This window comes from Pseudophryne corroboree, chromosome 6 (assembly GCF_028390025.1).
Source record: "Pseudophryne corroboree isolate aPseCor3 chromosome 6, aPseCor3.hap2, whole genome shotgun sequence".
Taxonomy (NCBI): Eukaryota; Metazoa; Chordata; class Amphibia; order Anura; family Myobatrachidae; genus Pseudophryne; species Pseudophryne corroboree.
This window is the reverse complement of record NC_086449.1, coordinates 740,057,329-740,201,507: the sequence shown is the minus strand read 5'-3', so window position 1 is coordinate 740,201,507 and position 144,179 is coordinate 740,057,329. Positions and strand designations below refer to the sequence as shown.

The window sequence follows — 144,179 nt, the reverse complement described above, 5'->3', positions numbered from 1 at the left end:
CTGCCTGAGGTAATGACTATATCCCACACTAAAATGAAAGATATTCACCGCAGTGCCCAAGCTCCTTATACTCACACTCATTACGAGCACATCGTTAAACGGCACCTGATAGAAAGAACAGAGCATTCAGCCTCTGACCTGATCCATGAATCCACCGGGATTCAATTCCTACTCGCGTTAGATATCACTCGTACCGCTAGAGGAGTGATAAATTATAAATATATATCTGCGCTTGCAAATTTATTAGACAATATCACCGAAATGTATGACGACACATTCAGGTACACTGGGAAAGAGTTACAAGCCTACAAAACAGAACTGGTTCAGCATAGGATGATTCTCAATTACCTCACAGCTGTGACAGGCGGGTATTGTGTAACCCTGGCAACTCAATATGGAATCAAGTGCTGCACGTACATTACAAACAGCACGGAGGACCCAGCCGAGGTCATAGACCAAAAGATGGATGACATTTTACAATTAAAATGGGAGTTCCGAAGGAAACACAATCTCACCCTTGCTGCTGTGGGTAATGAGCTGACCAGTTGGGTGTCATGGTTGAACCCACGAAATTGGTTCTCTGGTTTAGGAGAATGGGCCCAAGGTATTATCATGGATGTAGGGAAATTTCTTTTGTGTATTCTGGGAGTCATCATATTGGTCGGTCTGATATTTAGATGCGTTCGGGTTTTAACAAAGTGTAAACGTAGTGCCCGAGTGATGAGTTTAAGAAGCGAGGACACTGTACTAACAACAACAAATTTGATGTATGACCCAACAATAGAGACAATGTTGTGATGAAAATGTGATTCCACGGTCCGTTTCTTTTACCCGTTTCTCCTTTGTTTTCCTCCAAGGTACAAAGACATCCGCTTGGAAGAAGAATTTGACAACCTTTTACACAGACCATTGATGGACAATGCCATAGACCCCCATTTTCCCTAGTGACTCTAAAATTTTACGATAGCCCAACACTTCAAAGATTGTAAGTCTATGGACATTGTGAAAGCTTTTTGCTCAAGCAATTATAGCAAAAGCATCGGGAGACTACAGTCAACATGTACATCGAGACAAGACGTCAGACAAGACCTCAATCGGCAAATGTACATTAAACTCACATAGTTTATGACTGCATTTACCATAATTGCTTCTTATCTTCATCTCTACAACCTTCAGGTAATGACACACATAGTCGATAGGGAATATAGGCGCAGATATCAGCACTCACAAATCCCCCCATTCATGTATCATCAACTAAAATGTGCTCCCCCATTTTGTTGCAACCAAAAGCCGAAAAGAGCTCGGTAAAGTTTGACAGCCCATCCACAGGCCCGTAATACGGGATAAGAAGGAATTCAAATGTATACTTCGCAATACCTCGAAGCTTGATTTAAAACACGTACGGCACGATGATACATGACCCCTCAAACATGGACTCATACATACATGCTTCTACTATCTCACTAGGTCATACCTTTTTCCCACCTTCCTCTCTTCTCCCTTACCCAATCATAGAAATGTATTTTTACATGACATATATTTTTCTCTTTTTGAACTGTTTTAGGAAGTGGCAGTTATTGATGACTGCCAAAGGGTGGACTGTCAAAGTCAGAAAAATATCACGCTGCACGTTGCCATATATTCACCTCATGCGCGTGCCTGCTGCACGTGCACATTCTCTCCCGTGCGTGCGGATACTCGCAGCCGCGCATGGCGCCTCGGCCATGCGCTCGAGCGCGTGGTATGTGCATTTACGGTAGAGTTTGTGTGCGTCTAGCGGGCGACTCAATCGTTTAATAATAGAACCAAATAGCTCGTTTTATAGATAATGTTCCCCTTAATGATAACTGTAAGTTTGGTTAATGTGACTTGTTCACGGACTTGGGAATCCCTCTTTGCGTGGTACAAAGGGTCTGATTAAGGTTGAACAGTGGTGTCTGGTACCTAACCAAAGAGTATTTTTATAGCAATAATCCGGTGCTGGTTAGGTAAAGATTAATCGCTCCTGCGTATAGTTATGGCCATTAGTAGTTTCTGGACATATTCTATATTTGCAGTTCATTATCCATGCGGCGGGAATCCGGAGATTCCCACCCACCTGAGCTGTTTGAAATAGTCACAGCCCACCTGTTCAAACTAACCTATGACCTTTAAATATGATGCGAGGAGACATTCCTGTGTCCAATGTACAATGAGATTGTAGGTCCCTTTGTAGTATACTGTACTCAGTGTATATAAGATCAGCCAGCCTGAACAGCTCTCTCACTCTCCACAAACGGTTTTCATATTGACTAACTCGGGGCTGGTACCAGGCTGCGCTGCGATCGTTCCCAGTGTATGTAAGTAATTCTCTGTGATTATCTCGCTCTTTGTTTGTATTGGCCACATTCTCTCTCTCTCTCTCTCTGTTTAGTTTAAGATTGTAACGTTATTGTATATTTCTGTCTAGATATTCTGTTAGAATTATATGTTAGTATGTAGTGTATGACTTGTAACTGTTTTACCCCTTTTCGATATAACTAAAAGCTTGTTAGTAAAGGTGTTGGATCCTTAGCACGGTATTGTGTGTTCATTATATTGCAGAGGGTAATAGGAGCGTCTCTATTGCTCAAACAGCTTTAGTGTAAACAAGGTTAAGCAGAGTTATATCGCTACAGTGTTTCAGTACAAGGTCTACAGTATAAGAATATCCTTTCTGTGTGTTACATTCAAGGTTTACTGATTGTTATCTTGTGAGCGTCTGCGCCGCTCGTGATCTCCTCGTGGTCTCGAGCGTCCGCTACGCTGATAGCGTAGCATTACGGTAGTCGCTCGCCTATAGCGTGCTCGACTCCACGCATTAAGCTGTGAGCGAGCGTGCCGCATGTGCGTCTCGGTCACGGCCTAGCGTATGCTACGCTAAATACGTACCCTTACGGTACCCCATACGCCAATTGCGTACTGTGTCTCTTACCCATTATTGTGAAGTTATACGGTAATCTAAATCAGCATTATCAATGGGAAAGAGCGTAAAAACCTCCTTGTAACCTGATATCTTTTATCAGGATTTTTCCAGACTTGTTTAAAAACCTCATTTAGTTCCGGAGAATCAGGGAAGGTGATGTTGAGCTTTTTCTGTGCTAGGAAAAACAACTGCGGTGCAGCAGCATCTTTCAAAGGGATCTTTAATACATCCCTGATAGCAAGAATGAGGGGCTCAATAACCTGTGTAGAAGTGGAATCTTCTATATCAGGTTTCAATTCCTCCCCCTCCTCCTGAATATCCTCATCAGATTCTGAGAGAAGAGGGGGCTAGCCACGTTTAAGTGGCCCTGAACTAGGGAGGGGAGGCTGTCTTTCATCAGCCTTAGCAGCTAGGCTGCAACAGCCTGTTGCACTTGTTGTGTTGTCTGTTTATTAGCACTGAGCTGAGATGACATGTCTGCCATCATAGTTTTTATGGCACCGAGCCAGGATGGCTCCTGACCCTCCCCTCCAGTTTCCACACTAACCTGGGAAGACTGACTGCATTGGTCACACAATAGGGAACCAGTGGTAGAAGGGGAGAAACTGGTGTGACAAACCTTGCATATTGCGTGTTTGACCATAATTACAGAAGGAAAACTCTCACACACACACACACACACACACACACACACACACATACACGTACAATAACAAGTATGCCCTTACTGCGTGTGAGATGGAGACCTAGAGTGAGAGGAGGACAGCACACCCCAGCCTGTCCGACTTAGACTGTCAGATTTAGGAAAGCTGCAGACTGAATATATTTTTATCACAGTAAAAACCGGATCACTTGTCCTATTCAGGACACTAGATTGTGTACAATAGCGGCTCTCCCCCTGTTATACACCCCTGTACCAGTTTCCTGTGTATCCCGGTATGCCTGGAGGAGCTGTGTGTCCTTGTTGCTGCTGCTGTAGGAAGAGGAAGTTGCCAAAATGCCGCTGGTCCCGCTCTTAATAAGCTACGCCCCCTGTAATGGTGCTGGAGCTACATAGAATCTTTATACTGGCAAAGTCTCCCTTTCATGTGCAAACATCACAGTGGCTGTTAGATTGCACTACCGCTTCCAGTGTACACAGGGGGGCTATAGCAAGTCCCCAGTGGAGGGTCCCATATGCCACCCCCACGTTGTGCCGCACCAAGAACCGGGGGACCCCCATAACGGGGCACCCAGTTTATACTCACCACTGATGTCACCTTCAGGCCATGGTAGGGGTGTGCGGTGTGCTGCGATAGCGACCGCCAAGGCGCAGTGCTCTGCGGAACTAACAACCTCTCAGGACGGTGGTCCTGCAGCGGGGAAGCAGATCTGACACCTTACAAAGGCCAGAGAAAAGTGAAGCGCTGTGAATACTTTCCGGATGCACTGTATTTCTGATGTGGGCACCACTTATAATGCACACTTGTGATCAAAGTACATGCTGACCATTAGCAGTACCACAAGTGTGCATTACATATAGTGGCCATAATTAGTGATGAGCAGGTTCGGTTCGTCGGAATCCGAACCCCCCCCGAACTTCACCCATTTTACACGGTTCCGAGGCAGATTCGAATCTTCCCGCCTTGCTCGGTTAACCCGAGCGCGCCCGAATGTCATCATCCCGCTGTCGGATTCTCGCGAGATTCGGATTCTATATAAGGAGCCGCGCATTGCCGCCATTTTTCACTCGTGCATTGGAAATGATAGTGAGAGGACGTGGCTGGCGTCCTCTCAGTTTTATTCAGATGGCTGCAAATATCTGTGCTTACTGCTTTATTGTGGGGACTGGGGACCAGCAGTATTATATAGGAGGAGTACAGTGCAGAGTTTTGCTGACCAGTGACCACCAGTATTATACGTTCTCTGCCTGAAAAACGCTCCATATCTGTGCTCAGTGTGCTGCATATATCTGTGCTCACACTGCTTTATTGTGGGGACTGGGGACCACCAGTATTATATAGGAGGAGTACAGTGCAGAGTTTTGCTGACCAGTGACCACCAGTATTATACGTTCTCTGCCTGAAAAACGCTCCATATCTGTGCTGCATTGTAGTATATAGTAGGAGTACAGTGCATAATTTTGCTGACCACCAGTATATAATATATAGCAGTACGGTACAGTAGGCCACTGCTCTACCTACCTCTGTGTCGTAAAGTATACTATCCATCCATACCTGTGGTGCATTTCAGTTTTGCACAGTTTGCTGACCACCAGTATATAATATATAGCAGTACGGTACAGAAGGCCACTGCTCTACCTACCTCTGTGTCGTGAAGTATACTATCCATCCATACCTCTGGTGCATTTCAGTTTTGCACAGTTTGCTGACCACCAGTATACAATATATAGCAGTACGGTACAGTAGGCCACTGCTCTACCTACCTCTGTGTCATCAAGTATACTATCCATCCATACCTGTGGTGCATTTCAGTTGTGCGCAGTATATATAGTAGTAGGCCATTGCTATTGATACTGGCATATAATTCCACACATTAAAAAATGGAGAACAAAAATGTGGAGGGTAAAATAGGGAAAGATCAAGATCCACTTCCACCTTGTGCTGAAGCTGCTGCCACTAGTCATGGCCGAGACGATGAAATGCCATCAACGTCGTCTGCCAAGGCCGATGCCCAATGTCATAGTAGAGAGCATGTAAAATCCAAAAAACAAAAGTTCAGTAAAATGACCCAAAAATCAAAATTAAAAGCGTCTGAGGAGAAGCGTAAACTTGCCAATATGCCATTTACGACACGGAGTGGCAAGGAACGGCTGAGGCCCTGGCCTATGTTCATGGCTAATGGTTCAGCTTCACATGAGGATGGAAGCACTTATCCTCTCGCTAGAAAACTGCAGTGCCACTCCTAGATGGGCCAGGTGTTTGTGTTGGCCACTTGGGTCGCTTAGCTTAGTCACACAGCTACCTCATTGCGCCTCTTTTTTTCTTTGCATTATGTGCTGTTTGGGGACTATTTTTTTGAAGTGCCATCCTGTCTGACACTGCAGTGCCACTCCTAGATGGGCCAGGTGTTTGTGTCGGCCACTTGGGTCGCTTAGCTTAGTCATCCAGCGACCTCGGTGCAAATTTTAGGACTAAAAATAATATTGTGAGGTGTGAGGTGTTCAGAATAGACTGGAAATTAGTGTAAATTATGGTTATTGAGGTTAATAATACTTTGGGATCAAAATGACCCCCAAATTCTATGATTTAAGCTGTTTTTGAGGGGTTTTTGTAAAAAAACACCCGAATCCAAAACACACCCGAATCCGACAAAAAATTTTCAGGGAGGTTTTGCCAAAACGCGTCCGAATCCAAAACAAGGAACCGAATCCAAAACCAAAACACAAAACCCGAAAAATGTCCGGTGCACATCACTAGCCATAATAAGTATTGCAGGTCCCTGTAATACATTTAAAAAAATCTCATCACTTCCATATTAAAATAAGAAACTAATATCGGTTCCATAATAAAATAACAAACTATTTTGGGTTCTTAATAAATAAATTATTATTATTATTAATAATAATAATAATAATAATAATAATAAGTAGCAAATCTTGGGATATGGGGGGTAATTCAGAGTTGATTGCAGCAGCAGCAAATTTAGCAGTTGGGCAAAACCATGTGCACTGCAGGTGTGGCAGATATAACATTTGCAGAGGGAGTTAGATTTGGGGGTGTTATTTTGCTTCTGTGCAGGGTAAATACTGGCTGCTTTATTTTTACACTGCAATTTAGATTTCAGTTTGAACACACCGCACCCAAATCTAACTTTCTCTGCACATGTTATATCTGCCTTTCCTGCAGTGCACATGGTTTTGCCCAACTGCTAACATATTTGCTGATGCAATCAAATCTGAATTACCCCCATGGTTCTGAGAACTCCATGCAAAAAGTGGCAGTTTGCACACAGAAAATCGCAGATTGGTAAAAGTCCCCTATAAGTTTTCAACACATGGAAGCATATTGGTTCAGTATCTAACCTCACAGTTTACAGGTTAACACATCCACCAAGGGTGCTGCCCAGGTGCAAGGTAAGAGGTGTGGCCAAACTCTGATCTGCAAACGGTGCTCTTTGATGAATCTCCCATGGTTCAGCGATGGGTGTATGCAAGAGGGGGCTTGCTCTACTTTACTGGTTGACCTGGGCACCCGACACAGACAGACCTGGGCCTGGCTAATACACAAACCATTAACAGATTTCAATAATGTTTCACTGAAGTCTGACACATGTATATCGATGGATGGATTTAGAGATCTCTGTGAAGCCCCCACAATGGAACTCCTAAGGTCTTTTTAGTAAGCTCTGGAATTTCTGAAACTTTATTCCTTTTATATCTCTCTAAAATCATAATCTGTGTGTATTATTAAATATAGTCATATATACTCTGTAACTATCTTTTTTTTTGTAACTGTAAGCTCTGAAGTTATTCTTATTCTTGAAATTAAAACTTAATTTCTCGTTCTGACCTCTGTGTTCTTAACCAATGCCTTGTGAGGCACTCATGCTACTGATTTTTAAAGTGTATTTACTGTAAGCGTAACCGAAAAGGCACTGTGGGAGGAGCCCCTAAACCTTTGGTGGTGGCAGACCAATATATTTTAGTGTTAGGGTAACTGTCATAACACCAACGTCATGACCGCCTGACTTGGAAGAAGTTCTGAGGGTGGGTGCGCCTGTGACACCATGGCCCACTTTTCACTCAGCAATAGAATACAAAGTACAAAGAGAAATCCTAAAAGATGTTACATTTCCATTTTATTTATTTTTTACAATAATTTTTATTGGATTTTATCATTATATTCTCGGTAGCATACAACAAATCAAATACAATCAAACATGAATTTAAAGATGGAAAAAAAGTAAAAGAAAAGAGGGGGAAGGGGGGAGAGGGGGGAGAAAATTGCCAGACCTAGGTAATAACAGTAAGAGAAAAGACGGACAAAGCCGCCTCACAATCATGGAGTCAGGGAATACGGAAACAAGGCGTCATATACCTATTCAGTAGCATTATCTCAGGAGTTTTCTACAGGGGAATCCAGAACAGTAAAGTCTATGGGCGCACTGTAGATAACAGAATGTCCCATGCGCTCACAGAACTCACTCCACTTAAACCACTTCATATGATTGGAAGAGGCAGAGGAGGAATATGCCGTCTCCGCCGTTTCAAATAAATAGTGTCTGTGGACTTTATCTAAAATAGCCGTAGGTGTAGGAATTAAAGGAGATTTCCACAGTTGGGCTATGGAGGCCTTGGTGGCAATTAAAATATGTCCCATGAGGTACCTATCTCCCTGGGATAGTGGCCCTGGAAAAAAGTGAAACAAATCTGTTAAGGGGTCTGCAGGGACATTGGATCCCAATACTTCACTGATCATCCAAAATATTTCCCTCCAGAGTGGCTGTACGACAGGGCAAGCCCAAAAAACATGATAGACATCTCAGATCAAGGCACAATTCCTCCAGCAAAACTGGGAGTAGGCCAAATTTTATGCAGCCGCTCTGGAGTGAAATAGGCTCTGTGTAGCAGCTTAAAAACATCTCCGAATGGTGAACACATTTGGAAACCTTAAAGCAAGTGGGAAAATGACATCTCAGTCCTCATCGGCCAATACCCGGGAGAAGTCCCTCTCCCATTTAACCAAAGAGGGTAGTTTCCCATAGGTCCGTCCCGACAGTAAAAACTGATACCACCAGGAGATATTACCTCTCTGAGCTGATGATTTAAGTTTAGATAACAATAGGGGAGGGCAAGCTAAATTAGCCAAGGGGAATGAGATAAAACTCTGAATCCAGTGTCTCAACTGGAGATACTTATAGAAATCCTGAGGTGAAATATTGGCCGTACTCTAGAGGTGAGAAAAAGGAACTAGACCCTCTACTCGGAGCACATCCTTCAAAGAGGTCACCCCCATTTCAGCCCACATGTCTAGGTTTAAAGAAGGTATCAGGGCAGCTATGGCAGAAGGGGACAATTCTGAAAAGGGTAGAGAAATCTCTGAGAGGATATAAATTTATGCCAAATCTGAAGTGTTGTGGCTATCGTCTTACAGGTGTGAGTCTGGCGAGGAGTTACCGTAACAGGTATACATAGAAGATCGGGGAGACCAAAGGGGAACACCATGGAACCATCAATAATAGCCCACTGTTTAGGGGACCCTAATAGGAATCAGTCTTTAACTTGGCTCAGTATACAGCCTCGAGATCTGGGAAGGCAGCACCTCCCCTAAGGTTCGGAAGGGAAAGGGTATGTCTAGCAATTTTAGGCTTAGAGCCTTTCCATATGTAGTTGAGTAGAGTTTGATTAAACTTGTGGACTAATGGCTTGGGGATAAGTCTTGGGATTGCTCTGTAAAGATACATTAACTTTGGCAGCAGCACCATTTTAGCAGCTGTAATACGACACCTTGACAAAGACCTTACCGGTTGAAACGCGTTGGTGTTTACTGCGGCCCAGGACTCGGTGAAGGTAAAGCTTAATAGGGGAAGCTTCTTAATTACCCCTATATGCCAATTACTGTGCCTTCCGCTGAAGGTCACTGAGGGTACGCATGCTAAGTCATTTTTTAATTGTAAACATGTCCAAATAAACTTGTATAATTCTGCACTATGATTGCCCATTATTTGTTTTTCATGTACCATATTTGAGGACATTGACAAAGAATTGAAAACGACGGGGCCGACTGAGTACAAGTTCTACCACGTTTACCTTTTCTAATTGGTTGGAGGACCTAGGACGAGACCAGATAAGAGAGTTTATCTTTGACTGTCAAAATTTCATTGCGACATTGCTTCAATTTTCTGATCTTCTATAATTAAGGGAGATCAGTACAAGTACTGACTGTAAAATCTCTGAATATTGACTGCTTTTACAATTGACTTTACTGGGACTTCTCTGGATTTATTCTAAAAGTTAAACCTAGATAGGTTTTACACCTATAGACATCTAACACAGAGTGCCTTATACCCTTGATCAGTGCGCAGGAATTTGGTTTTGTGTTTATATTGTGTTTTAGTGATTGGTGGAAGTCACATTTAATTTCTGCAGCCTGATTTTCAGCAAGGAGCGCAGGTGGTTAATTCTTTTTGGCCCAACCAGGATACTTCATGTAGCATCCAATCTTTGGTCAGAGTCTCAAAGGCCTGCAATAATGGTTTATAGTTGCAGTCAATCAAATTGCGTTCTCTAGCTAAGTTAATACCTAAATATTTGAGAGATTTAGACTGCCACGCATCACTGAAATCACCCTGTAATTCCTGTAATAAGTCTGTAGAAATATGCAGAGGAAGGGCCTCAGTTTTAGAGGTATTCAAATTACAATATGACACCTCGGAAAACTGAATCAAGACTCGGTGTAGAGCATGGAGAGAAATCTCAGGTCTCGTTAAACATGAGGATATCATCCGCAAAGAGACTGATTTTGTGAGAAACATCACCAATAATAGGATCATGAATGCCCGCCATCAGCCTCATCTTCTCCGTCAAGGGCTCAATTGCTAAGGCAAATATGAGAGGAGACAACGGACAACCCTGTCTCGTACCATTGGTGATATTAAAGCTAGTAGAAAGGCATCCATTGACTGAAACCGTTGCCGAAGGGGAAGAATACAAGGCAAGCATAGAGTCCAGTAAACCTCCCCTAAATCCGAAGCAACGCACGCAGCCTGCACAAACCCCCAGTGAAGCCTATCAAATACTTTTTCGGCATCCAAAGAAAGAATTAGAAGAGGGGACCCAAGAGTCACCGTAATCCATTACATCTAGAAACCGGCGAGTGTTGTCTGGAGCCTGCCTGCCTGGAATGAACCCCACTTGATCTGGTTTAATAAGCTGAGACAGAAAGGGGCAAACACGATTAGCGATCATTTTCGCATATATCTTGACGTCCCCGTTATAGGCCTGTAGTTTTGCACTGAGGAAGGGGATTTCCCAGGTTTAGGAATGGTCACAATTCGTGCATTGAGCATTTTCTTCGGGAAACGCCCAACCGACGTGGCTTCGCCATACACGGACGACAGAACTGGAGCTAGCTCTGCTTTAAAAGATTTATAAAAAAGTTAGCAGGGAACCCATCTGAGCCAGGGGCTTTATCAGACGGAAGCGAGTCAATGGTCGCTACTATTTCATTTGTAGTCCAAGGGGAACTTAGAGACAGGCAGGCTGCAGAGTCTAAAGAAGGAAGGGATAAGGATTGCAGGAAAGCATCAATATCTACCTGAGAAGGTTGGGGGGTGTCTAAATCATTCCGGAGATTATAGAGGTTAGAATAATATTCCGCAAATGCGTTGGCAATTTGGTGCGGGTCAGATATCTTAGCGCCTCGAGAATTAAAGACATGGTGCACACGCTCCCTGGCTTTTCATCACCTCAATTTACTAGCCAATAACCGACCGGCCTTATGGCCAAAGGCGTAGAATTTCTGATTTAGTCGGGCTATATTACGCTGCACTTCACGCAATGAAAAGGAATTAACTTTTTCCCGAGCTAGAAGGAGTTGCCTATACAGAGTTTTGTCAATCGGAGTCACTTTATGGGCCCTCTCCAAATCAAGAGCCTCCAGTTCAGCTTGTTCATAAGTCCGTTTATAGACCCTCTTCAATTTCGCAGCAATTTGTAGAGCCAACCCTCTAACGACAACCTTAAGAGAACACCAATGATTAAATAACGAAGTGTCGTTGGGGTCATTTTCTCGAACATAATGGGACACAGACTGCTGAATAGCTTGTCAAGCCTCCGGATGGGAGAGGGCACCATATCCTAGTCTCCACGGCCCAGGGACAACCCTCCTTCTACCTCTATCCCACATTAACAACAAGGGAGAGTGGTCCGACCACGTCATAGGAAAGATATCAATTTTGCTGATAGAAGGTAACGTCCATCTGTCGGAAAAGGCCAAATCTATCCGAGAATATGATCGATGGACATGTGAGTAGAAGGAATAGTCTCTCATCGTAGGGTGTTGAGACCTCCAAATGTCATAAAGATCATATTCCACTATCAATCTACTAATACCTTTAGCGAAATCTTGACGTTTGGGACTACGTAACACTGTCGTCCTGGACCTATCCATATTTGGATCAAGAACCATATTAAAGTCCCCCAGGACCTAGAGTGCACTCTGTCTGCAATACTGAGAAAAACTTTTTACAAAAGGCCAACTGTCTAGTGTTGGGGGCATAGCAGGACACTAGGGTGACATCTACATTGTCTAACTTCCCGACCAAAATCAGGTATCTCCCCTCGGGATCAGGATATTGGGCTAAGACACAGAATGAGCACTGTTGGGAGATCAAGATAGCTACACCCGCTTTCTTCTCCGGACCATTAGCCATGTAGCAATGGGGGAATTTAGAGTTCCAAAACAGGGGAGGTGCTGCCCCTTTGAAGTGGGTCTCTTGGACCACGACAATATGTGCTTTGAGCCTTTGAAAGTAGTTAAGGGCAAGCTTCCTCTTCTGAGGAGGGTTCAAGCCCTTAACATTAAGTGAAACTACATTGAGAGGAGAGAGGGTGCGATACATGACAAACATACTAGGTGACATAAGAGAGTACAAGGGTTGGCAATAGGACAACAAAATAAAGAAAATAAAATACAAATTAACATATAGGGAAAAAGAATACAACTGAACTGACCCCACCAGGGGCCAAAAGAGGCATCATACCATGGTCGCCTGGAGAATAAACATGGGGGTTAGCGGCTAGAGCCCTGTCGCACCTAAATGAAAACCAAAAGGCATCCGTTGGTGCCCCTCCGCACCATCCAAAGCAACGATAAGATCCATCGTCCACTTTGAAAAAGCAATAACAAGCCAACAGGCAGCATATGGAAGCACGAAGGGTCCTCAATCCTGAATACCTAAACATGATAAACAACAGTCATAACAATGTATAAAGTCGTAGTAGGAGAAGGAACTTCACTCAAAAAGAAAAATCTCTCTCTCCGCTCATGTAAAAAAAAAAATGAACTAAGCAAACATTAAATGCAGGTCTACAGCAGCGGAGCTAAGAGAAACCGCAGCACAGATCAGCCCGATCCAGCCAAGAACCAGTCCTGTTGAAGACCGCGAGCAGGGGAGCCACGGTCTGAAGGGTCGACTAAGTTCCATCTCTCCAACATTTTCATGCCGTCGGGCACATTAGTGAGAACAATCGTGGAGCTGTCCTTTGAGATCAGCAATTTAGTGGGGAATCCCCAGCGGTAGGGAATGTTGGCTCTCCTGAGAGCGCTGGTAACATGTTGAAAGAAATGTTGTTTCAGTAATGTGTCCCTAGAAAATCACCAAACAGTTGAAGGGAGCCCAGCGCCTCTGCTGTATCCGAGGACGGCCGAGCCGCCTTTAATAGCGCCTCCTTCACATGGAAAAATAAGATTTTACTTACCGATAAATCTATTTCTCGTAGTCCGTAGTGGATGCTGGGACTCCGTAAGGACCATGGGGAATAGCGGCTCCGCAGGAGACAGGGCACAAAATAAAAGCTTAAGGATCAGGTGGTGTGCACTGGCTCCTCCCCCTATGACCCTCCTCCAAGCCTCAGTTAGGATACTGTGCCCGGACGAGCGTACATAATAAGGAAGGATATTGAATCCCGGGTAAGACTCATACCAGCCACACCAATCACACCGTACAACTTGTGATCTGAACCCAGTTAACAGTATGATAAACGCAAAGGAGCCTCTGAAAAGATGGCTCACAACAATCATAACCCGAATTTTTGTAACAATAACTATATACAAGTATTGCAGACAATCCGCACTAGGGATGGGCGCCCAGCATCCACTACGGACTACGAAAAATAGATTTATCGGTAAGTAAAATCTTATTTTCTCTGACGTCCTAGTGGATGCTGGGACTCCGTAAGGACCATGGGGATTATACCAAAGCTCCCAAACGGGCGGGAGAGTGCGGATGACTCTGCAGCACCGAATGAGAGAACTCCAGGTCCTCCTCAGCCAGGGTATCAAATTTGTAGAATTTAGCAAACGTGTTTGCCCCTGACCAAGTAGCTGCTCGGCAAAGTTGTAAAGCCGAGACCCCTCGGGCAGCCGCCCAAGATGAGCCCACTTTCCTTGTGGAATGGGCTTTTACTGATTTTGGCTGTGGCAATCCTGCCACAGAATGTGCAAGCTGAATTGTACTACAAATCCAACGAGCAATCGTCTGCTTAGAAGCAGGAGCACCCAGCTTGTTGGGTGCATACAGGATAAACAGCGAGTCAGATTTTCTGACTCCAGCCGTCCTGGAAACATATTTTCAAGGCCCTGACAACGTCAAGCAACTTAGAGTCCTCTAAGTCCCTGGTAGCCGCAGGTACCACAATAGGTTGGTTCATGTGAAATGCAGAAACCACCTTAGGTAGAAATTGAGGACGAGTCCTCAATTCCGCCCTGTCAGAATGAAAAATTAAGTTAGGGCTTTTATATGATAAAGCCGCCAATTCTGACACACGCCTGGCTGAAGCCAAGGCTAACAGCATCGACACCTTCCATGTGAGATATTTTAAGTCCACAGTGGAAAGTGGTTCAAACCAATGTGACTTTAGAAAACTCAACACCACATTAAGATCCCAAGGTGCCACTGGAGGCACAAAAGGAGGCTGTATGTGCAGCACCCCTTTTACAAATGTCTGAACTTCAGGTACTGAAGCCAGTTCTTTCTGGAAGAAAATCGCAGGGCCGAAATTTGAACCTTAATGGACCCTAATTTTAGGCCCATAGACAGTCCTGTTTGCAGGAAATGAAGGAAACGACCCAGTTGAAATTCCTCTGTAGGGGCCTTCTTGGCCTCACACCACGCCACATATTTACGCCAAATGCGGTGATAGTGTTTTGCGGTTACGTCCTTCCTGGCTTTGACCAGAGTAGGGATGACTTCTTCTGGAATGCCTTTTTCCCTCAGGATCCGGCGTTCAACCGCCATGCCGTCAAACGCAGCCGCGGTAAGTCTTGGAACAGACAAGGCCCCTGCAGTAGCAGGTCCTTTCTTAGAGGTAGAGGCCACGGTTCGTCCGTGAGCATCTCTTGAAGTTCCGGGTACCAAGTCCTTCTTGGCCAATCCGGAACCACGAGTATAGTTCTTACTCCTCTCCTTCTTATGATTCTCAGTACTTTTGGTATGAGAGGCAGAGGAGGGAACACATACACTGACTGGTACACCCACGGCGTTACCAGAGCGTCCACTGCTATTGCCTGAGGGTCCCTTGACCTGGCGCAATATCTGTCCAGTTTTTTGTTTAGACGTGACGCCATCATGTCCACCTTTGGTTTTTCCCAACGGTTTACAATCAGGTGGAAGACTTCTGGGTGAAGTCCCCACTCTCCCGGGTGAAGGTCGTGTCTGCTGAGGAAGTCTGCTTCCCAGTTGTCCACTCCCGGAATGAACACTGCTGACAGTGCTATCACATGATTTTCCGCCCAGCGAAGAATCCTTGCAGCTTCTGCCATTGCCCTCCTGCTTCTCGTGCCGCCCTGTCTGTTTACGTGGGCGACTGACGTGATGTTGTCCGATTGGATCAACACCGCCTGACCCTGAAGCAGAGGTTTTGCTTGACTTAGGGCATTGTAAATGGCCCTTAGTTCCAGAATGTTTATATGAAGAGATGTTTCCATGCTTGACCACAAGCCCTGGAAATTCCTTCCCTGTGTGACTGCTCCCCAGCCTCTCAGGCTGGCATCCGTGGTTACCAGGATCCAATCCTGAATGCCAAATCTGCGGCCCTCTAGTAGATGAGCACTCTGCAGCCACCACAGGAGAGACACCCTTGTCCTTGGCGACAGGGTTATCCGCTGATGCATCTGTAGATGCGATCCGGACCATTTGTCCAGTAGATCCCACTGAAACGTTCTTGCATGGAATCTTCCAAATGGAATCGCTTCGTAAGAAGCCACCATTTTTCCCAGGACCCTCGTGCACTGATGCACTGAGACCTGGCCTGGTTTTAGGAGGTTCCTGACTAGCTCGGATAACTCCCTGGCCTTCTCCTCCGGGAGAAACACCTTCTTCTGGACTGTGTCCAGAATCATTCCTAGGAACAGTAGACGTGTCGTTGGAATCAGCTGCGATTTTGGAATATTTAGAATCCACCCGTGCTGACGTAACACTACCTGAGATAGTGCTACTCCGACTTCAAACTGTTCCCTGGATCTTGCCCTTATCAGGAGATCGTCCAAGTAAGGGATAATTAAAATGCCTTTTCTTCGTAGAAGAATCATCATTTCGGCCATTACCTTGGTAAAGACCCGAGGTGCCGTGGACAATCCAAACGGCAGCGTCTGAAACTGATAATGACAGTTTTGTACTACAAACCTGAGGTACCCTTGGTGAGAAGGGTATATTGGGACGTGGAGATAAGCATCTTTGATGTCCAGAGACACCATATAGTCCCCTTCTTCCAGGTTCGCTATCACTGCTCTGAGTGACTCCATCTTGAATTTGAACCTTTTTATGTAAGTGTTCAAGGATTTCAGATTTAAAATTGGTCTCACCGAGCCGTCCGGCTTCGGTACCACAAACAGCGTGGAATAATACCCCTTTCCTTGTTGCAGGAGGGGTACCTTGATTATCACCTGCTGGGAATACAGCTTGTGAATGGCTTCCAAAACTGCCTCCCTGTCGGAGGGAGACCTTGGTAAAGCAGACTTCAGGAACCGACGAGGGGGAAACGCCTCGAATTCCAGTTTGTACCCCTGCGATACTACCTGTAGAATCCAGGGATCCACTTGCGAGTGAGCCCACTGCGCGTTGAAATTCTTGAGACGGGCCCCCACCATATCTGAGTCTGCTTGTAAAGCCCCAGCGTCATGCTGAAGACTTGGCAGAAGCAGGGGAGGGCTTCTGCTCCTGGGAAGCGGCTGCATGGTGCAGTCTTTTTCCTCTTCCTCTGCCCCGGGGCAGAAAGGAGTGGCCTTTTGCTCGCTTGTACTTATGGGAACGAAAGGACTGAGTTTGAAAAGACGGTGTCTTTTTCTGCTGATGAGAAGTGACCTGGGGTAAAAAGGTGGATTTTCCAGCCGTTGCCGTGGCCACCAGGTCCGATAGACCAGCCCCAAATAACTCCTCCCCTTTATACGGCAATACTTCCATGTGCCGTTTGGAATCCGCATCCCCTGACCACTGTCGCGTCCATAACGCTCTTCTGGCAGAGATGGACATAGCACATACTCTTGATGCCAGGGTGCAAATATCCCTCTGTGCATCACGCATATATAGTAATGCATCCTTTAAATGTTCTATAGTTAACAAAATATTGTCCCTATCCAGGGTATCAATATTCTCAGTCAGGGAATCCGACCATGCGACTCCAGCACTGCACATCCAGGCTGAGGCGATTGCTGGTCGCAGTATAACACCAGTATGTGTGTATATACTTTTTAGGATATTTTCCAACCTTCTATCAGCTGGTTCTTTGAGGGTGGCCGTATCAGGAGACGGTAACGCTACTTGTTTAGATAAACGCGTGAGCGCCTTATCTACCCTAGGAGGTGTTTCCCAACGCGCCCTAACCTCTGGCGGGAAGGGATATAATGCTAATAATTTTTTAGAAATTAGCTGTTTTTTATCGGGGGAAACCCACGCTTTATCACACACCTCATTTATTTCCTCTGACTCAGGAAAAACTATTGGTAGTTTTTTCACACCCCACATAATACCCTTCTTTGTGGTACTTGTAGTGTCAGAAAGGTTCAATGCCTCTTTCATTGCCGTGATCATGTAACGTGTGGCCCTACTGGACATTACGTTTGTCTCGTCACCGTCGACACTAGACTCAGTATCTGTGTCAGGGTCTGTGTCGACCCACTGAGGTAACGGGCGTTTTAGCGCCCCTGACGGTGTCTGAGACGCCTGGACAGGCACTAATTGATTTGCCGGCTGTCTCATGTCGTCAACAGTTTTTTGCAAATTGCTGACATTATCACTTAATTGTTTAAATACAATCATCCAGTCAGGTGTCGACTCCCTAGGGGGTGACATCACCAACACAGGCAACTGCTCCGCCTCCACATCATTTTCCTCCTCATACATGTCGACACACGCGTACCGACACACAGCACACACACCGGGAATGCTCTGATAGAGGACAGGACCCCACTTAGCCCTTTGGAGAGACAGAGGGAGAGTCTGCCAGCACACACCCAGCGCTATATATATATATATACAGGGATAACCTTATATAAGTGTTATTCCCTTATAGCTGCTGTTATTATCGTTATTTGCTGCCAAAAATGCCCCCCCTTCTCTTTTTTACCCTGATTCTGAAGCAGGACTGCAGGGGAGAGTCAGGGAGCCGTCCTTCCAGCGGAGCTGTGAGGGAAAATGGCGCTTGTGTGCTGAGGAGATAGGCTCCGCCCCTTCACGACGTCCTTATCTCCCGCTTTTTTGTGTAAAAATGGCAGGGGTTAAAATACATCCATATAGCCCAGGAGCTATATGTGATGTATTCTTTTTTGCCACCTAAGGTATATACTGTTATATTGCGTCTCAGGGCGCTCCCCCCCAGCGCCCTGCACCCTCAGTGACCGGAGTGTGAAGTGTGCTGAGAGCAATGGCGCACAGCTGCGGTGCTGTGCGCTACCTTAGTCTGAAGACAGGATGTCTTCTGCCGCCGATTTCACCGGACCTCTTCGTCTCTTCTGGCTCTGTAAGGGGGACGGCGGCGCGGCTCCGGTGACCCATCCAGGCTGAACCTGTTATCGTCCCTCTGGAGCTAATGTCCAGTAGCCTAAGAAACCCGATCCACTCTGCACTCAGGTGAGTCCGTTTCTTCTCCCCTTAGTCCCACGATGCAGTGAGCCTGTTGCCAGCAGGACTCACTGAAAATAAAAAAACCTAAACTAAACTTTTATTCTAAGCAGCTCAGGAGAGCCACCTAGATTGCACCCTTCTCGGCCGGGCACAAAAATCTAACTGAGGCTTGGAGGAGGGTCATAGGGGGAGGAGCCAGTGCACACCAGCTTTTATTTTGTGCCCTGTCTCCTGCGGAGCCGCTATTCCCCATGGTCCTTACGGAGTCCCAGCATCCACTAGGACGTCAGAGAAAAATGGATCCGCATCAGGACATCCCTAGTGACATCAACAGGTGCGTTTCTGGCCTTGGGTAGGCGATGTATACGGTCTATCAGGAGATCACTAGATGTAAACGTCGGGGCCAATTTCCGGAATAACATAATAGTATAATCATGTAAAGAACTATTAGAGACAGTCTCTGGGACACCTTTCAATTTCAAGTTATTCCTTCTGGATCTATCCTCCATTTCCGTCACCTTATCCCGCAGAAGAGAGACCTTCATTTCCAATTTATCGTGGGAAGAAATAAGAGCATTGTGAGAACAAACTACCTCCTCCATCTTTGTCCCGGCCACCCAGTCCGTCTATAGTCTGCTGGCACATGTGGAGGGAAGCTCTAAATTCTGCTGCTACTTCATCTTTGAAGGACGATAACAGACCCTTTATAGTACCAGCTGTAAGCGCATCAGGGGCTGGACCCGGTGAGGCTGTACTACTACCAGAAGCCGAAGCAGGAGAAAGCCCCCTGGATGAGGGAGCTCTAGGTGCTTGCAGTTTAGAGGGTTTAGGAGACGGTTTAAAGAAGGCAACCTGAGAAGCAGTCTTGGAGACTTTCACTTTTTTAGGAGGCATAATGCAAAGAAGACGTGAGGTATGATAAGCGTCTCCGGTAGTATAAATATAAACGAAAGGACAGCTCCACTAAAGGTATACTTGTTATGACATTACACGAAACAAAAGGAGCGACATGGGGTTAGAAAAGCTTCATCCGCACAGGCGAGGGCTCCCTGCAGAGGGGAACAGCATCATCGTGGGTGCGAGATATCAGGAGGCAGGTAACAGATGGCAGCAGATCTAGTGTAAGAGGCGAGGCCTCACCTTACTTGAAAAGTGGTCGCAGTACACTCTGACTAAAAGCTGGGTAGGTGCAAATGGATAAGGGCAGCTGCAGACCACTGTAGGTTATGCCCTCCCTCTAACAGTGACTGGTATGAGTATCCAGAATATATTTAAAAAAGCAGTGGGGAGAGGATTCCCAACGACTGCCACAGCCAGTGACAGAGGTGGGTGCAGGGCAGTGCCACTCCACAGGCCGTCTCCCAGTATATGCGCTTCTCTAGGAATCAAAATGGCGCCGCCAGCCCCTAACATTGGGCTTCAGCAGCATAGGTACCTGAGGCCCCAGCCAGCGAGGGCAGATGCGTTGGTGGAAGCGGTGAGTATCCCGGCGGCCGCAGGGTCGACCTCATGCAGGCAGAGTGCATCCGGTCCCGGATGCACTATTGTGAGTTCAGCGCCACTCAACGGAGCTCCTCTCTGGGAGCCGCGGCCAGCAGGGCACCTCACTGCTCGGGGCAGCCGGGCGGGAGGCAGATGCAGGAGCAGTATGAGGAAGGGGAGGGAGGTCGCTTCAGCCCGCGATCACAGGGCGCTCCACTTCCGGTCCAGGCCAGCGCCAAAATAGAGTCCTCGGCTCCGACCAGGCAGATAGGCCGCAACCCGCACAGGTGCAGGAGGCACCCGCCGGCTCCTCAGACCAGTCCACCCGGGGCAGGGGAGCCTTAACAGGCTAAGAAGGGTCTCCTCGTGCAGCAAGCAGGGCCAGTGAGGTAAAGAAATAGATTCTTAAGGGGGGTACTCACGGAGAGATCCATGCTTAAAATCTAAGAAATCTGACTAGATTGCTTAGATTTTAAGCACAGATGACTCGTGTGTACCCACCTCAGCGATAGCGATGCGCGGCCCCGCACATCGCTATCGCCGGTGCTAGATTGGCCTGCATGCAGGCCAATCTAGCACGTCGCTCATTTCTCCCGCTGGGTGAAATGAGCGTCCCCCATCCTCCCCCGCATCGCTCTGTGCTGAGCGGCGGTTCGCTCAGCACGTCTCTCTCCCGTCTATATGGGCCTTTAGGCAGGAGCTCCAGCACAGCACAACTACCTCGGTCCGTTGCCAAGCCACGCCCCTACATTTCCATTTTTACTGATTTGATAAAGTTTTATTTTTAAATATTAAAGGGTAATGTACCCTTTAATATTTAAAAATAACCCCTTTCCCCATTGCATCACCACAGCACATCCCTTTACCTATGTACTAATAACATGTTAATATCCCAGAGATAGCCACTGGTACTTTAAAATGTTATTTCAGCAAGCAAAATAGGCAGAATTGTTCAATAAAGGAGTAGCCCAACATCATGCACTACTGTGGCAAACTATACACAGTACATTGGGGTCATACTTGGTGGAGGTCTGGTTTCATGCGAGTAACCCTTTCGGGGAGAAGGAAAGTTCTCTCTTTTTGTATAAATGCACCGATTTGTCTGCCGATCACATTTCAAGGTGCAGAACAGCTTCACTATCTATGAAAACCCACCTAACTCCTCCCATAAGAACTTATAAATAATTCCTCCAATGCAGATATCCCCATTTTAGCCCACAAAATTGCTTACAGTAAAAATATGCGCAGTTGAAAAGTATGAATGTGACGTCACAAAACAATATGGGGTCTATTTATGAAGCAGTGAAAAGGGTGGAGAAGTGAGCTGGTAGAGAAGTTGCCCATGGCGACCAATCAGCATGGATGTAACATTTATAATTTGCATACTATAAAATTATACAGAGCAGCTGATTGGTTGCCATGGACAACTTCTCACACTTTTCACTGCTTCATGAATAAAGACTTCTTAGTAAATAGCCCTTAAAGACGCCAAGATAACATTAAAATAAATAAAAGGAAATAAGTTGTTCGATTATTTTCTATAGTGCTGAATATCATACACACTTGTAAATGAAACGTTTACTGCTAGTGTAGGAATTTATAGCCGAATAACCAGATGTTTTTGTAAGAACACAGCGCAGATGGCAACAATTTCCTTTCAATAAAATAAGTGTTTCTTGTCAAATGTTGCTTATACATCAGTTTATTTTTAACCTGTATATATACATAAAAAAAGTTATTCCTTAGAGTTTCTATTTTATCCCTGCAAGCCTTAGGAAAAGCCTTTGCTTTATTATTATACAGTATTACACTACAAAAGGTAAGAGACAAAAGGAAGTCTCAGGAATGATCACAGGAAAGTGCATTGTAACCGATATGCGAAAGACATGTGGACAGTTAATTCTAGCCTGTGTGCTCTTAGGGTCATGCTTTAGTTACGCAGACCGGAACTGGCGACCAGTGGTTTTATTTATCGCAGGATCTGGATGTTCCTCTAAGTTGCCAAACTGCTGCTCTGAAAGCTTAGAAAGTCGGCTGGCACCGTCCAATTCCAATTCTTTGAAATTGAAACTTTGACCCAAGCATGTCAAGTATGTTACCAGTCTTAAGGAAGGAAGTTAGTTGTATAAGTGGCTTTAGAAATTGAAGTGGTACTTTTTAAAATAACATTTGTTTTGCAAAAGACATGCCATACAATGAGAAGTTCGATTTATACCAGGGGTCAGATACTGTATAATGGCTTGCGAGACGGCCGGAGCTCTGAGACTCCGGCCGAACTCGAACAGTTATTTTAAAGCAGCAAACGTTTACAATGCAAAACCAAACAGGTCCATGCCCCATAGCAGTCCCCTTTATTCATTATATCACCTTTTTGTTTCCCAAGTTCACAACTGTCTTATTGCGAATAGAGCAGTTTGTTAAAATTTGGAAGCAGAGAAAATAGGATTTTATTTACCTACCGGTAAATCATTTTCTTGTAGTCCATAAGGGATATTGGGGAATCTAGTACGATGGGGTGTAGACGGGGTCCAAAGGAACCAGTGCACTTTAAATTTCTTCAACTGGGTGTGCTGGCTCCTCCCCTCTATGCCCCCTCCCACAGGCAGTTATATGTAAAAACGTGCCCGAAGGAGAAAGGACATATATGAGAGAAGAAAATATGATAACAAAGAGTGGTGAGATTTATATACCAGCACACCACTAACATATAACAACCATCAACGGCTGGCAACAACAACAGCAACAGCTAAACAGGTAACTACATAGCAAGAACCTGCAGAAAAGTCAACGCACTGAGGCAGGCGCCCAATATCCCTTATGGACTACGAGAAAAGGATTTACTGGTAGGTAATTAAAATCCTATTTTCTCTAGCATCCATAAGGAATATTGGGGAATCTAGTACGATGGGGATGTCCCAAAGCTTCCAGAACGTGTGGGAACGTGCGGAGACTGCTACAGCACCGCCTGCCCAAACTGGGTATCCTCTTTGACCAGGGTATCAAACTTGTAGAACTTCACAAAAGTGTTCTTCCCCGGCCAGGTAGCAGCTCGGCATAGTTGTAAGGCCGAGACTCCACGGGCAACCGCCCAGGAAGAACCCACTGATCTTGTAGAGTGGGCCTTCAGCGACTTAGGAACCGGTAAGGCTACTGACACATAGGCCTGCTGAATAGCAAGCCTAATCCAACGAGCAATGGACTGCTTTGAAGCAGGACAACCCTTTTTCTGTGCATCATAGAGCACGAACACAGAATCCGTCTTTCTGATCTGAGCCGTTCTCTTGACATAGATCTGCAAGGCGCGCACAGCATCCAATGCCTCCGGAGGAGCAGAAGCGTTAGAACTGGATAGAATCACAATAGGCTGATTCAAGTGAAACGCAGAGACAACCTTCGGCAGGAACTGCTGCCTAGTCCAGAGCTCCGCTCTGTCCTCGTAAAAGACCAATTATGGGCTGTTACACGACAAGACCTCCAATTCTGAGACACGTCAAGCATAAGCCAGGGCCAGTAACATCACCGTCTTCCACGTGAGGTACTTGTCTTCTACCGTCATCAGAGGTTCAAACCAGGAGGACTGTAGAAATGCCAACACTACATTCAAGGCCCAGGATGCCGTAGGCAGCACAAAAGGAGGTTGGATGTGGAGTACCCCTTGCAAGAAGGTCTGAACTTCTGGCAACACTGCCAATTTCTTATGGAAGAAAATGGAGAGGGCTGAAATCTGGACCTTAATGGAACCCAGACGTAAGCCTTTATTCACACCAGCCTGCAGGAAACGTAAGAAACGTCCCAAGTGAAACTCAGCAGGTGGATACGTGCATTCCTCACACCAAGAGACATATCTCCTCAAGGTATGATGATAGTGTTTTGACGTCACAGGTTTCCTGGCATGAACCATGATAGCAATAACCTTCTTGGAAAGGCCCTCGTCAGCTAGGATTTTCTGTTCAACCTCCATGCCGTCAAACAAAGTCGCCGTAAATTCGGGTAGACGAACGGTCCTTGTTGAAGAAGATCTTTTCTTAGTGGTAGAGGCCAAGGGTCTTCGACCAGACAGTAAGGCCAAGGCGACACCAGTGTATCCACTGCCCTCGCCTGAGGGTTCCTGGTTCATGAGCAATACCAGGGAAGTTTGTTGTTGAGATGAGAAGCCATCATGTCTATTTGTGGGCAGTCCCACCGGTTGATGACCTGCTGGAACACCTGCCAATGGAGACCCCACTCCCCCGGGTGGAGATCGTGATGACTCAAGAAGTCCACTTCCCAGTTGTCCACACCCAGATTGTAGATTGCGGACATTGCTCTTGTATTTTTTTCCGCCCAGAGGAGTATCTTTGATACCTCTCGCATGCAGGCTCTGCTTTTCGTCCCTCCTTGTCGATTGATATACGCCACTGCTGTGGCGTTGTCCGACTGTACCTGGGTCGCGTGATCCTTGAGCAGAGGAGAGGCCTGAAGCAGAGCATTGTAGATCACCCAAAGTTCCAGAATGTTGATTGGAAGGAGGCTTTCGTGGGCTGACCACCTGTCCTGGAACTGCGCCCCTTGGGTGACAGCTCCCCATCCTTGTAGACTCGCATACGTCGTGAGGAGGGTCCAATTCTGAATTCCAGTAGATTGGAGGACTGCAGCAACCACAGGAGGGAAATTCTGGCCTGAGGCGACAGCTGTATCATCCGTTGCATCTGAAGATGTGAACCAGACCATTTGCTCAGGAGATCCAGCTGAAAAGTTCTGGCATGGAACCTGCCATATTGGATCGCCTCATAGGAGGCAACCATTTTCCCCAACAATCTTATGCAAAGATGGATGGACACTCGAGCAGGTTGGAGTACCATGCGGACCATCTCCTGAAGTGTTCTCGCCTTGTCCTCTGGTAGGAACACCTTCTGGCCCACAGTATCCATCAACATTCCCAGGAACAGAAGCTGCTGAGTTGGCTCCAGATGGGACTTCTGTAAGTTGAGGATTCACCCATGGCGTGACAGAAGTTGGATAGTGTGATCGATATGGAGCAACAAAAGCTCCCTGGATCTTGCCTGGATCAGAAGGTCGTCCAGGTAAGGAACAATGTTGACTCTCTGGACTTGGAGTTGGAACATCATCTCCGCCATCACCTTTGTGAACACCCTCGGAGCTGTGGACAGGCCAAGGGGCAGTGCCTGGAATTGGAAGCGATTGTCCAGCAGGGCAAACCGCAGTTACACCTGATGAGACGGCCAAATCAGAATATGGAGGTAGGCATCCTTGATATCCAAGGGGACCATGAATTCCTGTTCTTCCAGGCCCACAATCACTGCTTGCAGGTATTCCATTTTGAATTTGAACACCTTCAAGTAAGGATTCAAGGATTTGAGATTCAAAATGGGTCTTACCGAACCTTCCGGTTTTGGCACCACAAACAGGTTTGAGTAAAACCCCTTGCCGCGTTGCGGTATTGGTACTGGAACAATAACATGGGACTGGACCAACTTTAGAATGGCCTGTTGCAACGTAACTTCCATATCCTCCATAGCTGGTAAGATTTGAAAAATCATTGGGGAGGAGTACTGTCGACCTCCAGCTTGTAGCCCTGAGAAACAAGATCTCTGACCAAGGTATCCCAGCAAGAAGCCTCCCAGACGCGGCTGAAGTGACGCAGTCGAGGTACCACCTCAAGATCCCCTCGGGGTGGGTGGGCACCGTCATGCTGAGGCCTTAGCGAAAGCGGAACTGGTGGTCTGTTCCTGAGAGCTGGTGCTTGCAGGCTTTCTGGACTTACCTCTGGTGCCTCTAGTCGCATTGTAGGCACCTCTGTCCTTAGAACGAAATCTGTGAGACCGAAAGGAGTGGACAGACGGCGCCGGGTAGGAGCGTCTCGCCGGCGGGGCCCCAGAGGGGAGAAACGTGGATTTCCCAGCCGTAACTTTGGAAATCCAGGTATCCAAATCAACCCCAAAGAGCCATTGCCCAGAAAAGGGGAGGTATTCCACACTACGTTTGGATTCTGCGTCCGCAATCCACTGATGCAACCACAAGGCCCTGCGCACCGACACTGCCATGGCAGAAGTCCTAGCATTAATGTTCCCCATCTCCTTGATCGAATCACAGAGGACACGTGTAGTGTCCTGAATGTGTTTTAGGAAGATCACCATAGTGACCAAGGGTATATCCCCCGAGAGGCCCCCCTGAATTTGAGTGGCCCAAAAATGAATGGCATGGGTCATCCAGCAACCCGCAATGACCGGCCTTTGCGATACACCTGCTGCCATGTAAGTAGATTTGAGTGTAGTCTCTATTTTCCTATCCCCAGGATCCTTCATGGTAAAGGAGCCTGGGGCAGGCAGCACCGCCTTTTTGGACAGTCGAGAGACTGATACATCAACCCCTGGGGGTTCCTCACAAAATTTCCTACCTTCAGGAGCAAATGGGAAAGTGCGCAAATATTTTTTTGGACACTTGGAATTTTTTTCCTGAATTTTTCCAGGCCAGCTTGAATAGGTCATCTAACTCTGCAGAGTCAGGGAAAGTGACATTCGGTTTGTTTTATATAAAGAAAAACGACTGCTGTGAGGCAGCATCCTCTAGAGGGAGCTTTAACACGTCCCGTATAGCCAGAATTAGGGGTTCAATATCCTGAGCAGAATCGAGATCCCCACTAACAGGGTCTAAGTCCTCCCCATCCTCCTGTATCAGAGAGCAGTGCAGGTAAACGCTTTTGTGGTCCTGCATGAGAGAGAGAGAGAGAGAGAGAGAGAGGGGGGGGGGGGGGGGTAAGGGGGCTGTGCTGCATCTGCCCTAGCAGCTAAATCTGCAACAGCTTGTTGTAGTAGCTGAGTTTCTGTACAATAGCAGTGAGCTTGGAGACATATCTGACATCATAGTTTTAGAGACCCTAGCCAATGGGGCTCTGGACCCTCTCCCCCAGCCCCTTCACTGATTTGTGAAGATTGGCTGCGTTGTTCACATGAAATAGAATCAGAATCTGGTGTGGCATACACTGCACAGCTTATGTTTACCCATGTTTCACAGTAAGCACAATAACATACACATACACCCAGAGTGTTATATTGCAAGCCTGCCCTACTGTATGTGAGAGGAGACACAGATAGAGAAGGACACCAGCAAACCCCTAGCTGTACAGCCCTAGTGAGGCTGTCAGCTAAATATATTTATACAAATTTTGTCCTGTAGAGGACCCAGATAGTGTACACTAGCGGCTCTCCCTCTTTGCTACACCCTGTACCAGATATCCAGCGTGGCTGAGGAGTCAGGAAGCGCTGTGTGTGCTGAGTATGCCTGCAGTAAGCAGAGGAAGGCGCCAAAAAGCCTCTGGTCCTGCGCTGAGGTAGCTCCACCCCCTCCAATGGCGCCGGCGCTACAGTGATATATTATACTGGCAAAGTCTCCTTTTAGCTTAAAAACATCACAACAAGCGCTAGTCTAAGCGGTTTTGTGCCAGTCTACACAGGGGATCTTGGCGGAAACCCCCGGTTTGTACTCACCACAGATGTCACTTTCAGGCAGTGTTAGGGGTGTGCGGCGTGCTGCGGCTGGGACAGCCAAGGCGCAGTGCCCCGCTGAACAACCCCTCAGGACGGCGGTCCTGTAGCAGGGAAGCGGCTCTACACCTCGTAAGGCTGGTGACCGCACCCTCCCCCCAACTCCCACGGTGCATGTATAATGTTGCCCAAACAGCATACCGAAAATAACCAACATGAAAAAGTAATTGAAGAAAAGCCTCTAAAGCTCAGAGATGTACATCCTTTCCTGATGGCACTTTTTTCTAAACTGCCTGTGGGAGGGGCACAGAGGGGAGGAGCCAGCACACCCAGTTGAAGAAATTTAAAGTGCACTGGCTCCTTTGGACCCCGTATATACCCCATCGTACTAGATTCCCTAATATCCCTTATGGATGCTAGAGAAAATATAAAAATTTCCAATTGGTGGCAGGGGACATCCGGTCACATGTCCCCAGTGCACTTCCCGTAATCCAGCTCAGGGCATGAGGAAGGCACAATGGAGTCCCATAGCAACAGCATCCTTTGCACCCACAGCAGTTACTTTTCTGGACACCGGCCCTACATATTAATTGCCACCTTTTATTTCACTTTCTCAAATAAAGAATTGAGACTACTCATTAAATTCATTAATCTAACTTGGTAGATTCTTGCAGAACCTGCATCTTCTTTTACAATTTACTCTCTGGCCCATAGTTTCCCTCTACACTGGTAAGCTGAAGTGAAATACTAGAACATTTTTGTCTGGCCAGCTTCCAGGTTTCATAAGCCTTTAGGAGTAATAAATGATCATCTCTTGACAACGCAAGGAAGTGCCGGAATAAACGCTAAAGAGCAGTGAAATGCTCAACCACCAACAGTGGCTGAGCCAGTGGTGTAAGCAGAGCTAGAAGATCATTTTATCCTCATGTAAGTGATGAGCTGCCAGGTTATATCCTGCACCATTTATTATAGCAAGGAGGCTGTAGATTCATTACCGGCATGGGTCTTCTTCAGCCCTCCAGCTGCTGTGGAACTACACATCCCAGCATGCCCTGCCACAGTTTTGCTATTAAGTCATGCTGAAACTGAGGCAGGGCATGCGGGGATGTGTAGTTCCTCAGCAGCTAGAGGACAGAGGTTGAAGACCCATGGTAACAATACTGAATGAGCTGGATGAAACCGATTACAGAGCATCAGTGTCCAGCTGAGTTTTTTTTTCTAATTAGAAAAGGAGATTTATGGTAAGAACTTACCTTTGTTAAATCTCTTTCTGCAAGGTACACTGGGTTCCACAGGGATAACATCGGGGTGTAGAGTAGGATCTTGATCCGAGGCACCAACAGGCTAAAAGTTTTGACTGTTCCCAAGATGCTCAGCGCCGCCTCCTCTATATCCCCGCCTCCGTGCACAGGAGCTCAGTTTTGTTAACCAGTCCAATGCAGTAGCAGGTAAAAGAGACGACAACGGTTAGTAGCCACATACACCACACTCTCACGACAGGAGAAGGTATCAGCGGCTGATGCCATACAAACCCAAAGAAGCTAAGTGCGTCAGGGTGGGCGACCTGTGTGAACCCAGAAAGAGATTTAACAAAGGTAAGTTCTTACCATAAATCTCCTTTTCTGCAGCGGGGTACACTGGGTTCCACAGGGATAACATTGGGGATGTCCTAAAGCAATTCCTCATGGGAGGGGACGCACTGTAGCGGGCATAAGAACCTGGGGTCCAAAGGAGGCATCCTGGGAGGCGGAAGTATCAAAGGCATAGAACCTTATGAACATGTTCACTGATGACCACGTAGCCGCCTTGCACAATTGTTCAAGGGTCGCACCACGTCGGGCAGCCCAAGAAGGTCCAACAGACCGAGTAGAATGGGCTTTGATGGTAGCAGCTGGAAGACCAGCCTGTACATAAGCTTGTGCAATCATCATTCTAATCCATCTGGCCAGGGTCTGCTTATTCGCAGGCCAGCCACGTTTGTGAAAACCAAAAAGTACAAAGAGAGAATCAGACTTTCTAATGGAGGCTGTTCTCTTCACATAGAGAGCCCGTACCACATCCAAAGACCGCTCTTTGGAGGAAAAATCAGGAGAGATAAGGGCCGGAACCACAATCTCTTGGTTAAGGTGGAAAGATGACACCACCTTAGGTAGATAACCAGGGCGCGTTCTAAGAACTGCCCGGTCACGGTGAAAAATCAGAAAGTGAGATCCACAGGTAAGGCACCCAAGTTTGAAACCCGTCTAGCAGAGGCAATAGCCAGTAAAAACAAGACCTAAAGCGTAAGCCATTTGAGGTCCACAGACTCAGGAGGTTCAAACGGAGACTCTTGTAGGGCATTCAGAACAACCGACAAATCCCAAGGAGCCACAGGAGAAACATAGGGAGGTTGAATCCGAAGAACACCCTGAGTGAATGTGTGAACACCAGGAAGAGTCGCAAGTTTTCTCTGAAACCAAAACGAAAAGGCAGAATTATGAACCTTGAGGGAGGCCAGACGAAGGCCTTAGTCCAGGCCCTGTTGCAGAAAAGCTAAAAGATTGGCAGTACTGAACTTGAAAGCATCACAATTCTTAGCGGCACACCAGGTGAAGTAAGAATTCCAGACCCTATGAGAAATCCAGGCAGAAGCCGGCTTACGGGCCTTCAACATAGTTTGAATGACCGCCTCAGAAAAACCTTTGGCTCTCAGGACTGAAGCTTCAAAAGCCACGCCATCAAAGTCAGCCGGGCCAAATCCTGGTAGACACAGGGGCCCTAAACAAGGAGGTCTGGTCGTTACGGAAGCAGAAGAGGACGTTCTAACGAGAGACCCTGAAGGTCTGAGAACCAATGCCGTCTGGGCCACGCTGGAGCGATCATTAGTAGGATTCCTCCTTCTTGCTTGAACTTCCTTATTACTCTGGGCAGGAGTGACACCGGAGGGAACACGTACGGCAGCCGAAAGTTCCATGGAATTGCCAGTGCGTCCACGAACGTTGCTTGAGGATCCCTTATCCTTGTTCCAAAGACCGAAACCTTGTTATTGTGTCGAGACGCCATCAGGTCTACATCTGGTAGGCCCCACTTGTCCACTAGAAGTTGAAAGACTTCCAGATGAAGACTTCACTCTCCGGCGTGTACGTCCTGGCGACTGAAGAAGTCCGCTTCCCAGTTGAAGACTCCCGGAATGAACACTGCCGATATGGCTGGCAGATAGCGTTCCGCCCCAACGATGGATTTTTGATACTTCCTTCATTGCCATGTGGAATCGAGTGCCGCCTTGATGATTTATGTACGCATCCGTGGTGTCATTGTCTGAATGTACTTGAACAGGCCGGTTCTGTACTAGAGGCAGGGCTATTGTCAACGCATTGAACACTGCCCGCAATTCCAGAATTTTTAATCGGGAGGAGAGATTCCTTCCTGGTCCACCGACCCTGAAGAGAGTGTTGCTCCAACACCGCGCCCCAGCTCCGCAGACTGGCATCTTTCATCAGAAGTACCCAGTTGGAGATCCAGAAGGGACGACCCCTGTTCAGTTGCTGGTCCTATAGCCACCTGCTCAGTGACAAGCAGACCTCCGGAGTCAAGGAGATCATGTGGGTCCTGATCCGGTGAGGCAGGCCGTCTCACTGGGAGAGTATCAACCTCTGCAGGGGGCGGGAATGAAATTGAGCGTACCCTACCATGTTGAAAGCCGACACCATGAGGCCTAGTACTTGCATTGCAAAATGTATCGACACACTTGGGCGAGAGAGGAAGCATCATATCTTGTCCTGAAGTTTCAGGATCTTTTCCGGGGACAAAAACAACCGCTGGTTGTGGGTGTCCAATAGTGCTCCCAGGTGCATCATGCTCTGAGCAGGGACCAGGGAAGATTTCTTCCAGTTGATGAGCCACACGTGAGCTTGCAGGAATTGGACTGTCAGTTCCAGATGACATAGGAGGACCTATGGAGAGTTCGCCAGGATCAACAAGTCGTCCAGATACGGTAGGATACTGATACCCTGACAGCCTGCGTCAGACCGAAAGGTAAGGCCTGGAATTGAAAATGTAGGTTGCCAATAGCAAACCGCAGGTATTGCTGATGCGACACTGCAATAGGAATATGCAGGTAAGCATCCTGTATGTCCAGGGATACCATATAGTTCTTGGGCTCCAAAGCCAGAACAACTGAGCGAAGCATTTCCATACGGAATTTGGAAAATTTCACATATTTGTTCATAGGCTTGAGATTGGGAATAGGCCGAGAGGACCCATTCGGTTTCGGGACTAGGAACAGCATGGAATAGTGCCCACTGCCTCTCTGAGCCAGAGGCACCAGTACTATCACTCCTGTATCCAGGAGAGATTGCACCACCAAATGGAGAGTTTTTGCTTTTACCTGATCCAAAGGGACTTTTGGTGAGCAAAACTGGCGTGGGGGACGTTTCTTGAAAGAGATGGCGTATCTGTGAGTGACGACTTCCCTTAGCCAGGCGTCCGAAGTGGTCTGTAACCACGCCTGAGCAAACCGTAGAAGTTGGCCTCCCACCCTGGGATCCCCCTGGGGGAGGCCCGCCCCGTCATGCAGCAGGCCGATGGGCAGCCCAGGCACGTTTAGGTTTGGGCTCAGAGGTTTTTGAAAGTGCGAATCTGTTTCGGGTACGCCTGACCCTTTGCTTTACCTGGAGGTCGAAAGGAACGAAAGGAAGTACTCTTTGCCTAGTACTTCTCCTTCGGCTCCGAAGGCTGACATGCAGTATTAGCTGAAGCTAAGTCAGTAACAATCTTGTTGAGATCTTCCACAAAAAGAATGTTTCCCTTAAAAGGGATCACCTCCAAGGTCTTTTTAGAGTCCATATCTATGGACCAGGACCGCAACCAGAGGATCCAGCGAGCCAGAATAGACAAAGTAGACGCTTTGGCCGCCAGGATATCTGCATCAGATGCCGCCTCCTGAATATAATTAGAGGCTGTAATAAGGAAAATCAGACAGTAGCTCCGCTTCCTAAACCCAGGCCTCTATAGCCATAGCAGCCTAAGAGGCTGCAATAGTGGGCCTATGTACAGCACCAGCAAGAGTGTAAATGGACTTCCAGCAACCCTCCACACACTTATCCATCGGTTCCTTCAGCGAGATGACGGTAGTAACAGGCAGAGCAGAGGACACCACCAGACGTGCGACTTGTGAATCCACCGGCTTAGGTGTTTCCCAATTCTTACTTAACTCTGCAGCGAGGGGATAACGGGCTAGCATCTTTTTAGACAGAGCAAATATTTTTCCTGGATTCCTGACGAATGTCAACCAAGCGGTCAAAATGAGGTAAAACTAATTTATTAACCTTCTGATGTTTAAACTTATCTGGTTTCTCAGAGGTAGCTGGAGGCTCTTCGTCTTTGAAGAATCAGCCTCCAAGAGGTCAGGAACATCCACGTGTGTCAGAGATTTCCCATAAGAAGCATCTGCATCAATGTCTGAAGGGTCAGTGTAAGCGCCATCTTCATCAGATGAGGTGTCCGAAACGTGTGGATTGCAAGGAAGTAATGGCCAGTTTAGATGACCCCTTGGTCTTAGACGGGCGAGAGTCAGGATTTTGCTTAGCCAGAGACTGATTTAATTGCTGTAATTGAGAGGAAAGTGTATCTGCCCATGGCGGATTAACTGAAGGGACAATATGTGGCTGTAATGGCACGAGGTCCACAAAAGGGGCGTGGTCACCAAAAAGGAGGCGTGCCCAGTGTAGTAGAACCCCTTATACTATCTAGTACTGGTGCCCCTTTCACCTTATAGCACACGGTACAAGCTGAAATTCACATTGTAGCACACTGAATGAGCCGAAATTCACATTGTAGCACACTGAATGATTCAAAATTCACATTATAGCACACTGAATGAGCCGACATTCACATTATAGCACACTGAATGAGCTGAAATTGTGACAGCAGGGACAGCCCGAGTGACGACAGGGAGAGAGAGAGAGAGAGAGAGAGAGAGTGACAACAGGGGGAGAGAGAGAGTGTGACGACAGGGAGAGAGAGTGATGACAGGAAGAGTGACGACAGGGAGAGAGAGAGAGTGACGACAGGGAGAGAGTGACAGTGACAGCAGGGAGAGAGTGACGACAGCGACAGCTGGGAGAGAGAGAGTGACAGTAGGGACAGGGACGGTAACGACAGGGAGAGAGGTGACAGCAGGGGAACATTACATAATTTGTTGCTGGTGGCTGGCAGCGGTGAGCTGCTGGCAGCGGCTGTGAGCTAGTATAGCACTCTACACAGCCGCCGCGCAGGGACGGGGAGCAACATGTGTAGCAGGATGGCCACTTCCCTCGCCTCCTGCTGCACTTTCAGTTTCTCATTTCCGGGTCAGTGGAAGAAGTGACGGTATACCATACCGCCCCACTTCGACCACTGACTGTACCACTAAGTAAAGCTAAATAGGTATATAGATAATAAGATTTTACTTACCGGTAAATCTATTTCTCGTAGTCCGTAGTGGATGCTGGGGACTCCGTAAGGACCATGGGGAATAGACAGGCTCCGCAGGAGACAGGGCACTTTAAGAAAGAATTAGGAATACTGGTGTGCACTGGCTCCTCCCTCTATGTCCCTCCTCCAGACCTCAGTTAAGGAAACTGTGCCCGGAAGAGCTGACAGTACAAGGAACGGATTTTGGAATCCAGGGTAAGACTCATACCAGCCACACCAATCACACCGTATAACTCGTGATAAACTTACCCAGTTAACAGTATGAACAACAACAGAGCATCAGACCAACCTGATGCAACCATAACATAACCCTTATGTAAGCAATAACTATATACAAGTATTGCAGAAGAAGTCCGCACTTGGGACGGGCGCCCAGCATCCACTACAGACTACGAGAAATAGATTTACCAGTAAGTAAAATCTTATTTTCTCTAACGTCCTAGTGGATGCTGGGGACTCCGTAAGGACCATGGGGATTATACCAAAGCTCCCAAACGGGCGGGAGAGTGCGGATGACTCTGCAGCACCGAATGAGCAAATACAATGTCCTCCTCAGCCAGGGTATCAAACTTGTAGAATTTTGCAAAAGTGTTTGAACCCGACCAAGTAGCTGCTCGGCAAAGCTGGAATGCCGAGACCCCTCAGGCAGCCGCCCAAGAAGAGCACATCTTCCTTGTGGAATGGGCTTTTACTGATTTTGGAGGCGGCAATCCAGCCGCAGAATGAGCCTGCTGAATCGTGTTACCGATCCAGCGAGCAATAGTCTGCTTTGAAGCAGGAGCACCCAGCTTGTTGGATGCAAAAGTGTTTGAACCCGACCAAGTAGCTGCTCGGCAAAGCTGTAATGCCGAGACCCCTCGGGCAGCCGCCCAAGAAGAGCCCACCTTCCTTGTGGAATGGGCTTTTACTGATTTTGGAGGCGGCAATCCAGCCGCAGAATGAGCCTGCTGAATCGTGTTACCGATCCAGCGAGCAATAGTCTGCTTTGAAGCAGGAGCACCCAGCTTGTTGGATGCATACAGGATAAACAGAAAGTCAGTTTTCCTGACTCTAGCCGTTCTGGCTACATAAACCTTCAAAGCCCTGACTACATCTAGTAACTTAGCATCCTCCAAGTCACGAGTAGCCGCAGGCACCACAATAGGTTGGTTTAAATGAAAAGATGACACCACTTTTGGCAGAAATTGCGGACGAGTCCGTAATTCTGCCTTGTCCATATGGAAAACCAGATAGGGGCTTTTATGTGACAAAGCCGCCAATTCTGACACACGCCTAGCCGAAGCTAAGGCCAATAGCATGACCACCTTCCACGTGAGATATTTTAACTCCACGGTTTTAAGTGGCTCAAACCAGTGTGATTTCAGGAAACTCAACACCACGTTAAGATCCCAAGGTGCCACTGGTGGCACAAAAGGGGGCTGAATATGCAGCACTCCCTTTACAAACGTCTGAACTTCAGGAAGAGAAGCCAGTTCCTTTTGAAAGAAAATGGATAGGGCTGAAATCTGGACCTTAATGGACCCCAATTTTAAGCCCAAAGTCACTCCCGACTGTAGGAAGTGAAGGAAACGGCCCAGCTGGAATTCCTCTGTAGGGGCATTCCTAGCCTCACACCAAGCAACATATTTTCGCCATATACGGTGATAATGCTTAGCCGTCAAGTCCTTCCTAGCCTTTATTAGCGTAGGAATAACCTCATCTGGAATGCCTTTTTCTGCTAGGATCCGGCGTTCAACCGCCATGCCGTCAAACGCAGCCGTGGTAAGTCTTGGAACAGACAGGGCCCCTGTTGCAACAGATCCTGTCTGAGAGGCAGAGGCCATGGGTCCTTTGTGAGCATTTCTTGCAGTTCCGGATACCAAGTCCTTCTTGGCCAATCCGGAACAATGAGTATTGTTCTCACTTCTCTTTTTCTTACGATTCTCAGCACCTTGGGTATGAGAGGAAGAGGAGGAAACACACAAACCGACTGGAACACCCACGGTGTCACTAGTGCGTCCACAGCTATCGCCTGAGGGTCTCTTGACCTGGCGCAATACATTTGTAGCTTTTTGTTGAGGCGGGATGCCATCATGTCCACCTGTGGCCGTTCCCAACGACTTGTAATCTGTGAAGACTTCTTGATGAAGTCCCCACTCTCCCGGGTGGAGGTCGTGCCTGCTGAGGAAGTCTGCTTCCCAGTTGTCCACTCCCGGAATGAACACTGCTGACAGTGCTTTTACGTGATTCTCCGCCCAGCGAAGAATTCTGGTGGCTTCCGCCATCGCCACCCTGCTCCTTGTGCCGCCTTGGCGTTTTACATGAGCCACTGCGGTGATGTTGTCTGACTGAATCAGCACCGGTTGGTTGCGAAGCAGAGGCACCGCTTGACTTAGGGCGTTGTATATGGCCCTTAGTTCCAGGATATTGATGTGCAGACAAGTCTCCTGACTTGACCACAGACCTTGGAAATTTCTTCCCTGTGTGACTGCCCCCCACCCTCGGAGGCTTGCATCCGTGGTCACCAGGACCCAGTCCTGAATGCCGAACCTGCGACCCTCGAGAAGGTGAGCACTCTGCAGCCACCATAGAAGAGACACCCTGGCTCTGAAGATGCGATCCGGACCACTTGTCCAACAGATCCCACTGAAAGGTCCTTGCATGGAACCTGCCGAAGGGAATGGCTTCGTATGACGCCACCATCTCTCCCAGGACTCTCGTGCAGTGATGCACAGACACCCGTTTTGGTTTTAAGAAGTCTCTGACCAGTGTCATGAGTTCCTGAGCCTTCTCCGTCGGGAGAAAAACCTTCTTCTGGTCTGTGTCCAGAATTATGCCCAGGAAGGGCAGACGCGTCGTAGGAATCAGCTGCGACCTTGGAATACTCAGAATCCAGCCGTGCTGTTGTAACACTTCCCGAGAGCGTGCTACACTAATCAGCAACTGCTCTCTGGACCTCGCCTTCATGAGGAGATCGTCCAAGTATGGGAAAATTGTGACTCCTTGCTTTCGCAAGAGCACCATCATTACTGCCATTACCTTGGTAAATATTCTCCGTGCCGTGGAGAGACCAAACGGCAACGTCTGGAATTGGTAATGACAATCCTGTACCCCAAATCTGAGGTACTCCTGATGAGGTGGATAAACGGGGACACGAAGGTAAGCATCCTTTATGTCAAGAGACACCATAAAGTCCCCCTCCCTTGCGATAACCGCTCTGAGCGATTCCATCTTGAACTTGAACTTTTCAAGTATATGTTCAGGGATTTTAAATTCAATATGGGTCTGACCGAACCATCTGGTTTCGGGACTACAACATGGTCGAATAATAACCCCCTCCTTGTTGAAGGAGGGGAACCTTGACAACCACCTGTTGAAGATACAATTTGTGAATTGCAGTTAACCCGGTTTCCCTCTCGGGGAGGGAATCCGGCAGGGCCGTCAGTGAGGAGGCATCTTCTCAAAGTCCAGCTTGTATCCCTGAGACACAATATCTATTGCCCAGGGAACTAACAGGGAGTGAACCCACTTGTGGCTGAACTTACGAAAGCGTGCCCCCACCGAGCCTAGCTCCGCCTGTGGAGCCCCAGCGACATGCGGTGGATTTTCGTAGAGGCCGGGGAGGACCTCTGTTCCTGGGAACTAGCTGTGTTGTGCAGCTGGTTTCCTCTGCCCCCGCATCTGGCAAGAAAAGGACGCACCTCGGACTTTCTTGTTTCTTTGTTCGAAAGGCTGCATTTGATAATGACGTGCTTTCCTAGGCTGTGCAGGAATATACGGCAAAATATCAGAATTACCAGCTATAGCTGTGGAGACCAGGTCCGAGAACCCTTCTCCACACAATCGTCAGCCTTTAATATGCCACTTAAGTTGGCATCATCTGTCCATTGCATATTCTACAGGATACGTCAAGCAGAAATCGACATAGCTTTGCCTCTAGGACCCAGTATACTCATGTCTCTTTGGGCATGTTTTATGATATATATCGCTTAAGACAGCATCTTTAATATTTATATATATATATATATCTCTATATATACACATTATATATATATATATATATATATATATATATATATATATATATATATATATATACACATCCTAGGGTCTCAATTTCTGCTGATAAGGTACCTGTCCACGTCGCCACAGCGCTATAAACCCATGCCGACACAATCGCCGGTCTGAGTAGTGTACCAAAATGTGCACGCTATCTGCAGGATCCCTGAGAATAGCTAGGGCTACCTTTTGGGCAAACGTGACACCCTAGGGGAAGATTCCCATCACATCCTGGCCCTAGTGGGGAAAGGATACTGCCTGAGAATTCTTTGTGGGAAGCTGCAGTCTCTTGTCTGGAGATTCCCGCTCTTTTTCCTAAGGAGAGGAGGGAAATTTACCTCAGCTTTCTTCCCCTTAAAATGTGTCAGGGACAGATGAGTCATCAGTGATATGCAAATCATCTTTATTACAATAATCATATATTGAATACTTTTCTGCCATTTTGGCTGTAACTTTGCATTATCGTAGTCGACACTGGAGTCAAACTCCGTGTCGATATCAGTGTCTATTATTTTGGATAGTGAGCATTGTGAGACTCTGAAGGTCTCTGCGCCACAGGGACAGACATGGGTAGATTTCCTGTCTGTTCCCTAATCTTTTGTGCAATAAATTCACCTTAGCACTTACACATATCCAAACAAGTGTCGGCGTTGTCAACGGAGACACCCTCTCACACACATATTTGCTCCATCTCCTCCTTAGGGGAGCCTTTTACCTCAGACATGTCGACACACACGTACCGACACACCACACACACAGGGGATGCTCTATTTGAAGACAGTTCCCCCATAAGGCCCTTTGGAGAGACAGAGAGAGAGTATGCCAGCACACACCCCAGCGCTATATGACCCAGGAATCTCACAGTAACGTAGTGTTAACCCAGTAGCTGCTGTATACATTGTTTTTACGCCAAATTTATGTGCCCCCCCCCCCCTCTCTCTTTCACCCTCTTCTATCGTGCTTCTGCAGGGGAGAGCCTGGGGAGCTTCCTCTCAGCGGAGCTGTGGAGAGAAAACGGCGCTGGTGAGTGCTGAGGAAGAAGCCCCGCCCCCTCAGCGGCGGGCTTCTGTCCCGCGATTTTGTGTACAATAATGGCGGGGGCTCATGCATATATACAGTGCCCAACTGAATATATGCTCTTTTATGCCAAGAGGTACTTAATTGCTGCCCAGGGCGCCCCCCCCTGCGCCCTGCACCCTACAGTGACCGGAGTGTGCGGGTTTAATGTGGGAGCAATGGCGCACAGCTGCAGTGCTGTGCGCTACCTCATATGAAGACTGGAGTCTTCTGCCGCCGCTTTCGAAGTCTTCTTGCTTCTCACGCCGGCTTCTGGCTCTGCGAGGGGGACGGCGGCGCGGCTCCGGGATCGGACGACCAAGGGTGCATTCCTGTGTTCGATCCCTCTGGAGCTAATGGTGTCCAGTAGCCTAAGAAGCATGACCTATCCGCAGTTAGTAGGGCTGCTTCTCTCCCCTCAGTCCCACGTAGCAGAGAGTCTGTTGCCAGCAGATCTCTCTGAAAATAAAAAATCCTAACAAAATACTTTCTTAACAGCAAGTTCAGGAGAGCTCACTAAAGTGCACCCAGCTCGTCCGGGCACAGATTCTAACTGAGGTCTGGAGGAGGGACATAGAGGGAGGAGCCAGTGCACACCAGTATTCCTAATTCTTTCTTAAAGTGCCCTGTCTCCTGTGGAGCCCGTATATTCCCCATGGTCCTTACGGAGTCCCCAGCATCCACTAGGACGTTAGAGAAATAACAATGCACAGTAAAGACTTGATGTATATCACAGGGTACTTGTACTAAATATCCCTGTAGTAATGCACTTGTTCTTAACTAACACTGTCTAAATGACATGAAGAATACTTAAGTGTCCTGTAAATGCACAGCGCTGATGATGCAGGCGGCTTTACAGAGGAGACATTGCCCAGCAGTCCCAGAATCGGCTCAGCATGTTGTGATGGCGCCAAAAGCTGACAGGGAGTGAGGGAGACAGAGAAATGCAGCTCCAGGGGCTGGGGGAGGGGCTACAGGTCAGAGCCTTATCCCCTTGCTGGACTTCACCACCGGGTACTGCGGCCCTCAGTAAAATAGATTATAGGAGAATCGGACCTGTGCCCCTGCCCTGGTGGTCTAGTGGGGTCCCTGTACCAACACAGTGTCCACACCAGCACACGCGGGCCGTCTCCTAATGGCCGCGCCGGATCGTGATTTGCAGCGGGTCCCGCCTGGGGGACCCTCTTACCTCCTCCCTAGCTGCGGCGAGTGTGTGTCTCTCATGAAAGAGACCGGAGCCCTCCGCTGTAAGTACACGGCAACCAGGGAGCGGGAGTATACAGCGCCGCCGGGGGAGGTGATGGAACTGCAGCATGAGATGTCAAAATGACATCTAGCACTAAGAGTGCCTATGCTGCAGCCCTTGAAGTCTTCTATCTTCTTTAAAAAGCTATTTTCAGGGCTGCTGGAGCAGCCCTGCCTGTTAGTGTCCTGCACTGCAGGCACCAACTTACAAACTGAGCTCCTGTGCAGAGGCGGGGTTATAGAGGAGGCAGCGCTGAGCATCTTGAGAACAGTCAAAGCTTTTAGCCTGTTGGTGCCTCGGATCAAGATCCTACTCTACACCCCCGATGTTATCCCCGTGGAACCCAGTGTACGCCGCTGCAGAAATGTGTAACTAAGCTTCCAGCTAAATGCCTAGATAGATTATTTATATCTATAACGCTGTGTTTCCAGAAGTGGGGAAGCAATTTGTATAATAGGAATAGTGATTTTGATGAAATCATTCCAGTTACAGTATGTAAGAGAATGAAATGTAAAATGTAGGGGGATTAAGTGACCCTGCTTCTTCCACTATATGACGGTCTGTAGCTTCTTACTATTCACCTCCTCACTAATACAAATCACATCACTTCTCACAATATGATCAACACTCATCTGTTGTTTTTTTGTTGTTTTTTTAATCTATAGATATACTGGAATATTGAATGCAAGGAGCTCTGACCAGTCATATTCCATGTAAAAAGGGAAGCATTGATGGCAAAAATACACTGAGATTTAGCACAGCAGCTGCAGAGCTACAGGCTGCCAAACAGCAGCGTCACACCGGCGATTACCCAGCTGCGATTATGGCAGTAAAATCACAGCTGAAACCTGCTGTAAATATGGTTTCTATAGGCTTCCATGAACGTCATTGGAGGATGACACCAGCAATTTTCCTCTAGTCATTCTGTCAGTCACTGCAGACAGAGGATCGAGCACAGCACATAAAGTTACTGGAAAATACAGCTACATTAATATTCATTGAAACCACTCAGCTGTAATTGGCACCAATTAGTTTGATACACATTATCATTACAGTGCACTTGCACCAGCCTATACTGTACTTGGTGCAAATAATCCGCCTAGACACATTCGTATTACTGCCCTAGACTAAGCAAGATAGCCAGTGGACCGAATCATTTATAAATATTACATTGCGGGCTAAGACATTCGGCCCATATTCGTGCTAAGCTATATGCATCAGGATTGTGCACTCTCTATGCAACATATATCTAGTGACAAAAGTCAGGACACACAATGCACCGTAAACAGAGGTTACTCTGCTCCAAGTGCTGGGAGTACCACAGCTGCCAAGTTTGTAGAAGCCCATTTTAGGCAAGACATGGTCAGGAGAGACAAACGGCCTAATTCAGATCTGATCGCAGCAGCAAATTTGTTAGCTAATGGGCAAAACCATGGTGGTCATTCCAAGTTGATCGCTAGCTGAATTTGTTCGCAGCGCAGCGATCAGGTTAAAAAACAGCAGTGCCACGCAATGCGCACGCGCGTCGTACGGCCACAACAAATGATGTAGTTTTGCACAGGGTCTAGCAAAGCATTTCAGTCGCGCTGCTGGCCGCAGAGTGATTGACATGAAGTGGGCGTTTCTGGGTGGCAACTGACCGTTTTCAGGGAGTGTTTGGAAAAACGCAGGCGTGCCAGGAAAAACGCAGGTGTGGCTGGGCAGGTTTGTGACGTCAAAACAGGAACTGAACAGTCTGAAGTGATCGCAAGCGCTGAGTAGATTTTGAGCTACACTGAAACTGCACAAAAAAAACAAAACTTTGTAGCCGCTCTGCGATCCTTTCGTTCGCACTTCTGCTAAGCTAAAATACACTCCCAGTGGGAGGCAGCATAGCGTTTGCGTGACACCATCATGTCTATCTTAGGCAGTCCCCACCGATTTGCAATCTCTGCGAAGACTTCCTGATGAAGTCCCCACTCTCCGGGATGTAGATTGTGTCTGCTGAGGAAGTCTGCTTCCAAGTTGTCTACTCCCGGAATGAAGACTGCTGTCAGGTCGCTTACATGATTTTCCGCCCAGCGAAGAATCCTGGTGGCTTCCGCCATTGCCACTCTGCTCTTTTGTTCCTCCTTGGCGGTTTACATGGGCCACTGTGGTGATGTTGTCTGACTGGATCAGAACCGGTAGGTCGCGAAGCAAATTTTCCGCTTGTCGAAGGGCGTTGTATATGGCCCTCAACTCCCTGGAAGTTTTTCTTCCCTGTGTGACTGCACCCCAACCTCGGAGGCTCGCGTCCGTGGTTACCAGAACCCAGTCCTGAATGCCGAACCGGCGACCCTCCAGAAGATGAGCACTCTGCAGCCACCACAGGAAAGATACCCTGGCCCTGGGGGACAGGGTGATCATCTGATGAATCTGTAGATGTGACCCGGACCACTTGTCCAGAAGCTCCCATTGAAACGTTCTCGCATGGAACCTGCCGAATGGAATGGCCTCGTAAGTCGCCACCATCTTTCCCAGAACTTGAGTGCAGTGATGCAACGACACCCTCGTTGGCTTCAATAGGTCCCTGACCAAAGACATGAGTTCTTGGGCCTTTTCCATCGGAAGATAAACCCTTTTCTGGTCTCTATCCAGAATCATGCCTAAGAAGGGCAAACGAGTCGTTGGAATCAACTGTGACTTCGGGATATTGAGTATCCAGCCGTGTTGTTGCAACACCCTCAGGGACAGTGATACGCTGTTCAGCAACTGTTCTCTCGATCTCGCTTTTATTAGGAGATCGTCCAAGTACGGGATAATTGTGACACCCTGCTTGCGCAGGAGCACCATCATTTCCGCCATTACCTTGGTGAAAATCCTCGGGGCCGTGGAAAGCCCAAACGGCAACGTCTGAAATTGGTAATGACAATCCTGTACAGCAAACCTCAGGAACGCCTGATGAGGCGGATATATGGGGACATGAAGGTATGCATCCTTTATGTCCAGGGACACCATATAATCCCCCCCTTCCAGGCTGGCGATGACCACTCTGAGCGACTCCATCTTGAACTTGAACCTTTTTACGTATAGGTTTAAGGATTTTAAATTCAAAATGGGCCTGACCGAACCGTCCGGTTTCGGGACTACAAACAGGGTTGAGTAATACCGCATCCCCTGCTGCAGCAGGGGGACTTTGACCACCACTTGTTGAAGACACAATTTTTGAATAGCTTTTAACACTATCTCCCTCTCTGGGGGAGAAGCCGGCAGGGCCGATCTGAAAAACCGGCGAGGAGGCACCTCTTCGAATTCCAGCTTGTAACCCTGGGAAACAATTTCTATTGCCCAGGGATCCACCTGTGATTGAACCCAGACGTGGCTGAAAAGTCAAAGACGTGCCCCCACTGGGGCGGACTCCCTCAGTGGAGCCCCAGCGTCATGCGGTGGATTTTGTAGAGGCCGGGGAGGACTTCTGCTCCTGGGAACTAGCTGTGGCTGGCAGCTTTTTCCCCTTGCCCTTACCTCTGGCAAGAAAGGAAGATCCCCGCACTCTCTTGGGTTTATGCGACCGAAAGGACTGCATCTGATAATGTGGCGTTTTCTTAGGCTGTGAGGAAACATAAGGCAAAAAAGTTGATTTACCCGCCGTAGCCGTGGAAACTAGGTATGTGAGACCTTCCCCAAATAATTCCTCACCCTTGTAAGGTAAAACCTCCATATGCCTCGAGTCGGCATCGCCCGTCCATTGTTGGGTCCATAGGGCTCGCCTAGCCGAAATCGCCATAGCGTTGGCTCTGGAACCCAGTAGGCCAATGTCTCTCTGAGCATCTCTCATATATAGGACAGCATCTTTAATATGACCCAGGGTCAATAAAATGGTTTCCTTATCCAGCGAATCTATATCAGCAGATAAGGTATCTGTCCACGCCGCTAAAGCGCTACAAACCCAAGCAGACACTATCGCCGGTCTGAGTAAGGTACCAGTATGTGTGTAAATAGACTTCAAGGTAGTCTCCTGCCTGCGATTAGCAGGATCCTTGAGGGTTGCCGTATCTTGAGATGGCAGCGCTACCTTTTTGGATAAGCGTGTCAACGCATTGTCGACCTTTGGGGAGGATTCCCACCGTATCCTGTCCTTAGCCGGGAAAGGATACGCCATAAGAATCCTTTTGGGAATCTGCAGTTTATCTGGAGACTCCCAAGCCTTTTCAAATAATTCGTTCAGCTCATGAGATAAAGGAAAGGTTACCTCAGGTTTCTTTTCTTTAAACATGTGGACCCTCGTGTCAGGGACAGAGGGTTCATCCGTGATATGCAACACCTCTTTTATAGCAATAATCATATAATGAATACTTTTAGCCAATTTTGGCTGCAACTTTGCATCAACGTAATCGACACTGGAATCAGAATCCGTGTCGGTTTCAGTGTCTACTATTTGGGATAGTGGGCGCTTTTGAGACCCAGAAGGTCCCTGTGACATAGTGAAAGGCAGGGCTACAGTCCCTGGACTCAGCTTTGTCCAACCTTTTGTGCAATAAATTCACATTTGCATTTAAAACATTCCACATATCCAACCAGTCAGGTTTTGGCGTTGCCGACGGAGACACCACACTCATTTGCTCCACCTCCTCCCTAGAAGAGCCTCCTGCGTCAGACATGCCGACACACGCGTACCGACACACCACACACTCAGGGAATTCTCTATCTGGAGACCGTTCCCCCACAAGGCCCTTTGGAGAGACAGAGAGAGAGTATGCCAGCACACACCCAGCGCCAATGACCCAGGGAAAAAAATTACCCAGATAGCGCTTTTATTTCTTAAATATATAACACTGCGCCAAATTATGTGCCCCCCCCCCCCCCTCCTTCTTTCAAACCCTCCGCCACCGTGTTCAGCAGGGGAGAGTCCGGGGAGCCAGCTTCTCAGCGGTGTGCTGTGGAGAAAATGGCGCTGGTGAGTGCTGAGGATCAAGCTCCGCCCCCTCAGCGGCTCAATTTCGTTTAAAACTGGCGGGGGATGTTAGACTATACAGTGTAGAGCCCATATATGTCCTATATAGCCAGAACAGAGGTTTAAATTGCTTCCCAGGGCGCCCCCCCTGCGCCCTGCACCCTTACAGTGCCTGCTGTGTGTGTGTTGTGTGGGAGCAATGGCGCTCAGCGTTACCTCTATGAAGATCTGACGTCTTCTGCCGCCTCTGAAGTCTTCTTTCTTCTTATACTCACCCGGCTTCTATCTTCCGGCTCTGTGAGGAGGACTGCGGCGCGGCTCCAGGACGAACAGCTAGGAGAGACCTGCGTTCCGACTCACTCTGTAGCTAATGGTGTCCAGTAGCCCAAGAAGCAGAGCCTAGCAGTTAAGTAGGTCTGCTTCTCTCTCCTCAGTCCCTCGATGCAGGGAGCCTGTTGCCAGCAGGCTCCCTGAAAATAAAAAACCTAACAAAAATTATTTCTTTTCAGGAACTCAGGAGAGCTCCCTGTAATGCACCCAGTCTCCTCTGGGCACAGTATCAAACTGAGGTCTGGAGGAGGGGCATAGAGGGAGAAGCCAGTGCACACCCATATCTAAAGTTCTTTTTAGTGCCCATGTCTCCTGCGGAGCCCGTCTATCCCCATGGTCCTTATGAAGTCCCCAGCATCATCTAGGACGTAGGAGAAACAATATAACCCACCCAAATCTAACTCTCTCTGCACATGTTATATCTGCCACACCTGCAGTGCACATGGATTTGCCCAATTGCTAACAAAATTTGCTGCTGCGATCAGATCTGAATTACCCCCATAATTCAATCCTGCAGACATTTGCAGGGAGATTTCCCCTTTTACTCCAGGCTGCACTGTGTGGGGAAGAAAGTGTCTTAACAACACTTAAATCATGACGCATTATTAAATAAAGGTCTACACTCACCGCCCCCTCAGAGACTGACAAATACAGGCATGGGGTTTATTGTACTGACTGCTTAGGGCTTGGGATTCTCTACACAACATTTACAAAACAGCCTGTCTTTCCCGTTATCATCCTCCTCATTAAATTGGCTAGTACTGCTTCCTCCTATTCTCTATAGGAGGGGGAACCCTAGCTGAACGTATGAGAGTGTATGAGATAATCACTAACAGCAGCAATAATTTCATTTTCTTCCAATCCTTTCTTCTAGAGAAGAGAGAACAATCTTGTACATTCACGTAATAAGCAATGGTTAAAGATTACTCTGCATTGCCACCTGTATGTCAGAGCGGGTACTACAACTACAGCAGCTTAATATGCTATGTTACTCGTGCTATTATTATTTTATTTATTACCAGTTATTTATATAGCGCACACATATTCCGCAGCGCTTTACAGAGAATATTTGCTCATTCACATCAGTCCCTGCCCCAGTGGAGCTTACAATCTATATTCCCTATCACATGTACACACAGTCACGTAAGGGTTAATTTTTTTGTGACCCAATTAACCTACCAGTATATTTTTGGATTGTGGGAGGAAACCGGAGTACCCGGAGAAAACCCACGCAAGTACGGGGAGAATATACAAACTCCACACAGTTAGGGTCATGGTGGGAATCGAACCCATGACCTCAGTACTGTGAGGCAGTGATGCTAACCATTATACCATCTGCCCATGCTATTGTCACAAACATTCAGATATCTCTCCTAACACAGATGGCCTGTTCAACTTTTATTTCATCTTCTCCCATTAATAAGCAGTAAATCACACAGGGGAGATTTATTAAAGTGTGGAGAGAGATAAAGTACCAACCAATCAGCTCCTGCCATTTTACAAAGACTGCCTGTAAAATGACAGTTAGTAGCTGACTGGTTGGTACTTTATCTCTCTCCACACTATGTTAAATCTCACCCACAGCCGTTAAGCTTGTGGTATACAGAGAGCATGTCTTATTTAGGGCAGTCACACTGAAATAATAAGTAGAATGGAAGCAATATCCAAAGTCAGACAACCAGGTAACTGTGCCCAAAATACTCCATTTTACCATCATCCTTTATTCAGCAAGCATGCTACTAATTTATAAAGAAAGTAAAGTAAGTAAGTAAGACAATTAAGTAATTTCATTACACTTGCTTTTTTTAAAGAAATGTATAAACAAATAAAAAACAAAATTGCAAAACTGCAAATAAATAACACGGAGTACATCAACTGTAATAGTTTATTTATGTACATGGGATGTGTATGCAGAATTCTCACATCTTTATAAAGAACAAGTGACTGGGTTCATACTCTGAAATGCCGTTAATAGTTCACTGGGGTGACTGGCTTTACCACGTCTAATTCGGCGTCCAACCAACGGTATTTACGGTGACGGCGCAGTACCTCAATAGCCTTCTGCTCAAGAGGGGTTGGAACAATGCCGAGGTCTTCTAGGCCGGGGAGATCAGGGAACTTCTTGTCTGTAATGTGGAACTAGGGAAGACAACATCAACACTTGCTATTACTCTTATGTTCGACCTTTACCACTATATACAATGAGCAAAGGCTTTTTTATTATAGATTTGTAACACTATATACAAGGCTGCATTTACGGTTTATCTCCCACTACTGCAATATAAGAAGGGGCCACCTGCTGTTTTTAGTTGTTGTGGAAATTTAAGTTCCAGATTGCCCATCAAGGTTGGGGTGGCCAAAACCATTGATACCCAGTGTGACATCACTGGATACTTATAGTACTGCTTAAATGGGAAAATGTTTCAATTGTATCCCAGATGTCCAACTGTTTAGTAAAACATATGTATTTCCCATTTATCCCCTCGTATGATTAGTACGTATTCTGAAAAGGAAACCATTAAAATGGATCAGAACGAAAATTGAAATGGTCAGAAGTGGATTTAATAAGAGAGAGCTGCTGTTCATAACATTCACAATTATCAGTGTATGAGTTCCCATATCTTAACAGGATCTAAGCCGCGGACCGTCATATTTACATTTGCTACGCAGTAACGTAAGCGACTGTTCTCTGTTATCAGGCAGTTGATATTCAGAGACCGTGTGAATCCACAATTACACTTTCCCAGAATTATATTCAGTTCTGATGATATTCAGGCTCCTGAAACTTGTGAGCACTTTTAGTGGCTCTTTAAAAAAAAATTATATTATATTATATTATATTATATATATATATATATATATATATATATATATATATAAACAAAAAGTTCAGCACTCACCAAAATGAGCTCACTTATCCTCACAACATCAATGAATAAATGATGGGGGTTTAGTTAGTGAATTGGCCAATGCACGGAAGCCTGCATACCGCTCCAAGGTACCCCACCTTCATGCAGGTCCTACACTATCACAAAATGAAAACCTGGCAACTGTATCACATAATATAACTGCAAATATGCCCACTTGGTGTAAGGTGTACCTGCCATGAACTGCATGGCTTTTAAAAGGTACACTAGTCACCTGACACTGGCTGATAATTTACTAAAGGGCAGCTGACACAGGTTTAAGATAATTGGGGTGCATGAACAAAGTTTGTGGCCACAGTTAATGAGTTAACCAAGGATTAACCCTAAAATATACTAGCAAATAGAAAACCACAGCACTCGCCACCCCAGAAGCGGGGTGCAGAATCCGCACTCGCCACTAATAGGGTGGGGTGCATGTAGCCCATGGCCACCTACTCAAAAATATAGAAACAAAAAGTTCAGCACTCACCAAAATGAGCTCACTTATCCTCACAACATCAATGAATAAATGAATAAATGATGGGGGTTTAGTTAGTGAATTGGCCAATGAACGGAAGCCTGCATGCACCCCACCCTATTAGTGGCGAGTGTGGATACTGCACTCCGCTTCTGGGGTGGCGAGTGCTGTGGTTTTCTATTTGCTGGTATATTTTAGGGTTAATCCTTGGTTAACTCATTAACTGTGGCCACAAACTTTGTTCATGCACCCCAATTATCTTAAACCTGTGTCAGCTGCCTTTCACTAATTTATCAGCCAGTGTCAGGTGACGAGTGTACCTTTTAAAAGCCATGCAGTTCATGGCAGGTACACCTTACACCAAGTGGGCATATTTGCAGTTATATTATGTGATACAGTTGCCAGGTTTTAATTTTGTGATAGTGTAGGACCTGCATGAAGGTGGGGTACCTTGGAGCGGTATGCAGGCTTCCGTGCATTGGCCAATTCACTAACTAAACCCCCATCATTTATTCATTGATGTTGTGAGGATAAGTGAGCTCACTTTGGTGAGTGCTGAACTTTTTGTTTCTATATTTTTGAGTAGGTGGCCATGGGCTACATGCACCCCACCCCATTAGTGGCGAGTGCGGATACTGCACCCAGCTTCTGGGGTGGCGAGTGCTGTGGTTTTCTATTTGCTGATATATATATATATATATTTTATGTTATGGTAAGAACTTACCGTTCATAACGGTATTTCTCCTAAGTCCACAGAATAACATTGGGATATGCTGATGCAACAGCGGATTTGCACCATACAGTCAAAGCTTTCGGCCTCCCAGCATGCAACGGGCCTGTCTATATATCCCCGCCTCCTGACTCAGGCAAATCAGTTGTTTTTCCAAAGCTCAAGGCAGGAGCATCATAAAGAGCCCTTATCAGGTGAGAAGAACACACATGCACACCCTTCCGTACAAGAAGGAAGAGGTTAGCGAGTAAAAGGATCCTCAAATCAGGTGCGTCAGGGTGGGATCCCTGTGGACTTAGGAGAAATACAGTTATCAACGGTAAGTTCTTACCATAACGTGTATTTCTTCTGCAGGGCCCACAGGTTATCCACAGGATAATATTGGGATGTCCCAAAGCAATTTAGTGGTGGAGCGCTCCTGATTGGACAGGAGAATCCTTCGCCCGAATTCAGCGTCCTGAGAGGCAAAAGGTATCAAGGGCATAATGTCTAATGAATGTGTTAATGGAGACCATGTGTCTACCTAACATATCTATGCTGCGGAAACAGCACACTGTGCTGCCCATAATGGACCTACCTTACAAGTAGAATGAGCAGAGACATTAGCCGGAGACAGGGAGATCAGCTTGAGAGTACGCTTCTGAAATGGCTATACACCAAAAGCTGGAAATCTCCCCTTTTGGTGGATACTGGCAGCTTGTCTCTACTATGACCAGAACCAGAGATATCAGCCTTCAAGAAGCTGGTCCCTGCTCCAGCTTCACACGCCTGGTATGCAGTTTTATATTTTCCTTGGTGGATTGCTCTGGCTCCTGAACTCGGATTCCCAAGTCCCTAGTGCCTACTGAAAGGTGGGACTCTCTAGTTTTTTTATCCCATTAAAAGCCTAGAAATCTATTTTCAGGAACTTAATATATTTGCAGTCAAGCAAGCTGCCCTCCCACCAGAAAATTATGAATATTAAGCCCACTCCACTATCCACCCCTACCCATTAAAAACCCAGCGCCACTCTGGAAGTCATGTACCGGGGCCCCTTCATTCAGCCCAATGCCCCTGCTACAGTTAAACCTCATCTGTTCAGTAAAGGAGTAATGAGCAAAAATTACTGCTCTATGTCTTACATGCCGAGTGGAAGATAGAACACCCCCTACTGCCTGTGGTACATCAAAGCTGCCACTGATAGCACCCCCTACCCCTATCACTGGAGGATGGTTAGAGGCCCCAGCGCATTGCTGTGCCCAGGGGCCTACACTGCTCTTAAGATGGCCCTGGAAGACCGAGACTACAATTTCTTCATTAAGGTGGAATTTAGAAACCTCCTTGGGAAGATCCCCAGATTTGGTTCTAAGAACCGCTCTATCCGGATAAAAAAAAAAAATCAGACTTAACAATGCCCCTAAATCTGAAACTCTTCTAGCTGAAGCAATAGCCAATAGAAAGAGAACTTTAGCTGTCAACCATTTAAAATCCACTTGTTTTAGTGGTTCAAATGGGGCAACTTGAAGAGCCTTTAGGACTAAAGTTAAGTCCCAAGGCACTGTAGAAGGAACAAAAGGAGGTTGAATGTGCACCATTCCCTGTAAAAAAGTGCGCACATCCTGTAGGTTAGCAATTTTCTTTTGGAACCATACAGACAACGCTGACACTTGCACTCTCAGGGAAGCCACTCTTAGATCTTTGTCCATTCCCAACTGAAGGTATGCTAGCACTCTGAAAACTCTAGACCTAGGATCAAATTTCCGGTCACTGCACCAATGAATATAGGCTTGCCATATTCAGTGATAAATGCGAGCTGAGGAAGGTTTCCTTGCTCTGAGCATTGTTTAAATTACCTGTTGTGAGGATCCCCTTGCTTTCAGGATGAAAGTCTCAAGAGCCACGCCGTCAAAGACAGTCGATCCAGGCGCTTGTGATAGCAAGAACCCTGAGCAAGTAGATCTGGAGATCAACTGACAATCTCTGCAGATCTGTGTACCGATGTCTTCTGGGCCAAGCCGGAGTTATTAGTATCATGGCATCCCTCCCTTGTTTTGCCTTTCGCATCACCCTGGGTAACAGGGCGATAAGTGGAAACACACAGGCCAGACAAAAGTTCCATCTCACTGACAGGGCATCCACAAAGATCGCTTTAGGATCCTTTGTTCTTGACCCGTATGCAGGAACTTTGTTGTTCTGATGGTACACCATGAGATCTATCTCCGGTAACCCCCACTTGTTTACCAGAATTTGGAAGACCTTGGGGTGAAAAGCCCATTCGTTTGCATGAACAGCGTCTCAACTGAGAAAATCAGCTTCTCAGTTTAGGACTCCCGGAATGAACACTGCGGACAAGGCTGGATGATGAAGTTCTGCCCACCTTAACGTGTTAGTTACCTCCTTCATTGCGTTTTGGCTGCGAGTTCCTCCCTGATGGTTGAGGTATGCTACTGCTGTTGCATTGTCCGAGAGGATTTGGACTGGTTTCCCCTGAAGGCTGTCCTTTGCCAGTGCCATATACATGGCCCAAAGTTCCAATATATTTATTGGCAGGCAACTCTCTTCCTTGGTCCACTGCCCCTGGAAGCAACTCCTTCCTGACACCGCACCCCAGCCCTGAAGACTGGCATCCGTTGTCAGAATTTTCAAATCTGATATCCAAAAGGGTATCCTTTTGTCCAGATGGGATGCCTGAAGCCACCAGGCTAATGACCTCTTTACTTCCAGAGGAAGGACCATAGTCTGCGATTTTATTGTCTGATGAAAACCATTCCACTTGGAATGGACCAGACGTTGCAGAGGCCTCGAATGGAACTGAGCATACTCCACCATGTCGAATGTCGACACTATCAACCCCATCACATGCATTGCTGTGTGAATGGATACCCTTAGACTGTGTAGTAGCTTCAGAATCCTTGACTGAATTTTGGATATTTTCTTCAGAGGTAAAATTACTCTCCAAAGACTCAAATCCAACACAGCCCCCAAATGAGTCATCCGTTGTGACGGAACCAGGGATGCCTTTGCCCATTTTATGAGCCAACCGTGTCTCTGCAAGCAAGCTATTGTCTGCCGCAGATGACACTGAAGCAATTCCTGAGATTGCGCCAGGATTAATAAGTCGTCGAGGTATGGAAAAATCCTTATCCCCTGCCATAATTTTGGTGAACACTCTGGGAGCTGTGGCCAGTCCAAATTGTAGGGCCTGAAACTGAAAATGATGCTGGAGGATAGCAAACCTGAGATAGCGCTGATGGGACAGTGCTATAGGAACATGAAGGTAAGCATCCTGGATATCCAGGGATACCATAAAATCCTCCTGCTCCATGGCCAAAATAATGAAACATAAAGTCTCCATTAGAAACAAGACGCATCCAAATGTACTTGTTCAGCACTTTGAGATTGAGATTGAGTATGGGCCGGAACAACCCATTTGGCTTCTGGACTAGAAAAAGGTTGGAATAAAAACCTTGTCCTCGTTGTGCAGGAGGAACTGGAATTATCACTCCTGACTGAAGCCACTTCTGAACTGCCTCTTGCACAGCCTTTGCCTTCGTTTCCTCTGAAGACTGGCAGGAACAAGAAAACCTTTGAAGAGGGTGTTTCTTGAAAGCAAACGCATAACCGTGAGATACCGCTTCTTGCACCCAGGAATCTGTGGTAGACTGCTGCCAGATCTGTGCAAACTGAAGAAGTCAGCCTCCCACCCTGGGGTCCCCCAGGTGGAGGCTTGCACCATCAGGCTGATGGTTTATCTTCTGATTTGGAAGCCCTCTGGTAGCCCAATGCTTTTTAGTGTTACCAGACTTGTCAGATTGAGACCGTTTGCCATAACCCTTTCCTTTTGCTTTTCCTAAAGAACGAAAGGGCCACTGGAAATCTAGGCTTGGATTTATGTGTGGAAAGAAACTTCACTTTCTTGGAGTCTGCTTCTGACTCCAAAATACTGTTTAATTCTTTACCAAAAAGAATATCTCCAGCAAAAGGTAAAAGACTCCAGAACCTTCTTAGATTCTGAGTCAGCTTTCCATGTACGTAGCCAAACCTAGCTGCTACTGCTGAAGCCTGAGGGGCAATTGTACCCATATTCAAGGCTGCTTCTTCCATAAAAATAGCTGCCTGTTTGATATGTGCAATATAGATGGTTTTCTTAAAACCATTTTCTCCTTGTCTGGGGCAATCATAAGACCAGCCATGGCTTCGGCTTGGATGGCAAAAACAGTGGCAGCCTGGGCTGATGCATTGGAGGATGACCTTTCAATGGCATCGAGAGAGCAAAAATCCCATTTTCCTATTCGTGACACCATTTAATGATGTTGAAGGCAGAGGTAATGTAGATTTTTCGCACCAATCGAATGACATGCGTATCTACTTTGGGAGCCACCTCCCTTTTTAAACAATCCCCAGCCGGAAGATAATGGGAATTCCATTTCCTTGGAATTCTAAACTTCTTACTGGGCGTAACCCAAGCCTCTTGCATAATTTCCGTCAGCTGGTCTGACCCGGAAAACTCAGTCCTAACTATTTTGGGACGTTTAAACACAGGTGCCTTAGATTTTAACAATGGCTATGCTGCCTCCTCTAAGGATAGAATGGCTTTCACAGCACTAATTAGCTCAGGAATGTCCACTGAGCTGAGGCCTTCCTCCTCGCCTCTGTATGCAGACGCGGAGTGCGATGAGTCCTCATCCTCCGACAAGTCCTCATCTGAAACAAGTGTAGACTGTGAAGATGTTGTTTCATGTCTATGTGATTTACTTACCACCGGCCTTTCAGCCTGTTTCTGTTGAGAGGCTGCCGATTCCTGTACTGGATGTGATAACCCCCAGGAGGAATTTTGCATGTAAAGGGTAACCTATCCCTGGTATAGGAGCTGGCATTATCCACTCAGCTATACTAGATAATGTCTGTGCAAAAGTAGCCCATAGAGGTTCAACCTGAACCTGTGCCTGCCTCAGATTATTCAAGAGGCTTTGGTGAAAGCTAAAACAATTTGCACATAAACCATTTTGAACCAAATCCTGAGAGGTTAACCCAGCTTTGCAAGACAAACATGACATGAGTGTTGGTGCTGCAGTGGAGAGTGTATCCTCCTCACCCTTGCCTCTTTCAGACAAGATAAATAAATCATATACCTTTTAACAGTGTTACTAAACAAATTGTGAATGCAATCACTTTAAAATTCGTTAAAGTGACATACAATCCGACCCCTCCCTGCTTTGCACCAATATTGAGGATTGGAATACACAGAAATTGACAGAAAATAGTAAAGTCAGAAATCACACTAGCAAGCAGTAACAGGTTATACATTAGTATAATAAGCAATACGAGCACATAATCAACTACAGATACATTTCAAGTATGTAGGAGAAACATATTACTGCATTACCTTTTATAGGAGTTTAAACGTATTCAATCGTACAGCGAAAGAAAACAGCAGCAATAGTTTACAGACTCATATGCATCAGGCACTTATCCAACTATTCGTACCAAAGATAGAGACTTAGTGCTGTATCACCCAGCTCAGGAGAGTGGGATATAGGGAGACTCATCCCGCTTCCAGGATCAATCAATATGTTAGTGAATGCTGAGTGGATCCAGACGCTGTTAGTGTACACAATCGTCCGTGAACCTACAGTGAACACAGACGCCAAAGTGAACACCGACAAACCAGTCATACAGCTGCCTATGCTGCGACTGGGTCCTTTTAAATACACCATCTCAGACGGAAGCGGAAACTTAGTACATGGCGAGAAACTCAGAGGACTGGTCATAACCGGGGTGAGGGGCGACCAAGGGAGCGTCTTACTCCCCACTGCTGTCATCAACCCTAGGGATCGCGGCCTCAAACTACTCCCCTGGGGCCTATGATCTCTGAGGCCTAGCGCTGGTGCACTCAAGGTGGCAACTGCGTTAGCGACTGTTCGGTAGTCTCCATCCCGAAACAGTGCAGCTCTGTCTCGCGTTTCCCCTACTAAGCGGAACCGATGCCTTACCCTCTCCCGTGCTCCATCCACAGCCTGGTAATGTCTGCTGGACTTGCTAATACATCCTACACAGATGCCCGCCGAAACAGCACTGTACACGATATATAAGACGCTTTTTAGAAAGAACGCTCGAAACAATATAGTAAGACTATAAAAATAATATAAAAAAAACTTTTGGCTGCTAAAAACCAGCAGCCCATTGACCATGGTCGGCACCAAACAAAAAACTAAATTGCTTGAGCCAAGAGGGCGGGATATAGGGACGGGCCCGTTGCATTCTGGGAGGCTGAAAGCTTTGATCATTTGGTGCCAATCCGCTGTCGCTACCTCATATCCCAGTGTTATCCTGTGGATAACCTGTGGACCCTGCAGGAGAAATATATGATACATGTAGAGGACAGGGCGATATTATTGTACTCACTCGATCCACTTTGTCCCGCGTTGTCCATTTGTCAAACGGATTTAACTCAAAGAACTTTGCAATCAGACTAAACAGAGAGAACAGTATTGAATAGGTTCTGGTCAATGGTTTCAACACATTATAATAAAAAGCCCAAAATCAATACTGAATGCACTTGAAATTCAAGAAAACCAAGGAGGCGTTGTAGTTCAAGAGGTTAGAAATAAAAATAACAGATTTTTAATCCTAAAAAGTGAGTAAGTCTAATACAATCAAATTAGAGAATGACAGCAGCAGCTGCGGTTGGTGAAACGGGTTGGTAACGGGATGCCGGCACAGGGGATCCCGGCGGTGGGATCCCGACAGTAGAATATCGTGGACACCAAGGAGTGGGAATAGTCCCTGTCAGTCGGCATACTGACTGTTGACATTGTGATTGCTCGGGATTCCAGCGTCGGCATGGTGACTGCCAGGATCCCAAGCGGCGGTTACATGATGGCATCCCGGTGAAACGCATGGGCATGTCTGTGTCTTGGCAAGCATATAGGTCAGTGTATAAATCACACTTGGGAGAGATAACTATGGCATCTCTAAGTACACACACAGTGATGTCGGAAAAATGATGCAACTGGTATATATTATTACAGGTTGAGTATCCCATATCCAAATATTCCAAAATACGGAATTTTATGAGAGAGTGAGATAGTGAAACCTTTGTTTTCTGTTGGCTCAATGTACACAAACTTTGATTAATACACAAAGTTATTAAAAATATTGTATTAAATGACCTTCAGGCTGTGTGTATAAGGTGTATATGAAACAAATATATTGTGTGAATGTACACACATTGTTTAATGCACAAAGTTATTACAAATATTGGCTAAAATGACCTTCAGGCTGTGTGTATAAGGTGTATATGAAACATAAATGCATTCTGTGCTTAGACTTGGGTCCCATCACCATGATATTTCATTATGGTATGCAATTATTCCAAAATACGGAAAAATCCGATATCCAAAATACTTCTGGTCCCAAGCATTTTGGATAAGGGATACTCAACTTGTATTAGATTACTCTATATGAGTTTTATTGTACTTCATGTGATCTGAAAATAATAATTAGGACTCAAAACCTACAAAAGAGCATTTACCTGTGACATACAGACACCCTAGTGCCATTTAGCCAGTCATCGACAAAACATTAACAGCATAGTTAGGTTGAAAACAAAAACCCCACAAAGGTAAAGATGCATCCTCATACATCTATCCTCAATACACCAAGCAGAACGAGATGCCTGGCGTGAGTGAGACACCAGATCCCATACAATCCCACTAACGTTGGACATCTTTTTGTTGAACATGCGTCTTATTCACAGCGCAATGCGACTAGGACGCACAAGTATTTCTAAGTAAACCTCTTATGAATCTATATGGAGCGTGCAAAGAAATTGCTGTTATCAAATGCTTCTGCACACAATGACTCATAACATGTACTGAACGTAAGCATGGAGTAAATCTATGGCTGATGTGATCAGAACACCATGAGCTTGCCGTCTTATGAATATTCAGCTTGATCATTAGGCATGCAAGAAAACATCTAAGAACTACCACAGAGTCTCCTGTCATAGCAAGATGTAATCAGATATTCATCATGTTAAGCTGTGGATTGCATCAATTCATTTTGCTGCACATTGTAAAACTGTATGTAGTACAAATGTACAGGACCAGGTGAGCAATGTAAGTTATTCTTAGGATTCCAGTTATACCTATGGGAGTAACATAAAAATGCAACACAATCCCAGTAGGACAGCTGCCAATTTAACTTCAAAAGGGGCAAAATTAAATTTTCATGACCTCAAAAATGGCAATACCCAGTGTCTCAGCCCACTTCAACCTACTGAGTTTTTACTCTGTAATTTCCCACTGCATGTTACACTTCTATGAATTGCTCATCCCGCCCACTGTAACCTATGCAGTGCACCCTAGATGGATGCCTCACCTGGTACTTTCTAGGGCAGTGGTTCTCAAACTCGGTCCTCAGGACCCCACACAGTGCATGTTTTGCAGGTAACCCAGCAAGTGCACAGGTGTATTAATTACTCACTGACACATTTTAAAAGGTCCACAGGTGGAGCTAATTATTTCACTTGTGATTCTGTGAGGAGACCTGCAAAACATGCACTGTGTGGGGTCCCGAGGACCGAGTTTGAGAACCTGTGTTCTAGGGCATTGAACTATTTATGCAGTGGATATCATGTTAGTCACTGTTCATTTTACCCTTTTAGGTCTTATTTTCATTAGAGATGAGCGGGTTCGGATTTACTCGGTTCTTAACGCCAGTTCAGATTTTCTGGATTTTTCTTATTGGCTAACCAAAACACATGACATCCGAGAGCCAATAAGAAAATACGGGTAAAACCAAACCCGTTCATCTCTAAATTTTCATGTATTGCTAATTGCAGTGTAACCCATGTAGTGCACCCAAGATGGCTGCCTCACCCGCTACTCTCTTGTGGAGAATAAACAAAGCATGCTTCTGATAAGTTAGCAAGGATCTTTCCTAGGATTATTTATCTCCCCAGTTATGAGTCATATGTTCCAGGCATTGCCTATTCTGCCCCGTATAATCCTATGTAGTGCACCAAAAATGGCTGCCTCACTTGAATCCATTGTTGGTAGGATGAATAATCCTTGGAACCGATGACCGAAGATGGCGGCCCTTTGTATTTTATTCATAGTTTCTGTATTTTATGCATATCTAAACCTCTGTAATATTGTCATAGTATCTGTAAAGCGCCGTTGAGTCCTACTAGAGTGAAGCGCTATATAACATTATTATTATTATTTGGTTTTACTGTAGGTGCAGTACTGAATGTAGGTATTGCACATATAAGTATGATGTACTTGTGTTACCCCATTAACTAAAGAGAAGTTAGAACCAAATGTAATCATTTTTTAACTGGGACAAAACATGCAAAACTTCAGTCTATGGGGAGATCTAGCAGTTTATACAGTGATATAGGGAGTCATACCAGGGCATAATAGCAAGTTTTTGGGGTGTGCATTACACCATTTACATTTATTTATTTATTACCAATTATTTATATAGTGCACACATATTCCGCAGCGCTTTACAGAGAATATCTGGCCATTCACATCAGTCCCTGCCCCAGTGGAGCTTACAATCTATATTCCCTACCACATGTACACACACACACATTCATACTAGGGTTCATTTTTGTTGGGACCCAATTAACCTACCAGTATATTTTTGGATTGTGGGAGGAAACCGGAGTACCCGGAGGAAACCCACGCAAGTACGGGGAGAATATACAAACTTCACACAGGTAGAGCCATGGTGGGAATTGAACCCATGACCTCAGTGCTGTGAGGTAGTAATGCTAACCATTACACCACTTCTTATAATTCTGTTCTTTTCAATTCTGTGCAGTATTTTTTTCTTTGTTCAATCATTATGTGCATTGTTTTTTTTCTTACATTTATCTGCATCACTATTATCACTGTGCTAATTTATCTTTCTGATTGTCTTTTCTTTTTATTCTGTGCATTTAACGTTTATTGATTTTTTTAAATTATGTTTATTTTAAATAATGTGTATTTTGACATGTCCTCTTTGTTCCAATGATAGGCACCCTAACTCGAAGGAACATCTTAAAGTGAATTTTCCGCCCTGTGCATTGCTTCCCCTGTCAAAGCCTTGAATGAACTAAAACCTAGGAACACCAAAAACCCAAAGTAAATTAAAACTGTAAGGTTCTAATAAGAGTGAAGAGTCCTTTTCTACAACATATACTTACTGATAAATGGGACGAGGCAGTGGGTATTGTAGCAACGGTCTATGAGCAACTGCAAATATGTATTTTACCATGTCCTGGAGAAGATATCGGTGGGGCCTAAAGAGAAGATTATGGAGAAAGTCACTGTTAGAACACAGACTACAAAGCAGCACTACGAGTCTGACGCACATTAGAGTTCCTAGGAAAGAATCAGATCTGCTAATTTTTAGCAGATTATATTATGTGCAGGATGAGATGGTCTCTGTGTATGCTGCAATGTGACATGTGCCACTGAATGTAACATACCATTACACCCCTGTGCCAGCGCTGCCTGTAACATACCACCAAACATCTCTCCTAGCATTGCCTGCAACATACACACCCCTGTGCCAGCACTGCCGGAAACATACCATTACACTCCTGTGCCTGCACTGCATCTAACATACCACCAAACATCTCTCCTAGCACTGCCTGTAACAGACACCCTTGTGCCAGCACTGCCTGTAACATACAGCCACACCCCTGTGCCAGCACGGCCTGTAACATACAGCCACACCCCTGTGCCAGCACTGCCTGTAACATACAGCCACACCCCTGTGCCAGCACGGCCTGTAACATACAGCCACACCCCTGTGCCAGCACTGCCTGTAACATACAGCCACACCTCTGTGCCAGCACTGCCTGTAACATACAGCCACACCCCTGTGCCAGCACTGCCTGTAACATACAGCCACACCCCTGTGCCAGCACTGCCTGTAACATACAGCCACACCCCTGTGCCAGCACTAGCTGTAACATACAGCCACACCCCTGTGCCAGCACTAGCTGTAACATACAGCCACACCCCTGTGCCAGCACTAGCTGTAACATACAGCCACACCCCTGTGCCAGCACTAGCTGTAACATACAGCCACACCCCTGTGCTAGCTCTAGCTGTAACATACAGCCACACCCCTGTGCTAGCTCTAGCTGTAACATACAGCCACACCCCTGTGCCAGCACTAGCTGTAACATACAGCCACACCCCTGTGCCAGCACTAGCTGTAACATACCGCCACATAACTGTGCCAGCACTGCCTGTAACATACCGCTGTGCCAGCACTGCCTGTAACATACATCCACAACTCTGTGCCAGCACCGCCTGTAACATATCGCCACACCCCTGTGCCAGCACCGCCTGTAACATACCACCACACCCCTGTGCCAGCACTGCCTGTAACATACCACCACACCCCTGTGCCAGCACTACCTGTAACATACCGCCACACCCCTGTGCCAGCACCGCCTGTAACATACCGCCACACCGCTGTGCCAGCACTGCCTGTAACATACCGCCACACCGCTGTGCCAGCACTGCCTGTAACATACATCCACAACTCTGTGCCAGCACCGCCTGTAACATATCGCCACACCCCTGTGCCAGCACCGCCTGTAACATACCACCACACCCCTGTGCCAGCACTACCTGTAACATACCGCCACACCCCTGTGCCAGCACTGCCTGTAACATACTACCACACCCCTGTGCCAGCCCTGCCTGTAAAAGACTATCACACATCTGTGCTAGGCAACACTCTCTCGTCTGCTGGGTGCAAAATATAGAGCATAGAAAGTGACAGCTTAGCACATGACCAGGCATTCACCTTCAGCGAATCCTAGCAGGTCGGCGCACAGCGACCTCTTCCTTTAACCTAGCTGTAAGTAATGGCATGTCTGCCATAAGGGTTTTAATAATGATAATGGCTGCTGACCCTGTAGAAAATGCAACCAGAATGTAAGCCAGTCGTCTGCGCTCTGTCTGTCCATATCTATATCAGTGCTTCAGAGAAGTCAGCAGCATTGGTAATGAAGAGATAGAGAGCTGTCCAGCACAACTCAATCTATATATTTTAGGATGTCTGCCTCAAGAGATATCCCGTTAAAAGTAGTCGTGGTAAATCAGGATACACGAAGGGCCCTTGTTGGAGTAGATCCGTTCGCAGAGGAGAAGGCCAAGGATCATACGCTAGCAGAAGGCGCAGGTCTGAAAACCAAGCTCTCCGAGGCAAATCTGGTGCTACCAAGATAACAGTGATTGAATCCAGTTTGATTCTCTTGGGAATTCGAGACAATACAGGAAACGAAGGAAACACGTATACTAGGTTGTACGGCTAAGTCACGGCCAGAGTGTCTACAGCAGGCATGTCCAAACTGCGGCCCTCCAGCTGTTGTGAAACTACATATCCCAGCATGCCCTGACAGTTTTGTTATCAGAGAATGCTAAAGCTGTGTCAGGGCATGCTGGGATGTGTAGTTTCTCAACAGCTGGATGGTCGCAGTTTGGTCATGCCTGGTTTACAGATTCCGCCTGAGGATCTCGTATTCTGGAGATGTATCGAGGAAGCTGATGATTGAGACGGGATGCCATGAGATCCACCTCCGGACACCCACAGCGCTGTGTCAGAGCGTCGAACACCTCTGGGTGAAGTGTCCATTCTTCCGGATGTAGATCCTGACGTCTGAGGTACTCTGCTTCCCAATTGTCTACTCCTGGAATGAATACAGCTGAGAGGACTACAGCGTTGCGTTCGGCCCACTGGAGAAAGCGTGTCACCTCTCACATCACTTGGTGACTCAAGAGTTCCTCCCTGCCTGTTTATGTACGCTACTGCAGCTGCGTTGTCCGATTGAACCTTTACCGCCTTGGATCGAAAAACTTGGGTCGCTTTTACCAGCGCATTGTAGATCGCGCTCAGTTCCAACACATTTATTGGCAAGAGTTATTCCTGAGGAGACCAATGGCCCTGAAGATGGAAGTCCAACACAACCGCGCCCCATCTCCTGAGGCTGGCATCCGTTGTTAGGAGTGTCCAGTCCCATACACCGAAACGCCTGCCCACAGTCAGATTGTGCAGTTGGAGCCACCAAAGAAGCGAAAGTCGCGTCTCTGGAGTCAGTCGAACTAACTGTCGAAGGTGTAGATGCGACCCTGACCATTGATGTAACAGATCCAGCTGGAAAGGATGTGAATGGAAATGACCAAACTCCAGAGTTTCGAAAGCTGCTACCATTTTCCCAAGCAAACGAACGCATAAATGGACTGATACCAGCCTTGCATGAGGATAGCTTGGACCAGTTTCTGTATACCCAGAGCTTTGTCTTGAGGCAGAAAAACTTTCTGGACGTTGGTGTCCAGGATCACACAGAGAAACTAGATACGCTGTGACGGCTGAAGGTTGAATTTCCGAAAATTGATTATCCATCCGTGTTTCACTAACACATTGTATGTTAACAGAGCATGCTCCTGGAGAATGAGATCTGATGGAGCTTTGAGGAGGAGGTTGTCTAGGTATGGTATTATTGTGACTCCCAATGATCTGAGGTGAGCAATCATCACCAACATGACCTTGGTAAAGACCCTGGGTGCTGTGGAAAGACCGAATGGGCTCTGAACTGAAAATTATTCTGTTGAATCGCGAACCTGAGAAAACGCTTTGTGTGGTTCCCATATCGGAATGTGGATATGCATCCTTGATGTCCGTAGACATCATAAATTCCTTGGGTTCCAGGCTCGAGATTACTCAGTTGAGTGACTCCATCTTGAACCGGTAATAAGACAGAAACTGATTTAACGATTTCAGATACAGAATTGCTCGTACAGTACAGTCTGGTTTTGGTACTACGAAAAGACTGGAATAGTAACCCTTCTTTAGTTGAAGCAGGGGTACCGGCATTAACACAGCAAATTCTACCAAGGACTGTATTGCACCTTGAAGGGCCAAACGTTTGTCCAGAAGAAGTGGAAGACTTGTTGTAAAATATTTCTTTGGCAGCAAAAATTCAAAATCTAACTTGTACCCTTGGGAGATGATATTGCGAATGCACGCATTGTCCGATATCTTGAACCAGGCATCCTGAAAGTTTCGTCGCCGTACTTGGGCCCCGGTGGGAGGGGAGACTGTCATGCCACAGTCTTTTCTGCAGGCTTTGGGTCTTGACGACGAGCAGCGACCTCTACCTCGCAAGGGTGTAGCTCTTCCACATCCACTAAAAGGCTCAGTGGAACGAAAGGAAATTCCAGAATAAAAGTGCTTAGGTGGCGGCGGAAGGGTTGGTAAAAAGGTACCACCCGTAGCCTGAGAAATTAACGAGTCTAGTACTTTTACAAAAAGAATGTCACCTGTAAACAGAAGTGCTTCCGCCGCTCTTTTTGACTCAGTGTCAACTTACCATGACCGAAGTCAAAGAACTCTTCTGGCTGCAATAGTTGCTGCTGAGATTCTCAAGTTAACTTGTCCGATATCTCTAGCCGCTTCTCCTAGGTATATAGCTGATTCCTTAATATGTTCCGCTAAGATCAATACTTCTAACGGAACTCCCTCTTGTAAGTCCTTTATCAATTAGTGGCCCAATGCTCCATTTTCTTGTTCACCCAGGAACTCACCAAGGTTGGTCTAAGCGAGACACCTGTGGCCGAATAGATGGACTTCAACATGGTGTCCTGCTTCCGGTCAGACAGGTCTTTCAACGAAGTTGCTCCCAGAACAGGTAATGCAATCTTTTTGGACAACCTGGATAGAGAGGAGTCCACTCGAGGTAACATCTCCCATTTATCCGTCATAGCTGAAATGGATAAATACTTAGAAAACTTTTAGGCATCTGAAACCACTTGTCCGGGTGTTTCCAAGCCTCCGTCAGCTGACCATCCAGTTTCTTGGAAAATGGATAAGTGACCGATGAACGTTGCTTTCTACCAAATAAAGCAGTATATGGTGAATCTGGTGTCGTAGTCTCGGAAGTGTTCAAAACTTATCTTATAGCTAAACTAAGAGTTTCAACCCCCTGAGAAGGTTCCTGTGGAACTACTTCATCTGGGACAGTAATTTCGCCCAACTCACGTTCGTCCTCTTCAGCTTCGTCCTGAGAGAGAAGACCTGCCACCCACGGTGGATCTGTTGCAATAGAAAGTACATCATTTTGAGGAATCTCCTTAACCGACTTTCGTAAAGCAGACACCTCATTATGTAATTGTGAGATGGTTCCTGTGAGCGCTACCGCCCAGGGGGGAAAATTAGCGTCTTGGAACGGATTAAGTAACGTAACCTCTGAAGCACATGCTTCACACATGGAGGAATCTGTTAGCTTTTTTTTTTTTTTTTTACACTTAGCACAGATAATAAGATTTTACTTACCGATAAATCTATTTCTCGGAGTCCGTAGTGGATGCTGGGGTTCCTGAAAGGACCATGGGGAATAGCGGCTCCGCAGGAGACAGGGCACAAAAAGTAAAGCTTTTCCGATCAGGTGGTGTGCACTGGCTCCTCCCCCTATGACCCTCCTCCAGACTCCAGTTAGGTACTGTGCCCGGACGAGCGTACACAATAAGGGAGGATTTTGAATCCCGGGTAAGACTCATACCAGCCACACCAATCACACCGTACAACTTGTGATCTAAACCCAGTTAACAGTATGATAACAGCGGAGCCTCTGAAAGATGGCTTCCTTTAACAATAACCCGAATTAGTTAACAATAACTATGTACAACTTATGCAGATAATCCGCACTTGGGATGGGCGCCCAGCATCCACTACGGACTCCGAGAAATAGATTTATCGGTAAGTAAAATCTTATTTTCTCTATCGTCCTAGTGGATGCTGGGGTTCCTGAAAGGACCATGGGGATTATACCAAAGCTCCCAAACGGGCGGGAGAGTGCGGATGACTCTGCAGCACCGAATGAGAGAACTCCAGGTCCTCCTTAGCCAGAGTATCAAATTTGTAAAATTTTACAACCGTGTTCTCCCCTGACCACGTAGCTGCTCGGCAAAGTTGTAATGCCGAGACCCCTCGGGCAGCCGCCCAAGATGAGCCCACCTTCCTTGTGGAGTGGGCCTTTACAGATTTAGGCTGTGGCAAGCCTGCCACAGAATGTGCAAGTTGGATTGTGCTACAGATCCAACGAGCAATCGTCTGCTTAGACGCAGGAGCACCCATCTTGTTGGGTGCATACAATATAAACAACGAGTCAGATTTTCTGACTCCAGCTGTCCTTGCAATATATATTTTTAATGCTCTGACAACGTCCAGTAACTTGGAGTCCTCCAAGTCACTTGTAGCCGCAGGCACTACAATAGGCTGGTTCAGATGAAATGCTGACACCACCTTAGGGAGAAAATGCGGACGAGTTCGCAGTTCTGCCCTGTCCGAATGGAAAATCAGATATGGGCTTTTGTAAGATAAAGCTGCCAATTCTGACACTCTCCTGGCAGAAGCCAGGGCTAGAAGCATGGTCACTTTCCATGTGAGATATTTCAAATCCACCTTTTTTAGTGGTTCAAACCAATGAGATTTTAGGAAGTCCAAAACCACATTTAGATCCCACGGTGCCACTGGAGGCACCACAGGAGGCTGTATATGCAGCACTCCCTTAACAAAGGTCTGGACTTCAGGGACTGAAGCCAATTCTTTTTGAAAGAAAATCGACAGGGCCGAAATTTGAACCTTAATAGATCCCAATTTGAGACCCATTGACAATCCTGATTGCAGGAAATGTAGGAATCGACCCAGTTGAAATTCCTCCGTCGGAGCACTCCGATCTTCGCACCACGCAACATATTTTCGCCAAATTCGGTGATAATGTTGCACGGTTACTTCCTTCCTTGCTTTAATCAAAGTAGGAATGACTTCTTCCGGCATGCCTCTTTCCTTTAGGATCCGGCGTTCAACCGCCATGCCGTCAAACGCAGCCGCGGTAAGTCTTGAAACAGACAGGGACCCTGCTGAAGCAAGTCCCTCCTTAGAGGTAGAGGCCACGGATCTTCCGTGATCATCTCTTGAAGTTCCGGGTACCAAGTCCTCCTTGGCCAATCCGGAACCACTAGTATCGTTCTTACGCCTCTTTGCCGTATAATTCTCAATACTTTTGGTATGAGAGGCAGAGGAGGAAACACATACACCGACTGGTACACCCAAGGCGTTACCAGCGCGTCCACAGCTATTGCCTGCGGATCTCTTGACCTGGCGCAATACCTGTCCAGTTTTTTGTTGAGGCGAGACGCCATCATGTCCACCATTGGTCTTTCCCAACGGGTTACCAGCATGTGGAAGACTTCTGGATGAAGTCCCCACTCTCCCGGGTGAAGATCGTGTCTGCTGAGGAAGTCTGCTTCCCAGTTGTCCACTCCCGGGATGAACACTGCTGACAGTGCTATCACATGATTCTCTGCCCAGCGAAGAATCCTTGCAGCTTCTGCCATTGCCCTCCTGCTTCTTGTGCCGCCCTGTCTGTTCACATGGGCGACTGCCGTGATGTTGTCCGACTGGATCAATACCGGTTTTCCCTGAAGCAGAGGTTCTGCCTGGTTTAGAGCATTGTATATTGCTCTTAGTTCCAGAATGTTTATGTGAAGAGACGTTTCCAGGCTCGTCCATACTCCCTGGAAGTTTCTTCCTTGTGTGACTGCTCCCCAGCCTCTCAGGCTGGCGTCCGTGGTCACCAGGATCCAATCCTGTATGCCGAATCTGCGGCCCTCCAATAGATGAGCACTCTGCAACCACCACAGAAGAGACACCCTTGTCCTTGGAGACAGGGTTATCCGTAGGTGCATCTGAAGATGCGACCCTGACCATTTGTCCAACAGATCCCTTTGGAAAATTCTTGCGTGGAATCTGCCGAATGGAATCGCTTCGTAAGAAGCCACCATTTTTCCCAGGACTCTTGTGCATTGATGTACAGACACCTTTCCTGGTTTTAGGAGGTTCCTGACAAGCTCGGATAACTCCTTGGCTTTTTCCTCCGGGAGAAAAACCTTTTTCTGAACCGTGTCCAGAATCATCCCTAGGAACAGCAGACGAGTTGTCGGCATTAACTGGGATTTTGGAATATTCAGAATCCACCCGTGCTGTTTTAGCACTTCTTGAGACAGTGCTAATCCCATCTCTAGCTGTTCTCTGGACCTCGCCCTTATTAGGAGATCGTCCAAGTATGGGATAATTAATACGCCTTTTCTTCGAAGAAGAATCATCATCTCGGCCATTACCTTTGTAAAGATCCGAGGTGCCGTGGACAATCCGAACGGCAGCGTCTGAAACTGATAGTGACAGTTTTGTACAACGAACCTGAGGTACCCCTGGTGTGAGGGGTAAATTGGAACGTGGAGATACGCATCCTTGATGTCCAAGGATACCATAAAGTTCCCCTCTTCCAGGTTCGCTATCACTGCTCTGAGTGACTCCATTTTGAACTTGAACTTCTTTATGTACAGGTTCAAGGACTTCAGATTTAGAATAGGCCTTACCGAGCCATCCGGCTTCGGTACCACAAAAAGAGTGGAATAATACCCCTTCCCTTGTTGCAGAAGAGGTACCTTGACTATCACCTGCTGAGAGTACAGCTTGTGAATGGCTTCCAACACCGTCTCCCTTTCGGAGGGGGACGTTGGTAAAGCAGACCTCAGGAAACGGCGAGGTGGATCTGTCTCTAATTCCAACCTGTATCCCTGAGATATTATCTGCAGGATCCAGGGATCTACTTGCGAGTGAGCCCACTGCGCGCTGTAATTTTTGAGACGACCGCCCACCGTCCCCGAGTCCGCTTGAGAAGCCCCAGCGTCATGCTGAGGCTTTTGTAGAAGCCGGGGAGGGCTTCTGATCCTGGGAAGGAGCTGCGTGTTGCTGTCTCTTCCCTCGACCTTTGCCTCGTGGCAAATATGAATAGCCCTTTGCTCTCTTATTTTTAAAGGAACGAAAGGGCTGCGGTTGAAAAGTCGGTGCCTTTTTCTGTTGGGGAGTGACTTGAGGTAGAAAGGTGGATTTCCCGGCTGTAGCCGTGGCCACCAAATCTGATAGACCGACTCCAAATAACTCCTCCCCCTTATACGGCAAAACTTCCATATGCCGTTTTGAATCCGCATCGCCTGTCCACTGTCGCGTCCATAAAGCTCTTCTGGCCGAAATGGACATAGCACTTACCCGTGATGCCAGTGTGCATATATCCCTCTGTGCATCACGCATATAAAGAAATGCATCCTTTATTTGTTCTAACGACAGTAGAATATTGTCCCTGTCCAGGGTATCAATATTTTCAATCAGGGATTCTGACCAAACTACCCCCGCACTGCCCATCCAGGCAGTTGCTACAGCTGGTCGTAGTATAACACCTGCATGTGTGTATATACTTTTTTGGATATTTTCCATCCTCCTATCTGATGGATCTTTAAGTGCGGCCGTCTCAGGAGAGGGTAACGCCACTTGTTTAGATAAGCGTGTTAGCGCCTTGTCCACCCTAGGAGGTGTTTCCCAGCGCTCCCTAACCTCTGGCGGGAAAGGGTATAATGCCAATAATTTCTTTGAAATTATCAGCTTTTTATCAGGGGCAACCCACGCTTCATTACACACGTCATTTAGTTCTTCTGATTCAGGAAAAACTATAGGTAGTTTTTTCATACCCCACATAATACCCTGTTTAGTGGTACCTGTAGTATCAGCTAAATGTAACGCCTCCTTCATTGCCAAAATCATATAACGTGTGGCCCTACTGGAAAATACGGTTGATTCGTCACCGTCACCACTGGAGTCATCGCCTGTGTCTGGGTCTGTGTCGACCGACTGAGGCAAAGGGCGTTTCACAGCCCCTGACGGTGTTTGAGTCGCCTGGACAGGCACTAATTGATTGTCCGGCCGTCTCATGTCGTCAAACGACTGCTTTAGCGTGTTGACACTATCCCGTAGTTCCATAAATAAAGGCATCCATTCTGGTGTCGACCCCCTAGGAGGTGACATCCCCATATTTGGCAATTGCTCCGCCTCCACACCAATATCGTCCTCATACATGTCGACACACACGTACCGACACACAGCAGACACACAGGGAATGCTCCTAATGAAGACAGGACCCACTAGCCCTTTGGGGAGACAGAGGGAGAGTTTGCCAGCACACACCAAAAGCGCTATATATATATCAGGGATAGCCTTATAATAAGTGCTCCCCTATAGCTGCTTTGTTATATAAAAATATCGCCATAAATTTGCCCCCCCTCTCTGTTTTACCCTGTTTCTGTAGTGCAGTGCAGGGGAGAGACCTGGGAGCCGTCCTGACCAGCGGAGCTGTGAGAGGAAATGGCGCCGTGTGCTGAGGAGATAGGCCCCGCCCCTTTTCCGGCGGGCTCGTCTCCCGCTATTTTGAGAAATCAGGCAGGGGTTAAATATCTCCATATAGCCTCTAGGGCTATATGTGAGGTATTTTTAGCCTTTATAGGTACTCATTTTGCCTCCCAGGGCGCCCCCCTCCCAGCGCCCTGCACCCTCAGTGACTGCCGTGTGAAGTGTGCTGAGAGGAAAATGGCGCACAGCTGCAGTGCTGTGCGCTACCTTTAGAAGACTGCAGGAGTCTTCAGCCGCCGATTCTGGACCTCTTCTGTCTTCAGCATCTGCAAGGGGGCCGGCGGCGCGGCTCCGGTGACCATCCAGGCTGTACCTGTGATCGTCCCTCTGGAGCTTGATGTCCAGTAGCCAAGAAGCCAATCCATCCTGCACGCAGGTGAGTTGACTCCTTCTCCCCTCAGTCCCTCGCTGCAGTGATCCTGTTGCCAGCAGGAATCACTGTAACATAAAAAACCTAGCTAAACTTTCTCTAAGCAGCTCTTTAGGAGAGCCACCTAGATTGCACCCTTCTCGGCCGGGCACAAAAATCTAACTGGAGTCTGGAGGAGGGTCATAGGGGGAGGAGCCAGTGCACACCACCTGATCGGAAAAGCTTTACTTTTTGTGCCCTGTCTCCTGCGGAGCCGCTATTCCCCATGGTCCTTTCAGGAACCCCAGCATCCACTAGGACGATAGAGAAAAATTGTTTTTGTGATGCCTTATTAGCTGGTCCCTTGTCTGCCATTGTGACGGACAGAGTGGAGGCACATACAATTCACACCAGCACTCTCAATAATACAGAGAGAGAGAGGGATAGAGGGAGGTATAATATTTGTACTACTCCCCTATTGTAACTCCCTCTGCCACCAGCCTGCATTTTATGTGCAGACTTTCAGGTTCCTGGCACTCAAGGGAATGTGCACCTGTCTCTGCTAACAGTGCTGATTCCTGAGGAGAGAAGAAACATTGTTGCTATTCATGAGCCGCCTAGCTCAGGAAGGCGCCTTTTTCTGCAGCTTTACCGGATAGTGCCCACAACCCCCATACGATTTCATTAGAAAATTAAACTTTAAGTGGAGTGGGCAGGTCTTATAGAGCCGAGGGGGTAGTGCGGGGCGAAGCTTAACCACTCTTGCTTTAGTCCCTGATCTCCTGGGCCACCCCACACTACCCAACGTCATGACAGTGTCTTCCAGAATGGATGAAAGAAGAAGCAGAATGTCAGGTCTATGGCCGGAATTATTCATAGAAAAGTCAACATCAAGTATATTACTGAAAAAAATAAATTATACTTGCTCTTTACAGAATAAGAGATAGCAATGAATAATTTCAAGTGTGTAGGATAGGCTACGGAGAACTTATTAGATGCTTACCAGTAGATGCAACTCACCCAACTAAGGCATAGGTCTTTCCAAAGGAGTCTGGATCTTTTGCAATATTCACTAGAGCTTTGGCGACATCAGATACCTAAATGTGCAAACACAAATGTGTTTGTTTACCATTTCTTTTCAATAAGAAGGGGAGAATTCAATTGTTATCCTAGACCAATCTCCTGTCTAAAGTGACAGGAGATCTCAGGCATCTGACAGTTTTGACTGAACTCCATTAGAACTCACATAAATAGGCTGCTTAACTGTCTTCTGACCAAACGATATTAATGGCACACCACCAAACCAGCGCATGTCTGCAGGAAACAAACCGCAATGGATATAAACAACAAACATGAAAATAAAGCAAACAGCAGTGCATAAGTCAGTAATGAGACCTGCCCTTCCATCTTTCCATGATGGCACTAAGGCTATGTAGTACTGTATTACTAGAACCAGCTTCAGGAAGAATTAAACAAAATGTAACAAAGATAAATGTAAGGTTATGTACATAGATCATGCTAAGAACTGTGCTGCTTACTGTACATATTAAGCGGGATGTAATGGCGTACGAGACTGCCGGTGGTGCGGGATACCGGCCAATCTCGGATGGTTTTTATTGGGGCAATAATGTGCAAGGCATGGTTTTACCTTGTAAGTGATTGGCCCTTTAAAAAAACGTCCAATATCCCGCACCTCCAGTGATCTCGGACGCCATTACATCCTGCCAAATATATGGAAACAACTGAGAAAAACAGACACTGAAAAGGACTTGGGAATACTAGGTGACAGAGGGCCTAATTCAAGGTTAACTGCAAAAGCAAAATCTTCCTCTAACTGCAGGTGTGGCCCTTGTTAGATATGAGAGTTAGATTTGGGTGGGTTATATTGTTTCTGTGTAGGGTAAATACTGGCTGCTTTATTTTTCCCCTCAATTTAGATTTCAGTTTGAACACACCCCACCCAAGTCTAACTCTCTCTCTCTGCACGTTACATCTGCCCCACCTGCAGTGCACATGGTTTTGCCCATTAGAGGAAGATTTTGCTTTTGCGATCAACCTTGAATTAGGCTCAGAAAGCAGTGTTACAGCATTCAGTGTCAGGTAGTGGCTATAAAGGCGAGTCAAATCCCAGGTTACTTAAAAAGAGCACAGACGCGTGTGATATAAAGACTAAAATACTGTACCTCTACTCTGTATATATCACTACTAAGATCAGGGCCCAAATGCACCAGCCTGACCTGCCACAGTTTCACCAATACAGCCGCTAGATTTAAAGTGACAATTAGTTTTAAGGCAAAACCCACCTGGTTTTGCTTTATATCTAATGGGCACTTTAAATCTGGCAGCTGTATCGCAAAAATGATGACGGTGCCTGCAAATTACATTTGGCCCAAGTCTTGAATAGGTGGTATATTTCTGAGCATCACGTTCTATGAAAGACATCAGCATAGGAAGAGTTCTTCATTGTAAGATGTGATAGGTAATTCATTAAACCCATCTAACAATGAAATGCATGTCTCGCTTTGGAGAAATGGATTATGGTGCTATACTTCGTAGTATGCTATAGGGGTGGTAAATAGTTATAACTTGGAACAGATCTGCCGCCTACTCACAGCAGAGTGAGCAAATTGTGGGTTGAACCAAAACTCAGTGATGTTATGGGTTCCTAATCTATCCTCCCAGTATGAAGGCTGTGGTGTAAAAGGCTGAAGAGCTATCCAGGTTAGGCAGTATCATAAGTCTGCTGTTCCCACGTGACATAGGCCCTCATTCCGAGTTGATCGCACCAAGCAACTTTTTGCTGCTGGTGCGATCAACTAATCTCCGCCTATGGGCGAGTGTATTTTAGCATAGCAGGGTTGCGATCGCTTGTGCAGCCCTGCTATGCTAAAAAAGTTTCCTGCAACAAGACCAGGGTAAGATTTACTTACCCTGTGCGACGGTTCCAGCGATGAAGGTCCCGGTTCTGACGTCAGACATCCGCCCTCCGTTCGCCTGGACACGCCTGTGTTTTTCTTACCACTCCCCGAAAACGGCTGGAAATGTTGAGTATCTGCCCCGGAATGCCTCCCGCCTGTCCATCTTCTTGCGATCGCCGCTGCGATCACATTTGTCGCTGGTGACAATGTGTCCGCCGCACAAGCGCATTTCCGACCCGTTTGCACCGCAGCGAAAAACCGCTGCATGCGAACAGGTTGGAATGACCCCCATAGTCATTTTGACTAATAAGTTATAAAGAGGTGAGAGTTAATGGAGGCATAATGGAGAAACTCTGCTCTGCCCATTCTACTTATTCTGTAAAGCCAAATCGAGCAGAGCCGTGACACTCTAGTGCCATCTTCCCTTTCTCTGCTGCAGCATGCCCAGTTGCTTCTCATTGCTTGGTAACACTAGGGTCTATGGGCCTAATTCAGACCTGATCGTAGCAGCCACTTTAACAGTTGGGCAGAACCACGTGCACTACAGGGGCAGCAGATATAACATGTGCAGAGAGAGTTAGATTTGGGTGGGGTGGGTTCAAACTGAAATCAAGATTGCAGTGTAAAAATAAAGCAGTCAGTATTTACCCTGCACACAAACAAAATAACCCACCCAAATCTAACTGTCCCTGCACCCCCAGGTCTGAATTAGGCCCTATGTACCAAGCCTTGAAAAGAGATAAAGTGGATGGAGATAAAGTACCAGCCAATCAGCTCCTAGCCGGCATGTTACAGGCTGTGCTTGAAAATGACAGTTAGGATCTGGTTGGCTAGTACTTTATCTCTAGTCAAGCTTAGTAATAGATCCAATTGACACAGACATAGCGCTGACAGTGAAAGGGGATGTGAGCGTTCATTTTTATATCAGCAAACCCAAGACGTAAAAGTAAAAGAAATGTTTACCCCTGGCCCTGGTGACAGGTGCACTTTAAATGATGACAAAAGAAGGAAGAGACATACTTGCATAGTAGTTGAGGAAGCTGTCCTCCCGACCATATATTTCGGAGGGCTTCACTATGATGGCTTCCGGAAACAATTCTCTCACTGCTTCTTCTCCCACTGCCTGGTGTCAACACAATAAGCACATTTCATGTAAGCAAGAGAGTTGGGACCACATGTACTTTTTTTAAAATATACATAGAACGTGGTAATAAGCACCAACACTGCTATTCAATGAGGTTAACCCCATGTCTGTAGGAGAGATCATAGGATTTGCTTGTCCAGGCACAAATCTATCAATACAGATGACATCACTGGTCCCGCCTACTTCCTCCAACCACTGATCGACCAATTTGCATTTGTGTGGACATGCTTTACACTGAATTAGCCCTTACTCTGCAGATGATGCAACTGATCATAACGATGGGTGTGATACAAAGTAAAACCAAGACAACAAATAGTGTAGAAACATACATTTTACCCTGAAAATAGGATTTAATACCTACCGGTAATTTCTTTTCTCGTGATCCATAAGGGATATTGGGGGAAACTAGTACAATGGGGTACAGACGGGGTCCAAAGGAGCCAGTTCACTTTAAATAAGATTTTACTTACCGATAAATCTATTTCTCATAGTCCGTAGTGGATGCTGGGGACTCCGTCAGGACCATGGGGATAGCGGCTCCGCAGGAGACAGGGCACAAAAGCAAGCTTTTAGGATCACATGGTGTGTACTGGCTCCTCCCCCTATGACCCTCCTCCAAGCCTCAGTTAGGTACTGTGCCCGGACGAGCGTACACAATAAGGAAGGATCTTGAATCCCGGGTAAGACTCATACCAGCCACACCAATCACACCGTACAACTTGTGATTTTAACCCAGTTAACAGTATGATAACAATGAAGTAGCCTCTAAAAAAGATGGCTCACAACAATAATAACCTGATTTTTTTGTAACAATAACTATGTACAAGTAATGCAGACAATCCGCACTTGGGATGGGCGCCCAGCATCCACTACGGACTATGAGAAATAGATTTATCGGTAAGTAAAATCTTATTTTCTCTAACGTCCTAGTGGATGCTGGGGACTCCGTCAGGACCATGGGGATTATACCAAAGCTCCCAAACGGGCGGGAGAGTGCGGATGACTCTGCAGCACCGAATGAGAGTACTCCAGGTCCTCCTCAGCCAGGGTATCAAATTTGTAGAATTTAGCAAACGTGTTTGCCCCTGACCAAGTAGCTGCTCGGCAAAGTTGTAAAGCCGAGACCCCTCGGGCAGCCGCCCAAGATGAGCCCACCTTCCTTGTGGAATGGGCATTTACAGATTTTGGCTGTGGCAGGCCTGCCACAGAATGTGCAAGCTGAATTGTACTACAAATCCAACGAGCAATAGTATGCATAAAAGCAGGAGCACCCAGCTTTTTGGGTGCCTACAATATAAACAGCAAGTCAGACTTTCTGACTCCAGCCGTCCTGGAATTATATATATATATATATATATATATATATATATATATATATTTTCAGGGCCCTGACAACGTCTAGCAACTTGGAGTCCTCCAAGTCCCTAGTATCCGCAGGCACCACAATAGGTTGTTTCAGGTGAAACGCTGACACCACCTTAGGAAGAAACTGGGGACGAGTCCGCAGTTCTGCCCTGTCCGAATGGAAAATCAAATATGGGCTTTTGTAAGACAAAGCCGCCAATTTTGACAATCGCCTGGCCGAGGCCAGGGCCAACAGCATGGTCACTTTCCATGTGAGATATTTCAAATCCACAGATTTGAGTGGTTCAAACCAATATGATTTGAGGAATCCCAACACTACGTTGAGATCCCACGGTGCCACTGGAGGCACACAAGGGCTGTATATGCAATTCTCCCTTGACAAACGTCTGGACTTCAGGAACTGAAGCCAATTCTTTCTGGAAGAAAATCTATAGGGCCGAAACTTGAACCTTAATGGACACCAATTTTAGGCTCATAGACACTCCTGTTTGCAGGAAGTGCAGAAAACGACCTAGTTGAAATTTTTTCGTGGGGCCTTCCTGGCCTCACCCACGCAACATTTTTACCACATGTGGTGATAACGTTGTGCGGTCACCTCCTTCCTGGCTTTGACCAGGGTAGGTATGACCTCTTCCGGAATGCCTTTTCCCTTAGGATCCGGCGTTCAAACCGCCATGCCGTCAAACGCAGTCGCGGTAAGTCTTGGAACAGACAAGGTCCCTGCTGGAGCAGGTCCTTTCTTAAAGGCCGATGCCACGGTTCCTCTTGGAACAGACATGGTACTTGCTGAAAGCAAATCCCTTCTTAGCTCCCGAGGCCATTAGTCCTCTGTGAGCATCTCTTGAAGTTCCGGTTACCAAGTCCCTCTTGGCCAATCCGGAGCCACGAGTATAGTTCTTACTCCTCTATGTCTTATAATTCTCAATACCTTGGTTATGAGAAGCAGAGGAGGGAACACATACACCGACTGTTACACCCACGGTGTTACCAGGACGTCCACAGCTATCGCCTGAAGGTCTCGTGACCTGGCGCAATACCTGTCCCATTTTTTGTTCGGGCGGGACGCCATCATGTCCACCTTTGGTCTTTCCCAACGGTTCACAATCATGCGGAAAACTTCCCGATGAAGTTCCCACTCTCCCGGGTGGAGGTCGTGCCTGCTGAGGAAGTCTGCTTCCCAGTCGTCCACTCCCGGAATGAACACTGCTGACAGTGCTATCACATGATTTTCCGCCTAGCGAAAAATCCTTGCAGTTTTGCCACTGCCCTCCTGCTTCTTGTGCCGCCCTTTCTGTTTACGTGGGCGACTGCCGTGATGTTATCCCACTGGATCAATACCGGCTGACCTTGAAGCAGAGGTCTTGCTAAGCTTAGAGCATTATAAATTTGCTCTTAGCTCCAGTATATTTATGTGGAGAGAATTCTCCAGACTTGATCACACTCCTTGTGTGACTGCTCCCCAGCCTCTCAGGCTGGCCTCCGTGGTCACGAGCATCCAATCCTGAATGCCGAATCTGCGGCCCTCTAGAAGATGGGCACTCTGTAATCACCACAGGAGAGACACCCTTGTCCTTGGATATAGGGTTATCCGCTGATGCATCTGAAGATGCGATCCGGACCATTTGTCCAGCAGATCCCACTGAAGAGTTCTTGCGTGAAATCTGCCGAATGGAAGCGCTTCGTAATAAGCCACCATTTTTACCAGGACTCTTGTGCAATGATGCACTGACACTTTTCCTGGTTTTAGGAGGATCCCGATTAGCTCGGATAACTCCCTGGCTTTCTCCTCTGGGAGAAACACCTTTTCCTGGACTGTGTCCAGAATCATCCCTAGGACCAGCAGACGTGTCGTCGGAACAACTGCGGTTTTGGAATATTTAGAATCCACCCGTGCAGTCGTAGAACTACTTGAGATAGTGCTACTCCGACCTCCAACTGTTCTCTGGACCTTGTTCTTATCAGGAGGTCGTCCATTTTCTTTGAAGACGAATCCTCCTTTCGGTCATTACCTTGGTAAGGACCCGGGGTGCCTTGGACAATCCAACGGCATCGTCTTGAAACTGATAGTGACAGTTCTGTACCACGAACCTGAGGTACCCTTGGTGAGAAAAGGCAAATTTTGGGACATGGAGGTAAGCATCCCTGATGTCCCGGGACACCATATAGTCCCCTTGTTCTTTGCTATCACTGCTCTGAGTGACTCCATCTGGATTTGAACCCTTGTAAGTGTTCAAATTTTTCAGATTTAGAATAGGTCTCACCTAGCCTTCAGTACCACCATATAGTGTGGAGTAATACCCCTTTCCTTGTTGTCGGAGGGGTAAATTTATTATCACCTGCTGGGAATACAGCTTGTGAATTGTTTTCAATACTGCCTCCCTGTCGGAGGGAGACATTGGTACAGCAGACTACAGGAACCTGCGAGGGGGGAAACCTCTCGACATTCCAATCTGTACCCCTTGGATACTACTTGTAGGATCCAGGGGTCCTGTACGGTCCCAGCGTCATGCTGAGAACTTGGTAGAAGCGGTGGAGGGCTTCTGTTCCTGGGAATGGGCTGCCTGCTGCAGTCTTCTTCCCTTTCCTCTATCCCTGGGCAGATATGACTCTTATAGGGACGAAAGGACTGAGGCTGAAAAGACGGTGTCTTTTTCTGCAGAGATGTGACTTAGGGTAAAAAACGGTGGATTTTCCAGCAGTTGCCCTGGCCACCAGGTCCCATGGACCGACCCCAAATAACTCCTCCCCTTTATACGGCAATACATCTTTGTGCCGTTTGGAATCTGCATCACCTGACCACTGTCGTGTCCATAAACATCTTCTTGCAGATATGGACATCGCATTTACTCTTGATGCCAGAGTGCAAATATCCCTCTGCGCATCTCGCATATATAGAAATGCATCCTTTAAATGCTCTATAGTCAATAAAATACTGTCCCTGTCAAAGGTATCAATATTTTTAGTCAGGGAATCCGACCAAGCTACCTCAGCTCTGCACATCCAGGCTGAGGCGATCGCTGGTCGCAGTATAACACCAGCATGTGTGTGTATACTTTTTAGGATATTTTTCAGCCTCCTATCAGCTGGCTCCTTAAGTACGGCCCTATCCGTAGATGGTACCGCTACTTGTTCTGATAAGCGTGTGAGCGCCTTATCCACCCTGAGGGGTGTTTCCCACCGCGCCTTAACTTCTGGCGGGAAAGGGTATACCGCCAATAATTTTCTATCGGGGGAAACCCACGCATCATCACACACTTCATTTAATTTATCTGATTCAGGAAAAACTACAGGTAGTTTTTTCACCTCACACATAATACCCTTTTTTTTTTTTTTTTTTTGGTACTTGGAGTATCAGAAATATGTAACACCTCCTTCATTGCCCTTAACGTGTGGCCCTAAAAGAAAATACGTTTGATTCTTCACCGTCGACACTGAAATCAGTGTCCGTGTCTGGGTCTGTGTCGACCGACTGAGGTAAATGGGCATTTTACAGCCCCTGACGGTGTTTGAGACGCCTGGACAGATACTAATTTGTTCGCCGGCCCTCTCATGTCGTCAACCGGCTTGCAGCGTGTTGACATTGTCACGTAATTTCCATAAATAAGCCATCCATTCCGGTGTCGACTCCCTAGAGAGTGACATCACCATACAGGCAATTTGCTCCGCCTCCTCACCAATATTTTCCTCATACATGTCGACACACACGTACCGACATACAGCACACACATAGGGAATGCTCTGATAGAGGACAGGACCAACTAGCCCTTTGGGGAGACAGAGGGAGAGTTTGCCAGCACACACCAAAACGCTATAATTATCCAGGGACAACCTTTATATAAGTGTTCCTCCCTTATAGCATTTTAATATATATACATATCGCCAATCAGTGCCCCCCCTCTCTGTTTTAACCCTGTTTCTGTAGTGCAGTGCAGGGGAGAGCATGGGAGCCTTCCCACCAGCCTTTCTGTGAGGGAAAATGGCGCTGTGTGCTGAGGAGAATAGGCCCCGCCCCCTTTTCGGCGGGCTTCTTCTCCGGAGTTTTAGATATCTGGCAGGGGTTAAATACATCCATATAGCCTCAAGGGCTATATGTGATGTATTTTTCGCCATACAGGTATTATACATTGCTGCCCAGGGCGCCCCCCTCCAGCACCCTGCACCCTCCGTGACCGCTGTGTGAAGTGTGCTGACAACAATGGCGCACAGCTGCAGTGCTGTGCGCTACCTGATGAAGACTGAGAGTCTTCTGCCGCCTGGTTCCGGACCTCTTCATCTTCAGCGTCTGCAAGGGGGGTCGGCGGCGCGGCTCCGGGACGAACCCCAGGGCGAGCCCTGTGTTCCGACTCCCTCTGGAGCTATGTCCAGTAGCCTAAGAATCCAATCCATCCTGCACGCAGGTGAGTTGAAAATCTCTCCCCTAAGTCCCTCGATGCAGTGAGCCTGTTGCCAGCAGGACTCACTGAAAATAAAGAACCTAAAAACTTTTTCTAAGTAACTCTTTAAGAGAGCCACCTAGATTGCACCCTTCTCGGCCGGGCACAAAAACCTAACTGAGGCTTGGAGGAGGGTCATAGGGGGAGGAGCCAGTACACACCATGTGATCCTAAAAGCTTGCTTTTGTGCCCTGTCTCCTGCGGAGCCGCTATCCCCATGGTCCTGACGGAGTCCCCAGCATCCACTAGGACGTTAGAGAAAATTTCTTCAACTGGGTGTGCTGGCTCCTCCCCTCTATGCCCTCTCCCACAGGTTATAGGTAAAAACGTGCCCGAAGGAGAAAGGACATATATGAGAGAAGGAACATGATAACAAAGGGGGGTGAGATTTTCACACCAGCACACCACAAACATGTAACAACCATCAACGGTTGGTAACAGCAACAGCTGAACAGGTAACTATAGAATAAGAACCTGCAGAAATGTCAACGCACTGACCCAGGGAGGGTCCCGTACGCCGTGCCCGTGGTCAGCCGCACCTCGAACCAGGGACCCCCTTAGCGGGGTCCCTGGTGTGTACTCACCACTGATGTCACCTTCAGGCAACGTTAGCGGTGTGCGGCGTGCTGCGGCTGTGACCGCCAAGGCGCAGTGCCCCGTTGAACAAACAGCGGGTAAATGGCTCTGCACCTCCCAAGACCAGTGACTGCCCCCCCCAACTTCCACGGCGCAGGTATGCTGTTGCCCAGACAGCATACTGAAAAAAAATAAGATTTTACTTACCGATAAATCTATTTCTCGTAGTCCGTAGTGGATGCTGGGACTCCGTCAGGACCATGGGGAATTAGCGGCTCCGCAGGAGACAGGGCACAAAAATAAAAGCTTTAGGAATAGGTGGTGTGCACTGGCTCCTCCCCCTATGACCCTCCTCCAAGCCTCAGTTAGGATACTGTGCCCGGACGAGCGTACACAATAAGGAAGGATTTTGAATCCCGGGTAAGACTCATACCAGCCACACCAATCACACCGTACAACTTGTGATCTGAACCCAGTTAACAGTATGACAAACGTAGGAGCCTCTGAACAGACGGCTCACAACAATAACAACCCGATTTTTTTTGTAACAATAACTATGTACAAGTATTGCAGACAATCCGCACTTGGGATGGGCGCCCAGCATCCACTACGGACTACGAGAAATAGATTTATCGGTAAGTAAAATCTTATTTTCTCTGACGTCCTAGTGGATGCTGGGACTCCGTCAGGACCATGGGGATTATACCAAAGCTCCCAAACGGGCGGGAGAGTGCGGATGCCTCTGCAGCACCGAATGAGAGAACTCCAGGTCCTCTTTAGCCAGGGTATCAAATTTGTAGAATTTTACAAACGTGTTCTCCCCCGACCACGTAGCTGCTCGGCAGAGTTGTAATGCCGAGACCCCTCGGGCAGCCGCCCAAGATGAGCCCACCTTCCTTGTGGAATGGGCCTTGATAGATTTAGGCTGTGGCAGGCCTGCCACAGAATGTGCAAGTTGAATTGTGCTACAAATCCAACGAGCAATCGTCTGCTTAGAAGCAGGAGCACCCAGCTTGTTGGGTGCAAACAGTATAAACAGCGAGTCAGATTTTCTGACTCCAGCCGTCCTTGAAATATATATTTTCAATGCCCTGACAACGTCCAGCAACTTGGAATCCTCCAAATCGCTAGTAGCCGCAGGCACCACAATAGGCTGGTTCAGGTGAAACGCTGAAACCACCTTAGGCAGAAACTGAGTACGCGTCCGCAGTTCTGCCCTGTCCGAATGGAAAATCAGATATGGGCTTTTATACGATAAAGCCGCCAATTCTGACACTCTCCTGGCTGAAGCCAGGGCCAGTAGCATGGTTACTTTCCATGTAATATATTTCAAATCCACCGATTTGAGTGGCTCAAACCAATGGGATTTGAGAAAATCCAAAACTACATTAAGATCCCACGGAGCCACTGGGGGCACAACCGGGGGCTGTATATGTAGTACTCCTTTTACAAAAGTCTGGACTTCAGGAACTGAAGCCAATTCTTTCTGGAAGAAAATCGACAGGGCCGAAATTTGAACCTTAATGGACCCTAATTTGAGGCCCATAGACAATCCTGTTTGCAGGAAATGTAGGAATCGACCCAGTTGAAATTCCTCCGTCGGGGCCTTCCTGGCCTCACACCACGCAACATATTTTCTCCAAATGCGGTGATAATGTTGTGCAGTCACCTCCTTCCTGGCTTTTACCAGGGTAGGGATGACCTCTTCCGGAATGCCTTTTTCCCTTAGAATTCGGCGTTCAACCGCCATGCCGTCAAACGCAGCCGCGGTAAGTCTTGGAATAGACACGGTCCCTGCTGAAGCAGGTCCCGTCTTAGAGGTAGAGGCCACGGATCTTCCGTGAGCATCTCCTGAAGTTCCGGGTACCAAGTTCTTCTTGGCCAATCCGGAGCCACGAGTATCGTTCTTACTCCCCTTTGCCGTATAATTCTCAGTACTTTTGGTATGAGAGGCAGAGGAGGAAACACATACACTGACTGGAACACCCACGGTGTTACCAGAGCGTCCACAGCTATTGCCTGAGGGTCTCTTGACCTGGTACAATACCTGTCCAGTTTTTTGTTGAGGCGGGACGCCATCATATCCACCTTTGGTTTTTCCCAACGGTTCACAATCATGTGGAAGACTTCTGGATGAAGTCCCCACTCTCCCGGGTGTAGATCGTGTCTGCTGAGGAAGTCCGCTTCCCAGTTGTCCACTCCCGGAATGAACACTGCTGACAGTGCTATCACATGATCTTCCGCCCAGCGAAGAATCCTTGCAGCTTCTGCCATTGCCCTCCTGCTTCTTGTGCCGCCCTGTCTGTTTACGTGGGCGACTGCCGTGATGTTGTCCGACTGGATCAACACCGGCTGACCCTGAAGCAGGGGTTTTGCCAGGCTTAGAGCATTGTAAATCGCTCTTAGCTCCAGTATATTTATGTGAAGAGACATCTCCAGGCTTGACCACACTCCCTGGAAGTTTCTTCCCTGTGTGACCGCTCCCCAGCCTCTCAGACTGGCATCCGTGGTCACCAGGACCCAGTCCTGTATGCCGAATCTGCGGCCCTCTAACAGATGAGCACTCTGCAACCACCACAGAAGAGACACCCTTGTCCGTGGAGACAAAGTTATCCGCTGATGCATCTGCAGATGCGATCCGGACCATTTGTCCAGCAGATCCCACTGAAAAGTTCGTGCGTGGAATCTGCCGAATGGAATCGCTTCGTAAGAAGCCACCATTTTTCCCAGGACTCTTGTGGATTGATGCACAGACACTTTTCCTGGTTTTAGGAGGTTCCTGACAAGTTCGGATAACTCCCTGGCTTTCTCCTCCGGAAGAAACACCTTTTTCTGAACCGTGTCCAGAATCATTCCCAGGAACAGCAGACGTGTCGTTGGGGTCAATTGAGATTTTGGAAAATTCAGAATCCACCCGTGCTGTTGCAGCACTACTTGGGTTAGTGCTACTACGTCCCCCAGCTGTTCTCTGGACCTTGCCCTTATCAGGAGATCGTCCAAGTAAGGGATAATTAATACGCCTTTTCTTCGCAGAAGAAACATCATTTCGGCCATTACCTTGGTAAAGACCCGAGGTGCCGTGGACAATCCAAACGGCAGCGTCTGAAACTGATAATGACAGTTTTGCACCACGAACCTGAGGTACCCTTGATGTGAAGGGCAAATTGGGACATGCAGGTAAGCATCCTTGATGTCCAGGGACACCATAAAGTCCCCTTCTTCCAGATTCGCTATCACTGCTCTGAGTGACTCCATCTTGAACTTGAATTTTTGTATGTACAGGTTCAAAGATATCAGATTCAGAATAGGTCTTACCGAGCCGTCCGGCTTCGGTACCACAAATAGTGTGGAATAATACCCCTTTCCCTGTTGTAGGAGGGGTACCTTGACTATCACCTGCTGAGAATACAGCTTGTGAATGGCTTCCAATACCGTCGCCCTGTCTGAGGGAGACGTTGGCAGAGCAGACTTTAGGAGCCGGCGAGGGGGAGACTTCTCGAATTCCAACCTGTAACCCTGAGATACTACCTGCAGGATCCAGGGGTCCACCTGTGAGTGAGCCCACTGTGCGCTGAAATTCTTGAGTCGACCCCCAACCGCCCCTGAGTCCGCTTGTAAAGCCCCAACGTCATGCTGAGGGCTTTGCAGAAGCCGGGGAGGGCTTCTGCTCCTGGGAGGGAGCTGCTTGGTGCACTCTCTTACCCTTTCCTTTGCCTCGGGGCAGATATGACTGTCCTTTTGCCCGCTTGTTCTTATAGGAACGAAAGGACTGCGGCTGAAAAGACGGTGTCTTTTTCTGTTGGGAGGGGACCTGAGGTAAAAAGGTGGATTTCCCGGCTGTTGCCGTGGCCACCAAATCCGATAGACCGACCCCAAATAATTCCTCCCCTTTATACGGCAATACTTCCATATGCCGTTTGGAATCCGCATCACCTGACCACTGTCGCGTCCATAAACTTCTTCTGGCAGATATGGACATCGCACTTACTCTCGATGCCAGAGTGCAAATATCCCTCTGAGCATCTCGCATATAAAGAAAAGCATCCTTTAATTGCTCTATAGTCAATAAAATACTGTCCCTATCCAGGGTATCAATATTTTCAGTCAGGGAATCCGACCAAACCACCCCAGCACTGCACATCCATGCAGAGGCGATGGCTGGTCGCAGTATAACACCAGTATGAGTGTATATACTTTTCAGGGTAGTTTTCAGCCTCCTATCAGCTGGATCCTTGAGGGCGGCCGTTTCAGGAGACGGTAACGCCACTTGTTTTGATAAGCGTGTGAGTGCCTTATCCACCCTAGGGGGTGTTTCCCAGCGCGCCCTAAAGGATATAATGCCAATAACTTCTTTGAAATTAGCAGTTTTCTATCGGGGTTAACCCACGCTTCATCACACACTTCATTCAATTCCTCTGATTCAGGAAAAACTACAGGTAGTTTTTTCAGACCCCACATAATACCCCTTTTTGTGGTACTTGCAGTATCAGAGATATGCAAAGCCTCCTTCATTGCCGTGATCATATAACGTGTGGCCCTACTGGAAAATACGTTTGTTTCTTCACCGTCGACACTAGATTCGGTGTCCGTGTCTGGGTCTGTGTCGACCGACTGAGGTAAAGGGCGTTTTACAGCCCCTGACGGTGTCTGAGACGCCTGGACAGGTACTAACTGGTTTGCCGGCCGTCTCATGTCGTCAACTGATTTTTGTAAAGTGCTGACATTATCACGTAATTCCATAAACAAAGCCATCCATTCCGGTGTCGACTCCCTAGGGGGTGACATCACCATTACCGGCAATTGCTCCGCCTCCACACCAGCATCGTCTTCATACATGTCGACACACACGTACCGACACACAGCAGACACACAGGGAATGCTCTTATCGAAGACAGGACCCCACTAGCCCTTTGGGGAGACAGAGGGAGAGTTTGCCAGCACACACCCAAGCGCTATAAATATATAGGAACAACCCTACAGAAGTGTTGTTTCCTTTATAGCAGCTTAATATATCAATATCGCCAAAAAAGTGCCCCCCCTCTCTGTTTTTTTACCCTGTTTCTGTAGTGCAGTGCAGGGGAGAGTCCTGGGAGCCTTCCTCGCAGCGGAGCTGTGCAGGAAAATGGCGCTGTGTGCTGAGGAGATAGGCCCCGCCCCCTATTTCGGCGGGCTCTTCTCCCGGTGTTTGTGAGACCTGGCAGGGGTTAAATACATCCATATAGCCCCAGGGGCTATATGTGATGTATTTTTAGCCAGAACAAGGTATCATTGCTGCCCAGGGCGCCCCCCCCCCAGCGCCCTGCACCCTCAGTGACCGCTGGTGTGAAGTGTGCTGACAACAATGGCGCACAGCTGCAGTGATGTGCGCTACCTCATGAAGACTGAAGAGTCTTCTGCCGCCGGTTTCTGGACCTCTTCACTTTTCGGCATCTGCAAGGGGGTCGGCGGCGCGGCTCCGGGACCGGACTCCATGGCTGGGCCTGTGTTCGATCCCTCTGGAGCTAATGGTGTCCAGTAGCCTAAGAAGCCAATCCATCCTGCACGCAGGTGAGTTCACTTCTTCTCCCCTAAGTCCCTCGTTGCAGTGAGCCTGTTGCCAGCAGGACTCACTGAAAATAAAAAACCTAATAACTTTTTCTAAGCAGCTCTTTAGGAGAGCCACCTAGATTGCACCCTGCTTGGACGGGCACAAAAACCTAACTGAGGCTTGGAGGAGGGTCATAGGGGGAGGAGCCAGTGCACACCACCTAGTCCTAAAGCTTTTATTTTTGTGCCCTGTCTCCTGCGGAGCCGCTAATTCCCCATGGTCCTGACGGAGTCCCAGCATCCACTAGGACGTCAGAGAAAAAAAAGTTTTAAATGAAACTAAAGAGAACTCTCTGGAGCTGCAGAGATGTGCATCCTCTCCTGAGGGCACTTTTTTCTAAAGTGCCTGTGGGATGGGGCATAGAGGCGCACATAAATGTACCCCATCGTACTAGTTTTCCCCCAATATCCCTTATGGATGCTAGAGAAAACATAATGTGTGTGTCCTATCTTACTGTAGTAAATGTGAGTGTGGAGTCACCTTGTTCCTCAGGTACTTAGAAGGACTTTTGATGTCTGCGTTCAGGTGGGACACATGGACTAATTTTTCCACCCCTGCTTCCCGGGCTAACAAAGCGATGTCTTTTGGGATATTCACGAACACATCTTCAAAACTGAAGTTGCTAAAACAGAATGAAGATTAACCCAATGAGAAGACAGTATGAGCTTGGCAACTTTTTTCCTTCTGCATAATTAGGTTCACATGTAAAACACACAAATAACACAGGTATGTCTGCTGTATATGAAAATACGCAAAACAAACCGGTATAATTCATTTTTTTTTTTTTTTTTCAAATAATAAGAATTTACTTACCGATAATTCTATTTCTCGTAGTCCGTAGTGGATGCTGGGGACTCCGTAAGGACCATGGGGAATAGCGGCTCCGCAGGAGACTGGGCACAAAAGTAAAGCTTTAGAACTACCTGGTGTGCACTGGCTCCTCCCCCTATGACCCTCCTCCAAGCCTCAGTTAGGATACTGTGCCCGTACGAGCGTACACAATAAGGAAGGATTTTGAATCCCGGGTAAGACTCATACCAGCCACACCAATCACACCATATAACTTGTGATCTAAACCCAGTTAACAGCATGATAACAGAGGAGCCTCTAGAAAAGATGGCTCACTACAGCAATAACCCGATTTTTTGGTAACAATAACTATGTACCAGTATTGCAGACAATCCGCACTTGGGATGGGCGCCCAGCATCCACTACGGACTACGAGAAATAGAATTATCGGTAAGTAAATTCTTATTTTCTCTAACGTCCTAAGTGGATGCTGGGGACTCCGTAAGGACCATGGGGATTATACCAAAGCTTCCAAACGGGCGGGAGAGTGCGGATGACTCTGCAGCACCAAATGAGAGAACTCCAGGTCCTCCTCAGCCAGGGTATCAAATTTGTAGAATTTTACAAACGTATTTGCTCCTGACCAAGTAGCTGCTCGGCAAAGTTGTAAAGCCGAGACCCCTCGGGCAGCCGCCCAAGATGATCCCACCTTCCTTGTGGAATGGGCTTTTACAGATTTTGGCTGTGGCAGGCCTGTCACAGAATGTGCAAGCTGAATTGTACTACAAATCCAACGAGCAATAGTCTGCTTAGAAGCAGGAGCACCCAGCTTGTTGGGTGCATACAGAATAAACAACGAGTCAGATTTTCTGACTCCAGCCGTCCTGGAAACCTATATTTCCACGGCTCTGACAACGTCTAGCAACTTGGAGTCCTCCAAGTCCCTAGTAGCCGCAGGCACCACAATAGGTTGATTCAGGTGAAACGCTGAAAACCACCTTAGGGAGAAACTGAGGACAAGTCCTCAATTCTGCCCTGTCCGAATGGAAAATCAGATGAGGGCTTTTACAGGATAAAGCCGCCAATTCTGACACGCACCTGGCCCAGGCCAGGGCCAACAGCATGACCACTTTCCATGTGAGATATTTTAACTCCACATATTTAAGTGGTTCAAACCAATGTGACTTTTGGAACCCAAAAACTACATTTAGATCCCAAGGTGCCACTGGAGGCACAAAAAGGAGGCTGTATATACAGTACCCCTTTCACAAACGTCTGAACTTCAGGGACTGAAGCTAGTTCTTTTTGGAAGAAAATTGACAGGGCCGAAATTTGAACCTTAATGGACCCCCATTTCAGGCCCATAGAAACTCCTGTTTGCAGGAAATGTAGGAATCGACCTAGTTGAAAATTCCTCCGTCGGGGCCTTACTGGCCTCGCACCACACAACATATTTTCGCCAAATGCGGTGATAATGTTTTGCGGTTATATCTTTCCTGGCTTTGATCAGGATAGGGATGACTTCATCCGGAATGCCTTTTTCCTTCAGGATCCGGCGTTCAACCGCCCTGCCGTTAAACGCAGCCGCGGTAAGTCTTGGAACAGACAGGGTCCTTGCTGGAGCAGGTCCCTTCTTAGAGGTAGAGGCCACGGATCCTCCATGAGCATCTCTTGAAGTTCCGGTTACCAAGTCCTTCTTGGCCAATCCGGAGCCACGAATATAGTGCTTACTCCTCTCCATCTTATAATTCTCAGTACCTTGGTTATGAGAGGCAGAGGAGGGAACACATACACTGACTGGTACACCCACTGTGTTACCAGAGCGTCTACAGCTATTGCCTGAGGGTCCCTTGACCTGGCGCAATACTTGTCGAGTTTTATAAACATGTGGAAGACTTCTGGGTGAAGTCCCCACTCTCCCGGGTGGAGGTCGTGTCTGCTGAGGAAGTCTGCTTCCCAGTTGTCCACTCCCGGAATGAATACTGCTGACAGTGCTATCACATGATTTTCCGCCCAGCGAAGAATCCCTGCAGCTTCTGCCATTGCCCTTCTGCTTCTTGTGTCACCCTGTCTGTTTACGTGGGTGACTGCCGTGATGTTGTCCGAAAGGATCAACTCCGGGTGACCTTGAAGCAGAGGTCTTGCTGAGCTTAGAGCATTGTAAATGGCCCTTAGCTTCAGGATATTTATGTGAAGTGATGTCTCCAGGCTTGACCATAAGCTCTGGAAATTCCTTCCCTGTGTGACTGCTCCCCAGCCTCGCAGGCTGGCATCCGTGGTCACCAGGACCCAGTCCTGAATGTGCAGCCCTCTAGAAGATGAGCACTCTGCAACCACCACAGGAGAGACACCCTTGTGCTTGGTGACAGGGTTATCCGCTGATGCATCTGAAGATGCGACCCAGACCATTTGTCCAGCAGGTCCCACTGGAAAGTTCTTGCGTGGAATCTGCCGCATGGGATTGCTTCATAGGAAGCCACCATTTTTTTCCAGAACCATCTCATTGATGTACTGAGACTTGGCTCGGTTATAGGAGGTTCCCGACTAGCTCGGATAACTCCCTGACTTTCTCCTCCGGGAGAAACACCTTTTTCTGAACTGTGTCCAGGATCATCCCTAAGAACAGAAGACGAGTCGTCGGAATCAGCTGCGATTTTGGAATATTGAGAATCCAATCGTGCTGCCGCAACACTACCTGAGATAGTGCTACACCGACCTCCAACTGTTCCCTGGATCTTACCCTTATCAGGGAATCGTCCAAGTAAGGGATAACTAAAATTCCCTTCCTTCGAAGGAGTATCATCATTTCGGCCATTACCTTGGTAAAGACCCGGGGTGCCGTGGACCATCCATACGGCAGCGTCTGAAACTGATAGTGACAGTTCTGTACCATAAACCTGAGGTACCCTTGGTGAGAAGGGTAAATTGGGACATGAAGGTAAGCATCCTTGATGTCCCGAGACATCATGTAGTCCTCTTCTTCCAGGTTCGCAATCACTGCTCTGAGTGACTCAATCTTGAATTTGAACCTCTGTATGTAAGTGTTCAAAGATTTTAGATTTAGAATCGGTCTCACCGAGCCGTCCGGCTTCGGTACCACAACAGTGTGGAATAATACCCCGTTCCCTGTTGCAGGAGGGGTACCTTGATTATCACCTGCTGGGAATACAGCTTGTGAATGGCTTCCAAAACTGTCTCCCTGTCAGAAGGAGACATCGGTAAAGCCGACTTTAGGAAACGGCGAGGGGGAGACGTCTCGAATTCCAATTTGTACCCCTGAGATATCACCTGAAGGATCCAGGGGTCTACTTGCGAGTGAGCCCACTGCGCGCTGAAATTCATTGAGACGGGCCCCCACCGTGCCCGATTCTGCTTGTAAAGCCCCAGCGTCATACTGAGGGCTTGGCAGAGGCGGGAGAGGGTTTCTGTTCCTGGGAACTGGCTGATTTCTGCAGCCTTTTTCCTCTCCCTCTGTCACGGGGCAGAAATGAGGAACCTTTTGCCCGCTTGCCCACGAAAAGACTGCGCCTGATAATACGGCGTCTTCTCATGTTGAGAGGCGACCTGGGGTACAAACGTGGATTTCCCAGCTGTTGCCGTGGCCACCAGGTCTGAAAGACCGACCCCAAATAATTCCTCCCCTTAATAAGGCAATACTTCCAAATGCCGTTTGGAATCCGCATCACCTGACCACTGTCGTGTCCATAACCCTCTACTGGTAGAAATGGACAACGCACTTAGACTTGATGCCAGTCGGCAAATATTCCGCTGTGCATCACGCATATATAGAAATGCATCTTTTAAATGCTCTATAGGCAATATGTCCCTATCTAGGGTATCAATATTTTCAGTCAGGGAATCCGACCACGCCAACCCAGCACTGCACATCCAGGCTGAGGCGATTGCTGGTCGCAGTATAACACCAGTATGTGTGTAAATACCTTTTAGGATGCCCTCCTGCTTTCTATCAGCAGGATCCTTAAGGGCGGCCATCTCAGGAGAGGGTAGAGCCCTTGTTCTTACAAGCGTGTGAGCGCTTTATCCACCCTAGGGGGTGTTTCCCAACGCACCCTAACCTCTGGCGGGAAAGGATATAATGCCAATAACATTTTAGAAATTATCAGTTGTTATCGGGGGAAAACCACGCATCATCACACACCTCATTTAATTTCTCAGATTCAGGAAAACTACAGGTAGTTTTTCCTCACCGAACATAATACCCCTTTTTGGTGGTACTCGTATTATCAGAAATGTGTAAAACATTTTTCACTGCCTCAATCATGTAACGTGTGGCCCTACTGGAAGTCACATTTGTCTCTTCACCGTCGACACTGGAGTCAGTATCCGTGTCGGCGTCTATATCTGCCATCTGAGGTAACGGGCGCTTTAGAGCCCCTGACGGCCTATGAGACGTCTGGACAGGCACCAGCTGAGTAGCCGGCTGTCTCATGTCAACCACTGTCTTTTATACAGAGCTGACACTGTTACGTAATTCCTTCCAACAGTTCATCCACTCAGGTGTCGACCCCCTAGGGGGTGACATCACTATTACAGGCAATCTGCTCCGTCTCCACATCATTTTTCTCCTCATACATGTCGACACAAACGTACCGACATACAGCACACACACAGGGAATGCTCTGATAGAGGACAGGACCCCACTAGCCCTTTGGGGAGACAGAGGGAGAGTTTGCCAGCACACACCAGAGCGCTATATATATACAGGGATAACCTTATATAAGTGTTTTTCCCCTTATAGCTGCTGTATCTTTAATATTGCGCGTAATTAGTGCCCCCCCTATCTTTTTTAACCCTTTCTGTAGTGTAGTGACTGCAGGGGAGAGCCAGGGAGCTTCCCTCCAACGGAGCTGTGAGGGAAAATGGCGCCAGTGTGCTGAGGAGATAAGGCCGCCGATAAGGGGGCGGAGCCTATCTCCCATTTTTCTATGTATTCTGGCAGGGGTTAAATTCATCCATATAGCCCAGGAGCTATATGTGATGCATTTTTTGCCATCCAAGGTGTTTTTATTGCGTCTCAGGGCGCCCCCCCCCCAGCGCCCTGCACCCTCAGTGACCGGAGTGTGAAGTGTGCTGAGAGCAATGGCGCACAGCTGCAGTGCTGTGCGCTACCTTGTTGAAGACAGGACGTCTTCTGCCGCCGATTTTCCGGACCTCTTCTGTCTTCTGGCTCTGTAAGGGGGCCGGCGGCGCGGCTCTGGGACCCATCCATGGCTGGGCCTGTGATCGTCCCTCTGGAGCTAATGTCCAGTAGCCTAAGAAACCCAATCCACTCTGCACGCAGGTGAGTTCGCTTCTTCTCCCCTTAGTCCCTCGATGTAGTGAGCCTGTTGCCAGCAGGTCTCACTGAAAATAAAAAACCTAAAACTAAACTTTTCACTAAGCAGCTCAGGAGAGCCACCTAGTGTGCACCCTTCTCGTTCGGGCACAAAAATCTAACTGAGGCTTGGAGGAGGGTCATAGGGGGAGGAGCCAGTGCACACCAGGTAGTTCTAAAGCTTTACTTTTGTGCCCAGTCTCCTGCGGAGCCGCTATTCCCCATGGTCCTTACGGAGTCCCCAGCATCCACTTAGGACGTTAGAGAAAAATGTTTTCACGAGCTCTCACCTCCAAATCCCCCTGAATAAGTACCAATCACATGCTAAGCAGTAATAGAACACAATGGAAACTATACAATAATCCATTTAACAGACACAAAGGAACTGGTGTAAGATTTTATTTTTTTATAAATGTCATTCAGAATTGACACTGTCCTAGAACACACAACACTAATAATTGTGTATTCCAATTTATTGGTTGTGCATCTTCACGCCCATAGAATACTTTTCTTTCTAAAGAGAAAAGATCAGATACAATGGGGCATATGTATTAAACAAATATAAACATCCTCTGGATGTATTACAGGAATTCCGCAGGAAATATAGTATAGGAGATATCTGCTGCGGTTCCTGTTTCCGATCGCAATAGCAGATCTCCTTGGTTTTCTATATTGTGATGTTTACCAAGAACGTGAGATACATTAGCCATTGTAAATAAATCGCCTCCCGGTAATAGGCGCTCACACCTGCGTGTTCTGATATCATCACTGACCTTAAGAGCAGCAATCTGTATTTTATTATAAAGAAACATAAATTTTCTTTTTGCAGAATTGAGATTGGTAGAAAGATCAGGGAAGATTAGGGCTGGCAGGGTTACATTAATGATGGTAGGAGTAGTGGCTCCATGTCACCCTCATTTCTAAACCCAGATTTGATTTTCACTGGTCCAGACAGAATACAGATATAGGGCCTCATTTATAGGCCCTACACACATGCCGATTTTTTTGAAAGATATGAACGATCTCGTTCATAAATGAACGAGAATTCATTCATATCTTTCAGTGTGGAGGCTCCAGCGATGAACATTCATCGTTCATCGCTGGTCCCCCGTCGGCTGTGCATGCAGGCCAATATGGACGATCTCGTCCATATTTGCCTGCACGTCTATGGAGCAGCAAAGTGCAAAAGGTGCTGACTTCCCACAAATACAGGGTAGATATATTTTTACACCGATTTAGAGTTTAGCTTCAGTGAATTATAAATCTGCCCCCATCCACTCCACCTGGCCGTGCAACAGGGCTTTGACAGTGTGCACAACTGCACCTCCCAGCTGGATCTCTTCCTAGCTCTATTGGAGCCCCATACTGTAACACAGGGATAGGCAACCTGCGGCATGCCAGCTGCCAGAGAACTACACACCCCATCATGCTCTGCCACAGCTTTGCTGCTAGATCATGTTAAAACTGTAGACGTGTGGAGCAGAGGAAGCGGAATACTTGAGTAGCTGGATACACGCTATAAAATTAACTGTCCAATCTGGCCGGGTGGAGCGAAAATCTGGTCATGTCTGGGAGCAAATGAGAATCAACCATTTGCTCTCTAAGTCTGGAAAATGGACAAAAACGGTTATTCAGGTAAATTGGTTAAATCAAATGGATTTAACCAATTGTCTGAATTACCATTTTTGTCAGTTTTCCAGTGTTTGGGAGCAAATGGTCAATTGTCATTTGCTCTCAGACATCACCAGATTTCAATCCAATCAGAATGATTGTAGAGATAATCTTATAATGTATATCCAGCTTAATGAAATGACAAGAGGAAGGGATATCCCACACACACGACAGAACTGTACCTGGTCTCCCATTCCTTCCCCACAAGATTGATAACTACATCAGAGTACTGGAGGGCCCGTTTAGTGGACTCTCTGTCTCTTGGGTCCCACTCCTGAAATGAGACAAAAACATTTATTTTTCCCTTATTCAACTAACCTACCTTAAGCCATTTTAGAATAGGGGAGTCACACCCTTACCATGAATGTCAACTGTCCGAGATCTCCCATAGGTCGGAGATACATAATGTCATACTGGTCACAGCGATAAGGTATGACAACCTGGGAGCCTATACGTCCTATAATAAAGTGGATGATAATAATATAGAAGAATATTACAAAATGTAACAAGTTAGATGCATGCACTTGGGTTAAACTATAGATTTGTTTGACACTACGCTGTCCCCACACCAACTGACACTGTTAACATTTAGATCAGCGATTCCCAAAGTGGATGTTACTCATGGTAGGGACCATCTAACATAATACTGCAAAGAACAGGCCCGTGGCAGTCCCGGTTGGCCCCTGTCTCTGACAGGCCATGGACGGAGCCCCCTTTTCCTCCACCCTGAGCAGCGACAACTTAGAAGTACACAGTGGGGAACACATAATCGTTACCGTTCCCCTCTATTACATGGATCAGCATATGTCAGGGCAGCTAAGTGCTAATTGGTGTCCATATACCTGTACAACGGTTACAAGGTGAAAACTACACATACAGTGATGTGTGCGTGACATTGAGTCCATATGAGAAGCGTGTGAGAGAATGGAGAGAGGTCTGGGGGAGCCAGCGGAGAAATATTGGGAAGAGGTTAAAATAAGATTTTACTTACCGATAAATCTATTTCTCGTAGTCCGTAGTGGATGCTGGGGACTCCGTCAGGACCATGGGGAATAGCGGCTCCGCAGGAGACAGGGCACAAAAGTAAAAGCTTTAGGATCAGGTGGTGTGCACTGGCTCCTCCCCCTATGACCCTCCTCCAAGCCTCAGTTAGGATACTGTGCCCGGACGAGCGTACACAATAAGGAAGGATTTTGAATCCCGGGTAAGACTCATACCAGCCACACCAATCACACCGTACAACTTGTGATCTGAACCCAGTTAACAGTATGACAACGTAGGAGCCTCTGAACAGACGGCTCACAACAATAATAACCCGATTTTTGTACCAATAACTACGTACAAGTATTGCAGACAATCCGCACTTGGGATGGGCGCCCAGCATCCACTACGGACTACGAGAAATAGATTTATCGGTAAGTAAAATCTTATTTTCTCTAACGTCCTAGTGGATGCTGGGGACTCCGTGAGGACCATGGGGATTATACCAAAGCTCCCAAACGGGCGGGAGAGTGCGGATGACTCTGCAGCACCGAATGAGAGAACTCCAGGTCCTCTTTAGCCAGGGTATCAAATTTGTAGAATTTTACAAACGTGTTCTCCCCCGACCACGTAGCTGCTCGGCAGAGTTGTAATGCCGAGACCTCTCGGGCAGCCGCCCAAGATGAGCCCACCTTCCTTGTGGAATGGGCATTTACATATTTTGGCTGTGGCAGGCCTGCCACATAATGTGCAAGCTGAATTGTACTACACATCCAACTAGCAATCGTCTGCTTAGAAGCAAGAGCACCCAGTTTGTTGGGTGCATACAGGATAACAGCAAGTCAGTTTTCCTGACTCCAGCCGTCCTGGAAACCGATATTTTCAGGGCCCTGACAACATCTAGCAACTTGGAGTCCTCCAAGTCCCTAGTAGCCGCAGGTACCACAATAAGCTGGTTCAGGTGAAACGCTGACACCACCTTAGGGAGAAACTGGGGACGAGTCCGCAGCTTTGCCCTGTCCGAATGGACAATCAGATATGGGCTTTTGTGAGACAAAGCCGCCAATTCTGACACTCGCCTGGCCGAGGCCAGGGCCAACATCATGGTCACTTTCCATGTGAGATATTTCAAATCCACAGATTTGAGCGGTTTAAACCAATGTGATTTGAGGAATCCCAGCACTACGTTGAGATCCCACAGTGCCACTGGAGGCACAAAAGGGGGTTGTATATGCAGTACTCCCTTGACAAACTTCTGGACTTCAGGAACTGAAGCCAATTCTTTCTGGAAGAAAATCGACAGGGCCGAAATTTGAACCTTAATGGACCCCAATCTGAGGCCCATAGACACTCCTGTTTGCAGGAAATGCAGGAATCGACCGAGTTGAAATTTCTTCGTGGAGCCTTCCTGGCCTCACACCACGCAACATATTTTCGCCACATGTGGTGATAATGTTGTGCGGTCACGTCCTTCCTGGCTTTGACCATGGTAGGAAAGACCGCTTCCGGAATGCCTTTTTCCCTTAGGATCCGGCGTTCAACCGCCATGCCGTCAAACGCAGCCGCGGTAAGTCTTGGAACAGACATGGTACGTGCTGAAGCAAGTCCCTTCTTAGCGGCAGAGGTCATGAGTCCTCTGTGAGTATCTCTTGAAGTTCCGGGTACCAAGTCCTTCTTGGCCAATCCGGAGCCACGAGTATAGTTCTTACTCTTCTACGTCTTATAATTCTCAATACCTTGGGTATGAGAAGCAGAGGAGGAAACACATACACCGACTGGTACGCCCACGGTGTTACCAGAACGTCCAGAGCTATTGCCTGAAAGTCTCTTGACCTGGCGCAATACCTGTCCAGTTTTTTGTTCAGGCGGGACGCCATCATGTACACCTTTGGTCTTTCCCAACGGTTCACAATCATGTGGAAAACTTCCCGATGAAGTCCCCACTCTCCCGGGTGGAGGTCGTGCCTGCTGAGGAAGTCTGCTTCCCAGTTGTCCACTCCCGGAATGAACACTGCTGACAGTGCTATCACATGATTTTCCGCCCAGCGAAAAATCCTTGCAGTTTTTGCCATTGCCCTCCTGCTTCTTGTGCCGCCCTGTCTGTTTACGTGGGCGACTGCCGTGTTGTTGTCCCACTGGATCAATATCGGCTGACCTTGAAGCAGAGGTCTTGCTAAGCTTAGAGCATTGTAAATTGCCCTTAGCTCCAGTATATTTATGTGGAGAAAAGTCTCCAGACTTGATCAGACTCCCTGGAAATTTTTTCCTTGTGTGACTGCTCCCCAGCCTCTCAGGCTGGCCTCAGTGGTCACCAGCATCCAATCCCGAATGCCGAATCTGCGGCCCTCTAGAAGATGAGCACTCTGTAACCACCACAGGAGAGACACCCTTGTCCTTGGAGATAGGGTTATCCGCTGATGCATCTGAAGATGCGATCCGGACCATTTGTCCAGCAGATCCCACTGAAAAGTTCTTGCGTGGAATCTGCCGAATGGAATCGCTTCGTAATAAGCCACCATTTTTCCCAGGACTCTTGTGCAATGATGCACTGACACTTTTCCTGGTTTCAGGAGGTTCCTGACTAGCTCGGATAACTCCGTGGCTTTCTCCTCCGGGAGAAACACCTTTTTCTGGACTGTGTCCAGAACCATCCCTAGGAACAGCAGACGTGTCGTCGGAAACGGCTGCGATTTTGGATATTTAAAATCCACCCGTGCTGTCGTAGAACTACTTGAGATAGTGCTACTCCGACTTCCAACTGTTCTCTGGACCCTGCCCTTATCAGGAGATCGTCCAAGTAAGGGATAATTAAGACGCCTTTTCTTTGAAGAAGAATCATCATTTCGGCCATTACTTTGGTAAAGACCCGGGGTGCCGTGGACAATCCAAACGGCAGCGTCTGAAACTGATAGTGACAGTTCCGTACCACGAACCTGAGGTACCCTTGGTGAGAAGGGCAATTTGGGACATGGAGGTAAGCAACCTTGATGTCCAGGGACACCCTATTGGTTCGCTATCACTGCTCTGAGTGACTCCATCTTGATTTGAACCTTTGTATGTAAGTGTTCAAAGATTATCCATTTAGAATAGGTCTCACCGAGCCGTCCGGCTTCAGTACCACAATATAGTGTGGAATAATACCCCTTTCCTTGTTGTAGGAGGGGTACTTTGATTATCACCTGCTGGGAATACAGCTTGTGAATTGTTTTCAATACTGCCTCCCTGTCGGAGGAAGACGTTGGTAAAACAGACATCAGGAGCCTGCGAGGGGGAGACGTCTCGAATTTCCAATCTGTACCCCTGGGATACTACTTGTAGGATCCAGGGGTCCACTTGCGAGTGAGCCCACTACGCGCTGAAACTCTTGAGACGACCCCCCACCGCACCTGTGTCCGCTTGTACGGCCCCAGCGTCATGCTGAGGACTTAGTAGAAGCGGTGGAGGGCTCTGTTCCTGGGAATGGGCTGCCTGCTGCAGTCTTCTTCCCTTTCCTCTATCCCTGGGCAGATATGACTGGCCTTTTGCCCGCTTGCCCTTATGGGGACGAAAGGACTGAGGCTGAAAAGACGGTGTCTTTTTCTGCTGAGATGTGACTTGGGGTAAAAAAGGTGGATTTTCCAGCTGTTGCCGTGGCCACCAGGTCCGATGGACCGACCCCAAATAACTCCTCCCCTTTATACGGCAATACTTCCATGTGCCGTTTGGAATCTGCATCACCTGACCACTGTCGTGTCCATAAACATCTTCTGGCAGATATGGACATCGCACTTACTCTTGATGCCAGAGTGCAAATATCCCTTTGTGCATCTCGCATATATAGAAATGCATCCTTTAAATGCTCTATAGTCAATAAAATACTGTCCCTGTCAAGGGTATCAATATTTTCAGTCAGGGAATCCGACCAAGCCACCCCAGCGCTGCACATCCAGGTTGAGGCGATCGCTGGTCGCAGTATAACACCAGTATGTGTGTATATACCTTTTTAGGATATTTTCCAGCCTCTCAGCTGGCTCCTTGAGGGCGGCCCTATCTGGAGACGGTACCGCCACTTGTTTTGATAAGCGTGTGAGCGCCTTATCCACCCTAAAGGGTGTTTCTGGCGGGAAAGGGTATACCGCCAATGATTTTCTATCGGGGGAAACCCACTCATCATCACACACTTCATTTAATTTATCTGATTCAGGAAAAACTACAGGTAGTTTTTTCACACCCCACATAATACCCTTCTTTGTGGTACTTGTAGTATCAGAAATATGTAACACCTCCTTCATTGCCCTTAACATGTAACGTGTGGCCCTAAAGGAAAATACGTTTGTTTCTTCACCGTCGACACTGGAGTCAGTGTCCGTGTCTGTGTCTGTGTCGACCGACTGAGGTAAATGAGCGTTTTACAGCCCCTGACGGTGTTTGAGACGCCTGGACAGGTACTAATTTGTTTGCCGGCCGTCTCATGTCGTCAACCGACCTTGCAGCGTGTTGACATTATCACGTAATTCCTTAAATAAGCCATCCATTCCGGTGTCGACTCCCTAGAGAGTGACATCACCATTTCAGGCAATTGCTCCGCCTCCTCACCAACATCGTCCTCATACATGTCGACACACACGTACCGACACACAGCACACACACAGGGAATGCTCTGATAGAGGACAGGACCCCACTAGCCCTTTGGGGAGACAGAGGGAGAGTTTGCCAGCACACACCAAAAACGCTATAATTATACAGGGACAACCTTTATATAAGTGTTTTTCCCTTATAGCATTTTAATATATATATATACATATCGCCAAATAAGTGCCCCCCCTCTCTGTTTTAACCCTGTTTCTGTAGTGCAGTGCAGGGGAGAGCTTGGGAGCCTTCCCACCAGCATTTCTGTGAGGGAAAATGGCGCTGTGTGCTGAGGAGAATAGGCCCCGCCTCCTTTTCGGCTGGCTTCTTCTCCCGTTTTTCTGAGACCTGGCAGGGGTTAAATACATCCATATAGCCCCCAGGGGCTATATGTGATGTATTTTTAGCCAGAATAAGGTACTATCATTGCTGCCCAGGGCGCCGCCCCCCAGCGCCCTGCACCCTCAGTGACCGCTGCTATGAAGTGTGCTGACAACAATGGCGCACAGCTGCAGTGCTGTGCGCTACCTTATGAAGACTGAAGAGTCTTCTGCCGCCGGTTTCTGGACCTCTTCACTTTTCGGCATCTGCAAGGGGGTCGGCGGCGCGGCTCCGGGACGAACCCCAGGGTGAGACCTGTTTTCCGACTCCCTCTGGAGCTAATGGTGTCCAGTAGCCTAAGAAGCCAATCCATCCTGCACGCAGGTGAGTTCACTTCTCTCCCCTAAGTCCCTCGTAGCAGTGAGCCTGTTGCCAGCAGGACTCACTGAAAATAAAAAAACTAACAAAACTTTTACTCTAAGCAGCTCTTTAGGAGAGCCACCTAGATTGCACCCTTCTCGGCCGGGCACAAAATCTTAACTGAGGCTTGGAGGAGGGTCATAGGGGGAGGAGCCAGTGCACACCACCTGATCCTAAAGCTTTTACTTTTGTGCCCTGTCTCCTGCGGAGCCGCTATTCCCCATGGTCCTGACGGAGTCCCCAGCATCCACTAGGACGTTAGAGAAAGGAACAGAAGACATTGCTATAACTCAAATACGCCAAATCTAAGAATGACAATGGAACCCAGGTATTGCCTTGTTCAATCAGATACACCAGATGTGTGACAGGCATAGAAATGTGACAGTAAAGTAAGTAGGTGTGCATGGCGTGCTTAGTCACTCCTACATGGGCATGGAAAGGTTTGGTACCAGGTAAGCAGCGCCTGCAAGCTTTTATATTTCAATGACGTAGATATCATCAAAACCTCTGCATGGTGTCCCGCTAATAGAAATACTGTCAGTATAGCACAATTTACCTAGTTTGTTGACAACATATCGACCCAGGAACCCTGTAGCTCCAAATACTGTGGCCACCACTCCACTGACGGCAGAGCGTCCCGGTCTCCCATGAGGAATAACAGCATGGTGGACCTTCCTCTGCTGCAGCAACAGAGGGACAGACGCAGAGAAAGAGGCGATCGGTGGACCTAGAAATGACAGTAACGGTTCCAGGATATTAATTAACAGTACATTTTAGTTAGTTATGCAGTATATTTTATGCCGAGTGCCCAGCATTAGCAGCTAGACTTTCCTACACAAGTACACATGAGAAACTAATTCTTGGGATTACAAATGTGCAATAAGGCCCTCATTCAGTATGGATCACATTTGCAAATCTGCTCGCAATGCGATCCTTAACACCTCTTTGGTGCATTTGCGAGTCGCAGTCTGGGATCAAGCACCACAACGATGCTCATCTGCAACGACAAGGTGAGTAAGCCTCAGTTTACTCAGACTGGCTGTTAAGGGTGGCTGGCAGGCATCTTGTGATGCAGTCCTCGGCCTCGCCAATCCCGGTCACCCCCCCCCCCCCCCCCCCCATTTCTAGCAACACCGCCCTCCCCCCGAATGCCTCATCCTGGCAATCAGGCAGAGGTGTTCACAATACTGTAATGCGATCGCACATGGGTCCGGCGCATATGCAGTTTTCAAATTATCATGAAACTGCGCTGAGGACTGTACCTGTGATCCATACTGAATGAGGGCCTTAGTGAGAACAGTAATGTTTCCCGTTTACAAAGCAGCAGCAGATTACCATTGTAGAGATGCATGAGACCATAAAAATAGGATTTTAATTACCTACCGGTAAATCCTTTTCTCGTAGTCCATAGGGGATATTGGGGGAAACTAGTACGATGGGGTATAGACGGGGTCCAAAGAAGCCAGTGTACTTAAAATTTCTTCAACTGAGTGTGCCGACTCCTGCCCTCTATGTCCCCTACCACATACAGTTATATGAAAAATAGTGCCTGAAGGAGAAAGGACATACTTGAGAGAAGGAACATAACGAGTGGTGAGATTCACACACCAGCACACCATAACATATAACAACCAGCAATGGCTGGAACAAAACAGCAACAGCTGAACAGGTAAACATATAAGAGACAACCTGCAGAAAAGTCAACGCACTGAGGCGGGCGCCCAATATTCCTTATGGACTACGGGAAAAAGGATTTACTGGTAGGTAATTAAAAATAAGATTTTAAACCTACCGGTAAATCTTTTTCTCCTAGTCCGTAGAGGATGCTGGGGACTCCGTAAGGACCATGGGGTATAGACGGGCTCCGCAGGAGACATGGGCACTCTAAAGACTTTAGAATGGGTGTGCACTGGCTCCTCCCTCTATGCCCCTCCTCCAGACCTCAGTTAGAGAAACTGTGCCCAGAGGAGACGGACAGTACGAGGAAAGGATTTTTGTTAATCTAAGGGCAAGATTCATACCAGCCCACACCATCCACACCGTATAACATGGAATATACGCAACCAGTTAACAGTATGAACAAAACTGCATCAGCCAAAGACTGATCTTAACTGTAACATAACCCTTATGTAAGCAATAACTATATACAAGCCTTGCAGAAATATGTCCGCACTGGGACGGGCGCCCAGCATCCTCTACGGACTAGGAGAAAAAGATTTACCGGTAGGTTTAAAATCTTATTTTCTCTTACGTCCTAGAGGATGCTGGGGACTCCGTAAGGACCATGGGGATTATACCAAAGCTCCAGACCGGGCGGGAGAGTGCGGATGACTCTGCAGCACCGATTGAGCAAACATGAGGTCCTCATCAGCCAGGGTATCAAACTTGTAGAATTTTGCAAAGGTGTTTGAACCCGACCAAGTAGCTGCTCGGCAAAGCTGTAATGCCGAGACGCCTCGGGCAGCCGCCCAAGAAGAGCCCACCTTCCTAGTGGAGTGGGCCTTTACCGAATTTGGTAACGGCAATCCAGCCGTAGAATGAGCCTGCTGAATTGTGTTACAGATCCAGCGAGCAATAGTCTGCTTAGAAGCAGGAGCGCCAACCTTGTTGGCTGCATATAGGACAAACAGAGCCTCTGTTTTCCTAACCCGAGTCGTCCTGGCTACATAAATTTTTAAGGCCCTGACTACATCAAGGGACTTGGAATCCTCCAAGTCACCGTAACCACAGGTACCACAATAGGTTGGTTCATATGAAACAATGAAACCACCTTTGGCAAAAATTGAGGACGAGTCCTCAACTCTGCTCTATCCATATGGAAAATCAGATAGGGGCTTTTGTGAGATAGAGCCGCCAATTCGGACACCCGCCTCGCAGATGCCAAGGCCAACAACATGACCACTTTCCAAGTGAGAAATTTCAACTCAACTGTTTGAAGCGGTTCAAACCAGTGTGACTTAAGGAACTGTAACACCACGTTAAGGTCCCATGGTGCCACTGGGGGCACAAAAGGAGGCTGGATGTGCAGCACTCCCTTTACAAAAGTCTGGACTTCTGGGAGAGAAGCCAATTCCTTCTGAAAGAATATAGATAGGGACGAAATCTGTACCTTAATGGAGCGTAACTTCAGGCCCATATCCACTCCTGTCTGTAAAAAGTGGAGAAAACGGCCCAGGTGGAAATCTTCCGTAGGAGCATTCTTGGATTCACACCAAGAAACATACTTTCTCCAGATACGGTGATAATGCTTCGCCGTCACCTCCTTCCTAGCCCTTATCAGAGTAGGGATGACTTCCTCCGGAATACCTTTTCCAGCTAGGATTCGGTGTTCAACCGCCATGCCGTCAAACGTAACAACGGTACGTCTTGGAACACGCAGGGCCCCTGCTGTAACAGGTCCTCCCTGAGAGGAAGAGGCCATGGATCTTCTGTGAGCATCTCCTGAAGGTCTGAATACCAGGCCCTTCGAGGCCAATCTGGAACAATGAGTATGGTCTGCACTCTTTTTCTTCTTATGATTCTCAATATTTTGGAGATGAGAGGAAGGAATACATAGACCGACTGAAACACCCATGGTGTCACCAGGGCTTCTACCGCTACTGCCAGAGGGTCCCTTGACCTGGCACAATACCTCCGAAGCTTCTTGTTGAGGCGTGACGCCATCATGTCTATGTGAGGAATTCCCCAAAGACTTGTTAGCTCTGCAAAAACTTCTTGATGAAGTCCCCACTCTCCTGGATGGAGATTGTGTCTGCTGAGGAAGTCTGCTTCCCAGTTGTCCACTCCCGGAATGAAGACTGCTGACAGAGCGCTTACGTGATTTTCCGCCCAGCGCAGAATCCGTGTGGCTTCCGCCATTGCCACTCTGCTCTTTGTCCCGCCTTGGCGGTTTACATGAGCCACGGCTGTGAAGTTGTCTGATTGAATCAGAACCGGTAGTTCGCGAAGAAGATTCTCCGCTTGTCGTAGGCCGTTGTATATGGCCCTTAATTCCAGTATGTTGATGTGTAGACAAGCCTCCTGGCTTGACCATGTTCCCTGAAAATGTCTTCCTTGTGTGACTGCTCCCCATCCTCGGAAGCTCGCGTCCGTGGTCACCAGAACCCAGTCTTGAATGCCGAACCTGCGACCCTCTAGAAGATGACCACTCTGCAGCCACCACAGGAGAGACACCCTGGCCCTGGGGGACAGGCTTATTTTCTGATGAATTTGAAGATGGGACCCTGACCACGTGTCCAGAAGGTCCCACTGAAATGTCCTCGCATGAAACCTGCCGAAGGGGATGGCCTCGTAGGTTGCCACCATTTTTCCCAGTACTCGAGTGCATTGATGGACTGACACTCTTTTTGGTTTTAACAGGTCTCTGACCATGTTCTGGAGTTCCTGGGCTTTCTCCATTGGGAGAAAAACCCTCTTTTGTTCCGTGTCCAGAATCATGCCTAAGAAAGATAGCCGAGTCGTTGGAACAAACTGTGACTTTGGTAGATTTAGAATCCAGCCATGTTGCTGCAGCACTCTCAGGGAGAGCGACACGCTTTTCAGCAACTGATCCTTCGATCTCGCTTTTATCAGGAGATCGTCCAAGTACGGGATAATTGTGACTCCCTGCCTGCGCAGGAGCACCATCATTTCCACCATTACCTTGGTGAAAATCCTCAGGGCCGTGGAAAGCCCAAACGGCAACGTCTGAAACTGGTAATGACAGTCCTGTACAGCGAATCTCAGGTATGCCGGATGAGGGGGATATATGGGGACATGAAGGTATGCATCCTTTATGTCTAGTGACACCATAAAATCCCCCCCTTCCAGGCTGGAGATAACTGCCCGAAACGATTCCATCTTGAATTTTAACTTTTTCAAGTACAGGTTTAGGGATTTTAAATTTAGAATGGGTCTGACCGAGCCATCCGGTTTTGGGACCACAAATAGGGTTGAATAGTATCCCTTCTCCTGTTGAACTAGGGGAACCTCGACCACCACTTGTTGTTGACACAGTTTTTGGATTGCCACTAAAACTATCTCCATTTCTGGGGAAGAAGCTGGTAAAGCCGATTTGAAAAACCGGCGAGGAGGCACGTCTTCGAATTCCAGCTTGTAGCCTTGGGATACAATTTCCATTGCCCAAGGATACACGTCCGACTGAACCCAGACGTGGCTGAAGAGTCGAAGACGTGCCCCCACCGGTGTGGACTCCCCCAGAGGAGCTCCAGCGTCATGCGGTGGATTTAGTAGAAGCCGGGGAGGACTTCTGCTCCTGGGAACTAGCCGTAGCAGGCATTCTTTTCCCTCTACCCTTACCTCTGGCGAGGAAGGAAGAGCCCCGACATCTTCTAGACTTATGCGACCGAAAGGACTGCATCTGATATTGTGGTGTTTTCTTTTGCTGTGGGGGAACATAAGGCAAAAAAGTAGATTTACCCGCGGTAGCTGTGGAAACCAGGTCCGCGAGACCTTCCCCAAATAAAACCTCACCCTTGTAAGGCAAAACTTCCATATGCCTCTTTGAGTCGGCATCGCCCCCGTCCATTGGCGGGTCCACAGGGCTCGCCTAGCAGAAATCGCCATGGCGTTGGCTCTCGAACCTAGCAGCCCAACGTCTCTCTGAGCGTCTCTCATATATAAGACTGCGTCTCTAATGTGAGCTAAGGTCAATAAAATGGTATCCCTATCTAGGGTATCAATGTCAGCTGACAAGGTATCTACCCAAGCTGCTACAGCGCTACAAACCCAAGCCGACGCTATTGCCGGTCTGAGCAAGGCACCCGTATGTGTATAAATTGATTTTTAGGTAGTCTCCTATCTGCGATCAGCAGGATCCTTGAGGGCTGCCGTGTCCGGGGATGGTAGCGCCACCTTTTTGGACAAGCGAGTTAAAGCCTTGTCCACCTTGGGTGAGGATTCCCACCGTAACCTGTCCTGTGCCGGGAAAGGATACGCCATAAGAATTCTCTTGGGAATCTGCAGTTTCTTGTCTGGAGTTTCCCAAGCTTTTTCAAATAACTCATTCAGCTCATGAGATGGGGGAAAAGTTATCTCAGGTTTCTTTTCCTTAAACATGCATACCTTCGTGTCAGGGACAGAGGGGGTCATCTGCGATATGCAAAACATCTTTTATTGCAATAATCATATAATGAATACTTTTGGCCACCCTTGGGTGTAACCTCGCATCATCGTAGTCGACACTGGAGTCAGAATCCGTGTCGGTATCAGTGTCTGCTACTTGGGACAGCGGACGTTTCTGAGACCCAGAAGGGCCCTGTGACACAGTCAAAGCCATGGATTGACTCCCTGTTTTATCCCTGGACTCTGCTTTGTCCAATCTCTTATGTAATAAAGACACATTTGCATTTAAAACATTCCACATATCCAATCAGGTGTCGGCGTTGCCGACGGAGACACCACGATCATCTGCTCCACCTCCTCCCTAGATGAGCATTCCGCTTCAGACATGCCGACACACACGTACCGACACCCCCACACACTCAGGGATATATCTATACGGAGACAGTCCCCCAATAAGGCCCTTTGGAGAGACAGAGAGAAAGTATGCCAGCACACACCCAGCGCCACCGGACAATGGAATTAAATCCCAGCTAGTACAGCGCTTTTATAGAAATATATATACGATTACACTCACTGCGCCAATTTATGTGCCTCCCCCCTCTGTTTTGCCCTCTGTAACTGTGTTCAGCAGGGGAGAGTCCGGGGAGCCAGCTTCTCTGCAGTGTGCGGTGGAGAAAATGGCGCTGGTTAGTGCTGGAGGATCAAGCCCCGCCCCCTCTGCGGCGGGCTTCGGTCCCGCTCAAATTATTTATACTGGCGGGTTTTTTTTAATATACTGCCTCCGCAGTATATAATCCATTTGCCAGTGTCCCTTGAGGTTAATATTGCTGCCCAGGGCGCCCACCCTGCGCCCTGCACCCTTACAGTGCCCGCTGTGTGTGTATGTGTGGGAGCAATGGCGCGCAGCGTTACCACTGCGCGTTACCTCACTGAAGATCTGAAGTCTTCTGCCGCCTTTGAAGTCTTCTTTCTTTTTAATACTCACCCGGCTTCTATCTTCCTGCTCTGTGAGGAGGACGGCGGCGCGGCTCCGGGACGACCGGCGAGGGTGAGACCTGCGTTCCGACCCTCTGGAGCTAATGGTGTCCAGTAGCCTAAGAAGCAGAGACTATCATTTAAGTAGGTCTGCTTCTCTCCCCTCAGTCCCACGATGCAGGGAGCCTGTTGCCAGCAATGCTCCCTGAAAATAAAAAACCTAACAAAAAATAAGATTTTACTTACCGATAAATCTATTTCTCGGAGTCCGTAGTGGATGCTGGGGTTCCTGAAAGGACCATGGGGAATAGCGGCTCCGCAGGAGACAGGGCACAAAAAGTAAAGCTTTTCCGATCAGGTGGTGTGCACTGGCTCCTCCCCCTATGACCCTCCTCCAGACTCCAGTTAGGTACTGTGCCCGGACGAGCGTACACAATAAGGGAGGATTATGAATCCCGGGTAAGACTCATACCAGCCACACCAATCACACCGTACAACTTGTGATCTAAACCCAGTTAACAGTATGATAACAGCGGAGCCTCTGAAAGATGGCTTCCTTTAACAATAACCCGAATTAGTTAACAATAACTATGTACAACTTATGCAGATAATCCGCACTTGGGATGGGCGCCCAGCATCCACTACGGACTCCGAGAAATAGATTTATCGGTAAGTAAAATCTTATTTTCTCTATCGTCCTAGTGGATGCTGGGGTTCCTGAAAGGACCATGGGGATTATACCAAAGCTCCCAAACGGGCGGGAGAGTGCGGATGACTCTGCAGCACCGAATGAGAGAACTCCAGGTCCTCCTTAGTCAGAGTATCAAATTTGTAAAATTTTACAAACGTGTTCTCCCCTGACCACGTAGCTGCTCGGCAAAGTTGTAATGCCGAGACCCCTCGGGCAGCCGCCCAAGATGAGCCCACCTTCCTTGTGGAGTGGGCCTTTACAGATTTAGGCTGTGGCAAGCCTGCCACAGAATGTGCAAGTTGGATTGTGCTACAGATCCAACGAGCAATCGTCTGCTTAGACGCAGGAGCACCCATCTTGTTGGGTGCATACAATATAAACAACGAGTCAGATTTTCTGACTCCAGCTGTCCTTGCAATATATATTTTTAATGCTCTGACAACGTCCAGTAACTTGGAGTCCTCCAAGTCACTTGTAGCCGCAGGCACTACAATAGGCTGGTTCAGATGAAATGCTGACACCACCTTAGGGAGAAAATGCGGACGAGTTCGCAGTTCTGCCCTGTCCGAATGGAAAATCAGATATGGGCTTTTGTAAAGCTGCCAATTCTGACACTCTCCTGGCAGAAGCCAGGGCTAGAAGCATGGTCACTTTCCATGTGAGATATTTCAAATCCACCTTTTTTAGTGGTTCAAACCAATGAGATTTTAGGAAGTCCAAAACCACATTTAGATCCCACGGTGCCACTGGAGGCACCACAGGAGGCTGTATATGCAGCACTCCCTTAACAAAGGTCTGGACTTCAGGGACTGAAGCCAATTCTTTTTGAAAGAAAATCGACAGGGCCGAAATTTGAACCTTAATAGATCCCAATTTGAGACCCATTGACAATCCTGATTGCAGGAAATGTAGGAATCGACCCAGTTGAAATTCCTCCGTCGGAGCACTCCGATCTTCGCACCACGCAACATATTTTCGCCAAATTCGGTGATAATGTTGCACGGTTACTTCCTTCCTTGCTTTAATCAAAGTAGGAATGACTTCTTCCGGCATGCCTCTTTCCTTTAGGATCCGGCGTTCAACCGCCATGCCGTCAAACGCAGCCGCGGTAAGTCTTGAAACAGACAGGGACCCTGCTGAAGCAAGTCCCTCCGTAGAGGTAGAGGCCACGGATCTTCCGTGATCATCTCTTGAAGTTCCGGGTACCAAGTCCTCCTTGGCCAATCCGGAACCACAAGTATCGTTCTTACGCCTCTTTGCCGTATAATTCTCAATACTTTTGGTATGAGAGGCAGAGGAGGAAACACATACACCGACTGGTACACCCAAGGCGTTACCAGCGCGTCCACAGCTATTGCCTGCGGATCTCTTGACCTGGCGCAATACCTGTCCAGTTTTTTGTTGAGGCGAGACGCCATCATGTCCACCATTGGTCTTTCCCAACGGGTTACCAGCATGTGGAAGACTTCTGGATGAAGTCCCCACTCTCCCGGGTGAAGATCGTGTCTGCTGAGGAAGTCTGCTTCCCAGTTGTCCACTCCCGGGATGAACACTGCTGACAGTGCTATCACATGATTCTCTGCCCAGCGAAGAATCCTTGCAGCTTCTGCCATTGCCCTCCTGCTTCTTGTGCCGCCCTGTCTGTTCACATGGGCGACTGCCGTGATGTCGTCCGACTGGATCAATACCGGTTTTCCCTGAAGCAGAGGTTCTGCCTGGTTTAGAGCATTGTATATTGCTCTTAGTTCCAGAATGTTTATGTGAAGAGACGTTTCCAGGCTCGTCCATACTCCCTGGAAGTTTCTTCCTTGTGTGACTGCTCCCCAGCCTCTCAGGCTGGCGTCCGTGGTCACCAGGATCCAATCCTGTATGCCGAATCTGCGGCCCTCCAATAGATGAGCACTCTGCAACCACCACAGAAGAGACACCCTTGTCCTTGGAGACAGGGTTATCCGTAGGTGCATCTGAAGATGCGACCCTGACCATTTGTCCAACAGATCCCTTTGGAAAATTCTTGCGTGGAATCTGCCGAATGGAATCGCTTCGTAAGAAGCCACCATTTTTCCCAGGACTCTTGTGCATTGATGTACAGACACCTTTCCTGGTTTTAGGAGGTTCCTGACAAGCTCGGATAACTCCTTGGCTTTTTCCTCCGGGAGAAAAACCTTTTTCTGAACCGTGTCCAGAATCATCCCTAGGAACAGCAGACGAGTTGTCGGCATTAACTGGGATTTTGGAATATTCAGAATCCACCCGTGCTGTTTTAGCACTTCTTGAGACAGTGCTAATCCCATCTCTAGCTGTTCTCTGGACCTCGCCCTTATTAGGAGATCGTCCAAGTATGGGATAATTAATACGCCTTTTCTTCGAAGAAGAATCATCATCTCGGCCATTACCTTTGTAAAGATCCGAGGTGCCGTGGACAATCCGAACGGCAGCGTCTGAAACTGATAGTGACAGTTTTGTACAACGAACCTGAGGTACCCCTGGTGTGAGGGGTAAATTGGAACGTGGAGATACGCATCCTTGATGTCCAAGGATACCATAAAGTTCCCCTCTTCCAGGTTCGCTATCACTGCTCTGAGTGACTCCATTTTGAACTTGAACTTCTTTATGTACAGGTTCAAGGACTTCAGATTTAGAATAGGCCTTACCGAGCCATCCGGCTTCGGTACCACAAAAAGAGTGGAATAATACCCCTTCCCTTGTTGCAGAAGAGGTACCTTGACTATCACCTGCTGAGAGTACAGCTTGTGAATGGCTTCCAACACCGTCTCCCTTTCGGAGGGGGACGTTGGTAAAGCAGACCTCAGGAAACGGCGAGGTGGATCTGTCTCTAATTCCAACCTGTATCCCTGAGATATTATCTGCAGGATCCAGGGATCTACTTGCGAGTGAGCCCACTGCGCGCTGTAATTTTTGAGACGACCGCCCACCGTCCCCGAGTCCGCTTGAGAAGCCCCAGCGTCATGCTGAGGCTTTTGTAGAAGCCGGGGAGGGCTTCTGATCCTGGGAAGGAGCTGCGTGTTGCTGTCTCTTCCCTCGACCTTTGCCTCGTGGCAAATATGAATAGCCCTTTGCTCTCTTATTTTTAAAGGAACGAAAGGGCTGCGGTTGAAAAGTCGGTGCCTTTTTCTGTTGGGGAGTGACTTGAGGTAGAAAGGTGGATTTCCCGGCTGTAGCCGTGGCCACCAAATCTGATAGACCGACTCCAAATAACTCCTCCCCCTTATACGGCAAAACTTCCATATGCCGTTTTGAATCCGCATCGCCTGTCCACTGTCGCGTCCATAAAGCTCTTCTGGCCGAAATGGACATAGCACTTACCCGTGATGCCAGTGTGCATATATCCCTCTGTGCATCACGCATATAAAGAAATGCATCCTTTATTTGTTCTAACGACAGTAGAATATTGTCCCTGTCCAGGGTATCAATATTTTCAATCAGGGATTCTGACCAAACTACCCCCGCACTGCCCATCCAGGCAGTTGCTACAGCTGGTCGTAGTATAACACCTGCATGTGTGTATATACTTTTTTGGATATTTTCCATCCTCCTATCTGATGGATCTTTAAGTGCGGCCGTCTCAGGAGAGGGTAACGCCACTTGTTTAGATAAGCGTGTTAGCGCCTTGTCCACCCTAGGAGGTGTTTCCCAGCGCTCCCTAACCTCTGGCGGGAAAGGGTATAATGCCAATAATTTCTTTGAAATTATCAGCTTTTTATCAGGGGCAACCCACGCTTCATTACACACGTCATTTAGTTCTTCTGATTCAGGAAAAACTATAGGTAGTTTTTTCATACCCCACATAATACCCTGTTTAGTGGTACCTGTAGTATCAGCTAAATGTAACGCCTCCTTCATTGCCAAAATCATATAACGTGTGGCCCTACTGGAAAATACGGTTGATTCGTCACCGTCACCACTGGAGTCATCGCCTGTGTCTGGGTCTGTGTCGACCGACTGAGGCAAAGGGCGTTTCACAGCCCCTGACGGTGTTTGAGTCGCCTGGACAGGCACTAATTGATTGTCCGGCCGTCTCATGTCGTCAAACGACTGCTTTAGCGTGTTGACACTATCCCGTAGTTCCATAAATAAAGGCATCCATTCTGGTGTCGACCCCCTAGGAGGTGACATCCCCATATTTGGCAATTGCTCCGCCTCCACACCAATATCGTCCTCATACATGTCGACACACACGTACCGACACACAGCAGACACACAGGGAATGCTCCTAATGAAGACAGGACCCACTAGCCCTTTGGGGAGACAGAGGGAGAGTTTGCCAGCACACACCAAAAGCGCTATATATATATCAGGGATAGCCTTATAATAAGTGCTCCCCTATAGCTGCTTTGTTATATAAAAATATCGCCATAAATTTGCCCCCCCTCTCTGTTTTACCCTGTTTCTGTAGTGCAGTGCAGGGGAGAGACCTGGGAGCCGTCCTGACCAGCGGAGCTGTGAGAGGAAATGGCGCCGTGTGCTGAGGAGATAGGCCCCGCCCCTTTTCCGGCGGGCTCGTCTCCCGCTATTTTGAGAAATCAGGCAGGGGTTAAATATCTCCATATAGCCTCTAGGGCTATATGTGAGGTATTTTTAGCCTTTATAGGTACTCATTTTGCCTCCCAGGGCGCCCCCCTCCCAGCGCCCTGCACCCTCAGTGACTGCCGTGTGAAGTGTGCTGAGAGGAAAATGGCGCACAGCTGCAGTGCTGTGCGCTACCTTTAGAAGACTGCAGGAGTCTTCAGCCGCCGATTCTGGACCTCTTCTGTCTTCAGCATCTGCAAGGGGGCCGGCGGCGCGGCTCCGGTGACCATCCAGGCTGTACCTGTGATCGTCCCTCTGGAGCTTGATGTCCAGTAGCCAAGAAGCCAATCCATCCTGCACGCAGGTGAGTTGACTCCTTCTCCCCTCAGTCCCTCGCTGCAGTGATCCTGTTGCCAGCAGGAATCACTGTAACATAAAAAACCTAGCTAAACTTTCTCTAAGCAGCTCTTTAGGAGAGCCACCTAGATTGCACCCTTCTCGGCCGGGCACAAAAATCTAACTGGAGTCTGGAGGAGGGTCATAGGGGGAGGAGCCAGTGCACACCACCTGATCGGAAAAGCTTTACTTTTTGTGCCCTGTCTCCTGCGGAGCCGCTATTCCCCATGGTCCTTTCAGGAACCCCAGCATCCACTAGGACGATAGAGAAAGTCTTTTTCAGAGAAACTCAGTAGAGCTCCCCTGCAGTGCACCCAGTCTCCTCTGGGCACATGATCTAACTGAGGTCTGGAGGAGGGGCATAGAGGGAGGAGCCAGTGCACACCCATTCTAAAGTCTTTAGAGTGCCCATGTCTCCTGCGGAGCCCGTCTATACCCCATGGTCCTTACGGAGTCCCCAGCATCCTCTAGGACGTAAGAGAAATCCTATTTTCTCTAGCATCCATAAGGGATATTGGGTCATAAGTACGATGGGGACGTCCCAAAGCTTCCAGTATGTGCGGAGACGCCTGCAGCACCGCCTGCCCAAACTGGGTATCCTCTTTGGCCAGGGTATCAAACCTGTAGAACTTCACAAAGATGTTCTTCCCTGACCAGGTAGCAGCTCGGCATAGTTGCAAGGCCGAGACTCCACGGGCAGCCACCCAGGAAGACCCAACCGATCTTGTAGAATGGGCCTTCAGAGACTGTGGATCGGGTAAAGCTGCCGACACATAGGCCTGTTGGATAGTAAGCCTAAGCCAACGAGCAATGGACTGCTTCGAAGCAGGGCAGCCCTTTTTCTGCGCATCATATAGCACGAACAAGGAATCCGTCTTTCTGATCCGAGCCGCTCTCTTGACATAAATATTCAATGCTCGCACAGCATCCAATGCCTCAGTGTCATAACTTGACGGAACAACAATAAGTTTTTTTGGGATAATCAGTTTTTATTAAGGGTTTTAAAAAGACATGAACAAAGAAAGAAAGACACAAATATAATTACAAATATAGAAATACCTATACGAGTAAAGCTACTATACACAAATCTAATTGTACAAATGCCTGATGAAGACATAGCAAACCAGCAGAAAAGAGTGAGACCATCAAAGGCAATATGTATCCAGTGGGCAGGCAATTAGAGCGGAACATCCGAGGAGCAAGAGATACTCTAATGAAATAACGCTGGGGAATCTTGCTAGGTCTGCGTGAGGGCTGCAATGCACATCAGCAATAAAAGGTGTTTTCAAACATGTGAAACATAAAAAAACGAAAAGAAATGCAAAACTAGAAAGTCAACAGGCTTCAGCGATAGAAGCTAGAAGCAGTAGGAAGGAAGAAAAAGAGAGAAAGGAAAAGAAGGGGGGGGGGGGGGGGGGGGGTAAGAGAAATAAGAGGTACCACTTAGAAAGCAATGTGAAACAGAGAGATAGGGAAACTAACTACTATCCAAGGGAGTGGCCATGTAGGCCTGGAAAGCCTTGTATTCTAGCCAGGGGGACCACGTGGAATTAAATTCACGAGATTTGCCTATCGATGAGAGGAACAGGTCCTCCATTCTCATGAAGTAGTCTAGTTTAGTGAACCATGTCTGACTCGTGGGAGGGAGGTGGTGTGATACCCGCGTTTGAAGTACCCTGTCTACTAGTTAAACCAGCTGCAGATGCACTGTGAGGATTAAAATCCTTTTTACACTGGTTGCTAAGCAACTATGGCAACCAGGAGAGGAATATGTATAGCACTAGGACCCTGGGCTTTCCATCAGGATCCCTGCAGAGCGGGAAGCTGGGATCGCTCTGATTGGCCGTGTCGTGTGGGGAGAGAAGCAGGAAGGAGAGCTGCAGTGAGCAGACAGAGAGAGCATGGCAGTAGAACAGGAGGCAGTGCGTCATGCGTGGGTGTGAAGAGCTGTACGCGGAGGTCTGGAGGCGCGCTGCGCTGGGAGAGACTGGGCATCGAGAGACGGCTGTCATCCTGAAAAGCAGCAGTGAGAAGTGACCGGCAGGAGCTGGCAACAGCAGCAGATAATGCAGGTACTCTACTTCACCCCAGACAGCCCCCACATATGGGCACCCAGACCAACAGTGATCACCCTGACAGCTTGCAACATCACAGCCCCTTGGGACAGATCACAGCAGGACTCTATGTACAAAGAGAGGGACATGTGGGATTTATTTGGAGCTGCCTGCCATTGTACCAGAGAGAGCCTTAAGGGATAGGGTTGTGTGAAACCCTCTGCTTCCCCTTACCACTGCAATTGCAAGGAAAACACGAAGTGACACTTATCCCTAGACTGTTTGAGCTGCAGCACAATGTGTGTGCCAGGATTGGGTCATTTGCTCTGTGACCCACTGTATGTGAAATGACTTTCTCCACAGCGCCCTCTATTTGAAGCATTGCTATACTGTGATATGACTTGCTCCACAGCGCCCTCTATTTGAAGCATTGCTAGACTGTGAAATGACTTACTCCACAGCGCCCTCTATTTGAAGCATTGCTATACTGGGATATGACTTACTCCACAGCGCCCTCTATTGGAAACTGGTGCTATACATGGCAAGTAGCTGCTGCACGGCACCACCCGTTGGATTACAAATACTGTGCACAGTGCGAACTCATTCTACAGCACCCCCTGTAGGACAGTGATATAGCTGGAACGTTTTGTCAGCAGCATAAACTGAACATATCCAATCTAGCGACATCTAGTGACCCGTCAGTATAACGCATGCATACTCATGAAACAGCTGTATAAGACGTCCGAGTGTTGAAATTCTGAAATGCTCGTGTTAATGTTATGTTATATTTTTAGTATGTGACTAAAAGTATCGTGGCTTATTGAATTGCACTGAACTCTACTAAGAGGTGAATTTAGTCACATGGACCAGTGACTAACCCTGTCTATAATAAATCTTTGTTACTGTATCCCACCGTAGTGGTCCTTTCACCTTTAAAAGGGGGGTGTTGACTATACTGGGGTATCCCCGTCCCTTCTGCCCAGGTCCTACGCAGCCTTCCCACGCAGATTCCGCCTGACGTCGCGACAAGCAAGAACCGAACGACCAGAGAGGCCACAACTGGACAGGCGTGAGACTGCAGGTACGCTTAGCCACCTATCACACTTGGCGTCCGCGAACAGGATACGAGCAAGATGACGGATCCACAGGTTCCCGCTACTCCCATGCTACCACCGGCACTCGGACAAGGAAACACGACCACCATAGCGGCATCACCGTTGACTATGCCATACTATTTTGGAGCACCATGGTTACCAACGTTTGCAGGAAAACAAGTGCCGGGTTCGAGTACGTTCAAAGAATTCAAAGACAAGATGTACTCCATGTTCCGCCTGTACTCACTAACCGAAGAACAGAAAATAGAGATCGCTATGGGTCAATTGACGGATTCGGCACTACGGGAAGTGAAAGCATGGGAAGACAGCAAAAAGAAGACCGTCGAAGGGATCTTTAAGAAGCTGATGACCATATTCGACTGCGAGACTATAGCGGAATTAAAGAGCCGCCTTTATGCGAGAAAACAAAGACCTGATGAATCACTGCGAGACTTCGCGCTGGCCCTACAAGAAGCTGCAAAGGCTATACGGGCCCTGGATGAACGAGAAGTCGAAGGGATAGATAGAACGTTAACAGACCTGTTTGTAGAAGGGGCAAGAGGAGAGACGATTCGCTCTCAAATGCGCATGGAGAGACGACAGCAACCAGGGAACTCCTTCTCTGAATTCAAAGAGACGGTGCTGCAGATCCTTGGGAAAAATCAGAGCAACAATGTCGTGAAAGATGCGTCTTCAGAGTGGAGTGAAGATGACAGCTACAGAGAAACCGCACTGCCCGTGAAGTCAGACGGACTAGCCCAAGTGGGAGCGGTTCTCCAGCAAGCACAAGCCCCACCGGGACCAGATCCTATGGAAACGCTCAATCAGAGGCTGACGGAGATGATATTGAATCTCTCCCAAATGAGCCGGAGATTAGAAGAGCTCGACAGGGACCAAGATAGGAATAGACACAGAGAATGGCGTCAAGAGCAAGATTGGCAGAGTCGTCCTCGCTGGGACGTAGTAAGAGAATCGGGCCGACGATTGACCGATCAATTCCATGCTCTGAAAGGCACTGTATGTCAACAGACCTCCGAAAGAGTGGAGAGAATAGATCTACCATGGGAGGAACGACCCAGAAAAGCAGGACCAAGACTGGTGTGGCAGAGTCAAGTCGGAGTGATGAGTGTACCATCTGGTGGGGATGATCGAAGAACCAGAACAAGAAAGACGACAGGCCAAGTATTGTGGCTTAGTGCAACGCGTGGTTACGGCTTCATAAGGAGAACAGACACTAAGAGAACCATATATGTTCACTATACGGGCATTCAGAAGACCCATCAGAACAATTACTTCCGAAGCCAAGGAAGCGGGGAATGGGTCGAATTTGAATTGACCAATGGAAAAAGGGGCGTTAAGGCCATCAACGTCACAGGTCCTAATGGCGTTCCAGTGCAAGGCAACAGACATGCCAGAGAGCGTAACCGGTATTGGCGCTGTCCGCGGTATAGAAAGCCTCCACTCTACTACCAGCAAGACTACTGGGACAGCGGAAGCAGAGAGGAACCAAGAGACTGTAATAGTGAGACCGGTAGACCTAACACCAATCCTCCTCGACCTGAACGGATACCCCGACCACCCGAACCTGAAGTCCCAAAGCAAAGGAAAATGCTGGACACAAGCGAGAGACCGGTTGCGAAAGGTCAGAGTGAGACAGTGCAGCAGTGCCTTCAAAATGTGATAAAGCCTCAGATTTCTCCTCAACCAAAACGAGAGTACATCCCAAAAAGGCAAGACGCAGATTACCGTGCAGCACATTTCGAGCAAACAGATGCCGGTGCGACTTACCAGAAAAGGGACACTGAAGCAGTGGTCCACATGGCCATGACAAAGATAGTGGAACCCGTGGAATCCAGAAGTCCGGAGCCAGCAATGCCATCGTCTGAACCCAAGCCCCAGGCACTGCAGGCAGAGACCCCACAGGCAGCTGAGAAGGCTGAAGCCCATTCCACGGAAGAGAAGCCTGTAATGGATAGTGAGTACAGGACCATAACGGGAGAAGAATTCGCCTTCAGGATACAGCAGGCTATACGAAGATCAATGAGATGCGATAAAGGTGCACCACATGCTCGTTGCAGATCGCACGCCGTGATATAGAGTACCACCCATGTACACCATTGAAGAACCCGTACCGCAGAGGGATCGGAGTCCTGTGGCGGAAAGATGGGGTCCCTGGGATGGACATACCCTAGCTATTTAACAAGAGTAAAAGTAGAAAGGTATAACTGTTCACGTTTAACTTGTTGGCATCTAATTATTTGCATGTATTGGGAGTTCAAAGACTGTGGTGTAGGACTTTAATCCATTACAGTATGCGTGGGGACACGCATAATTTCAGCGGGCGAACATGTGATACCCGCGTTTGGGGTACCCTGTCTACTAGTTAAACCAGCTGCAGATGCACTGTGAGGATTAAAATCCTTTTTACACTGGTTGCTAAGCAACTATGGCAACCAGGAGAGGAATATGTATAGCACTAGGACCCTGGGCTTTCCATCAGGATCCCTGCAGAGCGGGAAGCTGGGATCGCTCTGATTGGCCGTGTCGTGTGGGGAGAGAAGCAGGAAGGAGAGCTGCAGTGAGCAGACAGAGAGAGCATGGCAGTAGAACAGGAGGCAGTGTGTCATGCGTGGGTGTGAAGAGCTGTACGCGGAGGTCTGGAGGCGCGCTGCGCTGGGAGAGACTGGGCATCGAGAGACGGCTGTCATCCTGAAAAGCAGCAGTGAGAAGTGACCGGCAGGAGCTGGCAACAGCAGCAGATAATGCAGGTACTCTACTTCACCCCAGACAGCCCCCACATATGGGCACCCAGACCAACAGTGATCACCCTGACAGCTTGCAACATCACAGCCCCTTGGGACAGATCACAGCAGGACTCTATGTACAAAGAGAGGGACATGTGGGATTTATTTGGAGCTGCCTGCCATTGTACCAGAGAGAGCCTTAAGGGATAGGGTTGTGTGAAACCCTCTGCTTCCCCTTACCACTGCAATTGCAAGGAAAACACGAAGTGACACTTATCCCTAGACTGTTTGAGCTGCAGCACAATGTGTGTGCCAGGATTGGGTCATTTGCTCTGTGACCCACTGTATGTGAAATGACTTACTCCACAGCGCCCTCTATTTGAAGCATTGCTATATTGTGATATGACTTGCTCCACAGCGCCCTCTATTTGAAGCATTGCTATACTGGGATATGACTTACTCCACAGCACCCTCTATTGGAAACTGGTGCTATACATGGCAAGTAGCTGCTCCACGGCACCACCCGTTGGATTACAAATACTGTGCACAGTGCGAACTCATTCTACAGCACCCCCTGTAGGACAGTGATATAGCTGGAACGTTTTGTCAGCAGCATAAACTGAACATATCCAATCTAGCGACATCTAGTGACCCGTCAGTATAACGCATGCATACTCATGAAACAGCTGTATAAGACGTCTTGAGTGTTGAAATTCTGAAATGCTCGTGTTAATGTTATGTTATATTTTTAGTATGTGACTAAAAGTATCGTGGCTTATTGAATTGCACTGAACTCTACTAAGAGGTGAATTTAGTCACATGGACCAGTGACTAACCCTGTCTATAATAAATCTTTGTTACTGTATCCCACCGTAGTGGTCCTTTCACCTTTAAAAGGGGGGTGTTGACTATACTGGGGTATCCCCGTCCCTTCTGCCCAGGTCCTACGCAGCCTTCCCACGCAGATTCCGCCTGACGTCGCGACAAGCAAGAACCGAACGACCAGAGAGGCCACAACTGGACAGGCGTGAGACTGCAGGTACGCTTAGCCACCTATCACAGTGGGACCTCCACATGGCCGGGATTACAGTACGCGCTGCGTTACTTAAATGTCGCAGCAAGGAATGTTTGTGTCGGGACACTGGAATATTGGAGTGATTGATAAGCCAGAATGCTGGATCCTGCGGGATTTGAGTCTTAAGAATAACCTGGGAGATGTGTATAACCTCCCGCCAAAAGGGTTGGATCAGGGGGCATGTCCACCAAATATGTAGAAGGGTGCCGGATGGGGAAGAGCAGCGCCAGCAGTGAGCTGATGAAGAGGGATACATAGCATGGAGGAGGGAGGGATGTCTGTACCACTGTGTCACCACTTTATATTGAGTCTCCCTGATCTGGACACAAACAGAACTCGTGTGGGTTTTCAAGAAAAAAATTTCCCAGTCCCTAGGCGACAGGGAAATACCCAAGTCTCTCTCCCAAACCACAGCAAAGGATGGAGTAGCGACAGGTCAGGAATGGCAAACAATTTTGTACACGGTGGATATGACGTGGGTCGGGTCAAGGACAGCAACACAGAGTTTCTTAAATAGAGTCAATTCTCTAGCGGCGCTCCGAAGTCTAGAGCCAGTCACCAAGAAGTGTTGTATTTGTAGGAATTTCCAAAAGTCCTGTTGGGGGACGTCCCACCTCTCCCTCAAATCTGAGAATTGTTTGACTCCAGTCGGTGATACCATATGACCGACCCTGAACAGTCCCGCCACAGCCCAACGTGAGAAGTGGGCGGGGTTAACACCCGGAACAAAATCAGGGTTGGCCAGAAAAGGAGGTCAAGGGGCCGAATTTGGAAGAGATATAAGGAAGTTCCCTTAGCGATTTCCAGGCGGCTAGCGTGGGAGTTATAGTAGGATGGGGGAGAGGCAATTTTGGGGAGGAGGGGAGCCAGGGGAATATCTCCGGGAATTGCTGCACGTACAGGCCCTCTAGCTCCACCCATTGTTTATGTTTGCGGTTTCTTGTCCAGTCTATAATTCTACTCAAAAGAATGGCATGGTAATAACATTTTATATCAGGAAGTTGGAGGCCGCCATTCTCAATTGATTTAGTCAACTTGGAGCGTTTAAGCCTGGGTCTCTTCCTCTGCCAGACAAACTGCTGGATCAAAAGTGAAATAGATCGGAACCAGGACTCTGGGATGCGGATCGGGAGGGCCTGCATTACATACAATAATTTAGGGAGGGTATTCATTTTAACTATATTTATCCTCCCAAACCAAGAAAGATATTTCATATTCCATCTAGAGTAGTCATTCCGAATCGTTTGTAGAAGAGGTAAATAATTCAACAGGAACAACTGGGACTCGTTAGCGGACAGCTTAACACCAAGATAAGTTATGTGAGACGATTGCCATAAGAAAGGGAAAGAACGTTTAAGGGCCGTAACAGATTCTGCAGGGGTGGAGAACCACAATAAGTTGATTCAAGTGGAACACAGAGACGACCTTCAGCAGGAACTGCTGACTAGTCCGGAGCTCCGCTCTGTCCTCGTAAAAGACGAGGTAGGGACTTTTACACGATAAGGTCCCCAATTCGGCGACACGCCTAGTAGAAGGTACTTGCCTTCTACCGTCATCAGTGGTTCAAACCAGGAGGATTGTAGAAATTCCAAAACTGCATTCAAATCCCAGGGTGCCATAGGTGGCACAAAAGGAGGTTGTAAGTGAAGTACCCCTTGCAAGAAGGTCTGAACTTCTGGCAACACTGCCAGTTTCTTATGGAAGAAAATTTAGAAAGCTGAAATCTGGACCTTAATGGAACCCAGACGTAAGCCCTTATCCACATCAGCCTGCAGGAAAAGTCCCAAGTGGAACTCAGCAGGCCGATACGTGCGTTCCTCGCACCAAGAGACATATCTTCTCCAGATATGATGATAGTGTTTTGACGTCACAGGTTTCCTGGCCTGAACCATGGTAGCAATAACCTTTTTGGAAAGATCTTAGTGAGCTAGGATGTTCCGCTCAACCTTCATGCCATCAAACGAATTCCGGGTAGATGAACAGTCCTTGTTGAAGAAAATCTCTTCTCATTGGCAGGGGCCAAGGGTTTTCGACTGACATGTCCAGAAGATCCGCGTACCACGCCCTCCGAGGCAATCAGAATAGCCTGGACTCTTTGATTCCTATTTCGCTTGAGCACCCTTGGGAGCAACGGAATCGGAGGAAACAGGTAGACCAGCCGGTAAGGCCAAGGCGACGTCAGTGCATCTACTGCGTTCGCCTGAGGGTACCTGGTCCGTGAGCAATACCAGCGAAGCTTCTTGTTGAGTCGAGAAGCCATCATGTCTATTTGTGGGCAGCCCCACCAGTGGATGATCTGCTGAAACACCTGATGGTGGAGCCCCCACTCTCCAGGGTGGAGATCGTGACGACTCAGGAAGTCCGCTTCCCAGTTGTCTGCCGGAATGAAGATTGCGGACATTGCTCTTGCATTTCTTTCTGCCCAGAGGAGTATCTTCGACACCTCTCACATGCAGGCCCTGCTTTTTGTTCCTCCTTGTCGATTGATGTACGCCACTGCCGTGGCATTGTCTGACTGAACCTGGATCGCGTGATCCCTGAGTAGAAGAGAGGTCTGAAACAGAGCATTGTAGATCGCCCAAAGTTCCAGAATGTTGATTGGAAGTAGGGCTGACTACCTGCCCTGGAACTGAGCCCCCTGGGTGACAGCTCCCCATCCTCTCAGAATCGCATCTGTCGTGAGGAGGATCCAATCCTGAATCCCGAAACTTCAACCTTCCAGGAGGTCGGAGGACTGCAGTCACCACAGGAGGGAAATCCTGGCCTAAGTGACAGCCGTATTATCCGGTGCATCTGAAAATGTGATCCGGACCACTCGCTCAAGAAATCCAATTGAAATATTCTGGCATGGGACCTTCCATACTGGATCGCCTTGTATGAGACTACCATCTTCCCCAACAATCTTATGCAAAGATGAATGGATATCCGAGTAGGCCGTAGAACCATTTGGACCATCTCCTGAGTGTGCTCGCTTTGTCCTCTGGGAGGAACATTTTGTTGGGCCACAGTATAAAGCAACTTTCCCTGGAACAGGAGCCACCGAGTTCTGTAAATTGAGGATCCACCCATGGTGTGACAGAAGTTGGATAGTGTGGTCTATGTGGAGCAATAAAAGCTCCCTGGATCTCGCTTTTATCGAGATCGTCCAGATAAGGGACAATATTTACCCCCCTGGACTCAGAGTTGGAACACCTGGAACTGGTAGTGATCATCCAGCAGGGCAAACCTCAGGTAAGCCTGGTGAGGTGGACAAATCGGGATATGAAGATAGGCGTCCTTTATATCCAGGGAGACCATGAACTCAAGTACCTCTAGGCCCGCAATCACTGCTTGCAAGAATTCCATCTTGAACTTGAAAACCTTAAGGTAAGGGTTCAAGGATTTTAGATTCAAAATGGGCCTTACCGAACCATCCGGTTTTGGTACCACAAACAGGTTGGAGTAATAACCCTTTTCCTGTTGTTGCAGTGGCACTGGAACAATGACTTGGGACTGGACCAATTTTAGGATGGCCTGTTTCAGCATAACACGCGTATCCTCCGAAGCTGGTAAGCTTGATCTGAAAAATCGTTGGGGAGGAGCGCCGTCAAACTCCCAGCTTGTAGCCCTGAGAAATGAGGTCACGTACCCAGGTATCCTGGCAGGAGCTTTCCCAGATGAGGCTGAAGTGACGCAGTCGAGCTCCCACCTTGAGATCCCCTCGGGGTGGGTGGGCACCGTCATGCTGAGGCTTAGTGGAAGCTGAACTGGTGCTCTGTTCCTGAGAACCTGCAGCTGCTGGTTTTCTTGTCTTACCGCTGGTGCCCCTTGTTGCATTGGAGGCACCACTGGCCCTAGATCTAAATCTGTTAGACCGAAAGGACTGGGTAGACTGCCCCGGGATAGGAATGTCTAGCCGGCGGGGCCCCAGAGGGGAGAAACGTGGATTTCCCCGCAGTAACTTTCAGGGAAAGTGACACGGAGTTTGTTCTGTGTTAAGAAAATCAACTGCTGTGCCGCAGCGTCCTCTAGAGGGAGTTTTAACACGTCCCGAATAGCTAGAATGAGGGGTTCAATACCTTGTGTAGAAGGGGAATCCCCAGTAACAGGATCCAATACCTCCCCCTCCTCCTGTGTCTCCTCATTAGAGTCTGAGAGTAAAGCAGGTAACCCACGCTTTTGTGGTCCTGATCTAGAGAGGAGGGGGCTGTGGAACACCTGCACTTGCAGCTAGGTCTGCCACAGCCTGCTGCAGTTGTTGAGTTTTTTGAGAATTAGCAGTGAGCCGAGATGACATATCTGACATCATGGATTTTATGGCACCTAGACAGGAAGGCTCCTGACCCTCCCCCCCAGCCCCCTCACTGAGTTGTGAGGACTGGCTGCATTGTTCACATGATATGGAAACAGATGTAGAGGGAGAGAATCTGGTGTGACATACAGTGCATAATTGGTGTTTCACCATGTATACAGTAAACAACACTTATATACACATACACACAGACAAGTAATACAATAGCAAGCCTGCCCTTACTGTATGTGAGAGGGAGACAGAGAGAAGGGAACAGCACACCCAAGCTAACCAGCCCCAGCGAGGCTGCAAGCTGTTATATCACGGTGAAACACTGGAGTCTTTGTCCCTTTCAGGACACAGATTGTGTACCATAGCGGCTCTCCCCCCTTTGCTACACCCCTGTACCAGTTTTCCTGCATATCCTGAGTGTCTGGAGGAGCTGCGTGTGCCTGCTGCTGCAGCTGTAAGCAGAGGAAAGTGCAAAAACGCAGCTGGTCCCGCTCTGAGGAAGCTCCGCCCCCTGTAATGGTGTCAGAGCTTCAGTGATATTTATACTGGCAAAGTCTCCATACAAGTGTAAAACATCCCAGCAAGTGTTAGTTTTCACTACCGCTGCCAGTGTACACAGCGGGGCTATAGCAGGTCCCTCCCTGGAGGGTCCCGTATGCCACCCCTGCGTCTTTGCCGTACCAAGAACTAGGGGACCCCGGTTTGTACTCCCCACTCTCGTCACCTTCAGGCAATGTTAGGGGTGTGCAGTGCACTGCGATTATGACCGCTAAGGCGCAGTGCCCCGCTCTACAACAACCTCTCAGGACGGTGGTCCTGCAGCGGGGAAGCGGAACTGACACCTTACAGAGGCCGGTGACCGCCCCCCCCCCCCCCCCTCCCCCTAACTCCCACGGTGCAGGTATGCTGTTGCCCAAACAGCATACTAAAAATAATAAGAATTTACTTACCGATAATTCTATTTCTCGTAGTCCGTAGTGGATGCTGGGAACTCCGTATGGACCATGGGGAATAGCGGCTCCGCAGGAGACTGGGCACAAAAGTAAAAGCTTTAGGACTACCTGGTGTGCACTGGCTCCTCCCCCTATGACCCTCCTCCAAGCCTCAGTTAGGATACTGTGCCCGGACGAGCGTACACAATAAGGAAGGATTTTGAATCCCGGGTAAGACTCATACCAGCCGCACCAATCACACCGTACAACCTGTGATCTGAACCCAGTTAACAGCATGATAACAGAGGAGCCTCTGAAAAGATGGCTCACAACAATAATAACCCGATTTTTGTAACAATATCTATGTACAAGTATTGCAGACAATCCGCACTTGGGATGGGCGCCCAGCATCCACTACGGACTTCGAGAAATAGAATTATCGGTAAGTAAATTCTTATTTTCTCTGACGTCCTAGTGGATGCTGGGAACTCCGTAAGGACCATGGGGATTATACCAAAGCTCCCAAACGGGCGGGAGAGTGCGGATGACTCTGCAGCACCGAATGAGAGAACTCAAGGTCCTCCTCAGACAGGGTATCAAATTTGTAGAATTTAGCAAACGTGTTTGCCCCTGACCAAGTAGCTGCTCTGCAAAGTTGTAAAGCCGAGACCCCTCGGGCAGCCGCCCAAGATGAGCCCACCTTCCTTGTGGAATGGGCTTTTACAGATTTTGGCTGTGGCAGGCCTGCCACAGAATGTGCAAGCTGAATTGTACTACAAATCCAACGAGCAATAGTTTGCTTAGAAGCAGGAGCACCCAGCTTGTTGGGTGCATACAGAATAAACAGCGAGTCAGATTTCCTGACTCCAGCCGTCCTGGAAACATATATTTTCAGGGCCCTGACTACGTCCAGCAACTTGGAGTCCTCCAAGTCCCTAGTAGCCGCAGGTACCACAATAGGCTGGTTCAAGTGAAACGCTGAAACCACCTTAGGGAGAAATTGAGGACGAGTCCTCAATTCTGCCCTGTCCGTATGAAAAATTAGGTAAGGGCTTTTATAGGATAAAGCCGCCAATTCTGAGACACGCCTGGCTGAAGCCAGGGCTAACAGCATTACCACTTTCCAAGTGAGATATTTTAAGTCTACAGTGGAGAGTGGTTCAAACCAATGTGATTTTAGGAACCCCAAAACTACATTGAGATCCCAAGGTGCCACTGGAGGCACAAAGGGAGGCTGTATATGCAGTACCCCCTTGACAAACGTCTGAACTTCAGGAACTGAAGCCAGTTCTTTCTGGAAGTAAATCGACAGGGCCGAAATTTAAACCTTAATGGACCCTAATTTTAGGCCCATAGACAGTCCTGTTTGCAGGAAACGACCCAGTTGAAATTCCTCTGTAGGGGCCTTCCTGGCCTCGCACCACGCAACATATTTACGCCAAATACGGTGATAATGCTGTACGGTTACATCCTTCCTGGCTTTGATCAGGGTAGGGATGACTTCATCCGGAATGCCTTTTTCCTTTAGGATCCGGCGTTCAACCGCCATGCCGTCAAACGCAGCCGCGGTAAGTCTTGGAACAGACAGGGTCCCTGCTGGAGCAGGTCCTTTCTTAGAGGTAGAGGCCACGGGTCCTCTGTGAGCATCTCTTGAAGTTCCGGGTACCAAGTCCTTCTTGGCCAATCCGGAGCCACGAGTATAGTCCTTACTCCTCTCCTTCTTATGATTCTCAGTACCTTGGGTATTAGAGGCAGAGGAGGGAACACATACACTGACTGGTACACCCACGGTGTTACCAGAGCGTCCACAGCTATTGCCTGAGGGTCCCTTGACCTGGCGCAATACCTGTCTAGTTTTTTGTTGAGGCGGGACGCCATCATGTCCACCTTTGGTTTTTCCCAACGGTTCACAATCATGTGGAAGACTTCTGGGTGAAGTCCCCATTCCCCCGGGTGGAGGTCGTGTCTGCTGAGGAAGTCTGCTTCCCAGTTGTCCACTCCCGGAATGAACACTGCTGACAGTGCTATCACATGATTTTCCGCCCAGCGGAGAATCCTTGCAACTTCTGTCATTGCCCTCCTGCTTCTCGTGCCGCCCTGTCTGTTTACGTGGGCGACTGCCGTGATGTTGTCTGACTGGATCAGCACCGGCTGACCTTGAAGCAGAGGTCTTGCTAGGCTTAGAGCATTGTAGATGGCCCTTAGCTCCAGGATATTTATGTGAAGTAATGTCTCCAGGCTTGACCACAAGCCCTGGAAATTCCTTCCCTGTGTGACTGCTCCCCAGCCTCTCAGGCTGGCATCCGTAGTCACCAGGACCCAGTCCTGAATGCCGAATCTGCGACCCTCTAGAAGATGAGCACTCTGCAACCACCACAGGAGAGACACCCTTGTCCTTGGTGACAAGATTATCCGCTGATGCATCTGAAGATGCGACCCGGACCATTTGTCTAGCAGATCCCACTGGAAGGTTCTTGCGTGGAATCTGCCGAATGGGATTGCTTCGTAAGAAGCCACCATCTTTCCCAGGACCCTTGTGCATTGATGCACTGAGACTTGGCCTGGTTTTAGGAGATTTCTGACTAGTTCGGATAACTCCATGGCTTTCTCCTCCGGGAGAAACACCTTTTTCTGGACTGTGTCCAGGATCATCCCTAGGAATAGAAGTCGTGTCGTCGGGATCAGCTGTGATTTTGGAATATTGAGAATCCAACCGTGCTGGCGCAGCACTATCTGAGATAGTGCTACCCCGACTTCCAACTGTTCCCTGGATCTTGCCCTTATCAGGAGATCGTCCAAGTAAGGGATAACTAAAACTCCCTTCCTTCGAAGGAGTATCATCATTTCGGCCATTACCTTGGTAAAGACCCGGGGTGCCGTGGACAATCCAAACGGCAGCGTCTGAAACTGATAGTGACAGTTCTGTACCACAAACCTGAGGTACCCTTGGTGAGAAGGGTAAATTGGGACATGTAGGTAAGCATCTTTGATGTCCAGAGACACCATATAGTCCCCTTCTTCCAGGTTTGCAATCACTGCTCTGAGTGACTCCATCTTGAATTTGAACCTTTGTATGTAAGTGTTCAAGGATTTTAGGTTTAAAATTGGTCTCACCGAGCCGTCCGGCTTCGGTACCACAAATAGTGTGGAATAGTACCCCTTTCCCTGTTGTAGGAGGGGTACCTTGATTATCACTTGCTGGGAATACAGCTTGTGAATGGCTTCCAATACTGCCTCCCTGTCTGAGGGAGACGTCGGTAAAGCAGACTTTAGAAAACGGCGAGGGGGAGACGTCTCGAATTCCAATTTGTACCCCTGAGATACCACTTGAAGGATCCAGGGGTCCACTTGCGAGTGGGCCCACTGCGCACTGAACTTCTTGAGACGGGCCCCCACCGTGCCTGAGTCCGCTTGTAAAGCCCCAGCGTCATGCTGAGGACTTTGCGGAGGCGGGAGAGGGCTTTTGTTCCTGGGAACTGGCTGTTTGTTGCAGCCTTTTCCCTTTCCCTCTGCCACGGGGCAGAAATGAGGCGCCTTTTGCCCGCTTGCCCTTATGGGGCCGAAAGGACTGCGCCTGATAATACGGCGTCTTCTTAGGTTGAGAAGCTACCTGGGGCAAAAATGTGGATTTTCCAGCAGTTGCCGTGGCTACCAGGTCTGATAGACCTACCCCAAATAACTCCTCCCCCTTATAAGGCAATACTTCCATGTGCCTTTTAGAATCCGCATCGCCTGACCACTGCCGCGTCCATAACCTCTTCTTGCAGAAATGGACAGCGCGCTAACTCTTGATGCCAGTCGGCAAATATCCCTCTGTGCATCACGCATATATAGAAATGCATCCTTCAAATGCTCTATAGTCAGTAATATACTGTCCCTATCTAGGGTATCAATATTTTCAGTCTGGGAATCCGACCACGCCAGGCCCGCACTGCACATCCAGGCTGAGGCGATTGCTGGTCGCAGTATAACACCCGTGTGAGAGTATATACATTTTAGGATATTCTCCAGCTTTCTATCGGCAGGTTCCTTTAGGGCGGCCGTATCAGGAAAGGGTAGTGCTACCTGTTTAGACAAGCGTGCGAGCGCTTTATCCACCCTAGGGGGTGTTTCCCAACGTGTCCTATCCTCTGGCGGGAAAGGGTACGATGCCAATAACCTTTTAGGAATTATCAGTTTTTTATCGGGGGAAACCCACGCCTCATCACACACTTCATTTAATTCCTCGGATACAGGAAAAACTACAGGCAGTTTTTTCTCACCAAACATAATACCCTTTTTAGTGGTACTTGTATTATCAGAAATATGCAAAACATTTTTCATTGCTTCAATCATGTAACGTGTGGCCCTAGTGGAAGTCACGTATGTCTCCTCATCATCGACACTGGAGTCAGTATCCGTGTCTGCCATTTGAGGTAACGGGCGTTTTAAAGCCCCTGATGGCGTTTGAGACCCCTGGACAGGCACAAGCTGAGTAGCCGGCTGTCTCATGTCGTCAACTGTCTGTCGTAAAGAGCTGACACTATCACGCAATTCCTTCCATAAGCTCATCCACTCAGGTGTCGACTCCCTAGGGGGTGACAACTGTATAATAGGCAATTGCTCCGCCTCCATCTCATTTTCCTCCTCAAACATGTCGACACAATCGTACCGACACACCGCACACACACAGGGAATGCTCTGATAGAGGACAGGACCCACTAGCCCGTTGGGGAGACAGAGGGAGAGTATGCCAGCACACACCAGAGCGCTATATATAGACAGGAATACCACTATAAAATGTGCTTTTCCCTTTATAGCTGCTGTTAGTATCAAAACTGCGCCAAATTAGTGCCCCCCTCTCTTTTTTACCCTTTTCTGTAGTGCAGGACTGCAGGGGAGAGTCAGGGAGACGTCCTTCCAGCGGAGCTGTGATGGAAAATGGCGCCCGTGTGCTGAGGAGATAGGCTCCGCCCCCTTCTCGGCGGCCTTTTCTCCCGCTTTTTAGGTGAGTTCTGGCAGGGGTTAAAATACATCCATATAGCCCTGGGGGTTTTATGTGGTGTATTTATGCCAGCCAAGGTGTTTTACATTGCTGCTCAGGGCGCCCCCCCCCTAGCGCCCTGCACCCTCAGTGACCGGAGTGTGAAGTGTGCCTGAGTAACAATGGCGCACAGCTGCAGTGCTGTGCGCTACCTTGTTGAAGACTGATGTCTTCTGCCGCCGATTTTTCCGGACCTCTTCTTGCTTCTGGCTCTGTAAGGGGGCCGGCGGCGCGGCTCTGGGACCGAGCTCCGAGGCTGGGCCTGTGTTCGGTCCCTCTGGAGCTAATGGTGTCCAGTAGCCTAAGAAGCCCAATCCACTCTGCACTTCAGGTGAGTTCGCTTCTTCTCCCCTTAGTCCCTCGATGCAGTGAGCCTGTTGCCAGCAGGTCTCACTGAAAATAAAAAACCTAAACTTAAACTTTCACTAAGAAGCTCAGGAGAGCCCCTAGTGTGCACCCTTCTCGGCCGGGCACAAAAATCTAACTGAGGCTTGGAGGAGGGTCATAGGGGGAGGAGCCAGTGCACACCAGGTAGTCCTAAAGCTTTTACTTTTGTGCCCAGTCTCCTGCGGAGCCGCTATTCCCCATGGTCCTTACGGAGTTCCCAGCATTCACTAGGACGTCAGAGAAAATAAAGTTTTTAAAAGAAACTGAAGAAAACTCTGGAGCTCCAGAGTGTGCATCCTCTCCTAAGGGCACTTTTTCCTAAACTGATTGTGGGAGGGGGCATAGAGGGGAGGAGCCAGCACACCCAGTTGAAGACATTTAAAGTGAACTGGCTCCTTTGGACCCCGTCTATACCCCATTGTACTAAGGGGGACATTTACTAAGCAGTGATAAGAGCGGTAAAGTGAGCCAGTGGAGAAGTGCCCATGGCAACCAATCAGCACTGAAGTAATATCTATAATTTGCATACTATAAAATTATACAGAGCTGCTGATTGGTTGATGGGGCAACTTCTCCACTGGCTCACTTCTCCACTCTTATCACTGCTTAGTAAATGTCCCCCTAATTCACCAATATCCCTTATGGATGCTAGAGAAACATGCATACTATTTATATTACAACTATTAGGTTTGTGTACACATTATAGGATATGAGATGCGGCATAAGGTGTTGCGAAAACAAACTTCACACACACAGACTGACCAGCTACACAGACTGCATGAATGCACAACCCTCACTATGCGACATCGAAGTCCTTAGGAGGATGACCAATAGAGGGTTATTGCATCTGTTGCCCACTACTGGCTTTGTATTCTATACCAAGAAAAGCCAGCTGCTCTGGAATTGAAGCCCACTGACATCGGGCAAATGATGCGGTGGTGTAAAGAAATTACAACTGAGTATATCTGTATACAGCACCCACTACTGAAGCGAAAAGGTGTCTTCAATATCAGTATAATTAGGTTCTTGGCAAATACACTGGAAACCATGCTGTCAATGGCAGCTTTCATTCTGTTCCATAAACTCTGCTACAAAGTGTATCTAACCCAAGGGCTAAAACAATTCCCAGTGGCCAGGTCAATGTAGAAATGCCAGCCACGGACTATTAGATACACTACCTGGTGCTTACCGCTCCCAGGCACTGTGCTGTGCTAATACTGCAGTCAGAAATCCTGAAAGTGTGGTTTCACTATAGTGCTGCCCAGGCCCAGTTACACATCGCAGGACCGCAGCATAAGTCCGGAACATAGGGTACACACACATACGCATATAGTAAAAGTTTACTTTTGTTAGCTTATATAGTGTTCCTTCTAGGCTGTTTCAGCAGGGTGCTACACCCTGCCCATTTTCAGTGCACCCTGCAGGATCATAAATCGCCCCCTTGTATACAGAATGCAACAGTTAGAGTGCATGTTACAATGTTGTTGTCTACTCCTTGCCTACCTCTGAAATTGGAAACAATTTCTATCCTTAATGAAATGGATGGCAGAGGAGGCACTGTACATGGCATCACTGCTGTGGTTGCCTGCATAACACAGCACTCTGATATAGAGGGAATGAACAAGGTAAGCAGAGAGCATGTACTGCTTACACTATTTCCTTAGTAGAAGAACAGACTTTTATTTTGTACCTATACTGTATATTTTAACCCTCTGCTTAACTTTTCTGTATTATAACACATAAGGATTATAACTGCTTTAGCAGTGGAGGAGATATTTATTATTATCTACTTATTATGTATATACTGTAGCCGTTCTTTCAAGAAGACTGGACAAATATAGTATTTTTCTCAGTACAGATGTTGGGTGTTACATGTGTGTCCTATATTATGTGGGGGTAAATGAAACATTAAGGGGAAAATATATGTATAAAAACTATAAACATATGCGCTATGCTTTGTGCGCAAAGCGTCACCTCAAAAATGTGCCCTCCTCAATGATCAGCACCCTGCCCTAAAAAAATCCTAGAATGAACACTATTATAGTACAAGTTTACTTCTGTACCATACCTCATGTTCTATATTCTCTCTCTCTATATATATATATATATATATATATATATATATATATATATATATATATTAGCCCAACATCATTTCTGTTTCTAGGTTCACAAAGTCAAGAAATTATTAATTATGGTCTGTAAGATTTATTTGCCTCCATTACCTCAGAGGGCATGAAGCTGTCACATTCAGTCTCTGGCCTCCCTAGTAATGAAGTGACCTATGCAGAAGTACTGACAGCGCGGACTGAGTGACTGCTTTATCCATACACTTGCCTTGATTACTGCATTCAATGGGATTTTGCTAATGAAGGCGTAATATAATAAATCATTTCTGCTAATATGCTGATGAATCGGGTCAGGTCGGGTCACACTGAGGTCTGTGCAATAGTCTCCGCTGTGGCTACCCCCTGCAGACCTGGTGCTTCCCCTCCCTACGCTGCATTTAGTGACAGGAACCGGCTGTCAGGCGCGTGTGCTTTATACTGAGCAGCGGTGGCGGTGACCCGGTATCACTCACACGCACCTCTTGTTACACTGTAATCCCCAACAGTGACACTCACAGGAACACTGACCTCACTGTAATCCGCATAGAGACACAGCACGCTCAGACAATATGGACGTAAATGCAATTAAATGTATTTGCAGCATAGAAGATGGGTGTGGGAAAGCCATGGTGCTCAGTAAGATGCTGTAGAACTACAAGTCCCAGCATACTCTAACTTGCTTGTTCTGTAATACTGGGTGTCTCCTGAGACATGTATCCCCAGCTGTGCGCAGGCATGTTACCAAAGACCTTGTATCTGTACATATCAATACAAAATTACATTCAAAAACGTGTTATTAAACCTTTGTTGTCAATTCATTGCAAGGTATGCTGGGACTTATGGTTCCACCGCAGGGGGTGCAGGGTTAACAGCTCACAGCACTGGATCTGGACCCAACACTCATGGCTTACCCCCCCTGTGCCCCGACACTTCCACACACCTCGGGTGACTTACGTGACATTGCCCGGGCACCGGTCGCCCTGCAGAGGGTAACGGCCGCCATCTTGTCCGGGATCCCACAAGCCTACGGGAAACAGCAAGCAAACTACGGAAGCCTGACAGCACTAGCTGTGTGCGCGATAATGAGCAACAGCGCCCCCTAGCGGCCACACTGCGCAACCGCTGACAGTCAATAAAAACACCCACAAATTTAAAATTCCCTTGCGCCACAGTAACGGACCTATTTATCAGTAATCAGGAATTGGTCCTAATAATTATGTACCCTTATTTATCAATGTGTGATACATTTCACTGTGAGTGATAAATTGCACCAGCCAATCAGCTCCTAACTTCTATGTCACAGGCTGGGTTTGGAAAATGACAGGAGCGGATTGGCTGGTGCAATTTATCACTCACAGTGAAATTTACCACTCATTGATAAACAAGGGCAATAATTTCTTATCATGGCAACAATAAATTATTGTCCAAATATATAACTATAAACATGCAAGGACAGCGTCTTTGATACAACACGAAGGGGAGCAGCGAATATCAGATATCTGGTCCATACATCCCAACCATCCTGATTTCAGCAGGACAGTCCCAGGTTTTTTTTTTAGCACTGTCTAGCACAGGCATTCCCAACCACGGTCCTCAAGGCACACCAACAGTGCTGGTTTTAGTGATATCCAGGCTGCAGGGTATCCGTTCAGATGGTCGACCATGTTATGGTCGACAGTCATTAGGTCGACCACTATTAGTCGACATTTACATGGTCGACATGGACACATGGTCGACACATGAAAGGTCGACAGATAAAAAGGTCGACATGAGTTTTTTAACTTTTTTTTCTTTTGGGGAACTTTTCCATACTTTACGATCCACGTGGACTACGATTGGAACGGTAATCTGTGCCGAGCGAAGCGGTAGCGGAGCGAAGGCACCATGCCCGAAGCATGGCGAGCGAAGCGAGCCATGCGAGGGGACGCGGTGCACTAATTGGGGTTCCCAGTCACATTATGCAAAAAAGTACACCAAAAAAAGTTAAAAAAAAACTCATGTCGACCTTTTCATGTGTCGAACATTTTCATGTGTCGACCATGTGTCCATGTCGACCATGTCAATGTCGACCAATAGTGGTCGACCTAATGACTGTCGACCATAACATGGTCGACCATTCATACCGGAACCAGGCTGCAGCACAGATGGTTAAATCAAAATAACTGAGCTACTAATTAAGTGACCTGTGCTGAAGCCTGGATATCACTAAAGCCTGCACTGATAGGGCTGTAACACACTGTCCGGTTTCTCCCGGATGGCAAAAAGCCGGACAAACTTTGTCTGGCTTTTTTCCATCCGGGAGAAACCTGCAGAGTCTGTCACACAGGACGGCTTTGAGCCGTGTGTAATGCTGTGCGCATGCGCAGCATCAGACACGGCTTGGAAAAAAAACGTTGTGTGTGAAAGCTCCCCTACACACACACGGTTCACTGGCTGCAAAGACGGCCCGGCGCCCGCCTGGCAGCCGCACCTTCCAGTGGTGAAACCCGGCTGCAACCCGGCAGCCGGGCCGGGGCCGTGCAGTGTGAAGGGACCCTAGCCCTCCCACTGTTAACTACAATGCCGGCACGGGAAAAAGCTGTCCGGCTTTTTCCCGGCCGGCAAAAGCCGGGTAGTGTGTTTTAGCCCTTAGTGTGCCTTGAGGACCGTGATTGGGAATGCCTGGTCTAGAAGTTTCACCTGCGAGCCGTAATGACCACTAAAATCATATGCTGGGGGCCGGCCAGCACGTAAGGTGCCGCTTTGCAATGTGATCGCAATTCAATTGTGATCACATTGCAAAAACCTCAAATAGAGGTTGGCCCCAGCCTACACATGGATGCGTGACGGCCACGACACGCCTGGGTTTCCCGCAAGACTACCGCCCTATGCTGCATCAACACCCTGTAACTTGTCAAACCTTCCGGGATGCGATCGCATCATGATAGCCATACGCGCACGAAGGGGGGGGGGGGGGTCCGAGTACCTAGAAACCCCCCCTGCCCGCTGATACATCGGTTTAGCGGTTTTATTTTTACTTTTTGACGAAGGAACGGAGGCTACAGGCTGCGTATGCAGCGCTGCAGCCTCCGTATAGGTACACAACGAGGCTGTGCTCACTAAATATAGGGGGAGGAGCTACAGCACAGAGCGCCTGTCAGGCAGCAGCAGCCGGGTGAGGCAGTGACTCTGGCATGTGTGTGTCTGCCACGCATGCTGGCGGGATTCCCGGGGGTGCGTGCCGGCGGGGAGAGAGATGGGGACAGGTGAGAACTTACTTTCTCTGACGTCCTAAGTGGATGCTGGGGACTCCGTAAGGACCATGGGGAATAGCGGCTCCGCAGGAGACAGGGCACAAAAGTAAAAGCTTTAGGATCAGGTGGTGTGCACTGGCTCCTCCCCCTATGACCCTCCTCCAAGCCTCAGTTAGGTTTTTGTGCCCGGCCGAGAAGGGTGCAATCTAGGTGGCTCTCCTAAAGAGCTGCTTAGAGTAAAAGTTTTGTTAGGTTTTTTATTTTCAGCGAGTCCTGCTGGCAACAGGCTCACTGCAACGTGGGACTTAGGGGAGAAGAAGTGAACTCACCTGCGTGCAGGATGGATTGGCTTCTTAGGCTACTGGACACTAGCTCCAGAGGGACGATCACAGGTACAGCCTGGATGGGTCACCGGAGCCGCGCCGCCGACCCCCTTGCAGATGCTGAAGAGAGAAGAGGTCCAGAAATCGGCGGCTGAAGACTTCCCAGTCTTCTTAAGGTAGCGCACAGCACGGCAGCTGTGCGCCATTGCTCTCAGCACACTTCACACCAACGGTCACTGAGGGTGCAGGGCGCTGGGGGGGGCGCCCTGGGCAGCAATGAAAGTACCTATGCTGGCTAAAAATACATCACATATAGCCCCTGAGGCTATATGGATGTATTTAACCCCTGCCAGGTTGTCAGAAAAACCGGGAGAAGAGCCCGCCGGAAAGTGGGCGGGGCCTATTCTCCTCAGCACACAGCTCCATTTTCCTACACAGCTCCGCTGCTAGGAAGGCTCCCAGGCTCTCCCCTGCACTGCACTACAGAAACAGGGTTAAAACAGAGAGGGGGGGGCATTTTGTGTGGCGATATTATAATAAGATTTTACTTACCGATAAATCTATTTCTCGTAGTCCGTAGTGGATGCTGGGGACTCCGTCAGGACCATACTGGGGACTCCGTCAGGACCATGGGGATTAGCGGCTCCGCAGGAGACAGGGCACAAAAATAAAGCTTTAGGATCAGGTGGTGTGCACTGGCTCCTCCCCCTATGACCCTCCTCCAAGCCTCAGTTAGGATACTGTGCCCGGACGAGCGTACACAATAAGGAAGGATTTTGAATCCCGGGTAAGACTCATACCAGCCACACCAATCACACCGTACAACTTGTGATCTGAACCCAGTTAACAGTATGACAACGTAGGAGCCTCTGAACAGACGGCTCACAACAATAACAACCCGATTTTTTTGTAACAATAACTATGTACAAGTATTGCAGACAATCCGCACTTGGGATGGGCGCCCAGCATCCACTACGGACTACGAGAAATAGATTTATCGGTAAGTAAAATCTTATTTTCTCTAACGTCCTAGTGGATGCTGGGGACTCCGTCAGGACCATGGGGATTATACCAAAGCTCCCAAACGGGCGGGAAAGTGCGGATGACTCTGCAGCACCGAATGAGAGAACTCCAGGTCCTCTTTAGCCAGGGTATCAAATTTGTAGAATTTTACAAACGTGTTCTCCCCCGACCACGTAGCTGCTCGGCAGAGTTGTAATGCCGAGACCCCTCGGGCAGCCGCCCAGGATGAGCCCACCTTCCTTGTGGAATGGGCCTTGACAGATTTAGGCTGTGGCAGGCCTGCCACAGAATGTGCAAGTTGAATTGTGCTACAAATCCAACGAGCAATCGTCTGCTTAGAAGCAGGAGCACCCAGCTTGTTGGGTGCATACAGTATAAACAGCGAGTCAGATTTTCTGACTCCAGCCGTCCTTGAAATATATATTTTCAATGCCCTGACAACGTCCAGCAACTTGGAATCCTCCAATTCGCTAGTAGCCGCAGGCACCACAATAGGCTGGTTCAGGTGAAACGCTGACACCACCTTAGGCAGAAAATGAGGACGCGTCCGCAGTTCTGCCCTGTCCGAATGGAAAATCAGATATGGGCTTTTATAGGATAAAGCCGCCAATTCTGACACTCTCCTGGCTGAAGCCAGGGCCAGTAGCATGGTTACTTTCCATGTAAGATATTTCAAATCCGCCGATTTGAGTGGCTCAAACCAATGGGATTTGAGAAAATCCAAAACTACATTAAGGTCCCACGGAGCCACTGGGGGCACAACCGGGGGCTGTATATGTAGTACTCCTTTTACAAAAGTCTGGACTTCAGGAACTGAAGCCAATTCTTTCTGGAAGAAAATCGACAGGGCCGAAATTTGAACCTTAATGGACCCCAATTTGAGGCCCATAGACAATCCTGTTTGCAGGAAATGTAGGAATCGACCCAATTGAAATTCCTCCGTGGGGGCCTTCCTGGCCTCACACCACGCAACATATTTTCTCCAAATGCGGTGATAATGTTGTGCAGTCACCTCCTTCCTGGCTTTTACCAGTGTAGGAATGACCTCTTCCGGAATGCCTTTTTCCCTTAGAATTCGGCGTTCAACCGCCACGCCGTCAAACGCAGCCGCGGTAAGTCTTGGAATAGACACGGTCCCTGCTGAATCAGGTCCCGTCTTAGAGGTAGAGGCCACGGATTTTCCGTGAGCATCTCCTGAAGTTCCGGGTACCAAGTTCTTCTTGGCCAATCCGGAGCCACGAGTATCGTTCTTACTCCCCTTTGCCGTATAATTCTCAGTACTTTGGGTATGAGAGGCAGAGGAGGAAACACATACACTGACTGGAACACCCACGGTGTTACCAGAGCGTCCACAGCTATTGCCTGAGGGTCTCTTGACCTGGCGCAATACCTGTCCAGTTTTTTGTTGAGGCGAGACGCCATCATATCCACCTTTGGTTTTTCCCAACGGTTCACAATCATGTGGAAGACTTCTGGATGAAGTCCCCACTCTCCCGGGTGTAGATCGTGTCTGCTGAGGAAGTCTGCTTCCCAGTTGTCCACTCCCGGAATGAACACTGCTGACAGTGCTATCACATGATCTTCCGCCCAGCGAAGAATCCTTGCAGCTTCTGCCATTGCTCTCCTGCTTCTTGTGCCGCCCTGTCTGTTTACGTGGGCGACTGCCGTGATGTTGTCCGACTGGATCAACACCGGCTGACCCTGAAGCAGGGGTTTTGCCAGGCTTAGAGCATTGTAAATCGCTCTTAGCTCCAGTATATTTATGTGAAGAGACATCTCCAGGCTTGACCATACTCCCTGGAAGTTTCTTCCCTGTGTGACCGCTCCCCAGCCTCTCAGACTGGCATCCGTGGTCACCAGGACCCAGTCCTGTATGCCGAATCTGCGGCCTTCTAACAGATGAGCACTCTGCAACCACCACAGAAGAGACACCCTTGTCCGTGGCGATAAGGTTATCCGCTGATGCATCTGCAGATGCGATCCGGACCATTTGTCCAGCAGATCCCACTGAAAAGTTCGTGCGTGGAATCTGCCGAATGGGATTTCTTCGTAAGAAGCCACCATCTTTCCCAGGACTCTTGTGCATTGATGCACAGACACTTTTCCTGGTTTTAGGAGGTTCCTGACAAGTTCGGATAACTCCTTGGCTTTCTCCTCCGGAAGAAACACCTTTTTCTGAACAGTGTCCAGAATCATTCCCAGGAACAGCAGACGTGTTGTCGGGGTCAACTGAGATTTTGGAAAATTCAGAATCCACCCGTGTTGTTGCAGCACTACTTGAGTTAGTGCTACTCCGTCCTCCAGCTGTTCTCTGGACCTTGCCCTTATCAGGAGATCGTCCAAGTAAGGGATAATTAATACGCCTCTTCTTCGCAGAAGAATCATCATTTCGGCCATTACCTTGGTAAAGACCCGAGGTGCCGTGGACAATCCAAACGGCAGCGTCTGAAACTGATAATGACAGTTTTGCACCACGAACCTGAGGTACCCTTGATGTGAAGGGCAAATTGGGACATGCAGGTAAGCATCTTTTATGTCCAGGGACACCATAAAGTCCCCCTTGAACTTGAATTTTTGTATGTACAGGTTCAAAGATTTCAGATTTATAATAGGTCTTACCGAGCCGTCCGGCTTCGGTACCACAAATAGCGTGGAGTAATACCCCTTTCCCTGTTGTAGGAGGGGTACCTTGACTATCACCTGCTGAGAAAACAGCTTGTGAATGGCTTCCAATACCGTCGCCCTGTCTGAGGGAGACGTTGGCAAAGCAGACTTTAGGAACCGGCGAGGGGGAGACTTCTCGAATTCCAACCTGTAACCCTGAGATACTACCTGCAGGATCCAGGGGTCCACCTGTGAGCAAGCCCACTGCGCGCTGAAATTCTTGAGTCGACCCCCCACCGTTCCTGAGTCCGCTTGTAAAGCCCCAGCGTCATGCTGAGGGCTTTGCAGAACCCGCGGAGGGCTTCTGTTCCTGGGAAGGAGCTGCTTGCTGCCCTCTCTTACCCTTTCCTCTGCCTCGGGGCAGATATGACTGTCCTTTTGCCCGCTTGTTCTTATAGGACCGAAAGGACTGCGGCTGAAAAGACGGTGTCTTTTTCTGTTGGGAGGGGGTCTGAGGTAAAAAGGTGGATTTCCCGGCAGTTGCCGTGGCCACCAGATCCGATAGACCGACGCCAAATAATTCCTCCCCTTTATACGGCAATACTTCCATATGCCGTTTGGAATCCGCATCACCTGACCACTGTCGTGTCCATAAACTTCTTCTGGCAGATATGGACATCGCACTTACTCTCGATGCCAGAGTGCAAATATCCCTCTGAGCATCTCGCATATAAAGAAAAGCATCCTTTAATTGCTCTAAAGTCTGTAAAATACTGTCCCTATCCAGGGTATCAATATTTTCAGTCAGGGAATCCGACCAGACCACCCCAGCACTGCACATCCAGGCTGAGGCGATGGCTGGTCGCAGTATAACACCAGTATGTGTGTATATACTTTTTAGGGTAGTTTCCAGCCTCCTATCAGCTGGATCCTTGAGGGCGGCCGTATCAGGAGACGGTAACGCCACTTGTTTTGATAAGCGTGTGAGCGCCTTATCCACCTTAGGGGGTGTTTCCCAGCGCGCCCTAACCTCTGGCGGGAAAGGGTATAATGCCAATAACTTTTTTGAAATTAGCACTTTTCTATCTGGGTTAACCCACGCTTCATCACATACATCATTCAATTCCTCTGATTCAGGAAAAACTACAGGTAGTTTTTTCACCCCCCACATAATACCCCTTTTTGTGGTACTTGTAGTATCAGAGATATGCAAAGCCTCCTTCATTGCCGTGATCATATAACGTGTGGCCCTACTGGAAAATACGTTTGTTTCTTCACCGTCGACACTAGATTCAGTGTCCGTGTCTGGGTCTGTGTCGACCGACTGAGGTAAAGGGCGTTTTACAGCCCCTGACGGTGTCTGAGACGCCTAGGCAGGTACTAACTGGTTTGCCGGCCGTCTCATGTCGTCAACTGATTTTTGTAAAGTGCTGACATTATCACGTAATTCCATAAACAAAGCCATCCATTCCGGTGTCGACTCCCTGGGGGGTGACATCACCATTACCGGCAATTGCTCTGCCTCCACACCAACATCGTCCTCATACATGTCGACACACACGTACCGACACACAGCAGACACACAGGGAATGCTCTATTGAAGACAGGACCCCACTAGCCCTTTGGGGAGACAGAGGGAGAGTTTGCCAGCACACACCCAAGCGCTATAATATATATGGGAACAACCCTATATAAGTGTTGTATCCTTATAGCAGCTGAAATATAGTAATATCGCCAAAAAAAGTGCCCCCCCCCTCTCTGTTTTACCCTGTTTCTGTAGTGCAGTGCAGGGGAGAGTCCTGGGAGCCTTCCTCACAGCGGAGCTGAGCAGGAAAATGGCGCTGTGTGCTGAGGAGAATAAGCCCCGCCCCCTATTTCGGCGGGCTCTTCTCCGGAGTTTGTGAGATCTGGCAGGGGTTAAATACATCCATATAGCCTCAAGGGCTATATGTGATGTATTTTTAGCCATAAAAAGGTATTATACATTGCTGCCCAGGGCGCCCCCCCCAGCGCCCTGCACCCTCCGTGACCGCTGTGTGAAGTGTGCTGACAACAATGGCGCACAGCTGCAGTGCTGTGCGCTACCTCAGGAAGACTGAAAAGTCTTCTGCCGCCTGCTTCTGGACCTCTTCCATCTTCGGCATCTGCAAGGGGGGTCGGCGGCGCGGCTCCGGGACCGGACTCCATGGCTGGGCCTGTGTTCGATCCCTCTGGAGCTAATGGTGTCCAGTAGCCTAAGAAGCCAATCCATCCTGCACGCAGGTGAGTTGACTTCTCTCCCCTAAGTCCCTCGATGCAGTGAGCCTGTTGCCAGCAGGACTCACTGAAAATAAAAAAACCTAAAAACTTTTTCTAAGCAGCTCTTTAGGAGAGCCACCTAGATTGCACCCTGCTCGGACGGGCACAAAAACCTAACTGAGGCTTGGAGGAGGGTCATAGGGGGAGGAGCCAGTGCACACCACCTGATCCTAAAGCTTTATTTTTGTGCCCTGTCTCCGGCGGAGCCGCTAATCCCCATGGTCCTGACGGAGTCCCCAGCATGGTCCTGACGGAGTCCCCAGCATCCACTAGGACGTTAGAGAAAATATATTAAGATGCTATAAGGGAAAACACTTATTATAAGGTTGTCCCTGTACAATTATAGCGTTTTGGTGTGTGCTGGCAAACTCTCCCTCTGTCTCCCCAAAGGGCTAGTGGGGTCCTGTCCTCTATCAGAGCATTCCCTGTGTGTGTGCTGTGTGTCGGTACGTGTGTGTCGACATGTATGAGGACGATGTTGGTGTGGAGGCGGAGAAATTGCCTGTAATGGTGATGTCACCCCCTAGGGAGTCGACACCGGAATGGATGGCTTATTTATGGAATTACGTGATAATGTCAACACGCTGCAAGGTCGGTTGACGACATGAGACGGCCGGCAAACCAATTAGTACCTGTCCAGGCGTCTCAAACACCGTCAGGGGCTTTAAAACGGCCATTACCTAAGTCGGTCGACACAGACACGGACACTGACTCCAGTGTCGACGGTGAAGAAACAGACGTATTTTCCAGTAGGGCCACACGTTACATGATAAGGGCAATGAAGGAGGTGTTACATATTTCTGATACTACAAGTACCACAAAAAAGGGTATTATGTGGGGTGTGAAAAAACTACCTGTAGTTTTTCCTGAATCAGATGAATTAAAAATTGCTAATATCTAAGAAATTATTGGCGTTATACCCTTTCCCGCCAGAAGTTAGGGCGCGTTGGGAAACACCCCCTAGGGTGGATAAGGCATTCACACGCTTATCAAAACAAGTGGCGTTACCGTCTCCAGATACGGCCGCCCTCAAGGAACCAGCTGATAGGAGGCTGGAAAATATCCTAAAAAGTATATACACACATACTGGTGTTATACTACGACCAGCGATCGCCTCAGCCTGGATGTGCAGTGCTGGGGTGGCTTGGTCGGTTTCCCTGACTGAAAATATTGATACCCTTGACAGGGACAGTATTTTATTGACTATAGAGCATTTAAAGGATGCATTTCTATATATGCGAGATGCACAGAGGGATATTTGCACTCTGGCATCAAGAGTAAGTGCGATGTCCATTTCTGCCAGAAGATGTTTATGGACACGACAGTGGTCAGGTGATGCGGATTCCAAACGGCACATGGAAGTATTGCCGTATAAAGGGGAGGAGTTATTTGGGGTAGGTCTATCGGACCTGGTGGCCACGGCAACAGCTGGAAAATCCACCTTTTTACCCCAAGTCACCTCTCAGCAGAAAAAGACACTGTCTTTTCAGCCTCAGTCCTTTCGTCCCCATAAGGGCAAGCGGGCAAAAGGCCAGTCATATCTGCCCAGGGGTAGAGGAAAGGAAAAAAGACTGCAGCAGGCAGCCCCTTCCCAGGAACAGAAGCCCTCCACCGCTTCTGCCAAGTCCTCAGCATGACGCTGGGGCCTTACAAGCGGACTCAGGTGCGGTGGTGGGTCGTCTCAAGAGTTTCAACGCGCAGTGG

The 144,179-nt window shown here is 47.9% G+C and overlaps 1 protein-coding gene across 1 annotated transcript; it reads right to left on the bottom strand.

Annotated features, from left to right (window-relative positions):
- Window positions 1–47,598: 47,598 nt before the first annotated feature.
- NDUFA9 (NADH:ubiquinone oxidoreductase subunit A9) lies at window positions 47,599–134,055 on the bottom strand. The gene is made up of 11 exons (XM_063928491.1): window positions 133,949–134,055; window positions 101,197–101,367; window positions 94,670–94,767; window positions 94,493–94,584; window positions 86,996–87,137; window positions 74,431–74,533; window positions 71,739–71,806; window positions 71,513–71,589; window positions 60,026–60,121; window positions 56,230–56,296; window positions 47,599–47,870 (listed from the first exon to the last, which is right to left on the bottom strand). The coding sequence occupies exons 1-11, from the start codon at window positions 133,995–133,997 to the stop codon at window positions 47,700–47,702; spliced, it is 1,134 nt and encodes a 377-aa protein (XP_063784561.1). The 5' UTR covers window positions 133,998–134,055; the 3' UTR covers window positions 47,599–47,699.
- Window positions 134,056–144,179: the final 10,124 nt, after the last annotated feature.

Bases quoted from the DNA above. Each gene is read 5' to 3' on its own strand.
- NDUFA9 (XM_063928491.1), bottom strand. From the start codon at position 133,997: ATGGCGGCCGTTACCCTCTGCAGGGCGACCGGTGCCCGGGCAATGTCA. The intron at 94,585-94,669 runs GTAAGGGTGTGA...GTCTCATTTCAG, and splicing joins TCGGACAGTTGACATTCATG to GAGTGGGACCCAAGAGACAG. The intron at 47,871-56,229 runs GTGAGTACAATA...TGTCTTCCCTAG, and splicing joins CGCGGGACAAAGTGGATCGA to TTCCACATTACAGACAAGAA.